We start from the raw sequence: 144,179 nt of genomic DNA, 5'->3' as shown, positions 1-144,179 counted from the left end.
TTTATTTTTTTACAAATCCAAATCACTTGAAATTTAGGGTGTCTATTCTTAAAAAATCATATAATATAATATAAATATAAAAATAATAATTCGTAAAATATAAATTGAGCAAAATACCCCCAAAACGTTTTCGGGGTATTTTGGTCAATTTATATTTCATGAATTAATTTTTTTTATATTTTTATTAGGTGCGCCTTGATGAGAAGAATGAACGATCCATCAGATCGGCTCAGATTTAGATTTGTAGAAAAAAATTAAAATTAAAATACGAAATGATGTCGTGACCGTCAGATTGGCTCAGATTCATTCTGGGCCATTTGCGTTTACTGGAGCAGTTAGTCCGTGGGCTGACAAAATCCACTTTCTATGGAGTCGATTCTTTCAGCCCACAGGCTAACTGCTACAATGTCAGCCAATGACCCAGATTCAATCTGGGTTGATCTGATGGTTACAATCTCATTTTGTATTTGAATTTGAATTTTTATTTCTACAAATCAAAATCACTTTAAATTTTAGTCGTTCATTCTTCTCATCAAGACGCACCTAATAAAAATATAAAAAAATAATTCGAAAAACGTTAATTGACCAAAATACATTTAAAATATTTTGGGGTATTTTGGTCAATTTATGTTTTGAGAATTATTGTTTTTATATTTTTATTAAATTATTCTATTCTTGAAGAATAGATACTCCAAATTTTATTTAATTTGGATTTGTAGAAAAAAAATGAAAATTCAAACACGAAATGAAGTTCTGACTGTCAGATCAGCCCCAATTCAAGTTAGACCATTGGCTGACACTATAGCTATCAGCCCGTACGCTGACATGAACTTTTCCCATATATATATATATATATATATATATATATATATATATATATATATATATATATATATATATATATATATATATATATATATATATATATATATATATATATATATATATATATATATAAAAGGTACAAATTGAGGGTAATAATCAAGCTAATTTTTTTTTTAGATAATTCAGTGGGAAAGATAGATCCCTACACGATTCTTTGAAATAATTATATATACATATATTATAAGTTACAAATTGAGGGTAATAATCAGGCTATTCATTTTTTTTAGATAATTTAATGGAAAAGACAGACCCCTACATGGTTTCTTGAAATAAGTTAAGAATTAGGTTTTTGAAGATATCAGTGAATATTGGCAGTAGGAATGAATACTGTTAGAATGGGGGTGCTACTAATACGACCCCAGCCCCTTTCCCAATACTGAGGGTATTTGAAAGAAGGAAAGCTTCAATAATTCACCACTAGTGAGAGTTGGGCCTTTGACACTCCTAAAATCCATAATTCAATTTACCACAAAGAGAAAAATGACAAAAAGAAGGGAAGGACAAAGACAAGGTAATTTAGCTTAAGACTGAAGTTTGTCTAGAGAGACAGAGATGGGAGGTTAGAGGCTGATAGAGAAATTTAGAGAGAGAGAGAGGGGGGTAGGTTAGAGTGTGACAGAAAATTTAGCTGAATGGTTTAAGGAATAAATTCGTGATTGATTTTTTCGACACGTAGCATATTATCAATGTAAAAATGTGTAGAGAGAGAAAGAGAGTCTATTTATGAAATGATTAGAAGAGAGAGAGAGTCTATGTCTCCACCCCTCCTAATCAAAGGCCAAACATAACAATGGTTCATGATTGATTGATTTTTTCGACGCGTAGCATATTATCAATGGAAAATTGTGTAGAGAGAGAAAGAGAGTCTATTTATGAAATGATTAGAAGAGAGAGAGAGAGAGAGTCTATGTCTCCACCATTCCTAATCAAAGGCCAAACATAACAGTGATTCATGTCCAAACGTAAAGTACAAGCAGAATGACCGACAATAATATAAAGGCCGAGGCCTAAAACAATCAAAGTAAGACACATTTTTAAATAGTTTCAAAAGATGTTTCGGTACTCAAAATTTTGTGATGGATTAAAATTTTATTTTTTATTTTTAACTATAAAATTTAAAGCTTTAAAAATCATGTGGATCGTGCAGATCAACCCGGTAGATCGGGTTCGGGTCCAATACCTAAACCCAAACATTAAACCCGGTAGGTCAGGATCGGGTCCAAAACCTAAACCCGAACATTATTCGGGTCTGGGTCTGGACCCGGTTGGACCGACCAGTACCCGTGAATTATTGGAGCTATAATACTTCAAGCCTTATTCGTTTGGGTGTATTAAGGATCGTATACAACAAGAACTCGTAGTCAGCTTTAACTATTAAACAACAAATTAAAGAGCTTGAAATTTAATGACGGGTGATTGTGACATTGCGGCCAATAATATAGGTACGTGATGGTAAAAAAAGAGAAAAAAAAAAAAAGCTCATAGTGAGCGTAGCAATGGACCCGACCACACCCAAGACCCGATGGGTCGGACCCAAGTCCAAATACTATTCGGGTTTGAGTCCAGGTCCAACTGGACCCGACCCGTTGGCACCCCTACAAGAGAGGCTATTAAACCATGAAACTTCCAATATTTTGTATAAAGCATTAGCCACAAAAGTTGGCAATGGAGTTTAAAGAAGCTCAATGGCCTCTTTCAAATTTGAGGGACGGTATTGAATTTACTTTGCTTAATGTTCTTTCATGTAAAAAACATATAATTTATTTTTCTTATTATTATGTTGTGTAAAATATATCTTATATGTTGCATCGAGGTGCTATCCTAACAGCAGAAACTCATTTTTCACAAATTATACATTTTTTTATAAATATTTTTTGCAAAAAATAATATGTTTCATAGGAAATAAATTTTATGTATTTTAGCGACACGCTCTCTCTCGCTCTTTCCAACCGCTCCCAACTCCGCCAGCACACATACTTTTCAGAATATTACTAAAATACCCTTTACCCATAAATTTCCATGAATCCCTACCAAATATAGAAGTTCATGCAAAATATTCCTTCCGTCGGGAGAAATTGCTTTCCCACCAGTTTTAGAAACGGTGAGGTTTGTATAAAGTGCTTATCGTATACTAAGTAGTAGTTCTGATGTCGAAAGCCTTATGATGATTTGAAAATTCATGTTTAACTTTAATTATGAAATTTTAAAATAAAAAAATACAAATCGAGTAAATTTATAAACACTTGAAAATATTAGAAACAAACAGTAATTGGAAGCCATCGGGATTGGCCAGCTTTTAGAGGTATCATAAGGGATTCGAATGAGGACATTGTGTTGTTGTGAATATTGGCAATTACACCGAGTTGGAAGCGATGCTCCATGGTCTTTGTATTATTATGTAAAAGTTCAAGGGGGTACCTTATATTATAGAGGGTGATTCATTGAATATCATAAACTGATATAACAAGATTTCCATATTACCATGGATGCTGTGAGAGAAATGGATGGAGGTTATAGTTATCACTTATCAGTTGAAGTTTCTTTTCAACATGTTTACATGGAGGCAAATGAAGTGGTAGATGGTTTGGTAAAAAAGAGGAGTGCGTTTGGGAGATTTAGTTATTTTTGAGACTTTAATTGTTTGAGTTTTTTTTGTACTTTGTAATATTGTCTTTTGACTTATTAATGAAATGAAAGTACTTTTGTAAAAAATACGAATAAACAATCTAGATAACTTGTTACAAAATGTACTATTTTTGAGACTCAATCCTTTTTTTTTTTCTTTATGTCTATACATCTTGAAATCGAGACATCAATTGGAAGATTTTCCAACTTAAGAACTTTTTTTTCTGTTGGATTTTTTATGTGCACCTTCTAAAGTATGTGCACCCTTATATAAACTTTTCCTTCTAGAAATCTCATGGAATGATTGCCAACATAGAAATGATTCTTATTGGAAGTAGAAGAAATCCTTGTAACATGATATCTATCTCCAATACATTCAATTTAATATTCTAAAGCCGATATTAACTTTGATAATATCTTGGAAAAATCATTTTAGCGCGATATTGTAAGGTTACATTTGTTATGGCTATAAATAGATTTTCTGAGAATAATTGTTTTAGTCTGAAAACAAAACTATAGCCATCTGAATTTCAAAGAAACATGTCACTTACCTAAAACTAGCCTTAAAATCTTCATAATGCAAATGGGGAGAAATTTGAGATGGATATTTATTTTTAGATATTTAAATTTAAAATGCATAATAAGTTATTAATAAATTTATCAGCTATAATTCTTTAAATTTTATTTTGTATCAGCTGATATCAAGCAATCTGAATAAAAAATTATTTAATAAATAATATATGAAAGTAATGTGATAAAATTACTACCGACAACATCGTAATAAGAAAGAAAACACACGATTTATCCTGATAAAACTCCTTACCATAAAACTTGCTATGCATAATATTCCAATAATTAATAATAATAATAATAGTTATAGCCTGTGAAGTTGGCATTTTTTATAAGGACACCATATAGGTAAAATAAGGAAAATTATCAGAAATTATGGTTTGTATAAGGTTGAGGTCCTAAACAATCAAAGTAAGGCGTACTCGAAAGATGTCATCTTAGTACCAAAAATCTTTAAGATGGCTTGAAGATTTACTTTCATCTTTAATTAAAAATTTAAAGCCTTAAAAATAGTATTAGATCAATTAGATCTACAAACATTTGAAAATTTGGAAAATTGATGGTCTAGATAATGCATTACAAGATGTACTATTTTTAATTTCATTTTTTTTATATTCATGTATCTCAAGGTTGAGTTGATATGCTTTGAGGATTTTGGGAATTGAAAAAACTTTTTCTAGTAAATTTTTGAGGTGTGTCTTAGTTTGATTGTTTAGAACCTCAATCATCTATATATATTTTTCTTTATCAAATTACCTATAAGAAGTTACCAAAAAAAAAAAAACCATAAGAGATTAACAATTTAATATTTTTTTCCATATTTTTTTATTTTATTTCAAAATACCAAAAGAACATATAATCTTGAATTTGAAATAGTAAATTGTTCAATAATAAATATTTTGATAAATCTTTCTATTAAATTTAAATATAATACATTCCACAAATGATGGTGTGGTTTGTTGTTGGCTTTCTCAATTGGAAGGCATAAGGCATTAATTAACTCTCTCTCTCCCAAAAGACGTTTTAGTACTAAGATGGCCCATTTTTCTTGACAGCTACAAACCAATTTGATTAAGGAAAGGAAAATTGTTTCATATTGGACCACATTTCTACATATGCAGTCCAGTGTAAAGCATCCATTCTTATTAGGCGTTCTATTTAAAAACAATAGAAACTTACAGTCCAATTGTTTTATTACTAGAATTGTTATATTTAGTTTTCAAAATTTATTTATTTATTCATATTCATGATCTCCATGTTAGTTAGAGATTACATGTCCTTAAAAATTAAATCCTAAAATTAATCTAAAAAATAGATTTATTAAGTGGCCCGTATTTCTACATATGCGGGCTTGGCCATAGAAACCAGGTCCTTGTCATATTCCTTTGTCTTCTTCTAGGGAGTTCCGTCTCAGCCTCTCTTTCTCTTAATGTGTAATCCTTTGAATCTTCTCACATATTTCCTCTCTCTCTCTATACGCCTCAATCCCTAATCCAGGGCTTCCCTTCAAAATCCAATGTCTCTCTCCAACTTATATTAATCCCTTTCTTTGTGCATAGTACCTAGTCATTGTGTTTAATCCATTATCAAATCCATTTCCCCCCCCTCTCTCTCTCTCTCTCTCTCATTGTGGAAATAGCCTCTGAAACCACTACTCGGGCCGAGTACCAGTCCATGCTCGATTTGAGTACTCGGGCTGAGTCCGAGTAACTTGGCATGTGTAGTGCCGAGTATAGTAGCATAAACAAAAAGATTAAAAACTTCTAAAAATACAAAAAAAGAAAGAAAGAAAATGTATGTTTAAGAAAAAAACATTAAAATGATGTTAAAAAATAGTACAAAATTAATTTTAAAAAATTAACTTGTGATTGGGGGTATTTTTTAAATAATTATAAACAATAAAAAATATAAAAAATAAGTATTTATGGCCAAATAATTTCGAATCTTTGCTAAAATGATAGAAAACATTAAAAAAAAAAAAAAAAAAGGATAAATAAATTCCTTATTTTTTGGGTTTTTTATGATTTTCTTTTAATTTCCCTATATGGGACACCTAACTCCGGGAAACTTAAGCGTGCCCAGGTGGTGAGCCACAGTAATTGGCCCAAGTAGTCAAACGCTGCTCTAGCAAACCCATCTTGACCCGAGTAGTCAAAGGCTGAGATTAGCCCACTAACTCATAGCTATATATAATCCCAACGGTCTAGATTGAATCTAGGCCAATCTGACTGTCACGGCTTCATTTTTTTTTTTTAATGAATTCAAAACTCTTTAACTTTTAGGCATTCATTCTTCTCATAAAGGTGTACCTAATAAAAATATTTAAAAAATAATTTACAGAAAATAGCTTGATCAAAATGCCCCTGAAAAATTTCGATAGAATTTTGATCTATTTATTTTTTGCAAATGATTTTTTTTTTGATATCTTTTTTAGATTCTTCTATTATCTTATTTTTAAAGAATGCTAACTTATTTGGATCTATAGAAAAAAAATTCAAATTCAAATACAAAATAAAGTCGTGATAATCGTATCGAATTTAAACTGTTAGGCTCATATGTAGCTCTTTCCCTATACATATACATACCAAATCCAGTACTTCCATCTTTTTGTTTTTTGAAAAACTAGTACTTCCCTCTCCCTCTTTGTTCCCAATCCAGCCTCTCGCAACTCGGGTCTTATTCATCCATTTCTTTATACATAATACTCTCTCTCTCTCTCTCTCTCTCTCTCGTCAATTAAAAACTAGTATGCTTGAGGTCTTGGACTACCAGAGTTATTCACTAAGTATTTGTTTGTCTTTAGAGCTTTCATTTACTATTGACCTTACCAAGAAGATTAAATATTCAAAAAATAACATTTTCTCTTTTTTGGGGTTGCTATGGAAATTAAAAATAACGTCAAAAGACAATGATATTGTGTCCCTTCATTTCAAAAGGACAAATAACTATCTTTTTATTCTCGTCCAAGTCTTATCCCAGCAATTTGAAGACAAATGGTTAACTATTCATTGATAAACGAAAAGTAGTTTATATCCCAACAATTTGAAGACAAATGGTGAACTATTCATTGATAAACGAAAAGTAGTTTTATAGGAAATTGCTTTAATGATTGGAATCAAAGCTTAAATAAGAAGTTTCGCTCCAGTGATGTAAAATTATAAAGAGGAATTTACTGACATGTACCTATGTTCTAAAAATTGCCAATTCGACTAGTTCCTAGGGCTGCAATGGGTTGGGCAGCTCAGCCCAGGCTATCAGCCTGGCCCCAAAAAAATAGGGCATAGGCCACGAACTTTGGCCTGAGGGTAGGGCTAGGCCAGCGGCAGCTCGGTTCGGCCCTCTTTTTTTCTTGTTTCTTCTTTTATTTACTTTTTTTCTTTTGTTTTGGCCCGGTCCAAGGCTGGCCTAAGCTTTGCCTGTTGCCACCTTTTAGTTCCACTGCTCTAAAAATCACGTATTTGACTCGAAAGACTGGATCCAGAGGCCTAAAGGTTGCCTATATGACTCGGGAGACCGCATATAGAGGCCGGCAATTGCAGGCGCAACAACCTTGGTGTTGCCTGAGTCTCTCAATTTTCTTGAACATTATGTTGAGTCACCTTTTTTTCAGTAGTTTGAAAATCTATAATTAAATAGAGCTTGGTTCGACTCGGAATCGTTTGGGAGAAACTCAAACTCGAACCCCTTCTGAGTTGAACCCCAATTCCAATATTTGGAGAAGGGCCTGCAGACCGCAGCCACATAAAACTCCACCTTCTTAGGCAATTATGTTTCTTAAGGAATCTCTTTCCCAAAAGGAGATGTTCGATAAACAAGCCGCTTTCACATGTCTGGGGAATGGCAGAGTACTTTTTAAAAAATCACACGGGAAGATGTAACTACAAAATTTTGGATTGCATCTTAAAGCGTGATTTTTTGGAAAGTACTTTGCCATTTCCCTGAAAGTGGCTTCTTTATCGATAAAGGTTGTTTATAAAATTTGGGTGTGGTTTCTATAAGGTTGCAACCTTACAAGTCCAATTAAGGCGCACCTCAAAAGTTTATTATAATATATAATTTTGGTGTAAATTTTTTTTAGGATTATTTGAAAATCTATTTTCATATCTAATAAAATTTTAAACTCCAAAACATCTAATTATAAAATTTTAAACAGCAAAAATAATTAACAGTAACTAGATTATATATTGGATATGGCGATATCCAAAATCATCTACATTAATAAATCTCACATTATGTGGGATTTTGATTGATATTGATAAGTTTACTAAAGGAAATAAAAATCCAAAAAGATTAGGACTCTTCGATGTACCTTTTGGTTCTTGAGATATATGTAACACATATATAAAGTTTCATATTTCACCTTAAATATATGGGATGAAAGTGTAAAGGATTTGTGTGCTCTATTAGGATCATATGGGAAAGGTAAGCGCTTCTATGCATGAGAGGCAAGGCCTTTCCCTTCAGAGAAAATAAGCTTCTTCTAGAGAGAAACTCCACACTGTGCCTCTTGTAGATTGAGAGACTGGTTTCTTGTAGAGAAGCGGTTCCTGTGAAGATTTTGGGTGATTTTCTTTTTTAGAGAAAGAAAGTATCGGTTGCTCTCAAGGTTTTCCTCCTAGAGAATGGTTTAGCTGTGGAATAGAGATGGTCTCTTCCTAGACAATGGTTTAACTGTGGAATAGAGATGAGAGATCGACGAGTTGTGCCAATCGAGAGAGCATGTATAAAAGAGTTTGCTCGACTGGGTTTTATCGAGGGTTAGAGAGGTAATTCTATGTTATGTGATGCAATTTTCATTGGTATAGTGGATTTCAGTTTGTGGTGCTTGTGTATGCAGCCTTCTTGGAGCGAACCACATAAATCTTTGTGTTCTTGTGGTGTGTGTTTCATGCTTTATTTTTTGTATTATGACTTGTGCACTCTCCTATTTTATTTCTAGCTAGATAAGTATATGATCTTGGTGGAATCCAACTTTTGAGATTAATGTTTTCACATCTAAGAGGGTTCGTAAATCCTCACACTATAAACATATGAAAATCTTTAAAATGGAAAGTCTGGATACTATATTGCAAGATGCACTATTTCATAGACTCAAAATCTTTTTTTTTTTCATATTCATACATGTCGATGTCGAGATGATCAATTAGAGGGTTTTTCAACATTAAAATAACGTTTTTTGATGGATTTTTGAGGTGCCTATTTAATTATGTATTTTAAGGCTGAAATCTTATACAATAAACTTTCTACATTTTAAGGTTGTAACTTTATCTAATAAACTTTTTCCTTTATCTTTTGTTATAAGGAGGTTAAAATTACTCTTAGCTTGGGTTTAAAAAATCGCCGAGTCGAGCCGGACTCGGCCGGTTCCACTCGGGAACTGCCTGATACCGAGCCGGTTCCACGAATAAACCGGGAATTACTCGTGTCTAGAGAGAACCGGGTGATTCCCAATAGTGAATCGTGAGTCAGACCGAGTCACCCGCAAGAACACGGGTTCTACAGTGTTTTTCACGTGATTTCAATTTTTTTTGTCATTTTGTTATCGATTTTCAACTTTTTCAACCTTATGAACGAATCTTGCAGGATTTAATTCAAATTTCTCATCCATTTCAGTCAATAAAACAAATTAAAAAGCATCGTGTTTTATCAACAAATTTGGATCGAAGAGTGAGTCTTAGGGTTTCCGCCATTTCACTGATTTCAAGCAAAAGAATGCATCATTTTTTGTAAAATTTCAGGGTGAGTGATCGTAAGAGTGTTAGTCAGAATTTTTTGTTCATAATTTGTGATTATCTTGATTTTTGAGATTGAATGACTGATATTTGTGAATAACTGCATTTTTTTTTCCTCAATTGAATCGATTTTATTTAATATTTTTGATAATAATGTGTTAATATTATAGGGCTTTGATTCTTTATAGTGTTGTTTATCAAAACATGTATTCAATTTGATGTAATTTATTCGATTTGAGGTGGATTTTTGAGCTGGAATGACTGATGTTAGGTTGGTCTGTGAAGAACTGGTGTTTTTTTATTAGTATTTTATTTATGATCAATTTTTTTAGAAATCATGATTTGAAAAATTGTTTTTGATTATCATGAGGAATTAAACAATATTTTTAATTTTTATTGCTAAATTTCTAGTTCAAAAAATTGCATGTTGATAGATTATTTATGCAAAAAAATACATGTTATTATATTTTTAATGCAAAACTGTATTTTTTAATTTGTTGTTAATGCAAAAAAATACATTAACAAATACATGATGTTAAGCTATATTATATTTTTAATGCAGTTTTGCATTAAAAAAGTATTTTTAGTTTTTAAATTTTTAATGCAAAAAATATATGTTGTTAAACTGTATTATCACGAGGAATTAAAGTGAATAGCATTGTAAAAAAATCGTGGCATGCTATTATATTTTTAATGCATAAATGTATTTTTTATTTTGTTGTTAATGCAAAAAAATACATTATCAAATACATGTTGTTAAACTGTATTATATTTTTAATGCAGTTTTGCATTAAAAATGTATTTTTAATTTTTTTAGTTTTTAATGCAAAAAATACATGTTGTTAAACTGTATTATCATGAGGAATTAAAGTGATTATCATTGTAAAAAAAATCGTGGCATGTTATTATATTTTTAATGCAAAACTGTATTTTTAATTTGTTGTTAATGCAAAAAAATACATTAACAAATACATGTTGTTAAACCGTATTATATTTTTAATGCAGTTTTGCATTAAAAATGTATTTTTAATTTTTTAAAATTTTAATGTAAAACTTACATGTTGTTAAACTATATTATCATGAGGAATTAAAGTGAATATCATTGTAAAAAAATCGTGGCATGTTACTATATTTTTAATGCAAAGCTGTATTTTCTAATTTGTTTTTAATGCAAACAAATACATTAACAAATACATGTTGTTAAACTGTATTATATTTTTAATGCAGTTTTGCATTAAAAAAGTATTTTTAATTTTTAAAATTATAATGCAAAAAATACATGTTGTTAAACTGTCTTATCATGAAGAATTAAAGTGAATATCATTGTAAAAAAATCGTGGCATGTATGATAATTATATTATCTTGTAATTTTCAATTTTATTATTAAATTTTTAATGCAAAAAATGTATGTTCTTGATAATTGAGTTGTAGCCATATTTGGAGCTTGCATTTTTTATTATATTATCTTGCATATTTGTAATTGAGAGGTACGACTATTTGTGATCATTTCAATCAAGTTGGGATTGTGCCGACTATATCATTGTATATTTTATTTGTGGCATTGTGAATGACTATATCATTGTAAATGTGTTTTGTGTCAAATATACGTGTAGTAGCATTATGGATGACTATATTAATGTAATTTTTTTCTTGATTCTAAGTGTGACTTATACAGACTTTTTTTTATCTATAATGTTGCATAAATATTATTTTTTTCTCAGTAGGAACTAATTTATTTTTGTCGAAATGAAGATTTGTGACAAGTCCATATGTATTGGCATTGCGAATTACTATACCATTGTAAATATATTTTTTATTGATACTATATCAATGTAAATTTTTTGTTCTATATGTAGTGGCTGATATAGGCTATTTTTATCTATAATGTTGCATAAATCAATTATTTTTCCCAGTAGGAATTAAAATATTTTTGTCAATAGAAGTATTTTGCATTAACAACAAATATAACTTCATGAACTATCCCTACATATTATCACTACACATGGTGATTATTTTTCATGTTGAACTGTCAAGTTAATTTTTAATATTTTACATTTTAAAGTTGAACCGTGGCAAGATTAGCGGAAGACCCTGCATGGCAATATGGGGTCAGACTTGATCCCAACAAAAAAGACAAAATTACTTATAATTACTGCTAAAGAGTGATAAGTAGTAGGGTACATAGGTTCAATCACCACTTGGCAAGGGTTAAGGGAGATGTTTCTGCTTGCAATAGTGTCCTTAATAATGTATGAAAGCAGATGACGACATTTCTTAATGCTACCAAAAGTAAAAAAAATTGCAAAGCAGATGATGGATGAGGAGATAGCTAGTTTATATACGCCTTCAAGCGGGAATGATCCAGAAAAGCAATATAATAATGACTTGGAGATGGCCACAAGAATGAGTTTACATGAAAGATACCAAGGGGTACGCGGGTTTAGAATGCCAGGTGGTTATGACATGGGTATGCATGGTGGGCCTAACTCAGACATACATGGAGGGCCCAGCTCGAGCATATATGGCGGGCCTAGTTCAAATATGTATGGAGGGATTTGTGGCAATATGTATCAAGAGAAATCGGACGTTGAAGAAATTGTTTCTAGCTTATCTTGGAGTGTCTGTATTGAAGGTCATGGTCGTATAGACCCATTTCTCTTAAAGCCTAAGTCAGAACAGATGATCCTTAAAGGCATGGTGAAAGGTACGAGAAACTTGTTGGGCAGATATATAGGAAAATGGTTCTACGATAAAGGGATCCCTTTTTATGCTGCAAATAACCCGTATTTTCCACCTATGGTTAACGCAATCCAAAGAGCCAGTCCTGGGGTAAAACCCCCGATGGCATATGAGCTTAGTGGGCCAATATTGAATGAAGAGGTGGAGGAAGTTAGAAAGTGGATTGAAGAATATAAATAGAGTTGGCCAAGAATAGGCATTACTCTCTTGAGTGATGGTTGGTTGAATAAAGTTAGCAAAAAGGAGTTTGTAAACTTCTTGGCTTATTCCCCAAAAGTTACAGCTTTTTTGTCTAACAAAGACGTATCAGGGACGAAAAAGGATGCAAACTTCTATGTACGACTATATGATCAGATAGTGGAGGAGGTGAGAGATAAGCATGTAGTCCAGTTTATTACGGACAATACACGTGCATGTGTTTCTGCGGGCAGCAAGTTGATAAATAAGATGAAGCATCTAGTATGGACCCCGTGTGCTGCATACAACATCGATCTTATGTTAGAGGAGATCAGTGATATCAAAATTGTGAAGGAGACTCTATAGGAAGTGAGGTTGGTGTCAAGATTTATATATAACCATTCTAAAATTTTATTTCTGTTCAAAGAACAGTCTAAGAAAAAAGAGATAATTAGGCTTGCCTTAACCCGTTTTGCGACAGATTACTTAGCTATGGACTCCATTCGAGAATCTGAAGGTGTAATAAAGAGATTATTTACCAGTGAAGAGTGGTTAAATGACTGCCTCTCGAAGTCAAGTAGCGAGCTAAAAGTGAACGACATAGTTTCAAATAAGAGGTTCTGGTCTTGATGTTTCAGTAGCGTAGAGGCCACTACCCCTTTCGTCACGGTGTTAAGAATGGTGGATGCTGACAAGAAAGCTATCATGGGCATCATTTATGAAGGTATTGAGAGGGCCAAATCAACTATTGGGGAGATGTGTAATTTTGCTAGTAAAGTGATCGAGATTATAGAAAGAAGGTGGAACACCAAATTTGGACGTCCAATTCATTATGCAGGTAAATATATATTTATATCATTAGAATATTTCATTATAAATTATTTTTTTATGAATTTTAAATGACATTTCTCTAGCTATATATTTTCCAAGTTACTACTTCAACCCAAAATTTGTCTATTTGACACCTGAACATCCCCACAAGATTATGGAAGGGGTCAGATACATTATTGTCAGGTTGGAGAGAAGCCATCGAAACCAGGTAGCAGCAATACAAGATGTATTATTTAATATTTAGGTAACAACTTGATTGAGTTGTTACATTTGTGAGGAATAATGCATTAAAACGAAATATTTTGTTTTAGCTCCCTATGTATAGGGATGCTATAGGATCCTTCGGAACTAGACTTGCCAGGAATTCTCGAACTAAGATGGATCCAGGTTATCCCCTAACTAATATTTTGTTCATTCATATATTTAATCTTATGAATTATTCTTGCTCTTATAATGCTTTTTACATTTTAATCCAGCTGAATGGTGAGAGATATAGGGTAGTGATGCACCTCACCTAAAGAGGATAGCAATCAAAGAGCTCTCTCAGACATGTTCTGTTACTGGCTGTGAGCGAAACTGGAGTACGTTTCAATGGTTGCACACTACTAGAAGGAATCGAGTCGCTTCGGAGAAGCTTCATAAACTAGTCTACGTTCATTACAACTTAAACCTCCGAGAACGACAAATAAGACGGAATCTTGAAGACTATGGGCCGATAGACTTGGACACAATATTTGTTACAAATACAAAGGGTAGTAGAAGATGAGGAGCCAGTATTGCACAAGAGAGCATTCCTTGAGGCTATCGGTGAGGAAGATCTTAAAGAAGGTGATGAGCAGCATGAAAGAGGAAGCCGCCCGCCAACATATCCACAATTCGTCGGAGATGTCGGTGATATTGCACCTAATGAGGGAGAGTGGGAAGGGGGTCTAAGGGAAAATGAGAGAGATGATGATTCTGAAGCCATCCAATCCCAGCCAAATTATTCACATATCGAGTCCCAACAATAAGATGGTAGGGATGAACACGATAGTGTAGGTGAGCATGAAGGATGGACAAGCTTCGGGGATTTTGGATTAGGACAACAACAAAATACTAACACTCAGGGATTTGGGTATAGTCAGGTGCCCACTAATTTGGATGATTCGTTTTTAGATTGAGTCAATGAATTGTCACGTGAATTCAATCAATGACACCAGCGTGACCAAGATGAAGAACGACGTCATCTGCCATTTTATTTTTAGATCGTATATTACGAATTGTATGCTTTATTGTAGTTCATGTATGATGATATACTTAATCCATGATAATTCTATGTTTATCCTTTTGTGTGATGTAAATTAAATGGTAAATAGTAGTTCATGTAGAGAAAAAACATATCAATATTCGCATATTCATACAAAGAAATAAAAATTCTTAATGGAGTACCCTCATTTCTTATTGAATTCCTAAAAAACAACATTTATAATGAATTTTAATAATTCTTCGGATTTTTTTTTAAGGTTTAATCGAACCGATTCAGCCGATTCCCGATCCGAATCGTCGATTCACCGATCCGGATGGGTTTTTGATATGCTCGATTCGGATCACCGATCCGCTTTTTAAACCACTACTCTTAGCTATTAGATATTTAATTAGATGGCTTGGAGTGTATCACGAGATTCAAAAAAACATTTTAATAGTTGAGTCTAGTAATCAACCCTCTTTTAGCTGTTGGATTAGAATATGTAGACAAATGTATTTGTGACCCCCTTGTACAAAAAATAAATATTCTTTTTATATACTATGACAATTTGTGGGAAACCTTTCTCATATCTATTGAGGAAACAATGACCGTCGATTAGGCACTTGCTGGAATCCAAAGCAGTGCCTTGACAAAATCTAATTCTCCCTGTGAAAAAAACTTTTCGAGGACGTCTCTCTCAAGGAAAAGTAATACTTGCGTCATGGAACACACTTCTAGACTATCCCCTGAAGTACTTAACATCCATCTTCTAGATGGATGTCCATGATGGGTAAATTCACAATTAATTTGATAAAATAAGATTAAAAAATATCCTGTTTTATTTTTAAAATATATTTCTTCCTCGGATTCATACTAATCATAGTCGGGAAAAGTTAAGATGTTCAATCTTTTAAAATTTATATCCAAAATCTATCTTTTAGAAAGATGATTGATTTAAGCGTTGTGGTTTATGTAAGGTTGCAACCTTAAACAATCCAATTAAGGCACCTAACATGTAATTTTGGTGAAAAAAAGTTATTATGATTATCTCAAAATCTATTTTTATATTTAATTATAAAATTTTAAACTCAAAAAATGGTTAAAATCAAGTAGATCAATTTTTATTTTTATTTTTTTTATTTTTTATTTTCATATTGATACATCTTGACATTGAGATGACCAATTAGAGGCTTTTCTAACATTAAAACAATCTTTTTTTGATGGATTTTTGAGATGCATATGTAATTCTACATTTTATGGTTGCAACCTTATATAAACTTTTTACTTAATTTAAATAGGTGGGGGGTTCATAAAAGCCTTATCCTTCTCTCTATACTATGATAAGTACAAAATGGGAGAAAAAAATAAATTTAAAAAATAAAAATTAGATTATTTAGACATACTTTCTAACATTGTCAATTTGAGAGTTCGAGGGGACAACCATTTTTCAACATCCATCTTGTGGATGAATGCTTAGTGCATAAGGGGACGCTATTATCGGAGTGTTACTCCTGATGTACGAACTACTTTCTCATCTTAATCCAGGTATTCAAACCTTAATAGGAACTATCAATCTAGATCCCAATGTTGTCATATTTGTCTAAGAGTCTTTTTCGATTTTGTAAAAAAAATGAAGTAATTTAGTGTTTCAGCCTGGGGAAAGATTTCAGATTTTTTTTTTAATTTAATATGAATAAATTAGATATTTATATATAAAAATAATGAAAATTTAAAAGTAAAAATTTCAAAAAAAATTAAAAATAATTCTATATAGACATTTCTTTGTTTTGGCCGAAGAGGCATCGGCCGAAGCTGATTAAAGCAATAGCACTAGGCTTCGTTTCGCTTCAATCTGTACCTAAAATCCGAAAACTTGGACCAAAACAAAGGCAATTTGACAACACGGCTAAATCCTTTCTGTTTGGATGGGAGACTCAGGTTCCCACCCTTGAATCTTGCCATTTCATATTTTTACTATTTTTTTCATGGATCCAGCCGATCTGAATTCCTGATCTACTCCATACATATAAGTATGACGAGTGAGCAATCCAAAACCCGATTCAAGTAAACGTTGCTTCACACGTCTCTCGTGCACAAACACAAACATAGCCCTTGCTTATATCTTGAAGTACGACATGCTCCATTGCCAAACACTCGTACTCTTCATTCCAATCCATGCGTGTAAGACTGGGGATATGACAGGGCGGCACTGGGTCGATTGTAATTCGGATGCTACCCAGACAAGGGTTGGGTCAGGTTTAGTTTGGATCTATAAATAAGAAATATGATTAATATTATCTATTTACTTGTTTTTTATATTGTAAAAATCAATATTTGTTATATTCTATATAAATAATATTATTTAAATAATTTTATACTAATATATATCGGATAAGGTCTAGTTGGGTCGGGTTGACCCCAAACCAAACCCAACCCAGCCCAATAAGATTTAAGGCGGACCTCGACAATTCATGTCAGATCAAGGTTAGGTGGACCCGGACCAGACCCGTCAAGTCTAGTGTTTGGGTTCAAACCATGATCGAATTTGATCAATCCATCAAGTCCACATGTTGACCCAACCCATTTCCCACCCCACTATGGCGATCATCCTCATTGCAATTAAATCATCCATCTCTAGTTTCTCCGTTTTAAATCATCTATCTGTCCACCAGGCCATGTAACATATGACCATATCTAGGGATGGCAATGGATCCGTGACTCGAGACTTGGACCAGACCTGTAAAGTCTAGTGTTTGGGTTCAAACCATGATCGAATTTGGTATGGGTCCAAAAATTGGATTTGGTGAGCCGGGTCTGGGTCCAAATCTTGAACCGAACACTATTTGGATCCCAATCTAGGTTTGGTCGGGTCCAGGTCTGATGTTACTTTTCGGGTCGCAATATATGAAATCTATTTAAATATAGTTAAATATATAGATATAATAATTTTTGGGTCTGGTTCAGAACCAAATCCGATGAATTCAGATCCGGATCCAGGTCTGATATTAAAATAGAATTTGAGCCCGGTTGGGTCCGGATCTGGTCCCATATCATTTTTTCGGGTCCAACCCTAACCACATCTCTTTCTATCAGTTTAATTTGGATTAGGTCTAGCACCAGTGCGCCCCTTTTGACGGTCTGTGCAAACTCTTTCCATAAAAAATTTAAACACTGACTTGTCTCTGCCGTCCATTTCTTCCTCTCTCTCAGTCCATTTCTTAGACGTCGTCTACTTGTACTTTTCTTTTACTAACCCTAAATTATAGGCATCTTTTCTATTTGTGTTCGTGTTCACGTTTCCTGCTCAATCTTTCACGTCCATTTCTTCCCCGTTTAGTTATACTTTTTTTCTACTAATCCTAAATTTCAGGCATCTCTTCCTCATTTGGTTATATTTTTTTATGCTAATCCTAAACTATAGGCATCTTATTTATTTGTGTTCATATTAGGGTTGAGAATTTGCCCGTTTAGATCCGAAACCCGAATTTCGGACCCTTCCTGGATTCGGGTATAGATCCAAGATATGGATATGATGAATCGGATATGAATCCAAAATTTGGATTCAAATAATAATTCGAATCAGATTCGAGTACTTGTGGATCCGATTAGGACCCAACCTAGTTAGTAAAATATTATATATTATTTCAAATATATACATATATTTTATATAGCATTTTCCGTTATACATTATTTTATAGGCATAAAATAATATATAAAATAAATTCTTTGGATTCGATCTGGTCCAAATCTAGATCCTCTGTATAATTTTTGAATTTGAATCCAGATCTAGGTGGCTCCGGACCCAATCCGACTTGTTCTAATCCCTAGTTTATATGCAGTGTAGTACGGGATCTAAGCCACACAAAATGAGTTCCTCAAATCAATTCCCCTAAGTGGAACAATAAAATGGCAGCCAATAAGGAGTGAGGTTTGTATAATGTACCCACCTTATACTACACTAAAATGCTGCAGTAAATTTTTGCTAGAATAATGTAGTTTTGGTATCAGAAACCTGACTTGAAAATCCATGTTTAGGCCTAGTTACGAATTTTAAAATTTCAAAATAATGTAAATAAAGTAAATTTATAAACATTTAAAAATATTCAAAACGGACAATCCAAATAGCTTCTCACAAAATGCACTGTTTTTAATATTTGAATTTTTTTTTCTTTATATCAATACATCTTGAGATCAAAATGATCAATTGAGAAGTTTTCTAGCTTCGAACACTAAAATATTTTTGAGACACAAAGTTGCAACTTTGTGCATGCTTTGTCCTTAAAAAAATTGGTTTCTTTTCCTTGGCACACGTTTCAGGCGGCTTGACACTACACCAACATGAAACACATACAAATGAAACTGCGTTTTATTTACAAATGAAAGTGCGTTTAACTGTGCATGCCAATTTTTTTTCCCAACATGAAACATATTAACAAATAAAAGTGGATTCCACCATACATGCCAATATTAAAAGTGGGTTTTACCATACATGATAATTTCTTTTATATTCTTATCCAAAGAAAGCCGGATATGAAGGATTCTCTAGGGGGGGCTGGAATGGCCAGGGTTCAGGCTGGGGCAATCTGAACCAGAGCACGAATCAATTTCTTGATGGGCTTGGGGTTGAAAAAGTGGCCCGGGCTTCACCAATACCATTGGGGCCATGGCTTGGTCTTGACCAATACCATTGGGGCCAGCTCGAACGATGCCCAAATGGTATGCCCAAATAATGCCACTGCGGCTCAAGCCCAGCTCAAAAATTGGTTTGGGTTAGGCTTATATATATATATATATATATATATATATATATATATAGCTAGCTCGAACGATAGATCACTACAGGCCATGCTCAAATAATGCCACTGCGGCTCAAGCCCAGCTCAAAAATTGGTTTGGGTTAGGCTTATATATATATATATATATATATATATATATATATATATATATATATATATATGAAAAATGTTGAGATTAGCCCACTAGCTCATATGAATATATGAGCCCAACAGTTCAGATTGAATCTAGGCTGATCTGATGGTCACGACCTCATTTTGTATTTGAATTTTAATGTTTTTCTACAAATCCAAATAACTTAAAATTTTAGGCGTGTATTCTTTCTAATTAAAAAATTTAAAAGTAATTTGTAAAAAATAAATATCCCCAAAACATTTCAGAGATATTTTGGTTAATTTATTTCTTGCAAAATATTGTTTTTATAGTTTTATTAGATTCTCATATTTTTGAAGAATACTCACATAAAATGTTAAATTATTTGGATTTGTAGAAAAAAAATAAAATATGAAATGAGGTCGTGACCATTAGATCGGCCTAGATTCAATCTGGGCCATTGAGCTCATATGAACACATATGTTCATATGAGCTAGTAGACTAATCTGAGCATATATATATATATATATATATATATATATAAGGATGGGATTAGCCTACTAGCTCATATGAAGATATGAGCCCAACAGCTCAAATTGAATTTAGGCCGATCTGACGATCACGGATGTCCGGTAGTGTTTGAATTTTATTTTTTTTCTACAAATCTAAATCACTTGAAATTTTAAGCGTGTGTTCATAAAAAATAGGTGAATATTGAAAAATATCAAAAACATATTTTACATGAAATAAATTGACCAAGATACCCTCGAAAAGTTTTGGGAGGTATTTTGGTTATTGTTTTTCTTCGAATAATTTTTTTTTTATATTTTTAGTAGGTGCACCTTGATGAGAAGAACACACAAATAAAATTTTCAAGTGATTTGGATCTATAAGGAAAAAAAATAATAATTCAAACACTATCGGACATCCGTGATAGTCAGATCGGACCAGATTCAATCTGGAACGTTGGGCTCATATGTTCATATGAGCTAGTGGGCTAATCTCATCTTTTCCCATATATATATATATATGGGAAGGACAAGGTCAACCCATGCTTGAGCCAAAAATTATACGGGCTTTTTTTCTTGGTCAAGGTCTGGCATGCCTTAGAGTATGGGCTTAACCCACCTTGAACCATAGGCCCACAAGTTGGCCCATCCAATTTGGCAGCTGTAATGACTACCCGTACTTTTTTTTTTTAATGTTAATTTGTGTATGCATACAGTTTTTTTTTCAATTTCTGTATTTTTTTTTCTTTTTTGATATATTAACTGTAGAAATGGAGGGTGGGATGTTATGTTGAGGCATCTGCCCCTTAATTCTTTTTTAATTTCTACTGACCCATATAATAACATGGCGGGGCCACCAAAACTTGGTGGAGAAAAGCAGTCTTACAAAAGAAAAGTCTCAATGACCATATGACTTGTACAAGAAAAATCTTAACCCTATTCTTAATTTATCAACTTGAAATGCACATCGTGCTCCTAGGAAACCCCTCCTATCCTCTTTAGCAATTGCGTTATTAATGTTACTAAATCAAATTGAGAAATAGACTTTGTAAAATATAGAAAAGTTCATTGTTTTAGCCATTTAGGGTATGGTTTATTTGACGTGATGCCATCTTTGCCCGAATTGGTGAATGAAATCCATGGTCCATGGAAAAATAATTGATGTATACATGTTTTTTGTACGGCCACATGTACATAATTGCATAAAAATTTGGGAACCATACTTTGTCATGCTCTGTAGCTTACCCTAATTAATTAGAAAAAAACTATGATGATGATGACTTTGTCATGCTCCCTAGGGAGTACATTTATTAAGTTTAAATTTGCTTCGTATAGACTGAAGAGGCCAAAATCTTTATATTTTACACTAAGTGAATCTAGAAACTTATTTGTATTTTACACCCACATGTTTCAATGTGATATACATGTTTTGTGATAAATTTGATAGAATTTGGTAAAGCAATGAGAGAGAGGGAAGATTTTCAATTTTAGCTTCAAAAAACTCACAGATTTTAGATTCTTGATTTCTTCTGGATGTCAAGATGATCAATTGGAAGGTTTTTCAATTTCAGAACATTTTTTTCTTTTGGCTTTTTGAGATGCACCTTACTTCTATAGTGTAAAGGTTGCAGCGTTATATGGACTTTTTATCCCAAGGAAAAAAAAAAACAAACAAAAAAACAAAAAGAATAATTTGCAATATATGAACTACTGTCCCGGTGGATTATTGGCTGATATAAAAATTGACCAAGTTTTGAATAAAAATTTGTGATAATCACTCTAAAATCATCTTGCAACAATATTATACATAGCATTTAAAAATGATAAAAATAAAATTATGGTCAATTTTCAAAAGAGCGCGGTCAGTATACGGCCAGCCTACATATTGTAGAAATGCGGGCTCAGCAATAAATATATTTTTAAATATAATTTGATTCTAATTTTTAAAAAATATATAAGTTTTAATATGGAGATTATGAATATAAAAAAATAAATAAATTTTAAAATCTATATATAATAATTATATTAAGAAACCATTTGGACCGTCCCCGCATGAAAAAATTGTTCATTTTGAAATGGCCTTTTATGCGAGAGAGAGAGAGAGAGAGAGAGAGAGAGAGAGAGGCCCTTGTTTTGACAATAGAGAGAGAGAAAGAGGTCTTTTGTTTGGCAATTAAGAGAGATGTCGGAGTTAGATGGATGCATTTATTCCATTGACAAAGCTCAAATTTTAAAAGAAATTTTTTCGAACATTGTAATACATCAAAACTATCCGATTTCACATCAAAGGGTTGTAAAATAATTGTGACTTTTTGTATCAAAAGTAAATGGTCTCATTGTATAAAATCTTAATATATAATAAGGGCATGGTTTCTATGAGTCCAGGTAGCAAGGAGTCACCTCTTAAAAATCTGTTTTTTGAGATGGATTTTTTGACACATAATCTCTAACATGGAGATCATGATTATAAATAAATGAATAAATTTTAAAAATTAAAAATAATAATTCTATTAAAAAAATATTTAGACCGTTAGTTTCAATATTTTTAGATGGACTACCTATTTGTATCCATCTTTACTATTGATGCTTTATACCTTGAGGCATATTGTAGAAATAAGGTCCAGCCTGTGTGAAACAATTTTCAAATAAAATAATATTGAAAAAAATTGTCTAACTATATTTAGCAGGTTGAACTGGTCACCAGCTGATCCGAAGGTCTAAAATCGGCCACATATTAGCTTAGTTCAGTTTTCAGTTTTTATCTTTAATCAGACTAATTAAGACACTTGTCTGCAATCCAACTGATTGAACCACCAGTTTGGTATAATCTTGATAACTATGATGTGTACCCTAACTTTAGAGAGAGATGATTCATGCACTAGGTTTAGAGAGAGAGAGAGAGAGAGAGAGAGAGAGAGTAACTTTCATCACTTGATTTCCTTTGTTTAATATTCTCATGCCTGAAAATATGGTGGCGACAAGTAGCTCTTTGAAAATCCACAGTAGATTTTTTAACAACTCAACCCGGGATTTCTAATCTTAATCAGAAAGACACATATCATATTCTAGAAACCAAACAAACCTCTCTCCATCTGCATTTTCTGATGAGTCCTCATCCTTGGGCCTTTGGCGGGTGGTAGTAGGCGCTGGTCCACTAATTTATACCAACTCCTTTAGATGGCTTTCAAGTTTACACAAAGTCAAAAAGCTACGTGACAAGTTTCCTAATTTAGTGTTGAAACCCTAATTCTTTAGTAGTGCCACCCACCCATTACCTTTTTTTTCTCCTCTCACTAATGAGAAAATGTCGTACTTCTCAAAAAAAAACAAAAAAAAAAAAAAAAGAAGAAGAGAAGAAGAAGAAGAAGAAAGAAAGAAAACTTAAACAAAACACATTTAAATAAAATGTATGGAAATAAAATTAAATTGCCTTTGAATTATTTTGGTTTTTTTTTCTTCTAGAAGGCATGTGACTTATTTTTTTTGTTTAGAGCCAAGCCAAAGTTTTTTTTCTCCCGTGGGAGTATACTATCCATAGACGTGCTCGGAAAAACTTCTTGTGGAGATATTTTTTTGATCTCAAAATTTGGGGATGCGATCTCTAGAATCCGGAAAACGACCTCAAATTGAACTTTCTCTATCTATCTGCCTTAAAAATAATATCATCCCAAGATTGCACTTGAACCATTGAACTTTTGGAGGGAATAACTTTATTGTTTATAAACTCAAACTCTAAAATTTCTTCTGTGACAATAATCATCTAGTTACAATTAGACGTATCCCTAAACTTAAATACTAAATAAATAAACCTCACAAGTTAGTGTTTTGCCCGAAATAGTAGATCTATTGTATTGCTTGAGAGGAAACATGGCACACGTGCTCACAAGCAAATATGACCGCACATAGTTCCTTCTTTCTTTTTTAGGTAATTTAAAATTAGAAGTTAGCTTTTTTGAATTTTATTAGTGGGTAGCGTTAGTAATGGACTAGGGTGTGGGGTGTTACTACCACGACCCACCCCTTTCCCATGGTTGTTTTTTTTTAAAGTATGCATGTAATACTTTGAAGGGAGTGAACTCCGAAAATGTGTGCATATGCGGGCTCAAATTTTCCATATGCTCTCTCAAGCTAAAACCAAACTAGAGATATTTTTAGGGACTCTAAATTTTGAGGATGTATCCTTTGCGACCTAGAGACCAACTCCAAAAAGAAAAAGGGAAAAGAAAAATCAAACACACATTCTATGAGCTTGAATAAAATAATGGTTTGCCTAATTTTCCTTGTACAAGGAGACCGTGATCAATTTAAATCGTTAGATGCTAACTCTTTAAGTTTAGACTTTGTTGCAAAGATTGAGAAATTTTTGTTTGAACCATGGGCTTGATCAATAGCTACATCCCCAAAGTTTGATCTTAAATCTAATGGCAACCGATAATTGTAACCTCTTTGTACCAAAAATAAATTATTTTATTTTATATTTTTCTATTTTTTTACAATAAAATTTAAGTGTTAAATAGGTAATAATAATATTTTTTAAAAATAATCATCTGATGGTTTTTAAATGAATCCCAACTTTTCATAAACAAACAACTTTGCATTTTCAATTTTTATCCGAAGGAACAAATCCACTGTCTGCTCTCATGGGGGCATATAGAGAGTTTCTTTCTTTCTTTTTTTTTTTTTTTTTTTTTTGCTTTTATGGGTTGGTGGTCGGGGATATGCTGAGGTTTAACACTCTCATGCTTGAGAGATTGGAGACTTCTTCTTTTTTTTTAGGTAATTTAGTGGGGAAAATAGGCCCCAATTTGTTTTTTTCAAGTAGATTAGGAGTTAGCATTTCAAAAGTATTAGTGGGGTGGGGTTAGTGGTGGGAATGAAAACTACAACGTGGTAACTAGAGTATTGGGTGCTACCACCACGACTCAAGCCCCTTTCCAAAAGATTGGAGATTATTGTAAGCACAATATTACAAGAGAGCCTAATTTTAAGGACATTGCAAAAGAATAAGGATATATAAAGGGAAACTTATCGAAATATACATGTAAGATCAACTATTTAACATTTTACCTATTTGCTTATTAAATAATTTTAAAATACCTACCAAAATACATATGATTTTGACTTAGAAGAGTAGTAAAATAATGTTAAATAGTTGAAATGTGAGGTGTATTTTGATAAATTTCACATAAATAAATACAACTTGAAGCACAATAAAACATCAACAATGAGATATAATACATAATCGAATGAGCACTTGTAGGAAAAAAGGCTAATGAAAAGCAATGGAGAGGAATGAGAAATAACCTAAGTAGGCAAGAACACAGATTTGTGGATAATCAAATGTTGATCCTGTTAGGCCATTTGAGGTTTTATATATGAGATTGTATACAATGAGACCGTTCACCTTAGATATAAGGAAGTCGCATATATTTACAGTCATCCGATGTGAAATTTGAAAGGTTAGGTGTGATCATTGAGTACGAGAAATTTTCTTTTGATAATTTGAGTTCGGAAAATAGTTGCAGCCATTAAATTTCACATCTAATGGTCATGATTAATTATGACCACCTTTTACTAAAGGTAAACGATGTCATTATATACTTTTCTTTTATATATTTAAAAGGAATTGATTACGGCAAGAAAGGAATATACTCATGCCAAATAATATTTGTTATATAATCTAAAAGGCTACATGCTCCTCGAGATGCATGCTCCCTCACGTGAAAACCTCATCTAGTTGTAATTTTAGTATACCCTAAATTTTGGAGATGAAACCTCCCCAACTGGTGATCAACATAAAAAACAAAACAAACAAAAAAAATGTATCAGCATTCTATATGTGCCTCAAAAAAATGTCACAAGTTCAATTTTAATTGGACAATCAAATGTAGGTATTTAGACATTCAATTTTTTTTTCTTTTTTGAAAGTATTTGTCTTACAAGTTCAAAGTGGATCTCAAACTTTTAGATCGAAAAAAATACCCCAATATAAGTTTATATCCGAAGTTATACATATAAATGGGAAATTTATCAAAATACCTATGAGTGATGAGCTATTTAATATCCTACGCGTGTAGATTGATTCAATTTCAAAATATAGACATCAAAGTACACATAATGATGAATTGGAATTGTGGCAAAAGTGTAAAATGTTAAATAATATATCTCATATGGGTATTTTGATAAACTTCCCTATATAAATTCCTGAGGAAAGAATATCGGAAGTGTGTCTGTTTTGTGCTAATTATTCAAGGTAAATTATTTCTTAAAATTATCAATAAAGGAGCATGTCTTAAAGTGCCCCGTTTATTTTTAATTTTATTTTTTCCTTTTTGATATGTTAACATTAGGAATGAAAAGGTGTGACATTGTGTTGAGACATTACTTATGATGAAGTGAGTTGCTTGTATATTATGGGTAAAGTTGACATACCGGTACCTTGTATTGTTGGATATGGTGATATCCAAAATCATCTACATAAGAAAATCCCATATTATGTGGGATTGATATTAACATTGATAAGTTTCCTAAAAAAAATAGAAATCCAAAAAAGGTTAGGACTCTAGGATATATCTTTTAGTTCTTGAGATATATATAACATTTATAGGAAGTTTCATATTTGATGTGGATTCCTAACCTTATATATGAGATGAAAGTATAGATAATTTGTGTGCCCTATTCGGGTCACCATATAGGGAAGGTGGCTTCCTCTAAAGAGAGAAGCAAGGTCTCCTCAGCATTAGCAAGACCTCCCTTGGAGAGAAGAAAACTTCATATGGATAAAAATACCACATAGTGCCTCCTATAGATTGAGATGTTGGTTTATTGTAGAAAAACGGTTCCTATGAAGATTTTAGGTGGTTTCTTTTTTTAGAGAGAGAAAGTCTCGATTGCTTTCAAGGTTCTTTTTTTGGATAATGGTTTAGCTGTGGAACATAGATGAGTTTATTCTTGGACAGTGGTTTAGCTATGGAATAGAGATGAGAGATCAACAGGTGGTGCCGATCAAGAGACTGGGTCCAAAAATGTTTGCTCGACTAGGTTTTTGTTAAGGATTAGAGAGATAACTGTCTGTCCCAAAATCTGTAATGTAACTTTCATTGGATATAATGGATTTCAGTTTGTCGTACATATGAATGTAGCCCACTTGAGATGAACCAAATAAATCTTTATGTTATTGTGGCGTATGTGTTTTATGCTTTATTTCTCCTATTATGACTCATGCTCTCTCGTATTTTGTTTCTAGCTGGATAAATACACGATATTGGTAAGATCCAATTTTTAGGATTCTTGTTTCCGCATCTAGGAGGGTTTTTAAATCCTAAAATGTACATGGTACCATGGTACACCACATAGAGATCCATTGTCCATTATCAATGAAAGGGATTACTAAACTTAGTATAGTGAATTTTATTTATTTATTTATTAATTTTGAATAATAAATTAGGACTTGAAGGGAATGGAACTATAAGTATCATGTGACATCCACTACCTCGACCAACTCTGCTTAGAGCTTGTTCTGAATACTGATGTTTTATCATTGGGGTGAATCCGGATTCTCTATATATCAGAGTGGATATTACCAAAAACTATTGGTAATGCTGTTGTAAATGGCTTTTCCATAGTAGGTTTGTGCCACTTACACAAGGGAAGATCCTCGTGTAGGGAAGTTTCCAACATTATTTTAAAATGACTCCAACCATCTGATATTAAAAGGGACGGCTGAGATGTGTCTTTCCTCCCTTAAAATCCCATTGAAATTGGAGGGACTTTAAGCAGGTTGTCCATGGTTGACATTAAATAGTTGGAGTGAGCTGAAGCACTGTAGGAAACTTTAGTTTGCCTATTGTGTACATATCATATAAATTGTGGATATACAAAGGAAAAGCAATTGGTGAGGCGCCTATCTCAGAAACAAAGGTGTGGGTTCCCCTAGTTTTCATATATTTTGGATGATTGAGAACTTAAAGGTCAGCAAATTCTTGAATCTCAATATCATCGTCTTCAGAATTATTTAAGGTCGGTTACATAAATCCTAGTCTGTTATTCTATTCTATCGTCTGAATACATTTTCTAAGGCCAAAATAGATAAGTGAGGATCTAAAATGGTTTTTGATCCTCAATCTATCAAAAATATGAATTTTGAAGGGGGCCTCATGCTAACACTATTCATACATCAAAGTAGGTGAATCAAAAGCAAGAAGCCACAATAAAACTCCGCAATCTTTATGGATAGCATGGTATATTTATCTTCAAATAAGTGGCTTTTCCATCTTGTACTATTTTTGTATAAGGAGCATTTTTTTATATATTAAATTTTACACTTTTTTTTATACTCAAAATGAGTATCAAACAATAAAATGGATTTTGAGCCTCGAAATATATAAGAAAAGTATATAATGAGACCATTTACCTTTGGTACAAGGTAGTCACAATTAATATTGACCATTGGATGTGAAATTGGGTGGCTGCATTTATTCCACTGACCAAGTCCAAACTCCAAAATTTTTTTTTCGAACTAGTGATACCCCCAAACTATCAAATTTCATATTGGATGCTTGTAAGTAATTGACACCACCTTGTATCAAAGGTAAAGGGTCTCATGATATACAATCCCAAATATATAGATCTAATTGTCCATAAGATTGGATGGTCTATATCCAAAAGATTGGGTGTGGTTTCTATAAGGTTGCAACGTTAAACAATCCAATTAAAGCGCACCTCCAAATTTTATCATAAAATATAATTTTGGCTAAAAACTTTCTTAGGATTATCTCAAAATATATTTTCATATCTAATTATAAAATTTTAAACTCCAAAAATGGTTAAAATGAAGTAGATCTATAAACATATGAAAATCTTGAAAATGGACGGTTTAGATAATGTGTTGCAATATGCACTATTTCTAGCACTCAAAATCTTTTTTTTTTTTTTTTTTCATAGTCATACATCTCGTTGTCAAGATGATCAATTAGAGGGTTTTTCAACATTAAAACAACCTTTTTCGATCGATTTTTGAGGTGCATCTGTATTTCTACATTTTAAGGTTGTAACCTTATATAAACTTATATATATATATATATATATATATATATATATATATATATATATATATATATATATATATATATTAATATATATTAGTTGGTCGCTAGGTTGAGTAGATTGCATACTTGAAATGTCCTAAAAATCCCCTAGATAGGTTTCTAAATGGAGGATCATGTAGCCTAAGGAGCATATAATCTTTCATATACCGAGTTAGGTTAACCTAGTTAACCTCTCTCAGTCTTATAGGGGTGCAAGACAGCCGGGATGGCTCGACGGGCCTTGCACACCCAGCTTGAGATGGGTCACATTTGGGCCATGGGGCTCGTCAGGCTGGGTTGGGCCTAAATTTAAGGCCTGTGAGATTAATGGGTAGGGTCGGGGCACAAGTATTAAGGCCCTACTCACCCTTATTATGTGTAAGTTGCGTAAATATATACATAATATAATAAATTAAATAATATAAATTGCATAATTTACATATGGAAATTATGTAATTTAAACAAAATATTGCATCTAATTTCATTTTTATATGAAAATACAACCTCCTATTTTTTATGCGTGCGGTTTGTATAGAGCCTACGCTCTAAACAATCAAATTAGAGCCTACCTTCAAATAGAATAGAGAAATGTTGAAAATCTTTGTGATAAGCATTAAAATATCTTTTTATAGTTATTTAAAAGTTTAAAGATTCAAAAATAGTGTAGATCGACATGTATATGAAAACTTTAAAATCTTGAAAATTGATGATCTAAAAATGCATTACAAAATACACTATTTCCAAAACTTGAAGTCCATTTTTTTCTCATGTCCATGCTTTTTGATGTCAAGATGATCTATTTCAAGATATTTGAGCATCAAAACAACATCTTTTAGTGAAATTGAGTTAAGCTTAATTTTTTATTGTTTAGAGCTTCAGCTCTATATAAACTTTTCCTCTTTTTTATTATTACCCCCAAATTTTGTATCATCACCCCCATATTTCGGATAGAATTTTGAAATAGTAGGATGGGGCCAAGTCGAGCCTGAGTTCTGACTTTTTTAAAAGGGCCAAGCCCGGGCCTTAACGTCTCATGCTTGTCGCAGATATAGTCTGGGTTCGGGTAAGGCCGTTTGATCTCGGGCCAAGCATGGGTCAGCCTTGCTCCAATTCAAGCATAGCCTGCTTACAACCCTACAGTTTTCCTAGGCTCTATGACGAATGTACAACAGATACAACATGATATAATGCAAGGATTTTAAACATGGTTTAGAAATTTTTATATATATAGGGTTGATTGATACTAGCTGATATTAAATAGTTGAGAAAAAATGATCCAGATTGATTGATATTAAACTACACAAATAAAACAAAAGGAAGAGTTGACAGTATTTGTTAATAATTGGATTCTATATGAAGCGTGAGGTGAGGTGAATATAAGCGTTCGAAAGCTTAGGATTTTTTCCTCAAACCAAAACAAGCCATGAACGGCACTTCTTATTTACAAAATTTCGGCATTCGGTTCGGTGCATAAGTATCAAAGCACCATGCATGATTTAGAAAGTTTGATTTAGGGTCAGCTACATGAATAGTATCAGCCCAGCTACTTAGATTAAATCTAATCTAATTTAATGTATAGTATGACTGCTCAGTGTTTAAATTTTCAATCTTTTATAAATCTGATGGGTACAAAGATTTAAAAATCAAACAATGCAGTAAACGTTGTTGGAAATCAATTGTAAAGTAATTTTAGAGGTTTTTCGCATTGGAACTGCAGTTCTTAGTAGGTTTTTGAGTTCTAGCTTCACTTTTTTAATGTAAACCATAGGCTCTCGCATTTGGATCTTTTCCTTATCTAGGACTTGTCGACCACCCCCTCTATTTGGATTTCTCAAACTGAACTTTGATGGCAGCTCCTTAGGCAACCCAAAGCCTGAGCCTGCTGGTGTTGGTGGTTTGCTTAGGAATCATGAAGGAGAAACCATTTTCTCATATGTAATCTGATGCTTTCCAAGTAACTACTCAATAAAAGTTTTTGACATTATCCAAAAAACAAAAAAAAAACTAAGCCCTATGCTCACTCCCCAACCAACCACAAAAAAAAAAGCACGCACGCACTCACACTACTAAGTTTAGAATTTCTAAATCATTTCTCTTCGCATCCCATTCTGAATCTCTATTTGTAAACACATGTAATAAATCTCTCTGTCCAGCTCCAACAAAATTCCTAGATTATCTATTTCAAAATTCAAAGATAATAGGACTCCAATCTCATTTATTTCTTAAAATTTTAAAATCTCTTTATTGAATTTTCATTCATTATTTTAAAGCAATGAATGTTCATAATTAAATTATTTTAAATATCTCATAAATAGATTTTATAAATAAGAAATTTTCAACTATTCTAAATGACATAAATTAGCTAAAAGTAAATGAAAAATCATAATTAAAATATTAAAAATGTAAGATTCCAACTAATTTATTTCCTAAAACCTCAAATATAATTACCCAAATAAAAACTTCAAATCTATTACTTTCCAAAAAAAAAATTATATTGACAATGTATACTTTTTTTAAAAAAATAACATGGTAGATAAATTAAAGAGTAATGATCCTATGAGACCCTCCCACACCCATATGTGTAGGATCCCAAATGATCATCATTAAATTTGGTACAAATCTCTAGAAAAGTCAAGTCTCGCACCCATGTGATAACGTTTCTAGAGATCTGTGCCAAATTTAATGGTGATCCTTTGGGGTCTTACACACATGGGTATGGGAGGGTCTCATAGCATCATTACTCTAAATTAAATTGCTTTATCATGACATGAATTTGTTAAAATAAAATAAATCATAATTAAAAAGTCGTGATAAAATTCGTATTTAGACCTTTGTACACCATACATGTATAGAGTAAACTAATAATTACTTTCATACAGACATGGATATAACAAACATTCTATGACACATTTGAAATTTAAATAATAAGTAATTATGAAAATCTTTTAAAGAAAGGGTGCAGTTGGCATACGGACGCATCCGTAAGTGTAGAGGTAAGGTGCATCTTCAAATTTTATCATGGTATATAATTTTCATGTAAAATGTTATTAGGATTATCTCAAAATCTATTTTTATATCTAATTATAAAATTTTAAATTTAAAAAATGGTTAAAATTAAGTAGATTTATAAACATATGAAAATCTTGAAAATGGACGGTATAGATAATATGTTGTAAAATACACTATTTCTGTGACTTAAAATATTTTTATTTTTCATAGTTATACATCTCGATGTCGAGATGATCAATCAAAAGGTTTTTCAATGTTAAAACTACCTTTTTCAATGGATTTTTGAAGGGCATCCGTAGTTCTACATTATAAGGTAGCATCCTTATATAAACTTTTTCTCTAAAGAAGACTCTCCTCATGCTCTCTTCATATGTTTTTTTTACTTTTTAATTTTTAGTTTTTCTTTTTCTTTTCCTTTTTTGATATGTTAAAAGGGTGAATAGATAGTTGGAGGTTATGTTGAGCCATTCGCCCCCTAAACCTTCTCTCCATGACTCATCCTTAAACAAACAAGGTTACACACTGCAACTCTTCATGAATGCATCTCCAAAGGTATATAAATGAAAGTACACAAGGGAGAGCCCTCAACTTAATAAAGGATGATTTACCACAAAAAACAAAAAAAAAAAAAAAAAAAAAAGAAGAAGAAGAAGAAGAAAAAAGAGGTAATAAAGGATGATAAAGTTGAATATTTCGAGTTGAGCCTCGAAGAAAATTTATATTCTTTGACTATGTATGCAAGTTTTTACAAAAATTTGGTTCTTGTGACCAAATTAGAACCACCCTACTTCCCCAACTCTATGTCCTATGTTCTGGAACTCAATAGGGATGCGCAAGACCAATTTTGGTGCACTATGTTTAGGACTTGAAATTCTTTCTTTCTTTAGATTCACACATCTCAAGGTCAAGTTGATTAAATAGAGGGTTTTCTTAATTCAAAATACTCTCTTCTGGTCACTCTCTTTTTTCTTTCTTTCTACTGGTCACGCTATGTACTTGAATATCTAACTACTCATTTTCGCATTTAATGTTCAAACTCCAACTGCTCTCTCTCATAGCATCTTGAGTTTGAGGGGGAGTGTGAAAGGAAAATATATATTGTCTATCAGATTTCTTTGAAGAGACTATGTATCCATTAAACATATGAATATACATACTTGGCTTTTATAGACAAACTACATATGACAATAATATAAATAAATCATATACTATACCCAGACTTACCATAAATACAAGGTATTGTATCTATTTTTCTCAAACATATATATTACAATATACACCTTCCATAATAACCCGATAGACAATATATACTTTCCTTTCACACTCCCCCTCAATCTCAAGAAGCTATGAGAGAATGCAGTTGGAGTTTGAACATTAAATGCGGAAATGAGCAATTGGATCTTGAGGTGCACAGCGTGACCAATAGAAAGAGTGGTTGTCATGCTCAGATTGCTTGATCAACAAGTACAAAAAGCAGCAGCGGATCAACAAGCATTGGGAACAGATAAATTTCATATCTTTATCGAAGACAGAAAAACAATAGAGACAACCAAAAAAATAGAATGGTACACCGAAAGTGACACGATAGAGTAACGAAACAAGAAAACCTGATCATACAATAAATTTTCAGATGGTTTTTTTTTTTAGGTCAAGTTTTAGATGGTCAAAGAACAATATCTAGTAATAGAGTAACATACTCAACCTTACAAACAAGAAGAGACAAAGCAAACATAAAATCAAAATAATGTACTCTGTTTTTTTGGGGTCTGGTTTTTCATAAGTGTTTCAGAGGGTTTGATGGCAATATCGTATCAAAGTGGCTAGGGACATATGGATCTGAACCCAGAGATTAAGACCCAGAGACAAAAACAGGCATAGGGACTGGTTTTCATATGGGGCAGATCGTTCATTTTCAAATGCTATTTTTCAAAGATAGGTTTCAGATCAGGCTCAACAAGAGTTCGGCATCAAAGGGGAGCCTGGCAGCATTTTTTAGAGGTAGGTTTTAACTATCCGTTCAACCAATTTAAGAAGAACTTTCCTCTCGAGACACAAGCCCGAATCTTCACAACGATTTTCACGAGCGATAGATCCAATGGGAGTAGCTGCACTTAAAGCCGTGGAAGAGCAGCTTGTTTGACACAACATTAAGTAATGCAAATAGCAAAACAATTTTCACGAGTAGCTTTTATGATGCAAAATTGAGTAAGTTAACTCTTTGATGAAAACTTATTGATGCAAATACCAAACGTGCAAAAGCAAGTAATGCAAAGAGGAAAAATAGAAATGGCAGCCGACTAGGATCGTTGATCAAGCAGATGATGTCGATAAATTTTTACCATTGTTTGCACGCTCATGGATGATCGACCCATGGAAGAAGATGCACCAAGAAGGTGAGCCACAGAATTGGATGAAGAATAGATATGGCGATTATAAACCTTGCTCTGATATCATATGAAGATTCTCAGGTTTCTCTGAAGAGACTTAGTGTCCATTAAACATATGAATATACAGATTTGTCTTATAGACAAATTATAAATAACAATAACAGAAATAAATCTTATGTATACTCAGGCTTACCATAAATACAAGATATTGTATCGACCTTTTCCAAATATACATACGACAATATACATCTTCCATATTAACTTGATAGATAATATATATTTTCCTTTCTAAACTTTTTTCCTTCAGTTTTTTCCCACAAAACTTTTTCTGAAAACCCCCATTTGCCTCCAACCAATTATGATCAAAATGATGCACTTAACAAGCTAATAACGAGCACATTTTCATGTTATAAGGGAAAAGATAAAAGAAAATACAAGCTAATTTCATGTCATTTGTGTTCCTTTTCCAAGTTGGGGTAAGGGATCAACACCAATTGGCACCATGTTTTATGGATTCGAAAGAATAAAGGGAATATTAGGCTGCAAAGCATGTTCCAGTTTATTTTTCCTAAAGATCAATTATTCAAAAGAAACCATAATCAGTAGGACCCCACACGTTTCGCATTATACAAAGATATGCAAATGGTTAGGTAGGATCTTTTAATAATGAGCGTGTGTACTATGTTTACGCAGGAGCATAGTATACATCTATTCCCTCGGTCAGAAGACTCTTTTCAATGTGAAAATTTGGGAACCACCTAAGGATCACTAAATTATTATTTTTGAAATAAAAAAGTTTCATTTTTTAATTTTTTAACATTCAAAACTCACCCTCCCAAAATTGGATAATATCTAGTCAATCTTGAGAAGTTATAATTTTTAAGTATGAAAGGGCACAAATAAGAAACCATTTTTATTAAGATTAATCTTATGGGTTGAATGGGTTACATCCCAAAACTTTGATTCAAAAAAATTATTCCTAGATGGCAGTCTACCCAAGGGAGTAAATAGATAAAACACTCCCTTGGGAGTATAACAACTTATGGCTTTACTAATATAACAATCACTCGTATAGAAGCGTCAAATCCGTACTTAAAGGAAGCATAATAACTGTTTGCGTGTTTGGTCATCTTAACAAATCTGCATGATTTGGAAAGGGACTGTTGGGGGGTCGTGGTGGGGATTTGGCCCTACTTTTGTTTAGTGAGTAAAGAATTGGAGGTTTCATCATCGAGCTCAGCAATACTATCGTCAAAGTTTCAAATTATTTTCGATGTCTAATTTTACCGATACTACAGACTAATTTTTATAAAAAAAAAAAAAAAGATCCGCATAATAAGAGAGTTATTTTAGGAAGAGTGCATACCCTATTCTACCGCAGGAGTATGATGCACACACTTACTACCCGGGCAAAAGACTTACTTGAAAATGTTTTGCTACGAAGCGTTGTGAACCACCTGAACAATACTAGATGATTATATTTGGAAAAAAAAATTAAAATTTGATTTTTTTAAAAACTCGCAAAGCATTATTTTTTTTAAGCCCACAGAAAATGCAATTTGAAAAATATCCTCTTATTAAGCTTGTCATATAGGTTGAAGATCGTATATCTCTAAATTTTGGGGTCCTAAAAATACTTCTAGATTGTATTTTACCCAAGAAAGTAAATAGACATCATTACTCACCGGGGAGCATAATATCTTTCAGCATTTAGATATGGGTAAAGCAAATAAGCTTTTTTGCAGATCAAGGATCCACAAGGGAGACCCAGCGGACCGAACAGTCTCTGCCATTTTTTACTCCTAAACAATTGAAGGGGGAAAAAACATGCTCCTTAAATTTGCTCCACTCAAAGGAAATTTTTTTCTTTAATGTTGAATGACATTATGTGAAATGACTAAGTCCGTAGGTATGTAAAAAACAAAGAAAAAACAACTAGGAATGACAACAGTGCAGAGCCAAATGAAAAGAATTAGTATGGAGAAACACCAATTTACATGGTTCAACAGCGCAGACCGAGAAACACCGAGATTTACATTGTTCACTGATGATGTTATTACAGTGAAAATGATAAATGGCTTCACTATAGTCGCACAAAAAGGTATTGTTCTCTCCATGAGATCTCGAATACAACCATAAAGACCATATGTATTGGCTCAAACCCATGTTGGAAAAACTGAGAAATCTAACAGGTAACCACCCGGTTAGATTGGAACCGGTCTCTTTCGAGCAGTTTTTGTGATCAGCCAGTATTAAAAATAAAAATAAAAAAATAAAACATAATATATATATATATATATATATATATATATATATATATATAATCTTAAAAATAAGGAATTTGGTTTGTAATACATTTTTTAATATTCTTTACATTATAGTAACGATTAAAAATTGTTTTGGTCATTAATACTTATTTTTATATTTTTCCCATCTTTTCAAAAAAATTTAAAAATACCCTAGGCACAAATCGACTCTTTAAAATCCATTTTTTTAATTAATTTTCAACTTCATTTGAATGTGTTTTGTTTTAATCATTCTTTATATGTTTCTCATATGAGTAGATTTTTTTGTACTTTTTTTATTGTTTTCAACAATTTTTGACCGCCGGATACTTGCCCGGTTAGAACAGTTGAATCGGCCAATTTACCGATTAGGCCGGTTAAACCACTACCAGACCCATGTCCGATTCACTATTCTGGTTCGATTTTGCGGACACTTGCTCAAACTGTAACTTACTGATATTTCCATAAATCGAAATAGCTCGCCAGTTTTGCATATATCCGAACCGTAGATGGAGACTGAGATATTGGGTTGCACCATAGACTTCAGGACGTAGCTACACACAATAAAATGATGGGCATAATGTTGAAAAGGTCGACCGCCCAGCCATGCCCAGGCGGTTGGGAGGCCTCACCTCCATTGGGACTATTCAGTCCAATGTAGGATGGTGGCCCTGAACGGTTGGATTTGATGCTATCCAAAGTCACTCACCTTAAGAAATCCCATATTATATGGGATTGAGATATTTTCATATTATGAGCATTGAGTTGATATTGATAAATTTTTTAAAAGAAATAGAAATCTAAAAAGATTAGGACTTTTGGATTTTGATATATATATAAGATATATAAGAACTTTCCTATTTAGTATGGACTCCTAATTTTATATATACGTGATAAAAGTGCAGAGAATTGGTATGCCCTATTTGGGTCACTATATGGGAATGGTGGTTCCTCTACAGAGAGAGAGGGAGATATAGCTTCCTATGTAGAGAAACATTGTGATGGTGCCTCCTGAAGATTCATGAAGATTGAGATGTTTGTTTTTTATAGAGAAGTGGTTGTTTCCCTTTTTTTAGTTAAAGAGAAAGTCAATTTTTCTTTGCTCTCGTATCTCTATTTGGTGTTGTCGATAATAGTTGTCAAAAGTAAAGAGAATAAAGGGATAGTGATTTAAAAAGGTTTCTCGACTTCGGTTTTTGTCGAGGTTTAGAGAGATAACTCTATATTCCAAAATATTTGAAAGTTTATATTTGATAAAACTTTCATAAGTATAGTGAATTTCAGTTTGTCATGCTCGAAGATATAGCCTTCTTGGGTGAACCCATCAGGTTTAGAGCTTCTGCGCACAACAAGTGGTATCAGAGACCCGGTTTGGGGTTTTCGGTATGGCAGTAAAAGTTTTGAATGCAAAGTTCGAGATAGAAAAATGTAATGACAAACACTATTTTTCATCAAGAATGATGAAAAAAATTTATTTGGAAAAAGATGAAGAATTTGTGAATGGATGTTTGCATGGAGAACATGTAATTTTGACAGAGATAGTTGGATTTGGTGTTATCCAAAATCATTCATATAAATAAATCTCATATTATGTGTGATTGAGATATTCTTATATTATGTGGGATTTAGATATTTTTTTACTATGTGCGATTAGATTGATATTGATAAATTTCCTAAAGGAAATAAAAATCCAAAAAAATTAGGACTCTTAAATGGATATATCTCTTAGTTCTTGATATATATGTAAGATTTATAGGAAGTTTCTTATTAGTATAGATTTCTACTCTTATATATATGTGATGAAAGTGCAGAGAATTGGAGTGTCCTATTTAAGTCACTATATGGGAATGGTAGTTCTTCTAAAGAGATAGGGAGACAGAGCTTCATATGCATAAGATACAAGATTTCCTCTTAGAAAGAAAACTTCTTATGTAGAGAAACATTGTGATAGTGCCTCCTGAAGATTCCTAAAGATTAAGAGGCTTGTTTCTTGTAGAGAAGCAATTTCGATAGAAATATTTGGTTGTTTCTTTCTATAAGTTAGAGAGAATGTCAGTTTCTCGTTGCTCTAATGGTTGTCAAAAATAAAGAGAAGGAATGGAGAGGGGTTTATAAGGGTTTACTCGATTTGGGTTTTTGTTGAGATTTAGAGAGATAACTCTATGTTCCAAAATCTTTGATCTAACTTTCATTGGTATAATGGATTTCAGTTTATCATTCTCGTGGATGTAACCCTCTTGGGTGAACCACGTAAATATTTGTGTACTTGTATATATGTTTCATATTTTATTTCTCGTATTTATTAACCAACAATCAATCTATTGGGTTTAGTGCTTCTATGCACAGCGGTCGCCCCCATTCTTTTTAACATTTAAAACATGCGGGGTTCTTTTTCTTCACCAAAATCTCTCTCCCTCTCTCTGCCAACTGAAAAAGAAATTCATTTTTTTTTTTTTTGTCTAAAAGAATGCGCCACAAATTGGGTATGAGTCGCTTATACCAAATTTGTATCATATATGATACCCAACCATTTGCCACCCATCTCAATGATGGACAACGGAGATTAACCATATCCTCTAATATTCACAAAAAAAAAAAAAAAACCGTAGTCTCTAAGGCGGCCGAGAAGTGTATCATAAGAAAAAGGGTGCGCTTTGTATAGAGCCTTGGCTCTAAACAATCAAATTAGAGCCTACCTCCAAATAGCTTCAAGAAATGTAGTTTCAATATTAGAAATCTTTATAATAACTTTAAAATATATTTTTATATCTATTTATGAAGTTCAAAGCTTTAAAATATATTTTCATATCTATTTATGAAGTTCAAAGCTTCAAAAATTGTGTAGATCGACATATCTATGATATTTTGAAAATTGACGGTCCAAAAATGCGTTATAAAATATACCATTTTCAAATCTTGCAATCCATTTTTTTCTCAAGTCCATGCACATTGATGTCGAGATAATCAATTTGAAGATATTTGGGCATCAAAACAACTTCTTCTAATGAAATTTTTAAGGTAGGCTCTGATCGTTTAGAGCATTTGGTCTATATAAAATTTTTCCCTGAGAAAAAATCGATTGTGAAAATCCTTTGGGGACGTTTGATGACTAGAAGTTCCAACTTTAGGAGCTGGAAGTTTCATTTAGCTGTGGCACTTATATGTCTGATAATAAGAAGAATTATAAGAAATTGGTTTACAAAAGATCCGGGTTTTTATAAAATGAGAACATGCAGCTTCTATCCTAATAGAATTCAAAATATTTCATAGAGCTCTATCCTAATAAAATTCATAATATTGCATAGCGCTCTCTGTATATTGATTGGTAAAGAATATACAAAGCCCCATAGATACCAACAGTTATTGATAATTACTAACTAATCTTATCATAATTACTAACTAATCTATCATAATCAAGAGATTCCTAGACACCTAATCTTATCAAGAGATATATACCCATACAGATACATATCCATACTGATCTGTATCAATAATGATGTATACCTATCCATCCGTTAATCGTCTCCCTTAAACTCAAGATACTTAGACACAAAGCAGTTGGAATTTGAACAATACTAAGTTACAAAAATGAATAGTGGTCTTCAGGTGCATAGCGGGACCAAGAGAAACAGTTGTTGTCATTCTCATATTGGTTAATCAAGCCGCACAAAAGTTGCAAGCCTCAAGAACAGACTTGAGCAAATAGACAAAAAATTTAAATCTTCACCAGAGATAGAAAAGCAATCGAGACAGCTAAGAAAACAGAACTTGGAAAGTCAACAAAACTCGGTATGGATCCGAAACAGATTCAACAACTCGCAAGTTAGAACAGAGACAAAGGTTGTTTTGCAGAGTCGAAACACGTCTCGGTGGAGAGTCGAAACACGACACCAAGGCTGTTTGGTGGAGGCCATTTTCAGAAGTAGATTTAGGTTATCAAACAAGGACCAAAACTTAAGATATCAAAAGTTCTCTAGTGACCTAGAACATCAAAGTCCCAAAAAATCCCAAACTTCTACTTACCAAACACGGCCTTTATGTTCCCAGATACCATGAAATCTTGTATGAAGGAATATCTTTAGTTTTTCCCCAAATAGGGGAATGCAATACAAAATAACAAATAACAAGAGCCTACATAGCATAATCTCACTTGATCTTAGACCCTCGGGTAAAATACCCACTTGGTTTATTTGCATAATCTAAAACTTTGGGATCCAAATTAAAAACACCATATTAGTTTCTTTAATGAGAAAAAGTGGATTTTGAGTTAAACAATTGGATCTAACTATCCAAAAATATTACAAGTTCCAAATATTCTTACAATGTTATGTTTCGAGGCACATATAAAATAAGGATTTTTTTTTATTTATTTATTTTAACACGTAAAATTTGGAATCCACTTTAAAATCACCAGATAAGTATCTTTAATAAGAAAAAAGTGGATTTGAGTTTATAGACACTTGGATCGGACTACACAAAAAATTTTATGACCTCCAAATACCTTGGGATTATTTTTTTAGGCACATATAAAATAAGAATGATTTTTTTCTTCTATTTTTCCGGTTAAATATTAGATGCAGGAGGTTTTCATCTCAAAATTTTGAAGTCCTTAGTTCTAAGTTCAATTCTTACCCTATCCCATGATCTTTTGACAACAATAGCAAAGAATGGGGGAGTGAAAGTGGTGCTATGGCCCTCAAAATGGGTCGAGAGAAGAGAGCCTATCTCTCCCCCCTCTCGTGCGCGCACTGGGAGAGAGACTCTTATGCTTGGAAGGTAGGAGTGGCAATTGACCCGGATTTGACCCAGGACCTGATGGGTAGACCCGATCCGGGTTTGGGTATGTTTTTAAAAATTAGATCTGACGGGTCAGGTTGGGGTTCAAATCTTGGACCCGAAACTATTTGCGTCCGGTCCAAGTTCAAGTACATCCGATCCAGACTCAACCCGAATATGTTGATATTTGAATAAGGAAAAAGTTTATATAGAGCCGATTCTCTAAACAATCAAATTAGAGCCCATATCAAAAATTTCACTAAAAGAGGTTGTTTTGATGCTCAAATATCACCAAATTGATCATCTCGACCTCAAGATGCATGAATATGAGAAAAATAATGGATTTTAAGTTTTAGAAATAATGCATCTTGTAGCACATTTTTGGACCGTCAATTTTCAGGATTTTCAAGTTTTCATAGATATGTTCAATCTACTCTACTTTTGAAGATTTAAATTTTATAGTTAAAAATGAAAATATATTCTAAGGCTATCACAAAGATTTACAATATTGAAACCACATTTCTCGACATTATTTGAAGGTGCGCTTTACTTTGTTTGCTTAGAGCCTCAGCTCTATACAAACCGTACCTTTTAATAATATTTAATATAGGAAAAAGATCATATAAAGCCGAGGCTCTAAACAATCAAATTCAAGCCCACCTTAAAAATTTTACTAGAAGAGGTTGTTTTGATGCCTAAGTATCCTCGAATTGATCATATCGACATCATGATGCATAGACATGAAAAACAAACAGATTTCAAGTATTAGAAATAGTGCATCTTGTAACGCATTTTTTTACTTTTAATTTTCAAGATTTTCAAGTTTTCTAGATCAGCTCGATCTACACTATTTTTGAAGCTTTAAGTTTTATAATAAAACATGAAAATACATTTTAAAGCTATCACAAAGATTTTCAATATTGAGACCACATTTCTCGACACTATTTGAATGCGCATTTTACTTTGATTGTTTAGAGCCTCGGCTCTATACAAACTGCACCCTTCAAATAATACATGTATATATTTATTAACTTTATGAAATATATTTAAATTGAGTCCGATCGGTGCCAGGTTTGGATCCCCGCATGTTTTCAGGTCCAAATCTAGGTTCAATGACTTCAGATCTAGTCGGATTGGGGTCCGAGTCTTAAGTCCAATCGGACCCGAACCTGACCCGACCCGTTGCCAAAGGAGAGGGGGAGAGAGAGAGAGAGAGGCTGAGTGTCTTGAACGTGGTGTGTTTCTCTCTCTTATAATACGTTTTATGATGGCAGTTTGCATGTGCAATGGGCAACCTAGATCACACTATCGTAAGCATTCATCCCAAACTCCAAAACAACACACGCCTAACCCACCAATAATTTACTGCTTTACACTTTACACAATTATAATCCCCACTTTCTTTCTTACTTTCCCTAAATTCACCCCCCAAATAATACTATTTATTCTCACCATCAAGGACAAGTTTTGGGCCATAAAAGAAAGCAAGCGATTTAAATTTCGTTATATGATCAAGAATGTCGGCCTTGTTCCCTACATTTATCATTGCATAGTTACTTTCTCGTCCAATTTACGATTTTACCCTTATCCATCTCAACAACGCTAAAAAGGGCAGATCCTATTATTATAAAGTACCAAATAATCCTCTATTTTATTAAGGTTTATGCTTAATGCAAATTATATGTATGCTAGAAAGGAAGAACATATTTTGAAAATTCCAGTGTTTGAAAATCCGGATTGGTGTTTGGAATCCTCGGGGTATCCATTCCAGTTCACAGAGAGTATCGGCTGATCGAATTGTATTATTAAAATGTGAAAGGGTAATGAACATGGGAAACGGGCTGATTCTAGGGCTTCAACTCGCCCCGACTGAGTACCAATTCGGTTATGATCATCATTTTTTCAAACACTGAAATTTATTATTACATAAAAGTTTTAAAAATAAAGGAAAAGTAGTTTAGAAAGATAGAAAAAAAGAACTAGTTCAATAAAATTCAAACTTCAAAATTGGCAATTCGATATGTTGTTATTCAACATTTTTTGGGTGAATAGATGTGGCCAGACTCAACCCAAAATTTATAATATCTATATAATTAATTATATTCCATATATTAGGACCCGAAAATATTACGGGTGACCCAGACCTGGACCCGAATAGTGTTTGGATCCATGATTTAGACTCGGACCCAAGTCGGGTCTACCCCTCGGGTCCCAGGTAGGGTCCGGGTCCATTGCCACCCCTATCTCTTTCCCTGTTTGTTATTCGTTTGTAATTGAAAATGTAGAACTACTCCACTAAAGTCCGTATTCATTTTACTTCTACATCCATAAAATTCATTTCTAGTAAAAATCAGTAAACAATTTTTCTCAGGCTTGTACGCAGCATTCACATTGGAAGTAAAAAAGTTGGGGTATCCAGCCTTTTTTAAAATAAGTTAAGGTCATTTCTCGTCATTTTTACTACCTTTTTTTTTCCATAATATACTATAATTTTTCCGTCTTTTCCATTGTTACGCTAAAGTAATCAAAAGATCAAATTCTCTCTCTTTATCTTCCTTTATATCCCCATTTCTCTCTCGATCTCTGTTTCAAGCCCACATGGCGACCTCGCCGGTAGACCCACCGGAAAATAGAGCTCCACCTCCTTCTCCGGTGGCCATTGGCCGGAAAAACTCATTTGTCAATGAAGAGAAGCTCACCCACTATCTCGAGCGCTCACTTCACTTACCCGAACTCGTCTTACCAGACCGCTTCTTCCCCAAAGAAAATTCAGGCAAAACCCCTCCAGAAATAGATTTACGGCAACTTTCCTTATGCGAAAAAGACTCTCTATCAAAGCTCATAGGATCAGTAACCACCATTGGGTGTTTTCAGCTCTTGAATCATGGGTTGTCCAAAGAGTTGATAAGCGCTGTGAAGGCAGAGTGCGAAGGAGTTTTCGGGTTATCGCACAAAAAGAAAATGATGGTATCGAGATCAAATGGTGTTTGTTACGGCTTCGAAGAGCATTCCGGCGAGATAGAGGAATATTCCGGTGAAAATGAGGAATGCTCCGGCGAGTTCTTTTGGTCGAGGAGGGAGAGGACGAGCATGGAGTTCGCATTGAAGCGAGTGTGGCCTGAAGGATTTCGAAGTTTCAGGTGAGTGCGATACAAATTACCTAACTAACCCTGTTAGTTGGTTTTGGAAAGCTTGGGGTCAAGGGTATGGTCGGGAAATATAGCATTTATCGTTTTCCTTGATTTTCTTGCAATTAATTGTACTCTATGATCCATAGAGAACCTATGGTCATGGGTTTCATCACCGTTCAATGTATGGCCATCACCATAAAACGAATGGTGGATGGTTTGGGAGAAATAACTGGACCTGCCTATAGGGTCATTTCAATTGCTAATACGGTACTATCCATCTCAATCACCGTTGATCCATTCATTGGACTAAGGTGATATTGGATGACACATTTTTTTACCGTACTTTTATGTGGTCATGTGAATCACAAAAAGAGTGCGGTCTATCAGTTGGGTCATTTCATGTGCTCGTAACTTTTGATCCATTTATTGGACATATGACATTAGATAACATCGTTTAATTTTCTATAGTCATGAGGACCATAGTACCTTTGCATTGTTTGCTAATGTGGATCCGGACTATCATTCTTATCGGTGGCCGTTGGAGAGTGCAGACATGCATATACCAAGATCATTTACATATGATACAAGAAGTTCACGATCACTTTAAATTATCAGTGGCGAAATTGGGCGGCTAAAGAGCACATCACAAAATTTGATGTTAAGTAGCACACTTCTAGTTATATGATTTCACATCTTGCATCTAAGAGTGATTGTGACCTTGTACAAAATGGATATACTTTTATTTTTATACTCTCTATTGAAAAATGACTAACCATGCGTAGGATTGTATAAAACAAGACCGTTAGCTTTATTATACAAAGCTCACAAGTACCTGAAGCTATTGGACATGACGTAGATTATTGAATGCGTCATTTATCAAAAGAAATTTTGATAAAAAGTTTTGTGGACTTTAATTATGGTCAATGGTACACCCCTGATTTCACATCCAACAACCAGGGATGTGTTTATTTTGCATCAAACATAGCCGATCATATAGTCTTTGGCAAGCATAATTATCAATGTTAAAATTGAAAGCACAATAAAGACATAGATCACATGGTCAATACCATTTGGAAGGAAAATTTATCAAAATACACATAATAGATCAACTATTCAACATTGCATCCATAACTTTTGATTTAATTTCAAAATAATCATCAAAATACACATGGCATTGAGTTGGATTAGTTGAAGAAAGGTAAACTGTTAAATTTTGTTGAAAAGTTACCTACATTTTGATAATTTGTACTAAATAGAAGGAGATTGGGGCCCACAAAGAAGATCCCTCGTGGCTCCCTCTCTCCCTTCATCCCCATTGATCATTTCAATGGACAAAGATAATTGGAAATACAATGATCTTTTTATTCTCTGGTACAATCAAAATAATTGATATTGTGTGAGGTGTTTCCCATTGATTGAACCAAGCTTGATTAGTCAAAAAAAGAAGAGATAAGCTACATGTATTTAAACATTTCAAATAATAATAATAATAATAATTAACAACAACAATAACAATTATTATTATTGTAAAATTTCAGTCTTGTTTATTTAAAAATTTTAACCAATTCTCAAATCAAATTAGAAGTAATTTTTATAACAATATTTCTCATTGAAACACTATTTTTAGGGAATTGGTATGAGTCCCCAAATCATAGCGGGACTCAGATCGGTCCTCCATTAGTTCCAAACCCGGTTAATGATTTTCAAACACAAAAGAATTGTATCTCTTAATGTTTGCATCATCTGTTATGGCTCAGGCTTGCTGTAGCTTTCTCAATCCTCTCAAAAGGGTAATTTATCTAAAGAGTAAAACTAACAAACACTTGGCAGCTATAATGAATAGTAATATAAGTAGAATCTTAGCGATCAGATATTCATCAGATGGTTTTTTTTTTTGGATAAATCAGTGGGGTAGAAGGCCCCCTACCTATTTTTTATTAATAATAAAAAAAGAAAATACAACTGATAATTTAGGACACTAGAATAGAACAATTGTGCCACATCATGAAGTAACACAAGAGAAGAAAATTCGGCAATCTAGATCGCGAAACAGTGGCATCTTCATCGGGTAGTTCAAAATACATATTACTCTCTGAATTATATTTTATTTTTTATAAAAATCAGATTGAGATAAAATTTTGCGTGTGTATAGGTGATACTATTTCGCATCATATAAGAATATAAAAACAGTATTTTCAAGAATTTAAAATGACCAAATTACCCTTGTCATTTTATAGTGATATTTTGGTCATTTTATATTTTAAAAAATATTTGTTTTATAATTTTTTCTTGTATATCCTATTTTTTAGTATATATGACCAAAATTTCATTACGATTTTCTAGAAAAAAATAGTAAAATTCAAATAATGATATGTATTTTGAACCACATGATGAAAATCTAACGGCTGAAATTTTATCTATATTACTATTCATTATAGCTGCCAAATATTTGTTAGCTTTTTAAAATTCTACCATATTATATGGTTCAATTTCAAATCCACATGATCATGAATTAGAATAGTCGTAAATAAATAAAATCATTAAATAATTCATCCTTGAAAGGTATTTGATAAATTTCCCCAGTGGAATATTTTCCCTTCTTTTGTAGTTTGCATAGCGATCCACTATATTTTCTATAAGTGGTAAATTCTATTCAAAATCCCTTGAAGAAACGAAACATACAAAAGCAAAAGAAAAAGGCAAAAGGATCCCCGCCCCACATCAATTTCTTTGCTTTGTTAAATTTGCCTTGGTTGTCCCCGGCTTATAACCATATGTTGGGTTACAATTGGGATTCATGGATTCATATTCTCTCCAATGCTTCAGGTACGAATACCTTCCACTAATCTTTTCTTCTCTCTTCCATCATTATTATTATGGTCATTGTAGCTTTTTTTTTACTATTTGAGGTCAGCTACACGAATCTTGATATACTATTTTACTTTATTAAAAGTCATATCCTAAATTCCTATATGTTTTATCAATACTTCAAACCATATCTTTTTGAGGTTACCTTTTACTTTTTTTTACCTTTAACCAACTCACTCCTAAAAGAAGTTGTACCGGGTCTGTATTGGTTACGCCCCTCCTCTTCCCATCTTGTCTTACCTTCAAAATTATAACATGCTCCGGTAAGAGCACATTGTCCATTTACTCTTTTTGGCAAAGGGCTTATTAAGAGGATTTTTCCATCTCAAATTTTAAGATCTTATCCTTAATTCCAAAAGGGAGTTTGGATATTAATTTCTCAAAATACTTAGATCTGACCATCATTGGATTGTCTTTGTGCAATCTTGCGATTTTGTTTTTTTCTAGCATGCAAAAGGTGCATTTGATTTTGTTATCTATTTCTCTCTAAGGGTGGCAATGGACCCGGACCCAATCCGGGACTTAAGGGGTAGACCCGATCTGGGTCTGGGTATGGGTTCAAAAATTAAACCAGATGGGTGATGTCCGGGTCTAAATCTTGAACCAAAACACTATTCAGGCAATAATATTTTTTAGATCCTAATATATGAACTATATTTAAATATAATTAAATACATAGATATTTTAAAAGTTATTGGATAAAAGTTCTTCTAATGGACAATCTTTCGCCATGCAGCCAAAATATTGAAGCTTTGTCTGCCCAAATTGAGAAAATCGCTGAATTTATCCTTCAAATTCTACTAGAAAACACCAGTAAAAAAGCAAGTATAGAGCAAGGAGATTCATTATTGGGACTTTACAAACATGGCCGGAATGCTTTTTCCGGCAAGACTGAGGCATGCCTTAAATCCGACCTTGTTCGGATACTCATTAGAAGATCAGACCTTTCCCATGCATTGAGCATTCATTTATGCGATGGGTCCCCGGAATTTCACGTTTATTCAAGGAAAGGTTGGATTTCTTTCAGGCCGGCGCACGAATCTGTGGTTTTCACCGTTGGAGATCAAATTCAGGTGCGTTGTCTCCTCCATATCGATAATGGGCATTTGTGAAAAAATGGTACGGTGTCAACATGATATCGATGCTTGACTCAGATTGAACATGGCGTATCCAAGGACCACAAATTGATTTTATTTATTATTTTTGGAACAAATTTTTATCCATATGAAAATTGGTGTGTCCATATATCTGAAAATGGTACATCCATCGAAAACAAAAATAAAAATATTTTGAATAAAATATTGATCAAAATACCTCTGAAACAATTGAAAAGTAGTTTGGTCTTGTTCAAATATTTTTATTGGATGCACCTTATAAAAACGAACTTACTCCCCAATTTTTTAGGTAAAGAGAATTCATAAATAAACAATAAAACTTATATTGTGTTAAGTCTATATAGTTTAAAAAAATAAATGGGTTAGATTAAACCTTATATAAAGTCATTCCTCACTCACTCCAGACACCGGTAGGATATTAACAATACAACATTTTATTCATATTTCTATTTAATTTTAAAATATTCATCAATAGACACATGAGCAGCTGAAGTACTGGAAAAAATCTTGAAAAGGTACAACTTATGAGTATTTTAATATGTTTCCACGTTTTTACTGTAATGGAAAGTATACCATATCACTATTTACTTTTGATAACAGTAATTGTTTGTCATTGGATGTGAAATCCAAAATACGGAAATGCGTTATAACTTTTGAGAAATTCTATTTTGTAATTTGTACGTAATCAATGATACAACAATACTACTCGATTTCACATCTAATGGTCAATAATAACTGTGATCTGCTTGTATAAATAAATAAATAAATATATCTAATCATATACATTTCCGTATTATAATGGGGTTTTGCTAGACGTCTCTTATCCTCTTTCTCCGTATTCCCGTATTATAATGGGGTTTTACTGGACGTCTCTTATCCTCTTTCTCTGCCTCATGTCTATGAAAAATATTGCAGAAATGGAGTGAGGGATTATACAAGCATGTGGTTGGAAGGCCTATGTTTAAAAGAGATGATGGTTGTATGAGCATGGCTCTCCTTTATTCTCCCACCATCACCTTGAAAGGAGGGGGCCAAAAAACAATTTCATTTGCTCAACAAGTCTTGCTAGCAATATGTCTCATTTTCCTCTACCATCTTTTGGTCTTGCTCTCTAAGCCAAAAGAGATTCATTAATATGTGAAATAAGTCACATTTTCATGGTTTTTAACGATGTTCAAAGTGGGTTAGAAGAGAAGCATTACTGGCAAAGTAGTGAATGAAGTTTATGGTCTTGCACATTGTCTGCACGGAAACATTGGCTCATTTTTGCAGATTCTCTCTCTCTCTCTCTCTCTCTCTCTCTCTCTCTCTCTCTCTCTCTCTCTTTTTAGGGTTCCGTTTGGACTTACAGTTAATAATGAATTGATCCATTCTATTCTCAATCCATTCTATTCTCAACCCATTGTACCTACTAGGGGTGACAATGGGTCGTGTCCTACTGGACTTAGATCCGGACTCGATTAGTATTCGGGTCTAAGTTTTGAACCCGGACTTGACCTTCAAGGTCCAAATTCGGACCCATAACCGGACCCAAGGTCAAATCTACCTGTCGAGTCCCAAGTTTGGTCGGGTCCATTGCCACCCTGTGATTATGGGCTTTTCTTTTTTTGTTTTTGCCCTTTTTTTTACCATATTGTATCGGCAACATTTCATGTATTGCACAACCTTTATGAATACCTACATATACCCACATTCCTTACTACTTTACGTAATAACTGAAAATTTCTAAGAAACAAACATAGTGGCAACATTTATGAATACCCATGGCGGGACATGGAATCAAATGTGCATAGTATTTGGGTCCAGGTTTTGAACCTGGATTCAGGTCTGAAATTTGAACCCATACCAGACCTGAGGTCAATCCACCCATTGGGTCCGGAGTCTGATCGGGTGCATTGCAAACCTAATGGCCCCACAATTATTTATGGGCAAGTCCTTTATGTACCCCAGTCTATTTACCAAAGGCCGCCAAAAATGTCCATAACCTCTTTGAAAAATCATCACTGCGAATCGTTAGGGCCAGAACTTTACAACCTGGAACCTGGTTTTTTATTGCCCACCCTATACGGATCCAAATTGGCCAAATCGGGAATTTGGATGGGTTGAACAGGTCAAAAATCGGTAAAATAGTTAAATAAAATATTACTATCACGTGATTCCGGGGTGAGGGAGGAAGACCCGGACCGTCCACCTATCGAATCCAATCTGGATTGGCACTTCCCTAGCAGATCGTTGGGTTTCAACACCCTAGTTGGAACATTCAAACAAGCCCTTAACCGACAATAACTAATCTAACCAATGTATTATTCCATCCTAGTTCTGATCATACAGCAATAAGCATCCCTTCAGTGATTTGGACAGTGATGGAGTCAATAGCCCCAAACAAATTCAATTGATTTTTTTTTATTGTTTAATGCACATTGAACTGAAAGTATTCCATAGGCGTTTGCCTTTAAAACTTTGTAAAAAAGGAAAATGCAATCATAAGAAAGAGAAATACATTGCAGGCAATTCGCCTTCTATGCCTACAAACGGATGATAGCAAATTTGAAAGGAGAGAAGTATATAAAGAAACTATTTATTTTTGATACAAGAAAGTCATGGTCATTCTTGCTCTTCACATTTCAAATTGAATGATTGTGAGTATTTATTTATCCGATTCAAAGTTAAAAAATAAAAATTTTCGAAATTTGTATACACCCCAAACAGTCTAATTTGACATCCAATGGCTGAGAGTAATTGCGACCTTCTTGTAACAAAGATAAATAGTTTCATTGTATAAAAACCCAAATTGCAATTAACAAAAATGAATCAAAGAACTATAGGGGTGCAAGATCTCTCATTTCAGACATGGTAATGTGTGCGTATGCATGTGCATGCAAGTGAGAGCTCCTTTAGCCATACTCACCACGGTGTAAGGAAGAGAAAGAAATGAAGAGAGTGCATGAGGGTGGAGCATCAGGTAAATGAAGAGAGCAGCAAAATCAGTCAGTCACATGTATTAGCGCCCCTGGTGTTGGTGCCCTACATTAAAAGATGCAACATCAGCTGGTTAGAACGGATTTTTGGGGTGGGCTGAACTTGAACTTTGGTACAGTATTCTCAGCGATACCAACCATTTGATTTTACATTCCATGGTTGAGGGTGCTTGTAATTGTCATATGGGACACTTCCAGTGTAGTTGAATAGTGACTTCGTTGCATTCGCAATTACTTTGAGATTCACCTGCTCCCGAACTCTTTAAAAAAATGAAAAAGTTTATATGAGGACACTACCATAGAATGTAGAACTACGGATGCCCTTCAAAAATCGATCAGAAAAGGTAGTTTTAATGTTGAAAAACCCTTTGATTGATCATCTCAACATCGAGATGTATGACTATAAAAAAATAAAAAGATTTTAAGTCTAAAAAATAGTACATTTTATAACATATTTTCTAAACCGTCTATTTTCAAGATTTTCATATGTTTATAGATCTACTTGAGTTTAACCATTTTTTAAATTTAAAATTTTATAATTAAATATAAAATAGATTTTGAGATAATCCTAAAAACATTTTACATCAAAATTAAATACCATGATAAAATTTGAAGGTGCACCTTACTTCTACAACTACGGATGCATCCGTATGCAAACTGCACCCTTAAAACAAGGGTACTTTTCTTATATGACATAACGGACGGTCCAAAAAAACTAGGGCCTAGACTAGAAAATGTGGCCCAACAGCCCAAACAATGCTAAGGTCGGGCCTTGGTTAGGGTATCTTTGGCCAAGTTAGGGGCCAGCCTGGTTTGGGCAAGCCCACAAGCTATTAGGGCGGGCTAGCCCAGCTGGCCCAGCCCAAACTCAGCTTGTTGCCAACCCTACCCAGGGCTCCTAACAATCCAGTTATACTTAATAACTAGGGCGGGTCCAGGACAAATGTCCAAAAAGCTAACACTACTCGGCAACAAAGTCGTTCTCGCAACTATCGGATCTTTCACTTGGATGTTTCAACTTTTTCTATTATTCTATATCTCAAATTGAGGTTAAATTTTTCACCTACTCTTCCATAATGTACCATTAAAAAATAAAAAGAAAATATCTCTATACCCATTATTTTAAGTTTTACTTCACAATAGACCCAAGGTTTTAAACGATATCTTGAAGTATAAAAATTATACATTTAATTTCTTCTAACCCCTGAGCTACTTTAAACCTATTTTTTTAGGCCAAACAAATCTAAAAAGATATATATTTTCTAAAAGCCATCCTCCCAAACTTCTAAAGAGAGAGAAGAGCTTAATGGAGGCGAGGTTATCGAGAAGAGAAAGAGATGTTTGAAAAAACACACGAGAGAGAATGAGAGATGCAAGAATAGAGAGAAGGAGAAAAGTTTAGAGTATATAAGTGACGAGTGAGAAAAGATTGAGTTTAAAACGAGCATATCTTTCTCATATTTGTTTAAGTTAAAAAATGGATTTAAAATATCTAGGAAGTTAAAAGATATCTTTTGAAATTTTAAGTTTAACTATAAATGAAACCTAAAAATAAAAGACAGAAATATTTTCTCAAAAATGAATAACTAATTTGACAAAATTAAATGACCAAAACATCTATGAAACTTTTAGAGGCACAGTTTTCATTTCATATTTATCAAATTATATTTTGCAAATGCGACAATACTCACAAATTCCATCCAGTACGATTTCTTAAAAAAATAAACTTCAAACAGAGTTACACACTCTCGACTATCATCTCACATAGGACAGCTGAAAACACTTATCACTCACCTTTTCTAAATAAGTGGGTAGAGAAACAAATTTAACCCGGTGTGAAAATCGCAACTGAAAAAACAAGCATTTTAAAAAGTTGTTTTGTTACTGTTGTATAACATTAAACCGTTAAGTGAATTAGTACCAAAGTGAGTGGCAAAACAAGCCCCATCACAATGCTCATTGTGATGGCCCCATAATCAAACTCAGGCAAAAAATCACCTACCCACAAGAGACGGAGGAAATCCAATTGAAAGTAACTTTAAAGGATGCAAAAAAATTGTACTCCCACAAGATTATACCATCCACCTACTTAGGCAAAATTTACGATCTAATTATCTTTTAGACACCAAATTTTAGGGATGTGATCTCTCGCTACCCAACCACATAAAAAAAAGACTTTAATATGTCTAAAAAAAATCCCTAGACTGCACTGAACCATCTAAGATTTAGAGGGAATGCATTAGATATTCAAGGATTCAAAATTTATTTTTTTCCTTCGAAAACATCCATCTAGTTATAATTACATGGACCCTGAATTTTTATTTTTTTTTAAAAAAAAGTTCCTAAATAAGTTTTTGCATGGAGTAAATATACAATATGCTCCCATGGAAGTACAGTATACGGGCTCTTGAAGTACAATGGAAATAAAAATGTTAACCTTCCAAAAGGGATCTAATGAGAGAGAGAGAGAGAGAGAGAGAGAGAGAGAGAGGTCTCCATTAGGCTTTACACATGATACCCTTCAAACCCATATTTCCTAAGTAAAATGGAGAAAGAAATAACAAGAAATATAAATATATTATATACATATACTTAATAAATACATGATTACAGACAAGATATATTAAATACAGAGAAAGAGAGAGAGAGAGAGAGAGAGAAAGAGAGAGAGAATATCAGTTCACTTGAGTAGCTCCTGCAGGACTGATGACAAGCAAGTGATGCTATTCTTCTTTTGCTTGAGAGCATGTAACTCACAGAGTGCACAGCCTGCAACTTTCCAAGCAAAACCACACTTGGCAATATCACTCTTCTCCTTCGCATAAAAATATGATATTGCATATATTTCACAGGCCTCTCTGAATATCTCCTCCCTTGGCCTCGTCCTCTCTTCATACTCTTGCGCTCCATATAGAATCTTAAACATAGAAACAGTAGAGAAAAATTCATTAATTTTTCTTGCAAAAATGTACTATGAACCATACGATCATGGGCGTCATCACGGTCCAATTGATGGATAGGAGATCCAGGAGGGTAGGACGTTCCGCTAGTCCCACTTTCCCTCCCTCACATCCCACAAATTGATTGGATGGCGATGATCGTCCAGAGAACATACTTTACATGTTCATGAGGAACATAAAGACACTCCCTTCTATCATAATTTAGTGCATCATAATTCTGCAGGGTTTTACCAAAAATAGAAAAATAAAGGAAAAGAAAAGAGTTAAAAAGAGCCAACTGGCCCCCCACTGGGGCCGGAACACATAGACACTCCCTTCTATCAAAATTTAGTGCATCATAATTCTGCAGAGTTTTACTTAAAATAGAAAAATAAAGGAAAAGAAAAGAGATAAAAAGAGTCCACTGCCCCCCACTCTCTCTCTCTCTCTCCACCAAAACAAGATATTGGAAAAAGAATTATGCGTAAATACCTTCTTATAGTTTTGGATGACTTCATCCGCATTAGATTTCTTTTGATCAGTGCTCGACAAAGCTTTGTTCATCTCGTCTCTGTATTGAGCGTAAAGCCCCTTCCATTTTTCCATGCCGCTCGGCTCTACTTCTTCAAGGAAGCATGGCAGCAGCTCAATGTCTGCGCATAAAAGAAAGAGGTTTAAACAGGATCAAAAGAAGAGGGAAAGGAACAAAAAGAAATGCTTTATGAACAGGAAATTGCCATATCCATGTGCTTCACAGTTGCTGCTAATATTTTCATCCAAATGCAACAGAAAGCAAATGCTAAGTTCTTATGCATGGAATGTAAGGATTAAGATAGGGAAAAGAAGGAAAGAATTATAAATAATATTCTCAAAGTTGGTAATGTTGGTATAAGCAGTTGGATGCGCCTCACACCTTCACATGGTACATCCATCTGTGCTGAAGCCACTAAGTCATAAATCTGACCAAGAATCGAAGTAGAGGTGTATTGGTAAGTTCTCTCCATGAAATGGGGGTATCTTTCAGGCTTCAAGTCCTTTGGAACTTCAACCTAAATTCCCAGAATAAAATTTAACATTACGAACACCGAGGAAGAAAAAAAATGAAACCAGCTTGTTTAACATGCTAAAGAAAGAGGAGACGACTTGATTGTGGGCATGTCTGACCCACCTATGGTTTTTCTGTTTTGGAACTTTAGTAATTTCAGCACAGAGAAAAAACAAATTCACTTATTCACATTAGATTTTTGTTTCTTATTTCTTAGTGACTAGAATCCCAGGACTTTTGTGTCTATGTTCCTTGTGAAGGTCTTGGAACTCTTTTGAAATGGTGTGCAGTTAATTATATTGTACTTGTAGTAGCAATAGAGGTTTCCGAAAGAAAATCACTTTAAATGTTTTTCAGAAAATAAGTAGTCCTTAAATAGCGTGAACATGTTTCTCTAACAGAATGATACATGCTGAAACTATCCATAATGGTTTTGAAGAAATTAGACAAAAGGAATTCTATCGATGCCCATGTTTACCACTTCACTATTACCAACCAAAACATAGGTGACGATCCTAAACAAGGAATTATGTTTAGCACTGAAAGCCAAACTATTGGGGGCGCCACTTGGTGTGAAGGTAAAAGGCTTGGGTAGCTAGTGCAAGAGCACGGGTTCGAGTCCCAAAAGCAGCCACTTTGTGAATAAAAAAGCCAAAGGCTATGACCGTTTCCAGCTCAACCCTACCGGGACCCTGTGTAGGCAGGACCAGCACTGGGTTACAGCCTATTGACAGCCAAACTATTGGTGCCAATAAGAAAAGAGAAGATTATGGGTGTGGATAGCAAAAACTCATGCCAATCAGGAATTCCCAACATAAATTCATAAACTGGAACTTACAACAGTTTGTATATGTTAAGGAAAACCTGCATTTTTGTACTGCTCAGACCTGGAACATCAATAATGTTGCATGTGTTGAAGAAAACTTGCATTCGCCGACAACATAAAACTGAAACTTGGACATTTGAGAAGATTTGAGTTGGCGTTATAATATCACGCAAATACCATGTAATTATTGTCCCCCGAGGTTCATGCAAGGCCATTGCATCGAATTCTTATATGGTTCATTTAAGTCAATTCAATGATTCATACCAATAAAGATTTCAAAGGGACCTTTCAAAATTTAATTTTTCAGATACAACAAAAAAGAGGACAAATCATCAGGAGATCCCTATAAAGTTTTAGCTAAGGCTTCATCAAGACCTTTTTTCCACTTTTTGGTGCATCCACTGCTTCGTAGTACAAGTCAGCTAACTTGAGCATTTTCTGGTGCAAGCAACCTTTCTCTTCTGCACACTCGTCCCCCAAAGTTAACAATCGATCCATATAGACCAACCAGCTATCAGCAGCTGCACACTTTGCAATGCTGGAATGATAAAAGAAACTTCTTACCACAAAGCAATTTATCTTAATTGCTATAAACATACACAAAAATGAACAATAATCAAGAAGTGATCATTAACAGGTTAAAAAATAAAAAGAATAACCACATCTTATATGGTGCAAAAAGGTGTCCATTAACTTCACATACAACTGCAATAACTTGGAAATTAATGATATCATTCTTTCGGAACAGAGTGTGGGATAAGACTGAGGTACAATATTTCCCATTGCAAATTGAATGTGTCGCTTGTTCACCTAATTTTAGGAATTACCCAAGTTATAATCATGAAACTGAACTGGAAGTCATAGTTACACTGTGCACTCCATTTGCTCTCACTTGGAAAACCATGGTCATTGAATTCTAGGAAGCTAGCGTCAGCTTGTTCATCTACTTTTCCCTGAAGATGCATGGTTTTATTGTCATCAAAGAAGCTACCATGAAACAGATTCTTACTCTATCACTCGAGGAGGCCTACACCTCATTTGCTCCCAAGAAGTCAAGCAGGTCCAGTCTCTCCTAGCAAGCAGTGGTCCAATATGTATCAAGAAAGCAAATTGTAGAAAGATCAAATGCAGCATTTCTGGGTTGCCAGGGTTTCATGGCCTCAAGAAAACCGTCAATCAAAATCACGTGCCAACGCACTTGGTTGACCTGAGGATCTGTTTGATTTGAGGTAAGGTAGAGGGAAGATAGGGAATAAACAGATACACAAAGGCTTGGCACCCATTTTTGGCAGTTGGCACTTCCACATTTCAGGTTAAAGGAACTCCGATTCGAGTGTAACCAGAACCCTTTAAGCAGAACAAAACCTAGAATCAGCTGACTGATTTCTCTGTTCAAAATTGATAGGTATGAACCAATATCTACTCAAATTATATCAAGCACACATTTTGCATCATCTTTATCACAAGATCTCAGTCAAAAGCCATTATACATCCAAATATTCCAATCTCCATGAGGGATAGTCCAAGCAAGGAGTTCAAATGAGTGTCTATAGCCACAAGATCTCTTTATGTCACCCCGTATTACCCCAAAATTCTGATAGACAAAAATGATTCAATCACTTGCTTGTTTATTGTTTGTGATTATTATTTTGCTTTCTGCTTGTGAGTTTGTGTGTGTCTGCATTCAGTACTCTAAAACTTGGCCCACTTTGGTGCCAATGCGGCAACTAAACTGGGCCCATGTTGGCATCATGTGACTTCTTGAGTCACCGAGGGAGCCTTTGCACCTAGCCAAAGAAAGGCGGGCTGACTTGGGTGGTCCTTAGTGTGCAGCTTCTCAGCAGGATAAGCGCTGCATATGCATGCTTCTAGTTCTTTGGCCAAGGTGCCAGCCCTGGACACTTTTTGTATGAGTATTGTGCTGTGTTGTGTGTGTGTGCATATTTGTGTGTGTGTGTGTGTGTGTGAGAGAGAGAGAGAGAGAGAGAGAGAGAGAGAGGTTGTTGCACAACCAAGATCAAAGCTAGGGATTGATCTCCGTGAACACATCGATTTGAGTAGGTTCGGGTTCGCTTCCTTGAAGCTTGTGGTCAAATAGAAAGTGAAAACAAAATAATCAGCGTAAACCAAAAATTGCTCAATGACTTGATTCACAACAATTGATAGATGAAATAGTGGCCCTGAAATCAATAAAAAACAGTCCTGATTGATACCAAGTAATAATGAATTCCATAAAACAATTGTGTGAACCTAATTTTCTAAAAGGATTTTCATTGAACACAAGTTATGCACCTTCCTCTATGGAAGCCCCAGCAAAACCAAACTGTCAAAACCTTTTCCTTTTAGATGGTTAATCCCTTAATACATTATTCCAATATTCTTCCAAACTTAATTTTGTTGATAGATTTGCACAGTGGTAATGGTTGCCTAACATGCTCAGAATAAAAAGAAAAAACAATATGGTAGAGAATCTCTCTAATAAATTCAATATGGTGTAGAGAATCCCTCCTTCCCTCTGTTTGTGGGTGCATGCATGTGTGTGTGTGTGTTAGTGAAGTGCGATGAAGGGTTTCAAGCAAGTACTTAATGCATGTGGAGTGAGACCATCAGCCTTGTTTGTCTAGCCTACAATTCAAGGTATAGTTTTCTCATATATCCCTACTTTTTTATCTGATCTGCTGCTTTCACAATGAATGCAAGTGTTTTGAGATTTACACAAGACAAATTCTGATACATATTTCTATAAATAAATATCTCCAAAAAAGTAACTCAACAGCACGGGCCACCTTATGCCCTTTGCTAAGCACACTTACTAGGACACCTCTAAGATACTAATATAATCCAATCATATTAGTAATCACATTGTAGATCAACCCAAAGGAAAACCTAATGAAAAGTGAGATGCGACTCAAATCATACCTTGGATGAAATCGACTCTCTAAGAATAGGTCAAAAAGCTCAGTTTCCAATTCATCTGGTGAATATTCAATAGGTTTCCGCTGAGGAGGGGGCTTCTCGGAAGAAGACCGTTCCCATGGCGGGCCAGCTTTGAAATAATGTAGCAGCTAAAAGCCACATACTAGGAATGATCATCAAATTGAAAACAACATAAATTGCACAGACATCTACAATTTTCATAAAAAGAAGCAAAAGGACATAAATAACTACATGCACAACAACAGCTTCAGGTCACCCCAATGTCAAACATAGAAGTACATATTATGATATCCACAAAAAAAAGAAAAAAAAGGAATAGAGTTTTTGTTAAAAAAGGAAGTAACAAAATGTATCCCACATAAATATCTAAAAAGCATTTACATGATCAACTGACTAAAGAATTTCAAAGAAAAGGATGATAATCATGCCAAAATTCAGGATCCAAACAAAATTTTTGAGTAAGAAGTGGGATTCAAACCCTAACAACAAATTTTCCTTTCTTCCCACTAAACTTAAGAAAAAACAAGGTTTCTGGAAATCCTGAAAACCTTAAATTTATGAACTACTAAATTCAAGAGAGCACTCTGATGATTTATAATCTAATACTTTATATCTTTAATAGTTTATGAAAAGTACCAGGAACAATCATCCTCCCATAGAGGATAATTTATAGCATCTAATTTCTAATATTTTAAAAGAAATGTAAAAATACAATGATGTTATAATTTATTAATTTATCCATTTGTCAAACCAATGTGAACACACAATGGATGGTTATAACAGTTTATACTTTACACATGCTCTTAGTGTATACATCGCTAGCCATAGGGAGCCTAAAAATAAAATTCAAATGAAGAATGTTAAAGGAAAAGTGTTATCCTGTATGGGTGCGTTTTTGGACCCTCATTTAAGGGCAAAACACATTTTAAGGGAAATAAGCATGAAAGGCATGTATAATCTCGAAGGTTGAGATAAGCAAATGTTGAACGACTAATAAGCGCAAACAAGCTTGACTTCCAGACTCCTTGCTGATGTTATTGATGGGGTCAAATTTCATACAATATCCCAAGGATATGCCTCAATGTAACCAATGAACTCAGGACTTGTCATCTAAGGTCTGATATGCTCTGAAAGTTCTGGCAACCAGTCACCATGCATATTTCAATGGCCGGTCAATAGCAAAGATGACCAAACAATCTCAAATTGAGACCAAACTTTGGGGATTATATTCCCAAGGCCTTATAAGCCTCTCCACAATATTCAGGGAAGTTTGGACATCAAATGCTATCAGAATGGGATGGAACTTCGTACATATATGAAGGCATTATACGCCTCTCACACAAATTCCATACGATTTGGACTTCATTTGATACTCCTCCATACTCACCGGCCATCAAGATAAAGCATGGTCGGTTCCTTCATGATATTTAGAAATTGGCCTGAAACTTCGTAGAAATCATATATGAGACATGATAAGTCTCTTCCGAGGGTTTTAACTCATTTGGAGATGATTTAATCTCATCCATGCCCTCGTCCATGCATAGAGGTAGACAAGGATTATATCCACCGGCCACTAAATATATGTTCATCAAGCAAGATGACCCTGAATCACTAAAAAAGAGATTTCTCCCATTCTACAAGGAGTACTTCACGGGACTTAATATGGTAGATTCTTGACTCAGTTTCCTACCAACCCCGGAAAGCCAGTACCCCATGAATGTACCATATGAAAGAGGTTCGATCCACAACAACCATAAAACTATGTAATGGTCAGAATGCCGGTCTGAAACATCTCCCAATATACAAGGGGTTTTCTCACCAAATTTTGTGGAGGTGTTCTTGATAACCCCTCCACATCAATATCAAACTTTCAGGGACTATATTCCGTTGAGATGAGAGCTGTTGGGCCCATTGTGGCCTGATTTTCCATCGAAATAAGCGGCAGAAATGGGTCAACTTCGATGGGGCATATCTCACGCATTACTGATCCATTTGCGGTGAAATGTGGACCATTGGATTCATCTTAGAGTACTTTATTAGCATGCAAAATTTCAGGTCATAAGGACTCGACATCGAGAAGCAGCATCACTTGGAATTAGACATTTTCATTTGCATTCCAGTTTGACTGCTGGTGGCTACAGACCAACATCAAATCCAAGATTTCTTCAAAAAGAATCACAAGAGCATGGGTTGGTTTTGGTTCGAAAATTTGAACTATCGTTGTTTCTATGACAACTTGAGCTAGTTCCAGTTGAAATTAGAATTGAAGCCCATCCTTATGACAACTCAAAGTTGGTTTCCAGTTTATCTTTTGTGATCTTCCGAGAGATAAATGCTTGCAACTCATTGATATTCAATAAGCACAAAACATATCCATGTTTGTCATCTGAGAAGTCCCTTAGGTACTCAATTATATAAGTAGGGAAAGGTATTCATCCAGGACTAATGCTACGGGAATCATAGAGAGCGAGTGCTGCCCCAGACTTAAGACATTTTTTCTGCACTCTAAGTGAGGTCAAGAGCACACAATATTTTCCTAAACCTTGTCGGGGATGAGGGTCCATCTGAAGAGAGAGAAGATAAACTTGACATAAAGACTCACTCCCAGGTTCAAGAAAGCAAAGGGTGGACAACATCACTGCATTATATCGAGGTATAGGGGTTTCCTATGCCCTTTGGTGCTGATATTTTCCATTTCTTTGTATACATTTCTTCAGGCCGTGTGTTGCTTTTCTCTTGTTTCTTAATATAGCTGGAGTCATAATCTTTAAAAAAAAAAACAATTAAAGATGCATCTCACCATTCTTGAAGGCCACACCTATGTTTTAAATTATTCATATATTTAACCCTCAAACTCATTTTGGCACCTTCACCAACAAAATAAACAAACTTAAAGATGCATCTCACCATTCTTGAAGGCCACACCTATGTTTTAAACTATTCATATATTTAACCCTCAAACTCATTTTGGCACCTTCACCAACAAAATAAACAAACTTAAAATGGGACATTGAGGGTGTGTGTTAGGGGTGCGAGCCAACTTGAATCTGGAAATTCCTCTGGGAACTTCCAGTTCTGGATTCTGGAGGCTGGAGCTTTTGAGTCCTGGAATTGCATAGCATGGATTTGCGTTGCTGTTATCATACGTCTCCATAGGAATATTGCCGTGAATTGGGTAATAGGGATATAATAGCTTTCCATACCGCCCTTGTTTAATATCTAGTATGCTAATTTCCCTTTCGTAGCATATTGATTTCCCTCAATTGCATCAATGATGAGGAGATTAAAAATATGTAACAGGTCTCAATTAATAATTAAGGACTTGAGGATAATAGTAATCTCTAAGACAGATGTTGAGACATTCCCAGACAAACACTACAAGCATCAGCAACTCCATGAGACACCAACCACAGTAAGATTATTTGGACTTAAAACATCAAAAGCTCCAGAAGCAGTAAAACATGAGTCAAAAAAAGCAAAAAGAGATTTTTGCTGTTCTCCCAAATCAAGGCAACGAGAAAAGGCACCAAGCTTGTCAAACTAGCCATTGGGTTTTCATGTTGAAGATACTTAGGCCAATCTACAAGATGTTAATTCTTAATAGTAATAAGTTCCTAAACGTAAAATTGAAAGCATGCAATTGTTCTTTCAGAATTGTAAATGCTTCATAACAACCAAGAAGTAACAACCTGGTCACTTCAGAAGGAGTTTAAGCATCATAAATTACTGGAACATGGGATACATGTTCACAACAAGTTTGTGTTGTTTAGGCTCCCTAACATAATCGACTCACATCGATTACTTGTATCAAAATATCTTCCAACAAGATTGTCAGTGAATAAGAATTATATTTCACATTTGAAATCCATTCCAAAAATTTTAAACTTTTCTAGGTTTACAAACGAAGGCAGCCCTTATCGCAGAGACAAGCTGTGTACATGCAGAAAAGAGGCATCTTGAATAATGCTTATCATTGATTTATCCACGCACAAAGGAAACTACCTTGACTCCATTTATTAGCATTAAGTAATTTACAAATTTCAATCAAAAGAACTCAGTGCCATGTACATAATGGAATTGAAAATCTCGAAATTGAAAAGGACAACAAACTACCAAAAGATATCATAAGTTGAAAATGAAAACTATTGTACACTCAATATGGTTAATTGCCATCTTCAAAAGGATTAATAATTGCTTGCAACACAAAATACTCCATGAAGCCTCAACAGAGAATGTTTGACACTATTCCATAAAAAAAAAAGATATAAAATCTAAACTATTAATCGTTAACAGTTTCCTGAAAAAAAACTAAATCATTGAAAGCAATCCTTAAGAAATACAAAAATGGAGTGACAAAGAATAGTGTTGTCATTGGCATAGCAAATACTAACAGTTTAACTTCAGAATGATATGACATCGACTAATAATAATTCATAAAGCTTTTAAGACGAGATGCCGACCTCTGGATTAGTTGATATCCAGTACATGTCACCATCAAAATCACCATTTGCAATTTCGTCTGCTGCAGATCGTGGACCTTGAGTAGAAAAAAATATTGCAAACTTGGCATTACCAACAATCTCCACCAAATCCTCAATGTAAGTTGCTGTAAAGACATGGATATCACCAAAATGCAGTCCAGGATGTCTGTACACTAAAACTTTCCCTGAAATTTGTCCATGATCCCTACAAAGTACTCAAATAAAAAATAGAATAAAAATGGCAATCCATTATCTCTGAATGAAATTAAGGCATAAACTCATCAACATCAATTATGCAATTCAGTGTGTCAAGACGACAGGTTTACGATTCAAAAACAAATGTCATGAATAGGTACCGTTGTAGAAGAATTTGTATTATTCAAAAGCATTAAATTGAATTTTGAAAATGACAATCAAATTAAACTAATTCTAAGCCATAGACTCCCTAATCAAGATTCCCCAAGAAAAGAGCACAGTATCACAAAGAATTCCTGACTGCTAGATAGAAAAGAATGAGCAAAATATACAGTTCTGACATGCCTCGGGACTTTAAACATCAACTTCCACCAGTTCTCCCCTTCAATACTGATAATTAATCAACATAACAGCAAAACCATTTAAAAGGTCAAACAAGATAATATTTAATTTTAACCATAAAGAATCTACAAATTCCAGAAGGCTACCATAATGGACCTAGTTTTGAAAAATATTATACACAGCAAATTAAGGATGAGAACAAAATTGTACAATAGAGAGAAGTTTAAGTAGAAAATTGTAACAAAAACTCATTCATATGTTACATATACATGCATGAATGAGTTTAATGATTAAGCACCTCTTATGTGTATTATCTGCCCAAAAAAATAGAAAATAAAAACAATACAAGAAATAATGAACAGAAAACATCTATATTTAATACTTCTAAAGAATTCCTCTCAAGCCAAATGAGCAGATCAATGCATCATGAGCTTGAAAGATAACAATTCCTCGACAGGCATTCGGCGAAGAAATTACATGATGTGAATTGTAAGTAACGAACATGTTATGATTTTCTTAGCAACACCAATGAAATGGATAAGCATCTCCAATGTATAGCATGAAAAAAAGGGTAGGCCACCCCACATGCAACACATCTTTTTTTTATTTTTTGCCTTTTCTTCCCTTTTATTTTTGTTGTTATTTGATTTGTTGTGGTGGAAGGGGAGGGGGAGGTTAGCAGGGATTTGAAATTGTCAACACACTAAACATTCAAACCCAGTACCCAAACAGACATTTACAATTCCAGTACACTGTAAGTAGTGTAATAACAAAGAATAAAGGCTATCAACATCGACATAGCTGCCAAGTAAGCTGCTACATTCAAAGCCAATGGTGGAAAAAAAAAGCTACGGATTTCTATTTCTTACTGCTCATCATAATCATCAAAGCATTTTCCCAACTAATTGGGATCGGCAACACGAATTTAGGTCTGACATTCTACTCTATTAAGGGTACCCTCAGTTAGGCCATATCCCCATATCATTTCTTACTACTTCCAACCATGTTCTTTTGGGGCCACACCTTGTCTTTTTTTAGCCTTCCACTTGAACTAACTCGTACCTCCTAACAGATGTTGTACTGGATATGCGCCACACATAGCCAACCCACTTAAGTCTACTCTATCTCATCCTATTGCCTATTGGTGCCACATCAAAATCTTTCTGGATGTATTCGTTTCGAATTCTATTCCTACTTGTCTTACCACTCATCCAACTCAAAATCCTCATCTCCACTACACTCATTCTATGGCTATATTGTTTTTTGACCACCCAACAATCCACCCCATAGAGCAAAACTAGTCTCACAGTTGTCCTATAGAACTTGCTCTTTAGCTTCCTTGGTATGCGGCGATCACATAAAATTTTGGCTGCACATCTCCACTTCGCCCACCCGGCTCTAAATTTATGTGTGACATCTTTCTCTATCCCTCCATTTTCCTAGTTTATAGACCCAAAATATTAAATTGCACTCTTTTTGGTATTTCCTAATCGTGAATGTTAACTGCTTACTCGTCTCTACTCCTATTATTACTAAACTTGCATTTCATATACTGTATCTTAGACTACTAATTTTAAAACCTTTAGATTCGAGAGCATCCCTCCAAAGTTCTAACTTTATGTTGACCTCATTTCAGGTCTCATTGATCAAAACTATGTCATCATCGAACAACATGCGCCATGGTACCTCATCTTGTATTAAGTTGTCCATAATTAAGACAAAAAGGTATAGGCTCAACGTCGACCCCTGATGTAGACCTATTGTCACTGAAAACTCACTCGTCTCTCCACCAGTTGTTTGTACACTAATTAGCCCTCCATCAAACATATTTCTCACCAAGTCACACCCACCAAATCAAATCTCGAGGTACTCTATCATAAGTTTTCTTTAGATTAATAAAGACCATGTGGAGGTCTTTTTCCCTTTGTCCTAAACTTCTCAATAAGTTGCGTAAGTAGGAAAATAGCCTCGGTTGTTGACCTCTCTAGCATGAAACCGAATTGGTTTTCTGATACACTCGTTTCATGCTTAGTCATTGCTCAATCACTTTATCCCAGAGCTTCATAGTGTAGCTCATAAGTTTGATCCCTCGATAGTTTATACAATTTTATGTTTCTTTTGATTTTGTAAATAGGTACCACAATATTTTTCCTCTATCCGTCTGGTATTTTCTTTGTTCTCAATACTTTGTTGAATAGCTTGACCAACCAGTCAATGTCAATTTTCCCCGTGCACTTTCAAACCTCTATCGAGATACCATCTGGTCCTAAAGTCATTCTTATCTTCATCCTTTCCAAAGCTTCTTTCACTTCCGATATCCTAATCCTACAAATGTATCTATGACCTCCTCCCTCATTTATGTCAATGGTTCCTTCTACCGCCATGTTCTCATTGTGTTTGTCATTCAATAATTTTTGAAAAATAAACTCTCTACCTTTCATTGCCCTCTTCATCCTTCACCAAGACCCTTTGATCATCAGTCTTAATGCATTTAATATAGTCCAGATCCCTACACTTTTTTTCTCTCTTTTTTGCTAATTTGAAAACATTTTTCACCTAGTGTTCGCAATATCAACTACTTCAACTCATAATCGGCTGGTTAGATCGGAATAGGGAGCCTTTCGATCCAATTAACCCCAGTTTTGGAGATCTACTTGGGGGGAATGGAACCCCATCCCCCCACATGAATAGTACATAACCGACCGGTTCTTTTAATCCAAACTAGCCGAATAACAACAAACCGAACAGTTATCCAAAAAATTGGTCGATTTTCAAAAGAAAAGGCCATTTTTTAATTGTGCAACTCAAGGGTTCAACTTGGAACATTGCCTCATGGGTTCGATTTTGGGTGGTTTTTTCAACTTTTGAAGGCTTTTTCATAGCTTTTAGACCATTATTGAAGGAAATTATTGTGCCAAGGCTACAAAACTAAGATCTCACAATGAAAAAATCATCTCAAAAAATTCCATGTTCATTTGTTTTGGTGTTTTTCATCGGGTTCTAAAAAGTCCGTCATACAATTGATTTCTCACTTGATTTTGATCAGTTTTGTGTCAAATTTTGTGCATTTTGAAGATAATTGAGTTCATCACACAATTGTTGTGTTAATTTGGTCAACTACACAAAGTTTCGTGCTCGATTTTGGCAGTTTTGGTAAGACACTCAGAGTCTAAGTTCTGAAATATGAGAAATCTGTCCAACTAATGATTTCTCCCCCGATTTTGATTGGTTTTATGTCAACATTTGTGCATTTTGAAGATAACAGAGTTCATCACACGATCGTTATGGAAATTTGGTCGATTACACAAAGTTTTGTGCTCGATTTTGGTTGTATCAGTCGATTACTGGGGCCAAGTCCAAGTAACTCGGCCAATTAGTGCCAAGTACAGTAGCAGAAATTTTTTTACCAATTTATTGAAAAATAATTTACCTGACCGACTCATACTGGTTAACCGGCACGGTTTTGAGTTAACCAAAACCGGCCCATGACCAATTGACCTGCCCAGTTTGATCTTTCATACATTGTTTTCATCTTTTCTTGCATTGCTATATAGATTACCATATGCCTTAAGTTTAGCTTTACTTTTTATTTCTTTAGCCTTTTTCTTATCATTATTATTTTCTTTTAAGTTTTGACTTTGATCATTTTTATTACACTGCAAGGTTTTATAACATGATTGATTTTCGCTAATGGTCTTCTAAACCACATCACTCCATCACCAAGTTTCCTTATCGGATTTCTTTTCCCTCTAGATTCTTCTAAAATTTCTTTAGCCACTTTCTTAATACAGTCAGCCATCTGATTCCACATAATATTGACCTCATGTTCAGAGGTTCATTTTCTTTCTTTAACCAATTTATCCTTAAATAAGTATATTTCTCATTTTTTAAATTCCACCATCTAGTTCTTGGACACCGATTAATTTCACCTCCTCTTTCATGTTTTTATGCAGACGTCCATAACCACGAGTCTATATTGGGTGGTCAAACTCTCTCTTGGGATAATATTGCAGTCTTTACATGATGGTCGATCTACCTTCTTAACTAGGAAGAAGGTCAAACTCTCTCTTGGGATAATATTGCAGTCTTTACATGATGGTCGATCTACCTTCTTAACTAGGAAGAAATCTATTTAGCTTTTATCTGATCCACTTTTACTTCTATTTCTTACAACTAAATAAAATAAAATTAGGTCCAAAATAAACACTTAATCTAGTGTTGGAGCAGTGATAATCAAGAATCCACCCGACCAGTAGTGTATGGGTATTGTTAAGCCGACCAGAGCTACAATAAAAGTCCTGGTGATATAATACCTTGTAAGTATCAAAATATGTTCCATGTCTTGAAGTGAGAAAGCTGTTGTACAAATTTCATACCCTGATTGGCTGAAAAAGCCTGATTCAAACATCAGAAATTTCAAAAGAAGGAAACTCCTGGTTAATTCCATCAGCAAGAATAATTTGCATGGATAATTCACAATTCCCACCTATAGAAGGTACTTCAAATCAAATCTTGGCGGAGGTAGCAATGGAAAATTGGAAACCTAGGGTTGACTGGGCACCAAGGAGTCATCCTTAACTGTGAAGCCCAAGTACTAGTTTAAACAGACTTGTTGGGAGTCTGTGATGCATCTTACGAGGAAGAGATAATTATTAACCAATTATCTGTTCTTGGTTGTTGTGAGACCCCAAAATAAAATATAAGTTGCAACAAAAACAAACAAAGACCGCAATATCATTAGGCACCGCCATTCCCATTGATACAGAAGAGAGATCCAAGCTTGTAGGTCAACAATGGCAATAAAGCAGACAATGTAAATGTCGTGCGGCATGTTTCCTTCTTTATACAACTTTTTGAATCAGTTCTCCTGTATTTAGGGATCATCCAGCCTCCAAGTTCTTTTCATAATCGAATTTTATTCAGTTTGAAAAAGAAAATAAAGAAAAGAATACAAAGTAAAACCATAATTGAGACAAATAATTGAACTTGCACAAAAACAACAGTCAACTTCTCAATATCTTCCTTCCATAGCATTTTTACGTCAAAGTTTTTAAGCTCGCCAGTGACTTTTTCAGATATTTTTCAACCAGACAAAAAGAAAAAAAATATGAAATAATACAGAGAATTGAATGAGACACTTACAAAATGATACAGACTTCATTTCCCTTCAACTTTCCTGTGGGGTCTGCAGTACCCATCAGATAATAAGAGTTTGGTAAAAGAACCTTTCCTTCTTTAAGGCCTTTCCTTTCCTCCTTCATAAGAATTGACAAACGATGCTGTAGGTAAGGTTCCTCAAGCGGTAATCCACAAAAAATCATTCTCGCCACCAACAAATTGTCACTTATCTCTTGATATTTCACAGCAGCTGCAAAACACAAAATTAAGGAAGACGACACAATGAATCCACTACAAAAAAAACATTCAACAACAGGCTCTTTTCCAGGAGACAAATCCACACACTGGAAAACTAAAAAGATTAGTGAATTAGTAACAAAGTAATAGAGATTTTATACTAAAAGACCAAGTACATTTAGTACAAGAAAATTACAATCACGCCCATCCATCAAATGTGAAATCAAGAAGCTGGGAGAGCATCATTTCACCCACAAAAGTCCGAGTTAAATTTTCTAGACTTTGAACCCAGCTAATGCCGCACAAATCCCCAATCTCAACCCCCCCCCCGCCCCACAGGGGGGCCCACCAGCACCCAATTTCGCATCGGTCACCTAGAGTGATTTGACTCCTTTTTTGTATATATGTTCTCAAATACATCCACCCCAACGCCTAGGTGGGTGAGAGCCCTGGGTGCATCCACTTGGGGGTAGGCAGGCACCCAGGGAGAGCAGGCCATATGTTCCTGCATTTTGCTAGGTAGGCACCATGGCCAGCCTAGTACCAAACCCCCCAAAAGTGAGAGAAGACGGAAAATAAATAAGAGAGACAGGGTAGAGAGAGAATTAAGAGAGAAATAAGGTTTACACAGGGATCCTAATCATCAAGTTCCTCATTTCAAATGCAAGTTAGAGAAATGATAGGCTCTTGTGAAATGTGGATGACTTGGTAAAGTACAGCATGACACAATTTCTTTATAATCATAAGCAACTTTTTTAGGGGCTACCAAGTACTAACACCTAGCAACTCTATACAATATTTTCCTTTTCTTTTTCTTTTCTTTTTTTTTGGCGGGGGTGGGAGGGGGGGGGAGATGTGGGTGAGTCGTTTGGGTGGGATGGAGGGAGGGTCATGCAACTGTTATCTCTTCACAAGGTTCGGCGAGAGAGAGAGAGAGAGAGAGAGGGAGGGAGAGAGAGAGAGAGAGGGAGGGAGAGAGAGACCCATGCAATATTATCTCCTTAAAAACTGGATAAGCATGCCCTCCCTCCCTCTCTCCCCCCAGCACTTCAGGCTGCCTAGGTAACTAGGCACTTACCTAGGCAACTACGTCCGCTCTTTAAAACAATGTTTTGTACCAAAGGCAAATCGGCTTATTGTATACTGTCCCTAAGGAATCTTGTTTGTGCTTCCCTGAAGCAAGAAAAGTGCGACTACATTGCTATTATACTTAAATATAGATCACAAAGAAACAAAGATCCTTCGAGTATTCTTATCAATTTCAAAATTGTAATCTGATCCATATCCATTGAGTATTCTTACCAATTTCAAAATTATGATCCATAAAAATCTATTCTTTTTTCAGTTGGCCTGATCCATGAAAATATATCTCTGAAAGAAAAATACACAACGAGAACATGTGACTTGGTACATAAAGATTTAAACGGAATCCTCACCTGTTAAAGCCAATTTTTTTGAATACCGCACATTCTGAACATCGTCTAAAGCAGCCTGTATCAGAAACATGAAGCACGATTTTGGCACACCTCCATGGCTGAGCAATGTAATCAAATACCTCGATAGGGCTGCTCCTCTTGGACGATTGCTACAATAAAAAGAAACATTTCAAAACAAAATTCAGTTCAGACAAGTCTTCGACATGCCAAATACTGATGGGACAGATTCAGCAGTGATGCAAATATTCTGTATAACAGTTGACGAAGAACTACGAAAAACCTAGAGCAAAAAGCTGAAGAAATTTGAAAACAGCAGATAGCCAGATAATACATTGTTGAAAACACAAAAGGTAAAGAAGAAGCCGAACATAGGCCATGTTCATAAATGCAAATCCATCCGAACCTTGTTCCAACCATTTCAAACGAATTGAAAGATGGAAGACGTGAAAAATCAGTATCTCTCTCAACTTTAACCATGGATGGCCTCACTTGAATGGTGTTAGGTGGAAGCTGTAAGGTTTCCGGAAAAGAAGACAGAAAAATACAGGTCAAGCAAATAGAGTTAATAATACAAATCAACAAAATAAGTTTCTGAACTAAATATACTGATGTCAAATGGAAGTGACGAAATAAAAAATACTACCTGCATATCTCTTTTTTACATGTCACAACCCATAATGATTATCTATTAGATTAAAGCATCTTATCTCAGGGATATTGTGCTGCTCCTTATCAAGGAAAGAATTGAATTATAGGTGAAACCCCAAAGCAAAGCAAAGATAAGAAGAAAAATCATATTTGAAAACCAATAAATATGTGCTGCAAAATATCACCTTAACATGGATTCTAAAGGAAATAATTGAAGTTCAGCAATATTGGGTCATGCCATAACACAATTGACCAATCACAATAAATGGGTGAACTAGATGGTCAACTAAAACACCATCTTGAATGTTAGCAATGCTTCTCTACAACCAGTGCCTCTTTCACATTTCTAGATTTCACAGCAAGGAAAAATAAACACAGATCATATATCAAAACATGAAAAGGATCAAAATTTTAGCACAATTCTTGGGTTAACCAGAGACATTAGAAAATATATCATATAGATTATATAGAAACTCTATCCTAATGATGTATCTTATCATGGTTTGATCTAATCTAATCTTTGATAGCCTGCAACGACAACAATTAATACCAGGAGAAGCAATAATAGAGAATCTGCCACTCAACCTAACTGTTTCAAGTTCGAGTTGATTATTCTTTTCATAGAGATGCCATCTGACACTAGAAATGCAAGCAGCAGACATGCATGTAAAAAGCATGCATCTATATGTAATGTGTGTCATAAACACTACAAGTTCTCTTCATTCCTTCAACTTCATTTGTTTTTTCTGAGATGATGTCTTTCCATGCGCATAGTTTTTACCAAGAAGATAATGTGGTCATATATGGCACATCAACGGCAGTACTAGGTGCATCCCATGCTTGAGTGCGTCAGTAGGATATCAAGTCCTAGTAGATAGTCAACTGTGTTATTGGAAAATGTTCCCAATAAGTTGCCAGCACCAATCAGCAAGATGGATATTAGCAAAATTGGCAGATGTCAATTAAGCATATATTGCAATTGTTAAACAACCAAGGCCAGTAAATGCAAAAAAGAAGCATGGCCAATAGCTGCCTAACCTAATTACACCCCACTATCATGAAAAGGAAGCACCAAACACATATATCAGATACCCAATACTCCAATATTTGATCTTAGATGTTCACAATTCATCAGAGAAGCAAGGTTCCCAAAGACGTGATAAAGCACATAAGCAAAGATACTAAGCACATGGAAGATTCCAGGATGTCAAATTTAGAGTTAAAATACAATCAAATATTCCATAAACACGCTTAACCCAGTTATTGCAATTTGTTTGATGGGTTCAACACAGTAACCAAATCCAAATAAATCATGCCAAGAGGACAAAAATATAGCTTTTATGTTTTCAAGAATCCGATTAATGCATGTCCATGACATTTATGTCTACGATCAACAAAATAACAAAGGAGAAGCTATCAAAAATAAATTACTGTCCAACAGAACCAACAACATGCATCATGTTATCGAAGACACCAATAAGAAACAACAAAGATAAGGGTCCAAAGTTCGCAAACCACCATAAATAAAGAATAACAACAAATAAATAATGAACAAGCTATAAAAAGGAACAAAATATTCTACATTTGGTGAGAATGACACACCAATTTGTTAACAAGCACAGTTCCTTTGACAGCACACCCATCATAAAAAAGCCGAAATTGGATTAGCAAATGCTGAAACAAATATAAAGCAATATCAGAAGATCTTCATCTTGTAGAACATAGGAATGCAAAACAAATTTGTTTTTAAATTAATGAGCTCAACGCTGTGAACCAGAAGTCAAGGCAAAGAGCACCTCACTACTAGGCTACAGGTTAAACCCAGAAAGTCAATAAATCAAATAAATAGTTAATAAACCATACAAGATCCCCAGAAACATATTTAATCTCCTCATCCAAAACAGACTTCGCATTGAGTTCCATTCCATTTAAGCACGTCTGCAATCAGAAATTTAGATTAGAGAGACAACGTCAAACAGGACAGAAATTCAAATATGCAATTAGAGAAAAAAAAAAAAGCACAAACAAATAGGAAACTCTATGTCAAATGCACTCCTCCACATGATAAATTTGTATAATTCAAGCACCTCCACAGAAGAGGGCAGGGGGAGAGAGATCCATAGAATTATCCATTACCAGATGGAAGAGTAGAAGTTGATATTGCATTACAAATGTTCAAGTACTTCAATGCTATCATACAATTAAATATCCACTCCAAAACATGTGCCCATTGTTGGATCATTAAAATAAAACAAGAAGGGAAAATTGAAAAAAACCCCCCAAAATGGACTTTTTACGCACTTTACCCCACGCAACTTTTCCTAGCAACTTCTCACAAAAAATCATGTTTCCTAGCAAAAACCCCTTATACAAAAATTTAATTTTTGTTTGACGAAAATACCATTCCCTCATGTAACAAATCATTTTTGGATCCCAATAAAAGGAAACGCCGGACTGCACTTGTACAACGCCGGACAGCTCACTTCAAAACGCCGGACCACTACTTCAAAACGCCGAACTATCCTTTCAAAATGCTGGACTGCCATATCAAAACGGCGGACTGCCCCTTCAAAATACCGGACCGCAACTTCAAAACGTCGAACCGCCCATTCAAGCAAAAAATAATCGATAGACCGCAACCATGAAACGCCGGACTGCCACTATGAAACGCCTAACAGCCACCATGAAATGCCGAACCGGCCAATCCAGCAAAAATATTCACTGGACCGCCAGTTCAAAATGCCGTACCGCCCTCTCCAACCAAAATAATTTATGTGAGGGAAGGGTATTTTTGTCCAAAAAAAATGAACTTTTGTATGGAGGGTATTTGGTAGGGACAGTTGGGTAGGGGGTAAAGTGGGTAAGAAGTCCATTTTGGTGGGGTTTTTGCAATTTTCCCAAACAAGAATACAAACAAATTAAAATGCATAACATACATAACTACAATGCATCAAGAACCGTAACCCGGTGGTGGTCCTACCTAAGCAAGGTCCCGAGAGGGGTGGGCTGTAAACGGTCCAACCTTTGGCTTACGCACAAAGTGACCACTCACAGGAGAATGCATAATATACACAATTCATTGCTTCTGCCCTTGACTGCTTCTTTACTTAGTTCTATGTCAAGGCAAACATAAAGGCAAGCTTTACAAGTGACTGCAACCAGTGTACATTTTAATAATGTATGTACTGCATTTAAGCAATCAATAGGAAATGGCCACTGATCATTTGTGCATAAAACTTTCTAAGCAAAGGGCGTACCCTCCATACAAGTGACGCAACGAATAAGTTAGCACCACATAGACAGAGAAAAACCTCAAAACATGCATCATACAAGACACAAATAACATTGTGGTCCTCTCCAAGCCCAAGAACAAAGAAAATCATCATCATCATTATCCAAGCCTTATCCCAATTATTTGGTCGACTACATGAATCTTGTTCCTCCATTCTTTATATAACAAAGGTTTAAGACTCATGATAAGACGTGGTAGAGTTTTACGTTGGTTGCGTACCTAACGCAACCCACCACCTTTTACCTAGGTTAAGGGAAACTTTAAAGTCCTCTCCCTCATTAGATCAAAGAACAAAGCAAATAATAAAGTTAAAAAATATGAAAGGGCACATTAAAGCAAGAAATCAAAAAAGTTGAATTCAAACAACTAAAATCATGCTTAAAAGAAAAAAACTTCTAATAACTCAATAAGCATGCAATGCGGCGCTACAAAAAGCTTGAACTGCAGCGATACAACAATTTCGATGTCGCACAATGTTTCCAGTGTTACACCCACTGAAAGATCCATAAAGAGATCAAATTTCCATAAACTACCAAATCAAGCCCAATAAATTTCTATATATCAATCCTTACAAGGTGCCATCAATTCCGCACAATAGAATTCAATTGTCTACTAAGCTAAAATTTAGTACTGCTTAGTGTTTCAAAAAGCAGCCCGTAAGGGGGGCCTGGGCGCATCGCCCAAGCCTAGGCAACGTCCTCGATGGGGAGTCCATTAGCAACCACCTAGGCGCCAAGGAACCTACCTAGGCAAGCGCCCAGCGTGAAAATGAACTTGGTTGAGGGGCATCTTTCGTTTTTTTTACCCCTATATAAGGGGGAAAAGGGGGGTTCAAGTTATCGTGTGACCTAAATCTTTTTGTTTACTTTTAAAGTGAAAAACAATTTAAAATAACTAGCTTTTTACATTTTTTAAAACCCTTATCAGTTAATTTTTTATGCTCAGGTAACATAGGTTTTCCCCAACCGAGTGGCCTAGACCGTCAAGCACAGTTCGGTATCAGTAAACATCATTTGTTTAATATGGTCCACGAGGGACCACACCCCCACTGAGTTCATGTTCCACTATATCATTTCATTTTACAAGCACGCATAAGGCCTTTAATTGCCACATTCACCCAACAGTGATCCGGGTTGGAAGTATGATTATAACCCAAATCCAATTGACAAAAATCGTATAAGATGTAATTATTATAAAAAGATACTAATGGGGTATAAACCAGCTCAAAAAATACTTGTCGGTATTATTAGGGGGAATATTGCCCTCGTAAAAATGCTCCTGAAGCTATTAGAGAAGAGATTAAGCAATAAATGAATTCGGTAAAATACAAACATGAACAAAAGCCTTATCATTTGAATAAATCTATTTTTGGTTCTTCAAGAAGTGGTGATTAGGGATGAGATTAAACAATATTTGAATTCAATAAAACTAGAAAAGGAAAAAAAGGAGCCTTGTTATATGGGACTATCTTCTCCAGGTTCTTATAAAAGTGGTGATTTAGGTTAGAAGTATGGTCATAACCTGAATTTGAAAAACAAAACGTGTAGAAGGTGCAATTATTGTGGAAAGCATACCAATGGGATATTTACCAGTTCAAGAAACACCTTGTTGGCATTAAGGGGGATGCTGCTCCATGTAAAAATATTTTCGAGGTTACCAGGGAAGAGATTAAGTAATATTGGAATTCTGTGAAATACAAAAGGGTCGAAAATTTTGAAGTGTCACCAAGTACAGCAACGAAGACTCCTAGGGCCTGATTTGCACATAGTAAGAGGGCGTAGAAGACGAAGAAGAAGAGGCTGATTCAGAAGAAACGGAGGAAGATGAGCATTATGTTGAAGAGGGAAATGACTCTGATGATGATGGCCTCGACTCCGATGCATATGATGCGGCTCACCGTACTTTTTCTGATGATGTCTAAAGACACCCGACTCTTGGTGTTGTTTTAGACTGTATATTTTCTTTTTCTTATTCTCTTGTTTCTACTTATCTACTCTTGCGTGTATGCATGTATTGCAGTATCATTGTGCAAGCATTACTAGCAGTGTATCTATGACAAATTCTAGGGGCCGCCTAAGCGCTAAGCAGATAGGACCCCCCAGGCCGCCTAGGCACTGCCCGGCATTTTTTGGAACATTGTATAGCTTCATGATAAAACAATCCTATTGAACAAACCTCAACCTTCTTTTGTTTCAAATAGCGTTCCTTGAATATATTCTTCGAAAATTTGCTCATCAAGTCTTCAGAAATGAAACCAGTTCCGTCTGTGTGTATCAAGCATTGACCATTCTGATCATAGACAATCTCATTATGATTATCCTGACAAAGAAACGATTATATCCATGAATTAATTTTAAGGAAGACAAAGCCATACCATGAAGCTAGAAAAAGAGCAAAAGGCTTCAGAATAATAGTCCTTCACAAGCTCATTTAATGCAAAAGGCCAACAACAGTACCAAACAAGGCTTATCATTGATGCGCTCAATATTCACACTACCAAGATCAACTTCTAGTTTGATTGTCTTTGACAAAATAAGAGAAAACCTGCACATCCAATGCTCAGGATAAAGGATAGTTTTAGATTCTTAACATATAAGAGAAATTATATGATCTTTACCTAGCCATGTATTTAGCCAAGTTGGGTACAGTATGAACATCCATGAACATGCTCCTTGCTTCTTGGATGGTCTTATTTGACAAAATATATGGGGTGTGCATGTCCGACTCAGCATCAGACTTCATACAGACAAAATAACACTTCACACCTGTGGTATTTGCATTTTTCCTTTTCTCTTCTTTACCCCCATCTTTGAAAACTGATCCACAAAAGTAAAGGACAAGTAAAAAGCATACCTCAAATTTCTAGAGCCAACCACTGCCAAAGAAAACTAACAAACTCATTTTCCTATAAAATCAGACAACCAACAAAATATGAAATTGTGAATACCCAATAGTGAAGGTTTACTCATGAATAAGGTTTAAAAAGTGCTCAGAAATCGATAATTGCTGTCAGAAACGGATAACAGGGACAACAATTATACATAATGAAGGCTCAATTGTCCCTTTAACACTAGCTAAATGTTGTGAAAGGGTAAATGATAAGTTCTTGAAAAAAAAAGCAGTGTCACAAAGAAAAAGGCCCACTTATACCCTAAAAGCGACGACCGCTCAATGGAACATAGCAACTGGCAAATGAAAGATTTCCCTCTTCACAAACAATGTAGAAGATATTGCAGCATACATGAAGAGTGAGGAGATCAGAGACTTCAAAAATTCAAATAAAGGGGAAAGAAACTCAACCAAACACAAATGCAACTAGAAAGGCTTCTTAAAGAAGCAACCATATAATGGTGGCAAGGAAGCAATATTTGATGAGAGGTCATTGCAGAAAGAAATTAAGCAGAGGTAAAAGCACTTTTCCATTTGATTGCATCACAGATGTTGCCACTCAGTCACATTCCCTCTCCACAATCCACATAACATTTTTACCAAAGAAAACTATAAACAACAAAAAAAGACAAATATACTATAAATTCCAAGACATTGAGAAAAACTTACCAAAAAAATGATATCTGCGCAAGCCAACAAGGATTCCATCTTTGGCAATCCTTCTAAATATGTTCTTAGATCTCGACAAATTGAACTCCCCTCTGCGTTCATCAACCATTTCCTCTGCAAATTTTACTGTAAGAACTTTGTCATCCCCCAGTACTCTACGTAAGTGGGTTTGGGTGCTTTCCAAGAACGGGCCCTGCTTACAGCAAGAACCTATGGTCATTTGAAATTTCCATCATTCCATCTCGAAGAAACTGTATAAAATCTTTTAGTTACAATGGCCACTAGAACTCAACATGACACAAAACAGCATGTGATTACACAATACTTTCATGAAAAGATACACAGATGTTTCACAGTTGTATCTTGAGCAAGAGTTAGAAATTTCATGATGCCCAATCGAATAAAAGAGGTTCTTAGCATGTATCATGTATTCTATATTTCAAGCTCCTTCCCAAACAAGAAATAAATGCATACTGAATATGTTGAATGAAAAAAATAAAACAAACTAAGCACATAGAGAGGAAAGAACAAAGAAGATAAATCATGAATTGAGATTGTGATAAATACTGTAAACTATATGATATGTCCAATGAATGAGAAGTGTAAACATTCACAAAAGAAATTTTAGCCTTCCTAGAAGAATGCTAGAAAGGTCACAAAAAATACGGACACATTGCAAAAGGAAAAAAAGCATACTACCTTGCAATAAATAAATAAATAATGAATACAAACCTTAAAGGAGAAATTCCCTACTGGATCCACATGACATTGGTAGTTTTCTGCTTTCCCGGAATCCCAATCAAGATTCTGCGAGGCATGAGACGAAAGAAAACATATTTATGACCAACATCATTTAGCCTCCCCAAAAATGAAACTAGACTTCATATTCCTGAAAGTTCCCTCCAACTGATCACTGCTTACTGAGATATTCATACTCCGAAGAGTCCAGTTGATTAAAGGGAAAAGGAATCAAAACCATACCATAATACCCATTGCAGATGAGGAAAATGTTGTCAACTAAAACCATAATAACTTATGACAAAGTACCAAAATAACCACCTAACCTCGTATACAAATCCAGACAACAAAATAAACATGATAAAACAGAATTAAGCATGGGTCTAAATGCCCAATCACAACTAAAGAGGAACTGACGGAGAAATTTTAGGTGTTCAAAAGAGCAAATTTGTCTCAACCAATCGTTCATAAATAGCAGTAACTAAAGAAAGGACAGACATATATAGCAGAAGCATGAGCATCAACTTCAAAACTAACTGGCATAGAGATTGGCAATTTTGTGAGTCTGACTTTACAACTGTAACTAATTTTACAAAAACCTGTTAGTACAAATCAAGGAAAATGAAGAAAGAAAACTTGAGCATTTCATCATCCACAAAAAGTTATGCACCACCCCTTATGGATTGTTGATACTGCAAAAACAAACTAATTTGTCAAAACTCAAAACTACATATGCATTTAATACTAAGCATGCTTAGGCTCCCACCTGATATAGGAGAACTTTGAGGGAACAATAAAATCAGCAAGAAACAAACCAGACAAGCATAAATCGAACAAACCACAGGTTTCTTCTCCAAACCCCAAGCTAGGGTTCCAAAAGACTAAGCTTTTCTATCGTTTACTTTCTTAAAAACATGTGGAATTGTCCTCTCAACGCCCCACACATCTCTTATATATTATAATTCAATGTTCAAAGACATTACATGCCCATACAATGATTAAAATGACCTATATATTCTAACTTAAACTTAAATGAGAAATGAGAAATTTACCTCTGTGAATAGTACTTGTGAATAGTTCCCATTGAATAGACAAAAATTATAAAAACCCTAGAATCCCTAAAAAACAAAAAACCCTAGAAATAAGCCCTAAAAGAAAACTATAATGTATATTCTTTAAAGTTGAATAAAAATAAAGAATAAAAACAATTTTTCCCTCCATCACCAACTGCCTAACCCCCCCCCTTCCCATAAGCTTCTGAGTACCCACCACAACTAGCAAAAGCACCATAGGGAGGACAGGAAGTTAATCACTGAATGCCTAGAATTTGTTGCTAATAAAAATGTAGTTTCAAGGATGAGCATGAGTTTACCAAGTCCTACAAAACACATCACTCTAAAAGCCAAATCCAGGGTGTCAACTCATTAAAAGATGATAAAAAAAATAAAACAACTACAACACACATATCAAGCCATTCACAGATTTACCCTACCACAAGCCATGCACAGCTTTAGCCTACCTAAAACCACCATGCAATTTTATTATAACCCAACAATCAACATCTTGTAGATGTAGCAGGCATCGGTGATTCAAAAAGCGGACCGTCCAATGCCTAGGCGATCCGAAAGGCCTGGGCGCATCGCCCAGGCTTAGGCGGCTAATCTAGGGGGTCGATCCCTAAGGGGCCGCCTAGGCGATACGGAACCAGCCTAGGCAAGTGCCCAGCCTTGGGAGGCTGCCCAAGGCCTACGCCCAGCCCAGGGAACAGAAATAACTTTCGGTAGGGGCAATTTTGGTCTTTTTTTTTGTTTTTAAGGGCCAAAATTTAGGGTTTTAGGTTCATTTGAAACCTAAAACCTGTTGGAACCAAATTTAGAGAGAGAAAGCTCCGAAAAAACTAGTTTTTAGTGAATTTTTTAGGATCGAAGAGTTTCTCAAAGTTAAAAAAAATTGATCAGAACATCACCCATTGATATTAGATTTATTTTTTGATGTTTTGCAAAGTCATTAGGGGGTTTTTCAGAAGATTTTAAGTATTTAGAAGCATCTTTGAGGTGGAAGTTTGAAGATTGAGCAATCAAACAAAGTAAGTGATTTTTTTTATTGCTATAGTAATTTGCATTATTTTTTAGATGTCTTCTTTGGGATCTAATAGGAGTAGTGATCCCGGTTGAGAATATGGCTATAACCCAGGTCCTAATGATAAAAATTGCATAAGATGCAAGTTGTGAAAATGATACAAAAAGGGCATAAACCGGTTCAAGAAACATCTTGTCGGTATCAAGGGGGATGTTACCCCAGGTAAAAAGACTCGTGATGTTGTTAAAGAGAAAATAAACAATTTTTTGAACATGGTGAAAATGAAAAAAGATGAGAGATTTCCACTATAGCAGAGATTAGGTCTGGGGTTCGGGTCAATTTTGATGATGATGATGATATTGATGAGGAAAGGATTGAGGAGGGATGTCAAGAGATTGAACAATCCATTATTAGGGGAAAGGGGATGGGAATTGTAATTGCTTCTGGTTCTGAGACAAATAAGCATCGGGTTAGAGGCCCTATGGATAGTTTTTTACCTCGGACTGACCCTGAGGTTGCAGAAGAGAAATAAAAAAAGCAAACCACCATTGAAAATAGAATCAAGAAGAAAGAGAGAGATAGAGCTACGTATTATTTTGTTACATGGTTTTATGAGGTGGGCATTCATTTCAATACCGCTCGTTTGAGCAACTTCTATGTTTCGATAGAGGCGATTGACCAATTTGGCCCTGAGATGAAACCCCCAACCCCATATGAGCTTTCAAAGCCTTTTTTAAAAAAGGCACTGAGTGCCACAAAGGAAGTTGTAGAACTTAAGAAGGATGCATGGGCTCAATATGGGGTTACTATTATGACTGATGTTTAGAGTGATAGGAAGAGAAAAAGTCAGATGAATTTGCAGAGACTGTTTTTTTAAGGTCTATTGATGCCTCTGATCATATCCATGATGCCCATTACATATTTCAAGTGATATAGAAGGGAATCAAGGAGGTTGGGAGCATCTTGTTGTACAGTTTGTCACAGATAATGCTGCTCCTAATATTGCTGCATCTAATTTGTTGCGCATAGCTTATCCTATAATCTTTTGGAAACCATGTGCAGCACATTGTATAGACCTCACACTTGAGGCTATTGGCGGCTTAACCGAGACATCAAGTGCAATGAAGAAGGCCAAGTTAGTTATAAATTTCATTTATAGCCACCATTTCACCCTCAGCATGATGCGTACTTTTACAAAGAAGAAAGAGATTGTGAGGCCTGGATCACGAGATTTGCAATCAGGTACTTATGCCTATATAGCATACATTTGAGGAGAGTGCAATTGAGGCAAATGTTTACGTCAGATGAGTGGAGAGCACGCAAGTGGTTTAAGGATCAAATTGAGAAGAAGGTGAGAGATATTATCCTTTCTAAGGCTTTTTTACGAGGGGTGCAAGGCGCTCTTAAGTTATTTTTTCCTCTTATCAAAGTCTTTCGCATGGTTGATAGTGACAAGCCTTTTATGGGCTACATATATGATACTATAGAAAAATACAAAAGAGAGATAGCCCAAAATTTCAATGATGAAAAAACCCGCTACAAGCCTGTTTGGGAGATTAATGATGAGAAGTGGGAAAGGCAGCTACATCGGCCATTCCATGCAGCTTGTTATTATTTGAACCCAGCTTTTTTTATATTGACAAGGATATATAAACAAATGACACAATTATGAACGAATTTAATGAGTGTGTAGAGGTGTTAATCCCTGATCCTGATATGCAGGATATTATATGCACTGATGACCTGATAAATTACAAGTACTCATTAAAGTCTTTTGGGAGTCCAATGGCGATGAGGCAAAGGACCAAAATTAATCCAGGTATTAACAATATTTTCAAGTTCATCTTCATCAAGTTCAAGTAATCAAGTAATTCTATTATTTATTTATGATTTTTTTCTATATCTTTGCAGCCCATTGGTGGAGCCAACATGAGTGTAGTTCTCCAAATTTATAAAAGTTGGCCATTCAGATCTTAAACCTAACCACTTCTTCATCCGGTTGTGAGCGCAATTGGAGTACTTTTGAAGAGGTAAGGCCGTAAGGATAATTTATATAATTTTATAAACAATACATGAACCATAGATATTAGATTTTAATTAGTTTCATTTTATTTTATTAGATTCATACAAAGAAAAAGAACAAGCTTGAATCAAAGAGGCTCAATGACCTAGTCTATGGCAAGTACAATCGATTCTTGAATGACAAGTTTGCTAAAAGAGATAAAAGAGACCCCATCAGATCAAAAAAATATAGACCATGCTATGGAGTGGTTAATTGATGATGATGAGGTCGAGAAGCATGAAGGATTGACATGAAACATGATCATGGATGCTTCAGAGACATCAGCTGACCCTCCTAGGACCACTAGATGTTCTGCACAGAGAACAAGGATGGAGGAAGAGGAGGAAGACGAGGCTGATTCAGAAGAGACGGAGGAGGATGGGGACGACCAATATGTCGAGGAGGGTGACGACTCCGATGAATATGATGCCAAAGCAGCTAACCCAAGATTTTCTGATGATGAATAAATGATGAATGTTGATTGTTGAATAATTATTAAACTTTGAAGTTTGAACTTTGATTGAAGTATTGTGTATTGAACTATTGAAGATTCTTGAGTCTTCAAGTATTACTTTCATAGTTTCATAATTCAAATTTGTTTTCTTCCTCATGGTGGTATACTACAATACCGGTGTGATACTATTTGATAACTTGATTTGATAATTTAGTTGGTTGGAAAACTTTAAGTTTTAATTGGATATGGAGTATGAACCGACTTATGGATTATGCTTATGCTTATAGAGTGTGTGCTAAATGCTAATATTTAGTATAATTTGAATTATGTACTGCAATACATATAACTGATACTGACAAAACTGCAGAATCCTTATTTGGATTCAACTGGGCTGCCCAAGTTCAGGGTGCCCGCCTAGGCGCTGGGCGGCCTGGACCCCCCAAGCCACCTAGGCCTAGCGCTTTTTGAAACACTAGCAGGCATTGAAAGAACTAATTTCGGTACTCAAAAAGGTTAGTAGCTGACTGATCTAATTTTTTCAATTATTAGGCATAATGGTTTACTCAAATAAGATTGTCTCATACTGCACTTAAAATGGGAGCAGGAACAACTGAAGCCAGTGGAGCAACACCCATGGAAAGTGAGTATAGACACTGTCTAACATCAAGAGTATCACAATCCACCAAAAAATCGATAAATAATACCACCCACTAATTGTAATCAGCCAGTGTTTACAAGTGCTACAATGTGATTGAACATGTAGTCTTGTCCTCCAGTAGCCAACGAAAAACCTTACCAAATTGCATGAATGCACTTGCACAATTTCATTATAAAAAAAATGACAACAAAATAACTAAAGAAATTTCAGATGGTAATCAAAATCAAAGGAAGAACAAGTATGAGAAAACACATACAGAAAACAAAAAAGATGGATTCATAGAACTATGCCAAAACAAAATAAAATTATTATTTCAAAAAAACAATAGGAATGCACCCTTAAAAGCAATGTATAAAGAATGTAATACAGCAGGGGATTGATTCCATTTTAATAATTAAAAAAAAAAAACCTTCCCAGTAGGATCAGACCAGTATGCTAATTGGTTCAACAAATGGTACAGTCTTTAGCATTGCTCAAGAGATACTGAAGAAAGATATTGCATAGGCTATGATGAGGCTTACCCTTCTATCAGTTTGAGAGGCATAGCGCTCGCCAACTGTCCTCCAAACCTCATATTCAAAGCATTGCATGGACAAGTCCTTCCATGTTCGGATTTTCTCTATGGACAAGACATCATCTATCCTTTGCCTGCAAGATAAAAATAAAAAGCCCCAGATTGAAGCAATCTGTAGTATAAACTCCAAAACCCACGCCAGACCAAACCAGCCGATCCAATCGTACAACAATAATTCTAGGCGAGTACCTTATTTTTAATTTTTTCTGACATTCGAAGTCATTTTCAGGTGGTTTTCTCTATCCTCTTGAATATTGTTAAGGTTTCTTACTAAATACTATCATATTGGCAGTGTTATGCGGAAACCGACATAGGTGTCGGTGTTCATGAGTGTTGTGTCTACTACTCCAGGATAAAAAGTCAGTATGGATAGAGACATCCACACATCTATTTTCCATAAATAAAATATTGTATATTAATTACTTAATAATATTATTTTCCAATTTATGACAACAATTGCGTTAATGGAGAGGTGGTAGTGCTTATGGCATGGAGCTCACTCCAAGGTGGCAGGGGTTCAAATCTTGATGTGAGCATGTAATTACTAACTAAATAATACATCCATTTATAATTTTACCTTTGCTTTTACTACATACAAACAATGACAGCATAATGGTAGAAGTGACACATGCAAGGGAATTGGGTAGGGTTCCATTCGACCACAAGCACTTAGTTATTATGCTTTTATATAAAATTTTGTGCCATAAAGGAATAAAGTTGCAAGCCATGGTAAATGAACCACAGAATCAGTGAAGGATTTCTAAGCCAAAATGAATAAAGCTGGTGAAGGACACATAGCTCTCCTACAATGTAGATCTCTACCCATTTTACGCCATAAAAAACAAATACTTCTATTTAAAGTGTTGACACCATACTAATAGTTGATGATCATCCAACACATACAGTCATGTGTCAGGGCCGTTTCGCCAAGTTTCGACATGCACACCAGTTTCTATTCCAAGTGTCAGGGTAACAGTGCATATAGGTGAGCTGGGATTCAAAAAGCAGGTTTTCAGAGTGTGTGTGTGTGTGTGTGTGAGAGAGAGAGAGAGAGAAAGAGCAAGTTCGGCAATTTTGGCCTCTCTCTCAGACACCAAAAACCCAAGTCTACGTCTATATTTCCAACGATTTTCCAAGCGGATTGCAGCCGCCTATTCTGCCATTCAACCTCCACATAAGCTTCTTTGATTTATTTTCTGATTTTGGTGTTATATTTTATGAAAAGTGAGAATAAATTTAGGCTTTTCAAGGGTTTTACAAATAATGAACTTTTTCTATGATCATTGCAATGGGTCATTTATCGCATTCAATATTATGGTTTTTTCGCTTTAATGTTGTAGGCATTTACCCAATTGGTTCAATTGGTGGATTTTGTACATTATTTTGATTCTTTTGGCTTTCTATTCATTTTTGCAATCAAATTGGGTGAGGCATTTTGTAAGTTGCTAAACCTCATTCTGCCATGGACCGTTGCTAAGCATCCATTCAGGTTGTAAACTCATTATTCAAACTCCCTATTTTAGATTGTTTCCCTTCCAAAGCAGGTGAAGTTGATGCCTGATCATGGTAGGCAATAGGGCTACACCTTATGAAAAAACTAGGATCTACCTTGCAAATATATTTCTTGGTTCTTTTTAGAAAAGAAAAAATGTTTCATTACCTGATTTCTGAGATCTTTGTGAAATATCCCCATTCTTCCATTTTAGATAGTTCAACAAAGTCATATTTCAATTAATACTTTCTCTCTCTCTAACTGCACGTGGGCCGCCACAAGCCGATCATGCCAGTCCCAACCCGGGTAAAAGAGGAGGGTTGTGTTAGGCAAGGAAGCCGGCATAAAACTTTTCCAAATCTTGTCATGAACCCTGAACCTATGTTCTATGTTCATGCTAATGTGGGGTATGGTCCTTGATAGAGTAGAATAGCGAAACGGGATTCATGTAGCCGAACCCAAATAATTGGGATAATAATTTATACTCTCTCATCGTTCCTAACAATTTTTAATTTTCATATATTTTTAGATTTCTAAATTTTTTTTTCTTTTTCTCTATTTTTCAATTATTTCTACAGTTCATTCCTTTTTTTTTTTTTTACCAGTCTAACTGGTGAACTGGTCCAGTTCCACCGGTGTAGCCAAACTAATGTCTCCACCAGTTAAATTTCTAGTCCGGTCTTAATAATGTTGATTCTAAGAAATAAGCATGTCATGTAACAATCAATTGAACATAAATAAATCCAAACCATTAGAACTTACTTGCCAATGTAGTTCAGAATAAGAAAAGCTTTTCTAAATTCAAGCTCTCCCAAAGCCTTCCTGAATTGAAACTCGTTGCTCCCATAAGTATTACATCGAAAATCATTCATCAAGCTAGATGGCTCCAAATTTGGAGCACATTCACAGACATCATCTATACAAAAAAGTAGAACTTAACCTCGTCAAAATAGGAGTATCCAAGAAAACCAAAACCAAGGGTTTGAATAGTGAAAAACTTTCATTCACTTGCACCCGCATGGTGAATTCAAAATCTAAAACATATAGTGAGACTCAATACACCTGTGACTTATTCAAAACCACGATGTCATGCAATTGAAATATTAAAGTGAAAGAAAATGAAAGTAAAATTATGATATGTACATATGCATATTCAACACAAGCAACCACCCTCCAAGGCTTAGCTTCAAATATCAAGGATGATAAAATTTATGTACTCCCCTTTCCATACAGAAATGGCCAATACAGTACAAGGCCACCTACAAAACTTAACATGACGAGCCAGAAGTAATAACGCTACGTTAAAAACGCAACCCAGATGCTCAAAAATTAAAAAGCAATAGAATTGTTCAAAAATTCAGCCGCCCGGCCACCTAAGCAGCTGGGCCAAAAGGCCTAGGGGGGGTTGAGAGTATAGAAACCAAAATACAACTTACACTTGACAATGTATGACAATGCAACTCAAAATTCTTACGAGTTACAATACAAATGGCAATACAAGCCTCAATCCACATCAATGAAATTACATTCATCAAACACTTCTTATAGACTCAATATTAAGAGGATACAACTCAATTGATCCCTTGTCCAAGACAACTCAAGACTACACAAAGGAGATCCACATACAACACTTATATGAGGTGATGAATTTAAGCACCATGCAAATTTACATAGCAAAATTATACATCACATGACATCATAAAACTCATGAAATCATGATCTTCAAATCACAAAAACGGAATTGCTCACATAATCAATGCAAATGATCATGGGAAGCCAATCGAAGCTCTCGAGCGCCCAATTCATGGCCTTAGGTCTTAGCTATATGTCATAGAGTGACATGTGATGGCACATCTCAATTCGGGCCAAATTCAAACTGTCAAAGGTGGGAAGCAATGAACGAAAATTCGGCCACTAAGCCGCCTAGGCAGCATTTTTTGAAAAATGCCTAGTTGTGGACTAGGTGGCCTGTATAATGCCTAGTTGTGGAATAGGCGCCACCTTGACCTGAACAAAAAATTAGTATTACTCGTAATTATTAATTTATTGGTAAACTAAAAAATAGTACTAGTTCAGTTTTAACTAATATACGGAAGGATTAGACTTTTATGCCACTAGTTGTTTGTATGTAACAGTAATTATTAATTTATTGGTAAACCAAAATATAATATTTATTTTTAATTATTAATTTATCTAAAATACTTTTTGCATATGATAGTAATTGCTAACTAATTTGGTAGACCTAAAAAAATAGTATTAATTTGTAATTATTAATTTATTGAAAATTCTTTTTGTATGTAACAATAATTATTAATTTATCGGTAAATCAAAAAATAGTATTAATTCAGTGTTAATCAATACACCACCTCTCGAAAATGCTTTTTGCATGTAATAGTAATTATTATTTTATTGATAAACTATAAAACAATATTAATTCATAATTATTAATTTATCGAAAATAATTTTTGCAGGTGATAGTAATTATTAATTTATTGGTAAACCAAAAAATAGTATTAATTTGTAATTATTAATTTATTGGCAAACCAAATAGTATTAATTTGTAATTATTAATTTATTGGTAAACCAAAAAATAGAATTAATTTAGTTTTAATTAATATATGGAAAGATTAGAGTTTTTATGCCACTTGTCGTTTTACATGTAACAGTAATTATTAATTTATTGGTAAATCAAAAAATTAATAAGTATATGAAATAAAATAAGGAGAGTTGAGAGTTGTTGGGGATCCAACGTTTAAAAAAAAGACAACACATGCCGCTTTTGGGTCTGGGCGGCCACCTTAGCGCGTAAGCGGCCCAGAGCCCAAACCACCTTGCCGGCCTACTATGCTGTTTTGAACATTTGTGGGAAGCAAAGCATCTATTGATATACACTTGAAAAATATGGAAGGATTTCAAAGATCAATTTGATCAAACAAGTAGTGGGCAAATCGGAGAGAAGGACATACTAGATCATAAAACCAGTTTCAAATTTCAAAAGTATGGCAAGAGGAAATTTCACCATAGTCTCTCCTGTTAAAATCACTTTTTAGATCCATAAATATGAAATATAATTGACTGATCTTGATGTCAAAATCTCAAAGAAATGTCAGCCAAATAATCTCCTAATTTCACAAAGAAAATCTCATGGAAACTAGAACAATCAACCAAGGATGAAACCATCAATAACATGGATGTGAAAACACCATTTTCCATTTAGATCCATCAATTAGGAGTTTTAATTGACTGATCTTAACGTCAAAATCTCAGAAAAAATTCAGTCAATTAAATACCATAAATCACAAAGGAAATATCATAGAAATCTCATTGAAACCATCAATAGCATGGAAGGAGCCATCAACTATATCGATCAATCTTAGATCAAGGAACTATGAATCAAGAACTTTAGAGATCAAGAAACAGTGTGGTAATTTGGATTTCACAGCAAGAAAGCACTTCAAAAACAATGGAAGAAGGATTAGATCTTACTCGATGGATCTCTTGGTTCTTAGATCATCCATGGCTTTGATGGAGCTTGAATTAATCATCAATGGAACTTTCTCACTAGAATTTGATCACTCCACTCATGTTTTAATCTCATGGAGGAAGAGAGAGAAAAAGAGATTAAAATGGTTTGGGAGTGCCACATTAGGAGAAATAGAGGGAAAGGACGTGCCACTTAGAGAGAGAAAGTGTGAGCTTCAAGCATATAGAAAATGAATGAGTGAGGGGATATTTATAGGCTTCTAGCCACCAAGTGTATATATACTCCTAGATATATGAATCTAGGCATTTCATGTTATCATCCTATGGCTACAAAGTGAGGCTTAATCCTAGCCTACCATCCACCATCATGCGATCATGATGTATGGTATGAATTTAAACACCTTTACCCTCCTTTTTAAAAATCATAATTCATACAAAATTCCCTTTATATGAAAATACGCTTGCTCTTTCCAAATAATTAAACTTAAAACCAAGATGGAGGGCATTACCCTTGAGGTAATTATACAAAATTCTAGCAAAAATCAATTTTGAAACTTTCCATCTATTTTGAAAGAGCATATGTGGCCAAACACAAAATATCACATGCGCAAGTTAATTAACTGCACAATTACCACAGGCTCTTAGGGTTTAAATTGAAACATCAAACCCTATGCCCCTTCTAAAAGGGCTCACACATGTGCACATACCACCTACTTTTCACATTTAACATGTGCTTAAATTAATTTTCCAATTTTCCAAAATAATATAAAACCCAATATTTAAAGGATTTAAATGCCCCCCACTTAAAACAACAACTCACCAAAGGACGATGGATTCCCCATGGGGTTTGATGTCACCCCCATGTCATCCCCCATGTCATCCCCACATGGAGCTGACATGGGAACCTCCCATGCCTACATGGACACCCATTGGCCATTTGGGTGTCCCATACAAGTCCCGAGGAGCCTATCCTAAATCATCATTTTAAGAAAACAATTCCATAAAACACATTTTCTTGCTCAAAAAATCTGAAAAAATCTCCAAACATTTCCAAAAATCCTTTTAATCATTTTCTATCAAAAGAAATCACGTTAACACTGTTTACAAACATTTTCAAGGGGAATTAGTATCCTATGGAACTGAATTAAGAATCAAAGCACTCCACTTGACTAGAGTCGAAATCTAAAGCCACTTTCTCGAAATGACACAACAAACTTATGAACCACAGTGTATAATCAGGGGCTCATAATATATCTTATCAAAGTCGAACCAATGAGTTGACCATGAATCCCCAAGTACTAGTGGATTTTAGGTGCATTCCCTAGAGGACATGCACATACAAGGTGAGGGGTTCCCCTCTTACCACATGTGCATACCTCTTAGCAGTGGATCCCTGGAACAGTGGCTTCCCATGCATTGCGACTGTTTATGCATATGCTATGATAAGGTTCTATAAGTCAAGGACTTATGCCGATTGTTGGCCCTAACCTTCCTTCCCATACAGGGCTAATTTGGTCATCGAGCTTATATCATCAATCACATAAAACACATCGCCCTGGCCCATCACACGATCATGAGGCCCAATAACAATAAACGACCTTGACTAGAGGTAACCCTCAACCCTTTCGATGCCTTCCATGCATACAAATCCTCCTCATGACTCTCTCATGTAGGACAGGAATACAGAACTCAGATGCAAAACTGAGCAAACCGATTCTTTCAAGGGAATGGTGAGCAAACCGATTCTTTCAAGGGAATGGATTGCGCTTCCGTGCAAACTCGCTCAAACATTCCATGACTCTTGGTCCTAGTGCGCTAAGATCCTAGAGTCACGTTGCTCTTGTACTCCCACTGAAGTCAAGAGTCATTTACCATGGTGGAATTTTAATGCCTTGAAGGACATAATTCCAAGAGGGCCTAGGTGGGCACCATAGACGTCATTACTCCAAAGAGCCCGCCTACGCGGCCAAGGCGCCGCCTAGCAACTTGGCTGAGGGCAGTAAAATGCCCTCAGTCTGGGGTATTTTTGGGATTTGTTTTGATATTTTTCCCCTAATAAGAGGGAAAGGTTTGGGGGGACATTTTAATCCCCCAAGACACATCTTGCATCCTAGAGAGAGAATGACGGCAATGCATCGAACGATGCCCCACTACGGTTGATCATGTTTGAGATAGAGGATGATGCTCCACTATGTGATTGATCGTGTTTGAGAGCAAGAGTAAGATGTGCCACTGTGTGTGTGTATGTGTTTGAGAGAGAGTGACGTGAGGCCCCATTTATCGATAATGAACAGACATACCATGAGAGAATCCATCTTTTTTCTTTAAAATCAAAGAAAGAACCCATTTATCTGCCTAGACTCGATCCCTTAAAAACACACTCACAAACACATAAGAGATAGACAGAGGACGATTTGTGCTAATCCTACATAGTTCATATGAGAGAAAGAGGGGAGTTTTGTTTTTTTTTTTTCTTTTGGGAAGGGGGGGTATCCTTGTTGAAATTCACATTGTGGGCAGAAAACAAATGAAATTTTTCTAACATAAAACTTTAGCTAAATTTTCATACTTCAAAAATTTATGAGAATTTTGGCCTAGCATAATTTTGCGTTATTGTGGGCAATCTTTGAATGTGAATTAGCTGAAAAGCCCTTTTTGAGTTAGGCTTTTGAAAGAGAAAAAGACAGCAGGGGGGGATGCGTCCTTGTTCCTAAGCGCCCATCTAGGCCGCCAGACCCCCAATCTGCCTAGGCAGGCGGCTCCGCCTTCATGGACATTGAGCAATAGCAACTTTCTATATCTAAACAAACAAGGAAAAAAGAATCAAATGACACAAAAAACTATCAAAAACCTAAATAAAGTAAAAACACGATGACACTTTTACCAAACTCAGCAATTTAAAGTCATCATAAATTCATGATTGAAGTACACAGCACTAAATCCACAATAATCTTTATCAAAAAATAAATGAAAGAAACAAATAAAAATTTTAACATGCATATTGCGCATCCTACAGTACGAACTGATTCCACATCAACATTAAGATATTTACAATCCAAGTCACCTCTAACTGACAAAACCACCCCAACAGAATACCACATAAAGAAATTTTCACCTCTGCCAAGACATTCTAACTGCACTAAAAGTCCAAGAAACCATTCCATAACAAGAGAAAATTTAAAATCACAAAAAATCAAACAGAAGCAAACCTAAGCTATCCAACAAAAAGTTTAGAACTATATCTACAAAAATTTACCAGCCAAAATAACATAGCAGACTGAAATCAAACACAAGCCTTTTAACCCAATACCAAACTATCACACATCAAAATGACGCAAGAAACCACATCAAAAGAAACATTTTTTATGCAAATAGGGGTCTTGATTCTTCTCAAATCACATTCAGCCCCATAAAGCAAAGCTAGTCCCACAGTTGTCCTGTAAAACTTGCCCTTTAACTTCATTGGTATGCAGTGATCACATAAAATTCCAGTTGTACATCTCCACTTTGCCCATCCAGCTCTAATTATGTGTGCGACGTCTTCCTTAATCTCTCTATTTTACTGGATTATCGATCCAAGATATCAAAAGTGCGGTCTTTTTTGTATTTCCTGACTGTCAAAGAAGACCTTATTTGTTATAACCTAGACCCCAACAATCTATAATAAGAAAACAACTTAAAAAAGCTTTAAAATCCCCAAACTATATTGCTTAACCCCATAAGTAAAATCCAAAGAAAAACATATATTTGCCCCTACCTTATGTGCATCATTATCCTCTAGTTGGCGAACACTCGTCCTTGAGTTTTGAAGACAACTGAGATGCGTTCTACGTCAATTCCACTTACTTCTTCAATCTTCTTCTCTATTGGCTCTAAAAGTGTAAATGTTTGCAAAAAAATACCTCAAGAAATATATCAAGATATGAACCTTCGTCTCTAACGGCTCTAAAAGTACGAATGGTAGTGAAAACACCTCAAGAAACAAATCAACACATGTATATAGAGGAATTAGCGCAAAACTTATAAAATTCAACCACCTTTCATTACTTAAGGGTTTACTATTGACCTTTTCCACCTTAAAATCCAACCACTCGCCTGAAGTTGGATTTTTTGCAAAGCCCAAATTTAAAATTTCCTCTGCTTTGAGAGCCAATGTGTAGGCTTTGAAAATTTAAGACATCCTCGAAGGCCAACTCATTCTAGATGTTCGACTTAACTCATTTAAGTAAGAACTTATCTTTTGATCCTTAAGCCCTTGTAACCCTGCCCAAAACAAAGTATAAAGCTCACAATATATACTAAATCACCAATTTCTCTTCTTGCTTGAGATTTTGACACCTTTGATGCAAGTTTCAAGCACAATTCACGGGTAAAAACTTTTAGCCCAATTTGGTCTTCATCTTCTTCCATGAATTAATTTTCTCCTTGCCTTTTAGAAGGTGATCAGATTGCAAATCATCCCACCACCCCAGAACAAGACCTAAAAACTTTGTTGCTACTAATTTCAAACTTTTTTACTTGGCAACATCTTTATATTTAAATATATTTTCCAATTTTACTCAGCCAATCAAGAAAGTCGTTCAGATGGAGTAGAACACGAAACTCGAGAATATCAATTTTGATTCCATGTACCCTCTCCTTTTCAAACAAACCAGGGACCTAATTCTTGGAATATTAATTAATCAAAGGCGCCCAAGGCTGGTTAGGAACAAGCTGAATGTCCCCTCCATCACAAATGTTGCATTGACTTCTAACATTGGCCGTTGGATTCCTTCCATGTTGAGGCTCACCAACTTCCTGTGTGGGTTTGTCCACTCTCTTCCAATAGTGTTGAGAGTTAACCAAAATGGCAGGTTTGAATCAAAAACCATTGAACTTGTGACCTTTCTTGTCTAGTCTACTCCCCTAGGCCAGATGCTCCAACAAACCCAACCTAGACTGGCAAATCAATTGATCCAATGTCTGGACTGCCTAGATCATCGGTCTAGCTCCAAACAAGCCAATCCCAATGGAGACTAAAATTGACCTAAAAGGTTTTACGAAAAATGGTAATCTCTAGGGAAAATTTTTCATTCTCTGTCCTTATGAAAAAGTTCAAGGAAAGAATCTTAGACTTTTTTGGGGCCAAAAGGTGATTTTTAGATAGAGAGACTGCCGTTACTCAAGAAAAACTCTTATGATTTTAAGGCAGAACTCGACCATCAATCCCCTCTATTTCAAGCCCCAATGAGTTTATTACACCCCTTATTTATCGTTTGTTTTATATTTCAAAAAATAAGAAAATTTGAATTCTCAAGTTTTTTGCAAGAAATTTATTATTCTTACTCCTTTTTCTTCTTTTTGGTCAACACAAGCAGTTGGTTTTTCTTGTATTCAAATTAATGGTTGTCTTCATTTTAATAAATTCAAGGTTCTTCGTTTTGCTCATTTGGCAGCTTATACACAGTCTTTTGTATATAAATCTCAGGGTCTCCATATTATCTAGTCTTCCATTTTTTTTTTACTACTATTTGGCTTCTATGGGAAGAGCGCAACAGGGGGGTCTTTGAGTGAAGGTCCACCAGGAGAGAGCACCTTGTGAAACGGATTACCTTACATGTTCATGTACTAGCAAACATTAAAAAGTGATGTTTTCATTTATCAAAAAAAGCCATTATAAGTAATCTTTAGATAAACTAGTGTCGGAAGAAGCCAGAATCTCGTATTCCGATGGCGTGGTCATTTCCTAAGGTTCAAAATTACAAGATCAATATTGATGGTGCTTCCTTGAGAAACCCAGGTCTAGTTGGTGGAGGTGGAGTCTTCAAAAACAGTAAGGGTGGTTTTGTTGCGGCTTTTGCAAAGTATTTTGGATTTGCTTCAAATAACCATGAAGAATTCTTGGCTCTTGAAGAAGGTGTTCAATTGATTCATCAGAGGAATTTCTTTCCAATTCAGATTGAAAGTGATTCAGCCTACTTGTAAATGCCATTTAGAATCAATGTTGTGCTCCATGGCGGGTTTAGACAATTGTAGATAACTGTCGTTCCAGATTTTCTATGCAACAATGGTCCATTGCATTTATCTTTCGAGAGGCAAATATGGTTGCTGATGCGCTCACTAAGAGAGCATCTGTTGGCCCTGGTGCCACCGTGTGGCACCGTAGACCACCAGATTTTCTTTCACCTCTTTTACTACATGATCTGGTGCAAATGCCCCATTACAGGGTTGTACATTAGTTGTTCTTCTTTTTACATCTTTTAATGAAAAATCGGGTAGGGGGCCTTCTCCCCCATTGACTTACCCAAAAAAAATATCAAGTGGGTGCAATTTTATTTTTGCTTTAAAAAATCCCTAGAATTGTTGTTCTTAGATATTTTTTCATAATTTCTATTTTCCAAGTTTTCCTTATTTATCCATATTTCTTACACTGTCTAGTTTTTTGACTGGAGAACCAATCTAACAAGACCGATGGCCTCTCTAGTTTGGCTACCAGTCTAGTCTCAACAACACTGCTCTCTTAGCTAGGGCTTGAATTAATAAAATCAACTAGATCACTTCTTCACAGTTGCTGCTTTTGGAAGGGCACTGTAATTACTAGGATACCACTTCATACAAATTGGGCATTGCTTCTTCTCAAATCAACACCACAATTCACTAAAACTCAAGAAAATAACAAGACTTAAGGGTAGCAAAAAGTATATCAAGAGGATAACTATCAAATAATACGTAGAAAAAGGATCTCCTTCAAGAAAAAGTTCCAAAGAAAAAGTAGCAGACAAACACCAAAACTTCAAAAACAACTATTTAAGCAATCCATAATATGTATTTCAGCACACCCAAAATCCAGAAAATCTCTTCTGAATCCTTGCCACAAAATCAATTTCAATCCCAAACACTCATTGTTAACAAATTTTAAAAAGCAAGATGAACATCAAATATCCTATTAAAGTGGATCAATAAAATTCACATACACTTCCTCCAAGTTGAGAAGATAGAACAACCATCATGTAAAGACTGTAACATTATTCCGAGAGAGAGTTAGACTATGCAACATAAGCTCGTGGTTATGGATGTCTACATAAAAAGATGGAAAAGAATGGGCAAAATTGATAGGTTCCCAAGAACAAGGTAGTAGAATTTAAAATATGAGAAAATAAACTTATGAAGGGAAAAATTAATTAAAGCAGAAAAATGAAAATTTGAACATGAAGTATGGTTGACTGCATTAAGAAAGGGGCAAAAGAAGTTTTAGAAGAAACTAGAGGGAAAAGAAATTCCGATAAAGAAACTTGGTGGTGGTGTGACGAGATTCAGAGAGCCACTAGCGAAAAACGATCATGTTATAGAACTTGGCATGTAATACAAATGATCAAAACTTTGAAGCACTGTTTCAAAAAGCGGTTGCCCAGCACCTGAGTGGATACCTCTAGGCACCCACCTGAACCCACCTAGGCGCCCGCCCAGGAGCGAAAATACAGCTACTTGAGGGTATTTTTGGATTATTTTTTAATACTAAAGTGGCAAAATGAATCTAAAACCCATTAGAGGCTATTTTAGAGAGAGAAAATCAAGAAAAAAAAATTTCTACTGGGCTGCCCAAGTTCTAGGCGCTGGCGTAGGCTCTAGGCAGCCTGGACCCCCCCGACCGCCTAACGCTTTTTGAAACACTGCTTAGAAGAATATTCAATGCTAAAAAAAATGTTTAACAATCGTAGTTAAGGCTAAACTTAAGCCATATGATATTCTATATTATTGGAAATATGGCCTGTCAAGGCCAAAATTCCAGTAATCTCTCATTCAGTGGGAGCGATTAAGAAATTGAAATCTTGGCGTCTCGCGAAAAGGAGCCCAAATTTTTTACACCGAGTACGCATGAGGCATCAAGAGTTCACGTGTTGAGAAAGTAATATCTCAAGGAGGTGTAAAGGTCACCTCCTATTCAAGATTTTATAGGTTAGCCTCATATTTAGCGGCAATCAGCCAGAACTTCAAGAATCCAAACGAGAAAAATAGAACCCGAGCACTTATTGAGTATTTGCCCTATATGGAATGGTCAAGACTTATGGGACATAAGCCCGTATCCTGACACGAGGCCATTATATGGCATGTGTATTTTCATTTCGTACGGGAAGCCACTCTTCCAAATGCATTATCCGAGTTTGGAATAGCCAGTGCATATGTGCTTTGAGAGGACCCCTGTAATTGAGTTAGATCATGTCTCACAGGGATACACCTGTAATCCATTGAGAGCCAAATGATTGGAAGTTCTGGCTCGACGACTTTGATAGATATAACAAATTATGTGTCCCTGCTTTAAATTGTGGAACATAGGTCTAATGGGTTGATCTGAGACTCGACAGAACATCATTCGAGACTAGCCCAATGGAGTACTCTGATACCTATAGTTATTAGATTGAGATCTCACTATACCTTTTATCCGATTTTATAATGATGAGAAAACCCTAATAATTGCTCAAAAATACTTTCAATATTTATTTTGAATTATAGAGATTTTTTTAGAATTTTACTTGCTAAATAAAAAAATGATTTTTCAAATTGTTTGACTCAAATTCAACTTTAGTCCTGACCTGATAGTGCTATGTGGCGTCCGAGTGACCATAGGGCTGCCATGTGGCACCCCACGACTCACTCTAAGATCACCGCCCAGCTGGGTGCTAATCCCTAGGTGGGGGACTAGATTGGTATTTGGTTGCTTGTTTTATAAAGGGTTGTGTTATGATGTCTAGTTATATATTGTTATATTTTGTTATATAACGTTATAACTTAAGGCCCCCTTTTTATCACATCTAATTAACTCACATATGCGTCATGCATGGCATGTGTGAAGTTTAATTAATTTATTTATTAGTTATTAAAAAGAAAATGCATTTTCAAATTTGAGTTGAAAATATCTTCACACACATGTGTGAAGGGGACATTATCTTAAAATTGATTGGTTTGAAATTTTAGATCTATAAAGTGATTGGCTTTGATAAAGTAGAATATTTTCATATGTGTGAGCTTTGCCAATTACTTCTTTGCCCTTTAGCCTTTGAGGTTATCTACTCTAATACATTATTAAAAAAAACTAAGGGTATTTTTGTAAGGCCATATTGGATACAATTGGAACAAAAACATAACCAAGGAAAAAATGGTAAAGTGGCATAACTTGGAGTTAGGGTGACTGATAATGGTGTGAAATCCCATCCCTTCATCTTAATAGTTGGATGGGGATGGATGGCTAGGTACATTAACCTCTTATGTGCCTTTGGATTAGTACAACAAAGGCGTTGATTGAGTCCAAGGTTACACCCATATTATAAAAGCACATAATGAGATCTCAAACCCTTTCTATCTCAACTCTTGAACCATTTTGAAAAATTGTTGCCCCTCTTTCATCTAAGGTTTTGTAAGAAAAAATTGAAGAACAAGAGCTTTGTAAAGTTCCATTAATGGTGGTCCTTCTTTCTTATGCTTCAGTCCATAGTGTGCATTTATCAAGGTAAACTCCATTGAATTTTTTTTTCTCATAAGATCATATTCTTAGCATCTATAATTGTTGGAATTTTGAATTTACAAAAGTTTCAGTGATCTTAGAATCCCCATTTGATCATCTTTTTCATCATGCTTATTCATACTGTAGTCCTTCATGAGTTATAGCTTGTATGCATGAGAATCCATGATCATGCATAGTATCCATTGATTACTTTGCTTCAAATATATCAAATAATTTAGTCTCGGTGTCACTCAATTTTCAGAACCTTTTCATCATGTTTTTACCTATGAGGGTTCATAATCTTTTCATATAAGACTGTTTTGGTGGTCCGAGGGACCACCGTGCGTAGTTTGGCCATAACTATCTTGTTCTTTATCCGATTGGATTCAAACGTTTTGCATTTCTGTTTTGGATGATAATGCCAGTGTGTTGAGATTTTAAGAAGTGATTTTAAGGTATGTAATTGCTTTCCATTTGGATTAGATACTCTTGGGAGATTAAACCACTTTTGTACAATCTGAAAGGACAAAATTAAGTCCTTATAGGGCCCGATTGCGTGGCCCCGGCACAAGGGGTTCGACACATGGCTTCTCTATTTTAATTTGTCTAATTCCCTGTTTAGCTGATTTTACTTCTTAGATTTTTGTTTAGATTAGTTGCATATTGTATTTAAGCTTTGGGACATATTTTATATAATTTGTGTTATGAAAGTGTAATTCACAAGCTAGTCTTGTTTTATATGTAATTGCCCCATAAGGGGTTGGTATTTGAGTTTATTTGCAGCGGTTTTACAAGGCTAGAAATAGTTGTAATTGTTATTTAAAGGATTGTAACTTATTCACTTAGCTTGATTTTAAGCTAATGGCTTGTTCAAGGTGTCTATTTTGCCTATTTTTCAGCTTGAAAATTTGCTCTAGTCTTTGTATCCCCTATCATATACAATAAAAGAGTAATGATCATATAGGACCCTCCCCCACCCATGTGTGTAGGACCCCAAAAGATCACCATTAAAATTGGCACAGATCTATAGAAAAGTTATCACATGGGTATGGGACTTGACTTTTCTAGAGATCCATCCCAACTTTAATGGTGATCTTTTAGGGATCCTACACACATGGGTGGGAGAGGGTCCTATAGGATCATTTCTCATAATAAAATAGGAACAAAAAAATTGTGAAAAAGATGTCTTCAAACTAGGAAAAATGAGAGAAAATAATTGTCGGGATCTAATCCGTATTAAATGCATTAAGAATGAGGATAAAAGGGTCTTGGTGAAGGATGAAGAGGTCAATGAAAGGTACAGAGTTTATTTTCAAAAATTATTAAATGACAAACACAATAGGAACACAACAATAGACAGAAATGAGGGCAAAGGTCATGAATACCTTTGTAGGATTTAGATATTAAAAGTGAAAGAAGCTTTGAATATGATGAAGATAGGAAAGGTTTTAAAACCAGATGGCATCCCTATAGAGAATTGGAAGTGCGTGAGGGAGACTGGCATTGACTGGCTAACCAAGTTATTCAACAATGTGTTGAGAACAAATAAAATGCCAGATGAATGGAGGAAAAGTATTATGGTATCTACTTACAAGAACAAATGAGACATATAGAATTGTGTGAACTATCGAGGATCAAACTTATGATCGATACTATAAAAATGTGAGAAACAGTGATTAACCAAAGACTAGACATGAAACAAGTGTATCAGAAAATCAATTCGGTTTTGTGCCAAGGAGATCAATAATTAAGGCTATTTTCCTACTTAAGCAACTAATTAAGAAATTTAGGGCGAAGGAAAAATACCTCCACATGATCTTTATTGATCTAAAAAACGCTTATGATAGAGTACCTAAATATTTAATTTAGCAGGTGTTGGAAAAGAAAAGAAGCCATTAGATATGACAACGTTTTGGTGAGAGATATGTACGAGGGAGCATTATCTAGTGTGCGAACAACTAGTGGAGAGACAAGTGACTTTTTAGTGACAATAGGTCTATATTGGGGGTCATCGTTAAGCCCATACCTCTTTGCCTCAGTTATAGACAACTTAACTAGACACATACAAAATGAGGTATTGTGGTATATTGTTCGTGGCCAACATAGTTTTGATCAATGAGACCGGAAGCGGCATTAGCACAAACTTAGAAGTTTGGAGGATGCTCTAGAATTCAGTTTTCTAAAAAACGGTCGGCCCAGTGACTAGGCACTCAAGAGACCTAAGCCACCCACCTAGCTGAGGGTCGTGGGCCTTTTTTTAACTTTTAAAAATGCCAAAAAGGGCAAAAGGGATAATTTTGAACCCCAAACAAGGTTAAATAGATTATGGAGTTTACCCCCCAAAGTTAACACAAAACTTCCATAAGCCTTAAATCTCTTAGTAATACCTATTTCTCACAATCAATAATATTTTTGGTGGTTTGAAGAAGCATCCTAAACTTTTCTTTTCTCATTGAAATTATTTTTAGGGGGCTATTTGAGGTTGGAGAGTTTGAGTCCATGTTATTATGGAACATGGAGTTGGAAACTATTACTAATACATAAACAATTAGACTTTTAACTTTTTCTAAATTTTTTGTGATTTAAATTTTGAACAAGTTTATTCTTAACATTCAATATATTTGTATTGAAAAAGGTATGTTACAATGCATATGAATGCAATAAATTACAAATTTGACACAAATTTGACACAAATTTGACACAAGTATATACATCTAAAGAATTGTTACCACAGGGTGCCTGAGGTTTGACACAAATTTGACACAAATTTGACACAAGTATATACATCTAAAGAATTGTTACGACAGGGTGCCTGAGGTTTTGGGTGCCCGCCTAAGCATTAGGCGCCAGGTCGGCTGCTTAGCTTTTTTTGAAACCTTGCTAGAATCAAAATGTTTTAAAATTAGTTGAACTAAGACAGAGTATATGAAATGAAAGTTTAGTAACAATAAGAGTAGTGACGAGGAAGTAGTTAAAACTGATGGCCAAAAAATACCAAAAAGAGTGCACTTTCGATACCACGGGTCGATAATATAGGTAACTGAGATTGAGGAATATGTTGCATATAAAGTTTGAGCTACGTGGGCGAAATGAAGATGAGAAATTGGAGTTTTATGTGATCACCACATTCCAATGAAGCTGAAGAGAAAGTTCTATAGGACAGTTATGAGATCAACTTTACTTTATGAGGCAGAATGTTGAACGGTCAAGAAACAACATACCCATAGACTGAGTATAGCTGAGATGAGGATGCTGAGATAGATAGGTGGCAAGTCAATAAGGGATAGAATTCGAAATGAATACATTTGGGAGAACTTAGGTGTGACTCCAATAGGCAATACGATGAGACAAAATAGACTTAAGTGGGCTACCCATGTGCAGCGCAGACCTAATACAACACCTGTTAAGAGATACGAGTTAGTTCAAGTAAAAAGCTCAAAAAAATAAAAAGATAAGCCCAAATAAACATGGTAGGAAGCAATGAAAAAATTTATCGGGATGCCTGGCCCTTTATAAAGTAGAAAGGCATACCAAAATTCGTGTAGACAACCCCAAATAGTTGAAAAAGGCTTTGATGATAATGATGTTGACCACCATTGTTAACTTAAAATAAAAGACTAACCAACCTCTTAGAGTACCAGAATTAACAACTAAAAGAAAGACCAACCAAAACCTAATTTCCAACTTCTTAAACCCTAGTAACTTAGGGTAGAAAAACCACTAAAAACAAGCTCTAAACATCCCTAAAATATATCCCTTAATCGCACAAGTAAGATACTAAGAAAAACCCAAACTTGTCTATGTTGTGCATCATTTTCCACTATAAATAACTGATGGAAATCACATACCTGTGCTGCTAAGAACATCAGGAGGTCGATTCATATTCTTAACCATATAAATGATAAAGGCTGAAAAATCACGAATCTTCTGAGTACTAATCCAATTCAAAAGATTCATGGCGCTGCTTTCCCCTATGGAGGCCAGCATCTCCCGAGCTCTCATGGAAGCAGGTTGCACTGACTGATACCTGCATATTTGTCCAAGCTTTGCCTCAACAGCATGAGGGAGAAGAACTGGAGGATACCCGTAGTCCATGATCGCAACACGTGAAAGGCTTATCTGCAAATTTTAGGGTTTCAAGGCAAAGATAAATAGTGCATGGGTAAAACGTTCAAAGCAATTCTTTTTGTTTTTTACTTCAAAGCAAATAATCAGAGGAGATTTACCAAGTAATTATCTCTGACCCTGAAACCAAGCTCAATTCTCCTCACCGGACACTAAAGAGCTTGTGAACTGCTGATTGTACTCAAAAAGTAAAAGCTAGGATTAGGATTAGGGTTAGGGTTTGAAGCCATTTCCGAGCGCTTTTCCAACTGTGGCATCGATGTGATGTTTCCGTACGACCTCCAGGTCAGAGAGAGATGCTGAGAAAAAGCTTGGAGAGTTCGAAAAATAGCGGGGAAAAAAAAGCGGCAAAAGGGTTCAAAATTACTGAAACACTCCTTGCCTTTAAAACTATTCCAAAGTAGTAATATAAGGGGTGAACCATATATTATGTAAGCAAAATGCACCTCAAAAAAATTGTATGAAACACCTTGATTATCTTAACCACAAAATGCATCAATACAAAACAAAAATAAAGGACATGGTTATGGTGAGTCAGCCGACGTCTAAGATCGATATCCAAAAATGTTTTTACATCCACTAAAAGTTAAATTGGACGGTGAAGAAAATAATTTAAAACGTAATATTACTATTTTTTGAAAAAAAATAAAATTTAGATTATTGCCACGGTTAAGATTATCGAAGTCTAAAATTTTGAATCGAAGATACATCTTTGAGATATATTTTGTAGGAAGACTACACAAGAATAGTGTGAGTTGGCTGACTCACCTAACACTTTTCTGAAGAAAAAAAAGAAGCTTTCAAGTTCTAAATATAAATATTGTAAAACATTACCTCAACCGTCAAATTTTGAAATTTTAAATATTTTCATATCCACTTGCTCTACACCATTTTTGGATTTTTGGATTTTTAAGGAGCAAATCGTTTTGCTAAGTATTACTATTTTATTCTTCACTCAAGTAACTAGAAAAATTTGAAGTGCACTAAATTTTGGGTACAGTTTGTGTGAGTTATCGACCTTAAATTATCATGGTAAGATATACATCTAAATATTGCTTAAACATGCAGTTTTGGTGTTCAAAACCCATAGTGAAAATAAAATTTAAGTTATTGTATAGGTTTTGAACACCAAAACTGCATCTTTAAGCAATATTTAGATGTATATCTTACCTTGATAATTTAAGGTCGACAACTTACACAAAACTGTACCCAAAATTTAGTGCACTTCAAATTTTTCTAGTTACTTGAGTGAATAATAAAATAGTAATGTTTAGCAAAACGATTTGCTCCTCCCTCCTCCCATGGGAGCATATTGTCCATTTGGCTTCTCGAATAAAATTGTAGGGATCCAAATTTTGGGGGTGTAACACTTTCGATTTAACTGCCAACTTCAAAAAAAAAAAAAAACAAACATGTGTTTGGAAAACTTAACATCCCAACATCAAACAATGGCCATCTAATTTTTTGAGGGAATATCAAATTGTTGAAGACCTTAATATCCAATTTTTTATTGAAAATAATTATTTGGTGATTCTTGGGTATATCCCAAAATTTCAGATAAAAAAAAATATACTCAAGTGACTCTTTTGCCTGAGGGAGTTAATGTATAGTATGCACCCGTGGAGTTCATGCCTTACAGGCTCAAGAAGAATGCCAGTATTTGAAAAGGATGGACCATCCATCCACTAATCTTACGAGGGATTGCGAGATCACCAAGCCGCATTACTCTTACTTATTCAAGTTTAAGATGCAGTATTGCAGTCCAATAGCCGATAACCAATCAAGTTATGTTAAAATAAGGACAACTTATTTATGTAGGAGCTTTTGGGCTGGCAACAATCGAGCCTAAGTTGGGCCAACCTTGACCCTAGCTTGGCCCTCATACCCATTAGCCCAATAGGCCAAATTGGGGCAAAGATGCCTTGCCTTAGGCCCAGCCCTGGCCTTGTCAAGGTTGGGCCAAATAGAGTCGAAGAAAAAATAAAAAATAAGGAGAAAATGGAGGTGCCGGGTTAGCCTTATCATGGCCTTACCTGGCCGTCAGGCCACATTTTGTCGCCCATACCAGTTCATTTTAGGGTCGGGCCTCCCAGCCCATTACCAATCCATGTGGCTTGTATGGCAATAAAAAGCTTGCCTTAATGGTACATATATAACAACGATTGGAAATTTGGTATCATAACCAAAAGTTTTGTTTTTTTTTTGGATAATTCCGAGGGGAAACAAGTCCCAACCCATTTTTTTTTTAATAGATAGGGAGTTAGCTTTTTGAAGGTGTCAGCCAGTAGTGTATCATGTAAAACAATACTTAATTATTTTATTTTCAGTTATTTTTAGGTATTTATTGCTAAAAAATATGCAATTTCAGCCAAATACTTTAAATTAAGTAAAAACATATTCCAAAAAAGATTAACTTATATGTGAAACTCCTTGCAAGTCTTTCGGTATTGGTTTTATTGAAGTTGTAAATTATCAATGATAATGAATCCATCCAAAGGGCCACCAGGGAAATATATCTTCAAACAGAAGAAAACTTTAAACCCCAGATACTAGCGAACTCCTAAAGGTGAGCATTATACTCGGTAGTGAGGGGTACCTACATAGAAGTGTAAAAGAGGCTTTTAAAAAAGGCGGTGGTCCCAGGGACTTTCTCGTGAAAAGGAAAAGGTTATCGTACGTCCTAAACGCATGAGCCCACCCTAAGGATTTAAAAAGTGGATCGGTGATCCCGATCGACACGTAAAAAATCTATTTGGATCGGTGAATCAGTGATTCGGATCGAAAATTGGTTGAATCGGTCTGATTAAAACTTCAAAAAAATTTGAAAAATTTATTAAAATTCATTTTAAATGTTGTTTTTAAGAATCCAATAAGAAATGATGATACTACATTATTAACTTTCAATTTTTTCATCAATTCGTGAATATTAAGATGCTCTTTCCCTGTATAAACTTAAGTATTAAATTTGCATCACATAAAAAAAAAATCATAGCATTATCATGGATAAAATATATAATTATACATGGATTATAATAAAAAATAGACTAAATCAATCAAAGAATGGCCATTAAAATCTCGTTTTGACGAAAAACCCTAATCCGTTAAAAAAACCCAAATTATTACAACCTAATTAACTATAATCCAAAATTATTACAACCTAACTAATTATAATATTATATAGTGAAATTCTAATTATTAGTTTATATTTTATAATTATTTTATTAGATAAATAATAACAAATTAAAACTATTTTATAATATTATCTAATTTAAAATGTATTATTGACAACTGTAAGACAAATAGTACATTACATGATTTATATTGTAAATATTAATAAATAAAATAAAAGATTTGGTTATCAATGTAAAAATTAATAAAATATGTATAAATTTTGGGAAAAACACTTTAATTTATTATATACCCAAAAGGGAACAAAAATTAGCTCAATAAGAGATAACTATTATATGGCCCAGTAGGGGATTCGAACTTGAGATGTCAAAACAAATAACATTAGTGATAACCAGTGTTTAAAAAAACGCCGAGTCGAACCGGACTCGCCCGGTTCAACTCGAGAATCTCTATAGACAGCTCGAACCGTTAAAAAAATCGGGAATCGTCCAGTTCTTTCTATAACCAGATGATTCTGCATAGTGACTCACCGATTCACTGCACGGAATCGGCGAGTCCCGTGAAGAACACAGGCTGCACAGTGTTCTTCACAAGATTCTTCGAAATTTATCATTTTTTTATCATTTTTCTTGTTTTTTTTGGCATGTGATCTAATTTGCAGGCTTTAAACAGCTTTATTCAACTTTTACACGAATTAAATGGTTGAGAAATTTTGTGTTTTTGGATCACGAAACTTGTATTTTTAGGGTTTCCGCCTTTCCTTATGTTTCATGCCAAATAGGGCATGAATCTTTCAAAATTTGTAGGCATTTTGATCTTAAAGTTGTTAATAAAAACCTTCTGTTACTAATTTGTTATAATCGTTGAGAAAAATAGAGTTTTTTGGAGATTAAAGACTCCGGTTCACAAAACCAGGTAAGAAGTTTGGGTTTTTTTTTTTTTCCACCATATGATTAATTTCACTGCATATTTTGAAGATAATGAGTTCAATTTGTAGGGTTTTTAATTTTTATTGTGTCTATTATGATTTAACATATTCAATTTTATATAATTTGGTCAATTACAGCATGAATTTTTAGATGAACACAGAGATGTCTGTGGAACCAAATTTCTGTTGTTTTTTTTTCTTTTTCCGCCTTTTGATTTTTTGTTCATGATATATTAGAAATAATGTGTTCAAAATTTAGGGTTTTGATTCCTTATATTGTTGTTTATCAGAAAATGTACTCAATTAGATGTAATTTATTCGCTTAGAGGTGGATTTTTTAGTTAAAATGGCTTATGTAAGATGGCTCTGTGAAGAACAGATTTTTTTTTTTTTTGTAATCCATGATCGAATTTTTTGTAATATTTCGATCGATTTTTTTGTAATCCATGATCGAATTTTTTTTATTTTTTTTTGTAATCCATGATCGAATTTTTTGTTTTTTTTTTTTTTTTGTAACCCATGATAGAATTTTTTATAATCCATGATTGAATTTTTTGTAATCCATGATCGAAATGTTTGTTTTTTTTTCTTGTAATCCATGATCGAATTTTTTGTTTTTTTTTTGTTTTTGTAACCCATGATAGAATTTTTTGTAATCCATGATCGAATGTTTTGTAATCCATGATCGAAATGTTTGTTTTTTTTTTTGAAATCCATGATTGAAATGTTTGTTTTTTTTTTTTGTAATCCATGATCGAATTTTTTGTTTTTTGTTTTTTTTGTAACCCATGATAGAGTTTTTTGTAATCCATTATTGAATTTTTTGTAATCCATGATCGAATTGTTTTTTCTTTTTTTGTAATCCACGATCAAATTTTTTGTTTGTTTTTGTTTTTTTTTGTTTTTGTAATCCATGATCAAATTTTATGTAATCTATGATCAAATTTTTTGTAATCCATGATCGATTTTTTGTAATCCATGATCGAATTTTTGTAATCAATGATTGAATTTTTTGAAAATTTGTGATTTTTTTTTATAATCCATGATCGAATTTTTTGAAAATTTGTGATTTTTTTTTTTAATCCATGATCGAATTTTTTGAAAATTTGTTAATTTTTTTTTTAATCCATGATCGAATTTTTTGAAAATTTGCTGTACTTTTTTTTTTTATTTCTTTTTATCCATGATCGAAATTTTTGAAAAATGATAATTTTCCGAAAAGATGAAGATGTGAAAATCGTGATAAGGTTTTGATTATCATGATGTATTAAACCCAATTTTTAATTTTTAATTTTTATTGTTTGAGTTTGCTGTACTTTTTTTTTTTTTTCCATGATCGAATTTTTTGAAAAATGATGATTTTCCGAAAAGATGTGAAAATCGTGACAAGGTTTTAATTATCATGAGGTATTAAACCATATTTTAAATTTTTATTGTTAAAGTTTTTGTTGAAAAAAATGTATGTTGGTAGATTATTTATGCAAAAAAATGCATGTTATTATATTTTTAATGCAAAACTGTATTTTTTTTATCTGTTGTTAATGCATTTTTTAGTTGGAATGACTGATGTTAGTTGGCTCTGTGAAGAATTGTTTTTATTATTAATTTTTTAATGCAAAAAATGTATGTTCTTGATAATTGAGTTGTAGCCATGTTTGGAGATTGCATTTTGTATTATATTATCCTGAATGTTTGTAATTGATATGTACGAATATATTATTGTCAATAGAGGTATTTTGCAATAACAAATAACAACAAATATGACTACATGAACTACCCCAACATATTATCACTACACATGGTGATTATTTTTCTTGTTGAACTGTCAGGTTAATTTTATACTTTTTACATCTTAAAACAATTGAATCATGTCAAGATCTGCAAAAGACCCTGCATGGCAACATGAGGTCAGACTTGATCCCAACAAAAAAGACAAAATAATTTGTAATTACTGTCAAAGAGTGATAAGTAGTGGGGTACATAGGTTCAAGCAACACTTAGCAGGGGTTAAGGGAGAAGTTTCTGCATGCACTAGTGTCCCTAGCAATGTAAAAAAACAGACGGCGACAATTCTTAATGCTAACAAAGGTAAAAAAATTGCCAACATAGGATGAATGAGGAGATAGCTAGTTTATATACGCCATCAAGCAGGAATGATATAGAAGAGCAATATAATAATGACCTAGAAGAGCAATATAATAATGAGCTGGACATGGCCACAAGATTGAGTTTACATGAACAATATCAGAAGGAACGTGGGTTTAGAATGCCCGGTGGGTCTAGCTTAGACATGCATGGTGGGCTAGCTCAGATATGCATGGCGGGCCCAGGTCGAGCATGTATGGCGGGCCCAGCTCAAATATGTATGGAAGGGTTGGTGGCAATATATATCAAGGAGAATCAGATGTTGAAGAAATTGTTTCTAGGTTACCTAAGAGTGCCAGTATTGCAGGTCATGGTCGTAAAGACCCATTTCTCTCAAAGCCTAAGTCACAACAGATGACCCTAAAAGGCATGGTTAAAGGTACAAAAAACATGTTGGGGAGATATGTTGGTAAATGGTTCTAAGATAAAAGAATTCCCTTTGATGCAGCCAATAACCCATATTTTCCACCTATGGTCAGTGCAATCCAGAGAGTCGAGCCCGGGGTAAAACTCCCGACGGCATATGAGCTCAGTGGGACAATATTAGATGAAGAGGTGGAGGAAGTTAAAAAATGGATTGAAGAATACAAACATAGTTGGCCAAAGACAAGCATTACTCTCATGAGTGATAGTTGGTTGAATAAAGTTGGCAAAAAGGAGTTTTTAAACTTCTTAGCCTATTCCCCAAAAGGTACAGCTTTTTTGTCTAGCAAAGACGTATCAGGGATGCAGAAGGATGCAAACTTCTACGTACGACTATATGATCAGATAGTGGAGGAGGTGGGAGATAAGCATATAGTCCAGTTTATTAAAGACAATGCACATGCATGGGTTTTTGTGGGCAGCAAGTTGATGGATAAGAGGGAAGCATCTAGTATGGACCCCGTGTGCTGCACACAGTATGGAAACACAACAAAACACTAACACTTAGGGATTTAGGAATAGTCAGACGCCTGCTAATATCGATGATTCGTTTTTAGATCGAATCAATGAATTGTCAAACGAATTCAATCAATGGCACCAGCGTGACCAAGAAGAACAACAACGTCTTCTATCATTTTATTTTTAGATCGTATGTTACTAATTTTATGTTTTATTGTAGTCCATGTATGTTGATATACTTATTCCATGATAATTTTATGTTTATCCTTTTGTGTGATATAAATTAAATGCTGAATAGTAGTTCATGCAGGGAAAGAACATATCAATATTCGCATATTCATGCAAAAACATGAAAGTTCTTAATGGAGTACCCTCATTTCTTATTGAATTCCTCAAAAACAATATTTATAATGAATTTTAATAATTTTTTCGGATTTTTTTGAAGCTTTATTCTGACCGATTCACCCGATTCCCGATCCGGATCGCCGATTCGCCGATCCGGATCGGTTTTTTGGGTGCCCGATCCGGGTCACCGATTCGCTTTTTAAACCATTGGTGATAACCATCATCCCTCCTTAACATATAAGTTTAAAATTGCCTATTAATAGCATATATTTATATTATGTTTTCATTTAATGACGTTTAGGAATTATCCCACATCGAATGATGAGTATTCAAATATGCTATATAAATAACTATGTAATTAGAAGATTAATGCACGTGTGAAAACACTAGGGCATCAATGCACATGCACACGTGCATGCGCGTGTCGCACGCGTGGCACATGTGGGAGTGGTGTGCGTGGCGCATGTGTGTCCGGTTTGACTCGACGATTTTAAATCATTGGCCCACCCTATTATTTTTTTGTGGAAAAGTTTATATAAGGGTAAGGTCTTAAACAAACAAATTAAGGGGCACATAAAAAATTCACTAGAAGAATTTTTTTCAATGTTGAAAAACGTCCAATTTAACCATGTCAACCTCGAGATGCATGGACATGAGAAAAAATTTAATTTTAAGTCTTGGAAATAGTACATCTTGTAATATATAATATGGATAGTCAATTTTCAAGACTTTTAATTGTTAATAGATTTATTAGATCTATACTATTTTTTAAGCTTTAAATTTTACAATTAGAGATAAAAATAAATTTTCAGGTCATCATAAAGGTTTTAAGTATTGAAACAATATTTTTCAATACTATTTGGGTGTGCCTTACGTTGATTGTTTAGAGCCTCAGCCTTATACAAACCACAACCTTCTCCTTTTTATATTTTATGTGGATGTCTCCTAATGGAAACCTTTCTACTTTATACTCATGATTTTGAAGAACAAGAAATGAGACTCCTATAACATGGAAGTTCTATACTCTATTCCTTCTCAAAGTATTTTATCTTTAGTTTTTTTTAATACAATTTTTCTGAATGTGAAATTTGGTACATGTCATCTTCTCATTGGGGCGCACCTATAAAAAATATTAACAATAATTTTTTGATAAAAATAATGACCAAAATACCCCTTGAAACTTTCAAGGGCATTTTGGTCATTTTATTTTTTTGAAAATATTTTTTTTATATTTTTGTTAGTGTGAGTTTAATAGAGGAATGGACATCCAAAATTTAGTGTCAAAACAATTAACAGAAAAAATTAAAAATAAAACAATGTTTAGACGTGACATTGTGATTGGGGCAATCTTAGCCCTCCATTAAAAAATGGATGGTTGGATAAGGGGGAGGATAGAACTTCCATGTTGTAGGGGGAACATATAAAGTTTTCCTAAAATAAATAACGAAACTAGGTGATATGCAAAGAATGAAAATGAACAATCTAAAATAAAAGTCTAGAATAGTGTATTTTAAAGTTAAAGATCGTATTTTCTTTTCAATTTTATGATCATCATACTATCGATTAACCTATAAAATTTCGGATCCAAAATCTATCTCTTAAGATGATTTTAGTGAGAATACTAATATGCCAGCCCTTAGCATGCAAACCCAACCCTTTATAGGAATGGACTCAATGCATTGATGGTCAGGATGGTGGGTGTCATTACATAACGTTTTGAATTCCATTTATACTGCAAATAAATGACAATTTTCTTGCTGATTTAACATATTTTTTTTTATAATGAAAAGTCATATTGAACATAAACCAAACCAAAATCAAAATGCATATATACAAGAACTGGTACTATAGCTAAGAAATGCATTTAAGGCAAACCATGTTACCCGAAGATATGCTCTAACATATTTGACTACGGTTACTGCATGGTGATGTGATGATCATTACGGTCCCATTGATGGGTTCAATGGTGATGGAGGGTGACTGTAAGGACCCAAACTTAAGAGCACGCAGCGATAATGAGCGCGCTATGGCAGAAGAGAGCACAACAGTGTGCGCGCAGCAGCGAGAACGCAACGCCACGAGTGAACAAGGGGCATCACTGTGTGCGTAACGCTGGCGGCGACACTGCTATGCATGATTAAGTATTTGCCACTTGTCCAACTGCATGGGAATTGACAGCCACCCGTCAGCTTGGGCTGCCACCTGCCACTTGAGGGGATAGTCAAGCCCTTCCCTCTCCCTCACATCCTTCACTTTTCACTCCTCCACATCTCTCTCTCTCTCTAAGACAAGTTTTGGGGAAGTTCATTCCCTCTCCTTAGAGTAGCCATTGTTGGAGTTGAATGATTGTAGAAGAAAGATTAGAGGGCACCATTGTTGGTTGTGTAAGTGGATTATTACCCCTTTGTATCAAGTTGTAAGAGCATGAAATTGAAAGTATGATATTTAAGCGTGAATTTCCATTAACAAAGTATGATGTTAAGCATGTATGTAGTGTTTTTTTTCCAGTAATGAGGTCTTATTTGCATGATAAGTTGGGTACTGTTATCACTCTTGCGAATCCTGAAATTTTGTGGAATGATGCTTGTATGAGTCTAGCCTAAGATAAAAAAAGTTTCATGTTGTTATCTTGTATGGGTTTGAAGCTATTGAGTGGTATTTGGAATGTGACATGAGTGTACTGTGATTTTCCAAGGAACTTACATGCTTTTGAAAAAAGATTTTGACTGATAAAATGATATCTAATTGACCTCAAATCACGACAATTTGAAAGGTTTATGAGTCTATTTGGAGTTTAATGTTTATGTCCATTTGAGATTATTGATAGTTTGGAATATGTGTTTTATTTTGTGCTCATATGCCACTGTTAGCAGACTGTGATAATTTACAGGAGTATTGCTTCTATTGTATTAAAATTTTGCCTAACTTATTGAGGTCCAAATGACCAAAAAATATAGCCATTTGATAGATGCATGAGCCTTCTATGATTTTCATGTTTTAATCTTGCCCAAATTCCGTGTAAATGAGGAGCTATGCTAAAAAATGCTTCAGTATGACACTATTAACAGATCTCACAGAAACTTAGAATTTTGATCTCTATTGCCATGAATTTTGGCTGACCAAATGGAGTCCAAATTCCCCGAAACCACAACCATTTGAAAGCTTTGAATGTCTATTAAAAGTTGCATGTCAAAATTGTTTTGAAATTCCTGCTATGTTGCAAGCTATGGTTTGAATTGTGAACATATGTTACTATGGGCAAAATCAGCAAGATTTAGAACGATATGCTGAACCATTAATTAATTAAGTAATGCTCAGTTGGCAAATTGGAATCAGAATTTAGTTAAATTCCCCTCATAATTTGGGTGCTATGCCTCATTCTGCATATGCCCATGATTGATAAGAATAACAATGAATTTAAGTTGAATAAAAGTTATGCTCATGTCATGCATCACTGTTTCTTTTGAACATATCTTAAATCCTTTACAAGGTGATAAGACACTGAAATGGCATGCTTATGATCCTACGAATGTTGGATGTTCGTGATCTCTTGAAAATAGTAAAGTATGAATGAATAAATGTTATGCATGCTTATACATAGTGCAATTGATATATGTAATATCCGACTGTTATGCAATAAGTCATCCATTGGTAGTAGACTATTTGTTTATGTATATGAATACTGATATCTGACTGTTACACAATGGGTCCTCCACTGGTAGTAGACTCTCTGTTTCGGTTATATGAATACTGATATTTGACTGCTATGCAATTGGCTATCCATTTGTAGTAGACTATATGTTTATGTTATATGAATACTGATATCTGACTGCTACGCAATGGGTCCATTATTGGTAGTAGAGCATATTGTACCTCGACCCATATGATAAGAGTGGAGTCGAGAGGTGATTGTAAATAATAAGGAGGGTCACGCCCCCTAAATTGTCATGGGCACTACGCATTGGATCCTCCAATGATAGTGTAACACCCTCCTGCTTGAGGGCATAAGAAAGGATTGTGTCTTGCAAGGCCTCGGCCTATCAAAAACTCCAAAGCGTGTTGAGGATGTGTGTGTGAGTAAGGATATTGCGAAGTAGGACCTCCACTTGTCATTATCCTCTCTCTTGAATGAGGGTAGAAGTCACAAGTTTCAGGATTAGCTTAACTTGATCGATGTGGCTTCTACTTCTGGTGTAAGTTAATATGTTATGCTTATCTGAATTCTATATTATGTATGAACACCTGACTGTAGCTGTGATATGCATAACGGTTGATGCCATATTGAGAATAAGTAATATTTTGTTAACCGAGTCTTACCTTTTTTATACAACATTTATATGTACTCTGATGTATGACTATACTCTGTGTGACAAATGCGATTTCTGATGGACTATGGGCATGTTATTAAGTATATATTGTTAGTCGGGAATGCAAGGGCAGTGATCTACTTACTGAGCTCATTACTCACTTCGCTTATTGCATCTGTGTAAAGTGTTGGTACTCGATTGTGTGTGGCGAACAGTTGACCGGTGATAGTAGGCGTTTGGAGTTCGAACCGGTTCAAGATTCTTTTTGGCTTTGTAGGTGTATGGTGGCATTGCCACGTGTTGTTCTGTTTGATGTAATATTTTGAGATGAATGTTAGGCTTGTAAGCCTCAAACTATATTGTAAAGACTTTTGAAGATGAATGAAGTTAATGGTTTTAATTTATCCTATTTTCAGTGCTTGTTGGATGAGTTTTTATTTATTTCTCGTGGTTTGCTTTGATTTCGCCCTCTTAACATGTGTTGATGCCACTCCCACTTGAGTAACGTACGCTATCGGACCTCCGGCTGTGATCCCGCACCCTGTTGCCCTCCAGTTTAGAACGGTAGGGGTCAAGGGGCGAGGTCGTGACAGTATGAGAGCAATCAGGTTTGGGTTATTAGCTTAGAGAGTTTATAAGTGTCTTTATAATAGTTTTGGTAGATTAGTAACTGAATGCTTGTGTCTTAGGTTGGAGATGCCGAGGACGCAGGCCAACAACACCAATTATAGTAATGAGAACACTGAGGCCCTCGGTGAGTTTGTCAGGACCTTAGGGGCCATGACACAGATGATGACGGAGACAATGCCGACCCCGTCTACCCGCACCCCTGATCTAAATGACAACAACTTGATAGAGAAATTTAGAAGGCCGGCTCCTTCGACTTCTTGAGGTTTGGGGGAGTAGAGAAAGCTGATCGATGGCGAAGGCAAATAAAGAAGATCTTTGAGGTATTACAATGTACAAAGAACATAAGGTCAGACTGGGGGCCCTTATGCTAGAGGGAGACGCTGAGCACTAGTGGAGCTTAGTGAAGCGATCCTAGGAGGAATCAAGGACAGAAGCAAATTGCGGAAACTTTCTTGGAGCCTTCAATGAGAAGTACTTTCCTGATTCTATATGGGAAAGAAAAGAAGTAGAATTCATCGAGTTGCAATAGGGAAATCTAACTGTGAAACAATATGCAATCGAGTTTACTGAGCTATCGAGGTATGCGCCACATGTCATCAATACTGCGGCGCGGAAAGCAAATAAATTTGAGAGGGGTCTTAGGTCAAACATAAGGGGGATGGTGATATTGGGAAATCTTAAAACCTTCTACCCATTGGTGAACTTAGTCATGAAGATTGAAAGAGACTGTGAAGAGTCCCGGATTAGAGGAAACTGTAGGATGGGCCCAGCCTAGTTTGGAAATAAATGCTCGATCGCCTCGGAGGAGGAAGTTCAAGGGAAGAGATAATCCAAGGGGTAAGAAAATTCAGAGGACCTTGCGAGGCGACATAAGGGAGAACCGGTGCTCAACGTGCCCACATTGCAGGAAAGATAATCACTCGGTGGCTGATTGTCGAAGGAAGACTAGGGCGTGCTTTAGGTGTGGCAAGCCAGGCCACCAGATTAGAGATTGCCCAGCCAGGGACCTGAGAACCGACCAAAGACTCAAGGTCGAATGTTTGCTCTTACCAAGCAAGAAGCTAAGGCATCAACTTCAGTTATTCGAGGTACGCTCTCCTTTTGTGGCATTGAAGCAAAAATCCTAGTTGATCCTTCTCTTTTGTTGCACATCACTTTACATGCCACATAAATGCTAGACCTTCCTTGTTTGATTTGATATTGGTAGTGTGCACACCTATGGGAGAATCTTTAGAAACTGATACTATTTTTAAACACTGTGGGATTTTGTTTGAAGGGTGTGTGCTGCCTATAGATGTAATATTATTAGATATCCAAGACTTTGATATTATTTTGGGCATGGACTGGCTATCCACACACCATGCTACTGTAGATTGTCGTGATAAGATTGTAACCCTTAGACGCCCTAACCAACCTGAGTTGAACTTTTTTGGCTTCAAGGATGTTTCCCCTCTGCATTTTATTTCGGCTATTTGGGCTTCCCATTTATTGACTAAAAGATGTGTTGGGTATCTAGCTTACGTAGTGAAAAATCGGGATGGCTGGTCTAACTTAAAAGAAATACTGGTGGTGAGAGCATATTCAGAGGTGTTTCCTGAAGAGTTAACATCTCTGCCCCTAGTCAGAGAAATAGAATTTCAGATAAATGTGGTCTCTAACACTGCCCCCATCTTTAAAGCCCCTTATAGGATGGCCCCAGCTGAACTAAAGGAGTTAAAAGAATAGTTGCAAGAATTACTGGCGAATGGTTTCATTCGGCCTAGTGTGTCGCCCTGGGGTGCACCCGTCCTGTTTGTTGAAATGAAAGATGGATCTTTGAGGTTATGTATAGACTATCGACAGCTGAACCAGGTCAATGTGAAGAATAAGTACCCCTTGCCAATAATTGATGATCTCTTTGACCAACTCCAAGGGGCTTAAGTATTTTCCAAGATTGACCTTCGGTTAGGTTATCATCAGCTGCAAGTCAAGGAAGAAGATGTTCCTAAGACCGCATTCAGGACTCGTTATGGCCATTACAAGTTTTTAGTGATGTCGTTTGGACTAACTAATGCCCCGGCTATTTTCATGGATTTGATGAACAAGATTTTTAGACCCTTCCTGGATGACTTTGTAGTAGTCTTTATAGATGACATCCTGGTGTACTCAAGGAATCGAGAAGAGCATGAACGGCATTTGAGGATGGTTCTCCAAACCTAGAAGACAGAAAAGTTATATGCCAAGTTAGGGAAAAGCGAGTTTTGGCTTCCAAGCGTGGCCTTCCTTGGGCACATTGTTTCGAAGGACGGGTTCGCGGTTGACCCTTGTAAGATTGAAGCCGTACTAAAATGGGGAAGCCAATGAATGTGACGAAAGTCTATAATTTTCTAGGTCTGACGAGATACCATAGGCATTTTGTAGAAGGCTTCTCAAAGATAGCTCTCCCCCTGACTCGCCTAACCCAGAAAGAAGCAAAATTTATATGGTAAGATGATTGTGAGAAGAGTTTTCAAGAATTAATGAAGAGTTTTCAAGAATTAAAGAAGAGCTTTACCTACTGAATGATTATGACTGCACGATCAATTACCAACAAGGCAAGACAAATGTAGTAGCCGACGCTTTAAGCCGGAAACCCTTGATATCAGTAGCACATCTGATGGCCCGACAGATAAAACTAATAGAAGATGCAGTGGAGTGGTGCTTGACACTACCCTCTAATTCTGAATTAGGAATAACTGCGGGTATAAGAATGGAGCCTCATCTCTTTCAACAGATCAGGGTATCCCAAAAGACAGACCCCCAGCTTATAAAAATTTTGGAAGACTTGAAGCATGAAAGAAAGGATAATTTCGCTATCAGCAGTGATGATCAATTAAGATTTAAATAACGAGTGTGCGTTCCAAATGATGAAAATATAAAGAGAGTCATCTTATAAGAGGCACACCACTCCCGTTACACTGTACACCCAAGAAGCACAAAAATGTATCAGGATTTAAGAAAAATTTTCTGGTGGAATAACATGATGAGGGATGTGGCACACTTTGTTTCTAAATGTTTGACCTATCAGCAAGTAAAGACTGAGCACCAGAGACCTACCAGGCTGTTGCAACCCTTGCCTGTGCCTGAATGGAAGTGGGAACACATCATTATGGACTTTGTGTTCGGTTTGTCAAGATCAGGTACTAGACATGGCAGTGTTTGGGTTATTGTGGACCGATTAACTAAGGCTGCACATTTCCTACCGGTTCGTAATACCTATACCCTAGATAAATTGGCTCAGTTGTATGTCAATGAAGTAGTAAGGCTGCATAGAGTACCTGTTAGTATTGTGTCCGACAATGACTCTAGATTTACTTCAAGGTTTTGGAGCAGTCTGCTATCAGCTTTAGGGACAAGACTTACTTTTAATACTGCTTTTCACCCCCAGACTGATAGACAGTCAGAAAGGACCATTCAGACCTTAAAAGATATGTTGAGGGCCTGTGTTACAGACTTTAAAGGAAACTGGGATGATCACTTACCTTTAAAAGAATTTGTATATAACAACAGTTTCTAGGACAATGTTGAAATGACACCTTTTGAGGCCCTGTATGGGAGAAAATACAGATCACCAATGTGTTGGGAAGAAGTCAACGAAAGGAGACTGTTAGGGCCGAAAATTGTTCAAGTAACATTAGAAAAGATCGCCCTAACTCTAGAAAGGCTTAAAACAGCTCAAAGTCGGTAGAATAGTTATGTCGATAATCACAGAAGGGACCTTGAATTTGAAGTAGGTGATCAGGTCTTTTTGAAAGTGTCACCAATAAAGGGAATTATGAGGTTCGGCAAGAAAGGGAAGCTAAGTTCGCGATTCAACGGACCCTTTGAAATATTAGAGAGAATTGGAGTCGCGGTAGATCGACTAACCTTACCGCCAGAGTTGGCTAATATTCATGATGTCTTCCATATTTCACTATTGAGAAAGTATGAGCCCGATCTGTCCCACCTGTCAACTTGGGCTGCCACCTGCCACTTGCGGGGATACTTAAGCCCTTCCCTCTCCCTCACGTCCTTCACTTTCACTCCTCCACATCTCTCTCTCTAAGACAAGTTTTGGGGAAGTTCACTCCCTCACCTTGGAGCAGCCATTGTTGGAGTTGAAGGACTATAACAGAAAGATTGGAGGGCACCATTGTTGGCTGTGTAAGTGGGATACTACCCCCTTGCATCAAGTTGTAAGAGCATGAAATTGAAAGTATGAGATTTAAGTTGGACACTGTTATCACTCTTGTGAATCTTGAAATTTTGTGGAATGATATTTGTGTGAGTCTAGCCTAAGATATAAAAGGTTTCAAGTTGTTATCTTGTATGGGTTTGAAGTTATGGAGTGGTCTTTGAAATGTGCCATGAGTGTACTGTGATTTTCCAAGGAACTTATATGCTTTTGAAATAAGATTTTGAATAAGCAAATGATGTCTAATTGGCCTCAAATTACCACTATTTGAAAGGTCTATGTGTCTATTTGGAGATGTTTATGTCCAGTTGAGATTCTTGATAGTTTGGAATATATGTTTCATTTTGTGCTCATATGCCACTGTTAATAGAGTGTGATAATTTTAAGGAATATTGCTTCTACTGTGTTAAAACTTTGCCTGACCTATTGAGGTCCAAATGACCCAAAAATATAGCCATTTGATAGATACATAAGTGTTTTATGATTTTCATATTTTAATCTTGCCCAAATTCTATGTAAATGAGGAACTATGCTAAAAAATGCTCCAGTATGTCACTATTAACAGATCTCATAGAAACTCAGAATTTTGGTCTCTATTGCCATGACTTTTGGCTGACCACATGGAGTCCAATTACCTCGAAACCACAGTCATTTGAAAGCTTTGAATGTCTACTAAAAGTTGCATGTTAAAATTATTTCGAAATTCGTGCTAAGTTGCAAGCTATGGTTTGAATTGTGAACACATATCACTATGGGAAAAATTCAGCAAAATTCAGAACGATATGCTGAACCCTTAATTAATTAAGTAATGCTCAGTTAGCAAATTGGAATCGGAATTTAGTTAAAGTCCCCTCATAATTTGGGTGCTATGCCTCATTCTGTATATATCCATGATTGATAAGAACAACAATGAATTTAAGTTGTATATGAGTTATGCATATGTCATGCATCAATGTTTCTTTTGAACATAACTTAAATCCTTTGCAAGGTGATAAGATATCGAAATGGCATGCTTATAATCCTACGAATGTTGGATGTTCCTGACCTCTTGAAAAGAGTAAAGTATGAATGAATAAATGTTATGCATGCTTATACATGGTGCAACTGATATATGTGATATTTGACTACTACGCGATGAGTCATCTATTGGTAGTAGACACTCTAATACTGATATCTGACTGCTGCGCAATGGGTCCTCCATTGGTAGTAGACTCTCTGTTTCTATTATATGAATACTGATATCTGACTGCTACGCAATGGGTCCTCCATTGTAATAGACTCTCTGTTTCTGTTATATGAATACTGAAATCTAACTACTACGCAATGGGTCCTCCATTGGTAGTAGACTCTCTGTTTCTATTATATGAATACTGATATCTGACTGCTACGTAATGGGTCCTCCATTGGTAGTAGACTCTTTGTTTCTGTTATATGAATACTGATATTTGACTGTTATGCAATGGGTCATCTATTGATAGTAGACTCTCTATTTCTGTTATATAAATAATGATATCTGACTGCTACGCAATGGGTCCTCCATTGGTAGTGGGGTATATTGTACCTCGACCCATATGATTAGAGTGGAGTCGAGAGGTGACTGTAAATAATAGGGAGGGTCGCGCCCCCTAAATTATCATGGGCACTACACATTGGGTCCTCCAATGGAAGTGTAATACCCTATCGCCTGAGCGCATAAGAGAGGGTCGTGTCTTGTAAGGCTTCAGCTTATCGAAGGTCCCAAAGCTCGCTGAGGATGTGTGCGTGAGTAAGGATATTATGAAGTGAGACCTCCACTTGTCATTATCCTCTCTCTTAAATGAGGGTAGAAGTCCCAAGTTTCAGAACTGGCTTAACCTAATCGATGTGGCTTCTACTTCGGGTGTAAGTTAATTATGCTTATCTGAATTCTGTATTCTGTATAAACACCTGATTGGAACTGTGATATGCATAACGGTTGATGCCATATTGAGAACAAGTAATGCTCTGTTGAATGAGTCTTACCCTTTTATACAACAATTATATGTACTCTGATGTATGACCATACTTTGTGTGACAAATGCAATTTCTGATGGACTATGGGCATGTTATTAAGCATATATTATTAGTTGTGAATGCGATAGCAGTGATTTACTTCCTGGGCATATTTGCTCACTCGGCTTATTGCATCTGTGTAGAGTGTTGGTACTCGACTGCGTGTGGCGAGCAGCTGACCGGTGATAACAGGCGTTTGGAATTCAAACCGGTTCAAGATTTCCTTTTGGCTTTGTAGGTGTCTGGTGGCGTTGCCACGTGTTGTTCTGTTTGATGTAATATTTTGAGATGAGTGTTAGGCTTGTATGCCTCAAACTTTATTTAAATGACTTTTGAATATGAATGAAGTTAATAGTTTTAATTTATCCAGATTTCAGTGCTTGTTGGACAAGTTTTTATTTATTTATTGTGGTTTGCTTTGATTCCGCCCTCTTAACATGTGTCGATGCCACTCCCACCTGAGTGACGTACGTGACTGGAGGTCGCAATCCCAGACCCTGTTGCCCTTTGGTTTAGAAGGGTAGGAGTCAGGGGGCGGAGTCGTGACAGTGACTCACACCAAACATGTCACTAGGGCGCACATCCTACATCCACATTCTCACTGTCCAACTCATTATGATGACTCTCATGACTATACTATTTCCACGGTCACATGGGTTTTAGCATACCTCCCCCTAAATCCTTAGTTGAGAGACAAAATTTATCAAATGCCTCATCCATATCATTATTATTTATTATTATTATTTTTAAATGCTAGCGATGGGAATAGAGCCCGGGATAATATGTTGAGGCACCTGCTACCTAACCTTTGATAAGCCTTTGATAATGCTAACAGGAGAACTAGACATTATGTTGAGACATCGACCTCCCTAACCACCTGAGCCCTAACCCTAGGCACCTGCCACATAACCACCAATGCCCTAACTGTATCCCTTAAATAACTCATCCTTGTCCCATACATTTTTCATCTAAAGTGTCCCTATTGTAGTGAATACAAAATGTTGAAGTCAAAATTATGACAACCATGGGTAGAAATGATAATAATTGAATTTGAGTAAAAGACCCACTTTAGAAGATTATTCAGAGACGTTGAGGTCCTATTTTTTTGTCTTATTTTTTCTTATTCTCACTTTGCCCTTGATTCAAAGTCTAACTTCAAACTGTCCAAACATATAAATAATTTTGAGTGGTTAAAATATGTAACTTCCTAATTGCTCAGAACTAAGTGTTTAGGCACCTTGAAAGTCCAATTCTTGATCAGCTCAAAACATCGTTTTTTTTTTAGGTTGTTCAAAGTCGGAATTTCGAACCCTGAGTCAAAAGTTTTTAACTACTCAAATACGTCAATTTTATGGTGTTTTCGGCATTTTGAGAGTTAGGACTTTACAGGGGTAAAATTGAAATTAAATAATAATAATAAAAAAAGAGAACCTCTAGATAATATAACTCAAAATATGCATCAAGTGGTAGAACTACATCCATGAATGTAATTTTCAATGTAAAATTTTACGATCCAAATTAGAATGACCACATGAGAATTTCCTAGAAAATGGGTTGTCAACTCCTAGATGCTTAGACCTGACCATCTAAACTTTAAACTGTCCCTATTCAAGTAAAGATATCATGTTCTTCATGCACTTGTAGATTACATATGTTTTCTTTTATTTATTTATTTTATTTTTATTTAATTAATTTGGTCCCAAGTTGAGGGAATTACATGGCAGAACATATTTCTCAACTCTATTTGAAAGTGCGCTTTACTTTAATTGTTTAGAGCCTCAGCTTTGTACAAACTGCACCCATTTACTTTTGGATAGTTTAATCGTATGATTCAAACGTACGATATAGCATATGCTAATATCAAATGCTAATTTCTTAGGCCCAAGCCCAATTCTTGTATAGATTTTAAATAGGGTTATATTAGGATGCTCACAATATGGAGTAATTTATCATGGTACTCGACAAAATTTGAAAACTTATGTACTCTTGTTTTGTAAATAGAGTATTTTTTTAATAAGGGTATTTTTTGTCATTAGGCACACACCCTTCTTAATGACCAAAAATACCATTATTAAAAAAATGCTCTATATACAAAAAAAAAGGTATAAAAGTGTCTAAAATTTGTTGGATTATTGCGTAAGATAAATTACTCCATTGTGGGAGCACCCTAACATAAATTGCAAACAACAACTACTAACCACTCAAGTCTAAACTCAATCCCTAAATGCATTTTAATTTTCATCATTGAAGAAGTTAGTAATGCTAACGTAACTACTAACTACTCAAACACAAGGTTAATTCCACTTAACAATTATAATATTTTTATCTTTAATAATTTGATTATTACTTTTTTATAGATGGATTTCATCAATATAAAATGCTTTATAGTTAATAATTCGATTAATCAATATTATGGGGTTATCTATTATTATCAATTTATCATTCCCAGTTTTTTTTCCTCGTTAAAGTATATTAGATTTTAGTTTAGTATGGGAAAAAGCATGAACTCATCAAACATTTACAAGTTCTAACTGTCAAAAATAAATAAATAAATAAAATAAAACAAGCTGCTTTTCAACTATAGCATTTGATTTAATAATTTAGGTAGGGGAACACTAAAAAAAAAAATGATGGTAGGGGCTGTGTTGAGACCCTCCCTCAAAATTTACCAACTATGTGCTATAATGGAATCCAATCCTTAAACCTAAAGCTAAAACCTCATATGCTCCATTTACAATAATGGAATTCAATCCTTAAACCTAAAGCTAAAACCTCATATGCTCCATTTACAACAATGGAATCCAATCCTTAAACCTAAAGCTAAAACCTCATATGCTCCATTTACAACAATGGAATCCAATCCTTAACCTAAAGTCAAAATCAAAGATAGATAGCTTGAACTGTGGCACAAAAAATTTGAGGTGGGACTGAGGAGCACATATTAGGTGGTACTGAAAATTAGAGGACTGGCTTGAAGTGTGGCTCTGGCTGTGGTGTTGGAAAACATGGTGAAACTAGACTTTGCCTTCAATGGGATCGGACAAAAAACAGGTATCGAGCAGTCTGGAACATGAGCCCAGCAGAAACGCAATGGATAATGGGGGCCCTCCGCCCCATTGAGTCGGACACGGTAAGTACCTGCCGTGGTGATGACTCCACTACTGTAGTCTCCATATGGACTACGACACTCTAGCCTCACTTTCACTCCTGAAACCATAGCATGTGGAATATGAGATGGACATGGTCATGAGGGTCATCACCAGTAAAGAAAATAAGTAAAGACAGAAATCATAACATATAGGATATGAGATGTTCATCACAGTAGACAGAGAATGTCTCATGAAGGTCGCTATCATTAAAGCAAATAAGCAAGGGTAAAAAGCATAACATGTGGCATATAAGATGTTCATCATAGAGAGAGGGTATGTTTATTATACGACACACGGTCATGAGGATCATCATCATTAAAACAAAGAATCACCGGTGAAAACCATAGCAAACCAAATATAAAGTGTTCATCAAATGGAGAGGACATGTTAATTATAGAACATTTATGGTCATGAGGATCATCACCAATGTAGCAAATAAGCAATGGTAGAGAAAGAATGTTGATTGTAGAACACCCATGGTCATGAGGGTTATCACCATTAAGGCCAACAAGCAATGGTAGTGAGAACATTATAGAGCATCCATGGCCATAAGGGTCACCACCATTGAAGAAAATAAGCAATGAAAGAGACAATGTGGATATAGATAGCCATGACCATGAGGGTCACTACCATCAAAGCAAATAAGCAATGGTTGGCAGAGTGATCGATGACATTCAACTCATCCCAGGTCCTTGAGGACCACATTCCTATCACAATATTATGCAATCATAGACATCACTGGATTTTCTATAATCAATACTGATTGTATCATATTTAATTTTTACAATAAAAGTTTTAATATACTAAATTATGAATATTTTTTAAACAATTAATGCCAATTTAAAATAAGAAATAAGAAGTTTTTGGTAAGAAATATGAATTTTTGGTAAATAGATGAGATGCGAGTCCTACTTTCTTAAAGATAGAATAGAATATAAGAGATGGTTTGAGTTAGAGATAATGATCGATATATGAATTATTATCATATTTGGGTGTTGTTTATACAATGCGGTAACTTTACTTGTAGAAGTAAGATTGCGATGTTCTTCACATACATTTTAGTTGAATAATACAGGAGATAATAGGAGTTAGAGATAGTGATTGAGTAATCGATGTATGGATTGTTACTGTATTAGGTGTGGTTTATACAAGGTGGTGAGGGGTCCATTTTAGTTCTTGAAATACAAAAAATGAATAAGAGAACAAAAATCACAAAAATCAAATTTTAGAGATTAGAGAAAGAGAAACTAAATATTGAAAACTATTTTAGTGTCACTTTCTATATCATGGTCCTTTTTCCAACTTAAAAAAGTCTCTCTTAAACAAAGGGAATCATTCTAGCAATGGGCCGGGCTAGCCTTGGCCCTAAATAGGTCGAAGAGGCCTTGGCCCATGCCTAGCCAGGGCCACGCTGAGGCCAAATACAATCCCAAAAAAAAAAGAAAAATAAAATAAATATGGTTTATTCAGGCCTGGCAAAACTGATGGCCTTGGCGCATGCTTGGACAGACCAGGCGGGGGCCAAATACAATCCAAAAAAAATTGGGTTGTTCGAGTCAGGCCAAACAGAACCGGCCCTGTGGCCTTGGCTCTTGCCCTACCCTTGGGCCATGGTGGTCTGGTCTGGACTAGACTGGACTAGCCCAAGGGTTGTCCCTAGTTATTAAGTATCGAAGGGTGGATGGAAAAGGAAAAAGAGAAAATTCATGATTAATTTTATTGAGATAGTAAATTATAACAAATACATGATAGTTATGGATGCAAAAGGAAAAAGATAAAACTTATGATTAATTTTATTGAGATAGTAAATTATTATTGATAACAAGTACATGATAGTAATTATTAGTGATAACAAATATGTGAAAACTGAGATAATAAATTATTAGCGGTAACAAACACATGCAAACATCTTGTCAAAAATACATCCAAATATGAAATATACCTGTTAGGGGGCGGAAATCAGATCCATTCATGCAATTAACAAGCCCTTGCACAATCACTTGTTGTTTAGGTTCATCAGCCAAGCATCCCCATAAAGATGATATGACTATCAACAAAACTATAACTGATTTCACCATTGTTGCTGAAGAAAAACAAAAAAGAAACAATGAACTAAATGTGAGAGAAGTGAAATGAGAGAAAGTACATGTTAAATAGAAGTGAAAGAAGAGAGAGTGTATGTTAAAGAGAAGGGGAAGAAATATATATATATATATATATATATATATATATATATATATATATATATATTTGAGAAAAGAGAAAAATAAATATACAATAAGATATACACAAAGTTCGTAAATATAAAAGAAGATATACATAGAGGATATATCTAAAAGGTATTCACACATACATGGATATTATACAAATTTAGTATACATATGACCATAATTTTTTTGACAAGTTATACCCTCTATATCTTAAATTTTAAATTTAGTAAAGGAGAAAGTTTATATAAGGTTGAAACCTTAAAAATGTAAAATTAAAGATACACTTCAAAAATCCATAAGAAAAGGTTGTTTTAATATTGAAAGACCCTTTAATTGATCGAGATGTATGAATATGAAAAGAAAAAAATATTTTTAGTCATAAAAATAGTGTATCTTGCAATAAATTATCTAGACCGTCTATTTTCAAGACTTTCATTTGTATATAGATCTACTTGATTTTAACTATTTTTGGAGCTTAAAATTTTATAATTAGAGATAAAAATAGATTTTCAAATAATCTTAAGAATGTTTACACCAAAATTACATGTTATGATAAAATTTGGAGGTATGCCTTAATTGGATTGTTTAAGGTTTCAACCTTTGGAGGTACACCTTAATTGGATTGTTTAAAATTGCAACGTTATAGAAGCCGCATCTTTTAATAAATTGCCTTTTATATCTTAATGGTAAGGTATTATCTTATAGTAAAAAAAAAAAAAAACTTAAAATGAGATGAGAGTAAAACCAAATTGGAACGATTAACCGGACATAGGCTAGATAGCACATACCTTAATGAGAGAGGTGGGCTGGTGTGAAGAGTATTTAATGTGATGGTTTATGGGAAAAAGAGCCTTGAGACTGCGAGGCGTCCATCTTGTAGAGAGAGAAAGAGAGCTCGTAGAAAGAGCATGAGTATCAATCTTGTAGAGAGAGAAAGAGAGCGCATGTAGAAAGAGCAGCTAGAGAGAGAGGGGGTTGTGTTTGCCTCGATCCTTTTCAAGTGAAAAACTGAAAATTTTTCGTGGTTCTTACAGTTTCTCATATCAAAAGATTCAAAACATACCAGAATAAGTCATACTTCTTGTATCAAAAACATCAAGTCCATGAATGAAAAGGAAGCATAATATACTTACTGAACTATTCTTGATCTACACCCGAATAGCCTCTCTAACCTTGCACTTTAAACTCAAAAGCCGCTCTCACTCTTAACTCTAACCTGCATGAATTTCAAACTTCTCCCTCTAAAACCACCCGTGCCCTTTGAGGACTCTAATCTTGCATTGGAAGTTCAGACTCCTCTCTCTAAAAAAAATTCTCTCTAAAACCAGTTCTGGCTCCTCTCTCTAAATAATTTCTCTCTCTAAGACCAACCGTGGCCTTTAAAGTGACGAAGTTCAGCGCAAGTTCAAAGTACACCATGGCCTTTAAGTAGAAGGATAATTTTGTTTCCCGTTTTTAATTTGTTTCCATTTGATAGAGAGAGATTTTACGGGAGATATGAGGTTTAAGGAGAACGATAATTTTGTTTCCCGTTTTTAATTTTGTTTCCATTTGATAGAAAGAGATTTTACGGGAGATATGAGGTTTTTGATTTGTTAGACAGAGAGATTTTACGGGAGATATGACGTTTTTGATCTGTTTCCCGTTTAGGTAGTTTATAGAGAGAGTAGATAGAGAGAGATTTTAGTCTTTCCTATTATTTGCTCTGATGGTGATGATCCTCATGGCCATGGCTGTTCTATAATCCACGTTGTTCCTCATGACAATGGGTATTCTATAAAATTTTTTTTTTTTTAGATCATTTACAAATAGTCTATTATAATAAATTGATTTAAAAAAAAATAAAACTTTGATTTAAAACTTTATGCCACTAAAATCACTATTTCATTAATCAATCAAAACCACAATACTAAGTTTGAGAATAATAAAACTTGACGCCACTAAAATCACTTTTTCAATCAAAATCACAGCACTAACCATGGGAATATCATTAATCAATTAAAACCACAAGAGGCATGGGGATAATAAAGATAAAAGCAACAAGTACGGCAAGAAAGGTGATCATACACCCCTCACACCATCTCCAGTGGTACACGATACAACCTAAATGTCTAAGATAGGAAAACATATCGGACACACCATCTCTAATGCACCTAAATATCTAAGATGGGAAAGCATATGGGACAATCTCTTAAATTTCCAAGATGTGACAGCATATCGGCCAAACCTCCAATGTATCTGATATACCCAAATCTCCAAATGAGAAAGCATATGGGACAAATCTCCTAAATCTCCAAGATGGGAAAGCGTATCGGCCAAACCTCCAATAAAACAAGAATTTATATCCGGGCCTATACACCCTACACACCATCTCCAATGGCACCTTTAATGGCGCATGACCCATGGAATAAAAATTCGTATCATAAGGCTTGGATCACAAACTAAGCTCTTAACCCCTTCCGCACTTAATACAATGACAATTCCAATGACGCGGGATCAATCATCAACCTCAATCTCCAATATGAAAAAGTATATGGGTCAAACCTCCAATTGAACAAAAATTCATATCAAATGCTTAGATATCAAACTAAGCTCTTAACTCCTTAAGCACTTTGTTCTTAACCCCTTAAGCACTTAAAGCACCTAAATGAGAGTTCTCAACACTAAACCCTCCTTTACCCATAGGCACACATAAAACCTATAAGCCATGAGAGAGATAGAAGATGAGAGAGAGAACATCCACTATAGGTGGGGTGTGCTCCTTATGAAATGAGAGAGACAAATCCAACTATGTGGGGTGTGCTCCTTGTGAAATTAGAGAGACAAATCCAACTATGTGTAGTGGGCCCTCTAAGGGACGGGAGAGAGAGATGTGAGAGAGAAAAGAGAGATATTCAGGTGTATGTAGAGAGCACCCTTTTATATAGTGCTTCAATGAGAAGGGTTTTCATATAGTTGGAGATTGAATTCGTACCATTTTCTAAATCAATTTTCGATCAATAAATTAATTATGAAAATAATCAATTATAATATTGTACATTTCAATTTCATGCATAAATCTCTTATTTCCTTCCATGTTTAATTTTAAAACATCCATAAAAATCAAACCTTTTTAAATAACAATTTCTTAAGCCTCAAGCAAGTCCATGTTTGATTTCAAAATCTCTATAAAATTAAACCTTTCTATGATTTCAAAAGCTCCATAAAATTAAATCTTTCTAAAACACAATTTCTTAAGCCTCAAACCAACTTGTTTGAGGACATAAATTAGAAAGTAGAAGAGGGTAGGTCCAACTTGCTTGAGGACATAAATTATAAAGTTAGAAAGTAGAAGGGGGTGCGGCGTTCCACCCTAGGTGGGCTCTCATGAACCCCACCAACTTGCAATGTTGGCCCATGTATACTAATGGACCCCCATACAATAATAAAATATTAAAAATAAAATATTAATTTTTAAAAATAAAAAATAAATATTAATTCCATTTGAATATTTAAAACAATGAAAATTCAATATTTCTGATTTTATTAATTCAAATCACAAAAATAAAATACTCAGAGATTCAGAAAAATTCAAACAACAATTCTAAAAATCAAATAACATCAAAACATTTAATGGGAATTGGATCCATATGATGTAGCAATAATAAAACACTGGGGTATTTCACCTTCTACTGTGGACCACCATCCACACTTGGTTTCTTAAACTGATCCAACGGTTCTAATAACCCACAGTCTATTATAAGGGCTCATGATTGGGCCGTTAAAGTCAGCCAATAGACAAGAGGACGTAATCCTAGTATGTGGATTTCAAGTTATCCCTTAAATACGAACCAAGGTCACCTAGACGTGATGCAACCACATGTTTATGATGCATAGGGTAATCTCTCACCATGAAAGGTGGTTCGCTTTTTCGATAGAACTATTATGTACACCATGTGATGGTACAGGGATGAGGCTTTGGCCCTCGTCTCTGAGAGCACTATCACACACAAGGGTTACATAGTCCTTCGGCTTACTCATCATAGCATACTTCGATTTTATGGTTCGCTTTTTCGATACAACTATTATGTACACCATATGATGGTGCAAGGATGAGGCTTTGACCCTGTCTCTGAGGGCACCATCACACATAAAGGTCATATAGTCCTTCGGCTCACTCATCCGAACATACTCCGACCTCATCAAGGGATGAGTCATCATAACCCTTATCGGTTTAATCTCTATGCCGAAGTAATATGTGTTTTTTCTAACCGATTAGTGGGCTCACTCATCCAAGTATACTCCGATCTCATCAATGGATGAGTCATCATAACCTTATCGGTTTAATCTTTATGCCTAGATAACATATGTTTTTCCCAACCGACTAGTCTAGCACGTTAAGCTCAGTCTAGTATTAGCAAACATTATTTGCTTAGATGGTCCATATAGGACCACACTCCTACTGAATTTATGTTTCACTATATAAAGTAATTATACAAGCTCTCATACAGTATTTAATAGCCACATAAACCCAACAAAGAAAAGAGTACCTTAATGAATGCAAAAGGAGAGAGACTTATTTTGAAAACCTTGTTGCAAAGAGTTGAAAGGAGACTTGGTTTGAAAACTTTGCTGCAAAGAGTTGGAAGCACCGTATAGAACCAGAGAGGAGGAGATTTTAGAGAGAGAGATTGTGTTTTATAGGTTTGGGGATAGAGAGAGAAGATCCTAAATTTTTAATGATATCCCTCAATTTGGAGATTTTAGAGAGAGAGAGATTGTGTTTTATAGGTTTGGGGATAGAGAGAGAAGATCCTAAATTTTTAATGATATCTCCCTCAATTTCCTCTCTCTACTTCTCTCCCGCCCTCCATCTTTCTCTCCTTGAAGATGGGGAAGATGAGGACGAACCTATATGGCTAAATAATATAGCATAGATATTTTGTTTTAAAAATGCTTAATAGCAAGTTGAATTGGGTTGGTAGTGGGTTCCTTGAGAAATTGAGATCTTTATTATCACATTAGGAACCAGTACATCTGAGTAATCTGACCAATGTTCTAAAAGTCAACTCGGGCCGATCACTAGCCGAGTACTCACCGAGTCTGGGTAACTCGGCCCAAATAGGGCCGAGTATTGTAGCAGCTGAAAATTATAAGAGAAAATAAAAAAAAATTTAAATAATAAAAATGTATTCAAAGTAAAATTTGACAAAAAAACAAGTGATTGTGGTTTAAAAAGTAACCAAAAAAATATTGATTTTATGAGTTTGTGACCAGAGGTATTTTTGAATTTTATTAAAATAAAAATATAAAAATAAATATTTATAGCCAAAACACTTTCCAATTTTTGTCAGAATGATAGAAAACATAAATAACCACATTTGAAATAAGATATGGACCCAAAAACTATGCATGGGATTTGGATCCGTTCAGATCCAAAAAATTACTCTATATATTGTTTTATATCTATGAAATACTATGTAGCAATAAAATACCACTATATAATACATATGTATATATAAAATAATACATAATATTTAAAATAATTGGGTCGGATCTGGATCGGATCCACATGAAACCAAATACGATCCAAATTATTATTTGGATCCGTATCCGATGTGTCGGATCCAAATATTGAATCAATACTTGGATCCAAATAGGATCCGAATTTGGATTTCAAATCCAAATCAGGTAAATTCTAGGTGTACCCTAAAAAAGCTCTCTCCATGTGGAAACTCATACAAAGTTTATTTTCCATTGGATAACATTTATACACGCAAAAGAGGCTCATGAAAGCGCTATGACCGCCCCAAAAATAAAAACCATGTTAAAGAAACTTTAGGTCTAATTGTGTCCAATGTGCCCCCCACTCAATTATATTTGGAAAAAAGAAAGAAAGAAAGACTTTTGTTTTCCATATTTTTCTATATAAATTGAACCACATAAAATCGTTATCTTTATCCTATGTCAAACCCATCCAAATTAATCTTTCTACTCATCTAAACCCAACTCCCAAAAGAAAAGTACTCTCCCTTTTTCCAGCAAATACTGTATATGGTAACCATGAGAAAGTATAATAATAATATCTTCATTTCAATTGTTTCGAGTCTTCAAACCACATTAGTTTCTAATTAAATACCAAATTTGTTTCTAATTACAAAAAATTCTTTATTTTCCAAAGGACAAATTGTTTCATGCGGCAGGGACCTCATTTCTACATTTGCAGTCCCCGAGGTATAAAGCATGCATCTTAAGATAAATGCAAATAGGTGGCCTATCTAAAAACAATTGAAACTAACAGTCCAAATGTTTTTTTAATAGAACTATTATTTTTAATTTTCAAAATTTGTTTATTTTTTCATATTCATGATCACCATATTAGAGTTTACATGTCTTTAAAAATTAGGTCAAAAAATCCATCGCAAAAATAATTTTTATGAGGTGACTCATTTCTACATGGACTCGTAGAAACTGTGTCCTTCAGTTTATATAAGGTGTCTACCTTAAATATTCAAAGTAAGGCACAACTTTAAACACTACTAAAAGATGTAGTTTTGGTGTTGAAAATTCCCAATAATGATCTAAAAGTCTATCTTCATCTGTGATTATGAAATTTAAAAGCTCAAAAAATGATATAGATTGAGCATATCTCTTTTGTAAATATTTTAAAAATATTGAAAATAAACGGTCAAGATAATCCCCAATTATTTAGATATTTTGTGTTGTTTTCTATTTTGTTTCTTTTTTTAACATTTTTTATACTACTCTGCCAAGTTACTTAGCTCGGGCCAAAGCCTAGTGCGAGGCCCATGAAAAACATTTCCCCCTCCTGATAAATTCTACCGATGCTCCACCGCATTTATCTTTGGTTTCAGTATCAAAAGCTGAAAAATAAAATAACTCATGATAAACAAATGAACAAAATGAGAAATTGGGCTTAGGTAAAAAAGGTAGCAGCTGGGTTTTCATAGCACTACGTCCCAAGTTCCATTCTTATATAACCTTGTCAAAATAATATATGAAATGAATGGTCTATGAATATCCAATAAAACATGCTAGCTATTGCTACACTCCAATGGTGGCAGCATTCACATTCATCGTTCAACATAAGGGGCAATAAGTTTCATGGCTTTTCAATGTTGCACTAAAAGAGAGAGGAAGCATATTATAACCTAACGAATTATGGAAAACTTTATCACCGTTTCACTGAAATAATCATCGGTGATGAAGAAAGTATGACCCACCACAACAATACATGACCCTTTTGACTATACTATTACCATGCACCTGGGCTATTGTATACTTCCCCATAAGTAATCCCTCATACTTAGGAGACACAACACATATTAAATAACTCATCCCCGTCACATGCATTTCTCATCATTCGAGTGATAAAAACATAGCAAATAACGTGTCCCTATCCCATACATTTCTCATCAAAAGTGACTCCAACATAGTTAAAACAAGGTTTTAAAAAATGGATTGCCTCAAAAACCATGTTTGATCCATGGATCAGTGCTTCGGATTGGAGAATTGGCCGGATCGATAAGATCTGGCATTAAAAAATTTCAAAAACTCAATGGATATTTTTATTTTAAATATAGTTTTTTAGATTTCCCAAAAAAAAGATTGTATTGCATTATAATTTTCATTACTTTACTAAAAGGAAAATAGTTTGATAGGGCTGCAGTCCTATCAAAATATGTAAAGCCTCACCTCTTAACTCATCAAAAATTACAATTCAAGTGTTAAATTTTTTTTAAATCGATGATCTCAGCTTGAACATGATCGTTGTAAGAAAAAATTAGCATTTCAAATTCTAAAAATAGTGTACATTGCAACAAATCATCTAGACCATCCATTTGACCTTAGAAATAAGTATTCACATATCTATGGATTTGTACTATTTTTTGAGTTTCAAATTTTGTTGTTGGAATCTCGTGCCTTTGTTCCGTCGATGTAGGTATACCTGCCTCGAAGTCCCGTCAGTCAATGTTATCAAATCCTAGATCCCCATAGTCTCCGGCAAATGAAGGACAAAGGACGTTTCAGCCTCAAAAGAGCTCGTGTAGTTCTCAACCTACTTGCTGGCATTTTAGCTAAGTAATTCTTTCTACGCTTGCTGACTGATACAGAGGGACTGGACACCAAGACCATGGCATCAAAGGCGTGCGGCTTGTGGCTTATTAAAAATTGATTTTAGAGCCATCATGAAGGTTTCCAATGCCCAAAGTGCTTTCTAGATGAGCATTTGAGGTAAGGCTTTATTTTGTGTTTACAAAGCCTAGGCCCTATAGAAACTTCATCCTTACTAAAAATACATAAATAATGAGAACAGGTGCCATGTTTGATTTGATTGTTTGTTATTCATTACATTAAAATAAGATGTAAAAAGCAACTCATTGCAACAAATGGATATCTTTAACTAAAATTTTTATAACAAAAAAGAAAAGGAACCGCATAATAATTTTGGACCTTTGTTTTAATAGAGAGAAAAAAAATTTATAACCCTCACAATGAGCAATTGTGTTTTTTATTAAACCAAAATGGCCTTCGAGGAAAATGCTATGACCTTTCATCTCTACTTTCTCACCACACATGCATTCACTATTCTAAAGTTTCTTCTTTTTTCTTTGGATGAAGTTTTTTTTTTTTTTTTTGGATAATTTAGTGGGGATGACGAGTCTGTAACTGTTTTTTATTTTTAAATCGTTAGTGGTTTTAAATACGTTAGGTGAGAATAGAAGCCTAGACTTTAACTGGGGCACAAGTGGTGATACCACACGACCCCAATCCTAATCTCGAAGCTTTGTTTTTTAGTAAGCAAAAAATTTGCCAAATAAATATAGAATTGGGAACATGAATTTGCAAGTGCGTTTTAATGACATTAGAAAAATAAATAAATAAATTTATGCTAATAATGAGGAAAAGGGATAGTGCTAACTTAGAAAAAAAAATTGAAAGTGGCAGCCTTATAAACTAGTATTATTTGTTTTTTTTTCTTAAAACATCCCCTGCACTAATTCTATTCAACCCATAATTATTTACCCCAAAGTTTTGTCATGTCACTATTTATTTGCCCCAATGGTTTGTAATACGGTTTACGATGAAAGGAAGAACCGGGACCTATTTATCAGCAAGAGCTTGCATGAAACTTTCACGCGCAGTTATTTGAAACGTCCCTAGTTTGGGGTTTGCGAAAAGTGAGAATTCAATAAAAACAATGGAAAAATACACTTGAAGAAAGATTTTAGCCATTTTAGTTTTAAGACTTGGCCGGTTCAAGGGGGACTCTTGCTTCTCTTTTGAATCATTTGAGTTTTGATACTTGGCCGGTTCAAGAGGGACCCTTGCTTCTCTTTTATTAAAACTGGTTCAAGACAGATCCGGCAATTTTTGTTAGAGACATGACCGGTTTCTGGCCCGAAAGAGCAAATCTACTTCCTTTCATATATCGGAAAGGGGCATGGGTACCCCTCTTTCGGGCAAAAGTCAACTCCGAAGGAATTTCCTTTATTCAAACCGGTTCAAGACAGATCCGGCTGATTTTCTTAGAGACTTGACCGTTTTAATGGCGTACCCATGCCCCTTTCCAATATATGAAAGGAAGTAGATTTGTTCCCTCGGGCAAAAGGTGGACTTCGAAAGAATTTTTAGAGAAACTCATACGATGATTGTATTATGTTGAGGTTCTATTTTTTTAAATTTTTTTAATCTTATTTAACTTTCAATTTGAAGTCTAACTTTTAAACAACCTAACGTACAAAAAAGCTGATGCATCTAGGTAGGTCGAAATTCTAATTTCCAAACCACCCAAAACATAGAAAAACTATGTGTTTGAGCTGTTTGAAATATGGACTTTAGAGCAACAAAAAGAAATAACCATTGGGTAGTTTGATAGTCCAACTTTCAAATTGTTTAAATACGTTTATGTTCTTCAAGCACTTGTAGAGTGCATGTGGATTCTTTTTTACTTTTGTCTTTCGTCGAGAAGTTCACATTTCAAATTTTGGAGTTCTAAAAATGCTCTTAGATAGGATTTTAGCGGATGTCCAAAATGCTCCTACAGGGGCATATAATTTTTTTTTTATTAGGATCAATGCAAAGTATGTATGAGTTTTTCACACGTGTGATGCATGATATTTAACATGCTTTGAGTGTGAATAGGCATTTGTTTGCATTCTCTATATGCAGTTGCCTTGCCGAGCCAACTTTTTATTTGAAGTTGGATGTTTTGTAGTTCAAGTCTCATTGTTGAAGAAGTTGCTTTTAGCTTAGAACATTGGACGAGACTGAAGGTAACTTGATAATAAATTATTTCTATTTTTAATTATTGAATTTTTTTTATAAATATATTTTATCAACATAAAGTGCTTTTTTTATAATTCAATATTCAAATGGATTTCTATATTAAATTATTTAATTTAATTTCAACATAAAAGTTAATATTTATTTGTTACATAATATGATTAATTAATATTGGATTTCTATATTACGATGAATTTATCTTTCTTGTTTCCTTAAAAACTGTCATTTATGGGATTTTGGAGATCATAGTACTTGTAAGAGTATTTTGAATTTAAGGAGAACACTCGTTATATTTTTTATGCAATGTTTTAAACTTGGATCAGGCTGTAGCCGAGTAACTCAGCTGAGTCTGGGTGGGACTCGAACGAGTCTGGTACAAGACCAGAAAATATTAAAAATTCAAAATATTTAATTTTTATTAAAGTCAGCAAGAAGTAAATTAAGTAATAGAAATGATTAATCTATAAAAGTCTAAAAAAGTATATAAACCATGAAATATTTTAGAAAAATAAAAACAATTCTATAACATTGGACCAGAGATATGTTCCCAAGTCATCATTAGAACAATATATATCATATAAATACAGTGAAGAAGATTCTTTAATATTTTATGAGTTTTTAGTCGATTAGATCAAGGTCGAGTTGCCTTGGAATTTGCCTCGGCCAAGACCTTGAACACTGCTTTTTTCGATGTAGTTGAGGCTTTCGGTCTCCTGCCTGATATATATACATGCACAGGTACATATACAATTTGCAATTACAATGGACTTATATCCTGTGTAAATTTCCAAACTAGTAATGTATGATAAAGAAAAATTCCATTTGGCGTCAGTGTTTTGGTAGCTTCAAATCGATTATATGAAAAGAACCTCATTTAACATATGAACTGGTTCTCTTAAAATTTGGATAGTTTAATACTCACTTTTAATTTTTTCTATCTTTTTCAAAAAAATTTTAAAATCCCCAAGGCATAAATCGATTCATAAAAATCCATTTTTCATAAATTTTCAATTTCTGTTGAATGTGTTTTGCTTCAATCATTCTTTATATGCTTTTCATATTTTAGTTGATTTTTTTTTGTATATTTTTTTATCTGTTTAACACTTTTTTGATGGCTCAGGATTTGTCCGATTAAAGCAGTTGAATCGGCCAGTTTACTGATTAGGCCAGTTAAACCATTTTTAAGCCATGTCCGATTAACCGTTTCGGTTTGATTTTGCAAATATTGATTTACATACAATATCTTAGGTGTTGTTTGAATGTTGGTCTGATTTTACGAACAGTATCGTTTGAATGTTTCTTAATGCTTACATATACACATAGATAGCTATAAGAAAATTGCATGAGTAATTCTTGATAATGTTACCAATATGTTTACTTCATTGGTAATTACATGTTTAGTTGTTAAAAGTCGTTACCAATATGTTTGTACATGTTTGGTAAGTATATGTTTTTTTTTTTTTTTTTTTTGTATTGTTGCGATATCTTGGAAATCAAATTTTGCTGTTTATTTAATCGATGAAACTGGTGAAGGAATAATTGACTAACCTATGTTAGTGTTTTTAGTTGGCTAATGGAGTGGTTGTTATTATTTTTATTTGGCTAAATAAATATTTTTTTTATAGGTTGAAGAATCCTAAAATACAGTGAGAAATGTAGACTGATTCCTGTTTGTTCATCTATTATTTTGTGGGTGAGTTCTTATTTTATCTCACCTATAGCAACAAATTAGACTTGTCAATTAATATTATGGTTTTTTTATATTAAGATCAATTCATCTTACTTTTTTTTTCTAAAAAAACTATTATTTATGGGATTTTGGAAATGATATATATCTGGAAGAATGTTTTGAATTTAAGGAGAAGACTCTCGTGTTTTTTTTTTATGCAATGTTTTAAAACTTGGATATGACAAAAAAAACTATTATTTATGGGATTTGGGAGATGATATATATCTGGAAGAATGTTTTCGATTTAAGGAGAACACTCTCATTGTTTTTTTCTTTATACAATGTTTCAAAACTTGGATCTGGCCTTGGTAACTCGACTGGATGGTCCTATACAAAACTAGAAAATATTAAAAATTTCAAATATTTATTTTATTTTTGTTAAAAATAATTAAAAATCAGCAAGAATTGATTAAATAATATAAATGATTAAACATATCTATAAAAGTCTAATAAAGTATATAAAAGGATTATTGAAAATTTTCAAATAATAGAAATGATTAAAAACATCTATAAAAGTCTTATAAGTATATAAAAGGATTATTGAAAATTTTCATTTATACCATGAAATATTTTAGAAAAATAAAAACAATTCTAAAAAATTGGAGCATGTAATGAGATATGTTCCAAAATCATCATAAAAACTATATACATCATGTAAGGGTGTGGTTTCTATAAGGTTGCAACCTTAAACAACATTTAAGAGGCACTTCCAATATATAAGTTTGGAGTAAAAAATTCATAAGATTGTCTAAAAATTTATTTTTATATTTAATTATAAAATTTTAAACTCTAAAAATGGTTAAAATCAAGTGCTTCTATAAACATATGAAAATATTGAAAATAGACGGTCAAGATAATATGTTGCAAGATGTACTATTTTTGAGACTCAAAATCTTTTACTTTTCATATTCATATATCTCAATGTCGAGATGAACAATTAAAGGGTTTTTCAACATTAAAGCAACTTTTTCCGATAAGATTTTTTAGGTGCATCTGTAATTCTATATTTTTAGGTTGCAACCTTTATGTATTTATAAATCATACAATGAAGAAGATTATTTAATAAATTTTATGAGTTTTTAGTCAATTATAACAAGGTGAAGTTGCTTTAGAAATTGCTTTGACCAAGACCTTAAATACTACTTTTTTTGATGTAGTTGAAGTTGTCGGTCTCTGATACATTCAAATGTCCATATACAATTTTTCGATTACAATGGACTTTTAACTTATGTAAATTTTCAATCTAATAATGTATGATAATGGAAAATTCGACAGAGTTTTCTAACTTCAAATCAATTATCTGAAAAGAACCATATCTCACATTTGAACTTGTTCTCTTAAAATTTAGATAGTTTATCTCAAATTGTTGAACAATTTTCATCAGTTCCTAGTGGACTACACAGAATAGTTAAATCACATCTCACACGTGAACCCGTTCTCTTAAAATTTAGATAGTTTATCTCAAATTGTTGCACAATTTTCATCTGTTCCTAGTGGATTACACATAACAGTTGACTCACAAGAGGAAGCAAAGCTTGCTATAATTTTCAGTTCCTATTGGATTACACATGAGATGCTGCATAAAAAGCTTACTAAACCACCGCCATCAGATATTATTGAGTACTTATATCAAGTTTGAAAAGAATTTTAATTGTTCTATAATATATAGAATACACTATGCTATTCGAAAAAAAAGATAGATAAGATCAAAATAGGTAATCATTTTATGGAACACTATTTGGATCACTCTCCGAGGCGATCTAATTTATGGCCGAACTCACTAGATTATCATTTACATACAATATGTTAGGTATTGTTTGAATGCTTCTTAATGCTTACACGATGATTTGGTCATACTTGTAGCTATAAGAAAATTCCATGAGAATTATTTGTAGTTGTTAAAATTGTTACCAATATGTATGTTGTTTAGTTAACTGGTCAACGAAGAATTGGCCAACTTATGGAGTGGTTATTGTTTTAATTTGGCTTTATAGTTGTTAAAATTGTTACCAATATGTATGTTGTTTAGTTAACTGGTGAAAGAAGAATTAAAATTGTTACCAATATGTATGTTGTTTAGTTAACTGGTGAAAGAAGAATTGGCCAACTTATGGAGTCGTTATTGTTTTAATTTGGCTAAGCTTTAAAAAAAAATTGTTTTTATTTGTCTAAATAAATAATTTTTTATAAGTTGAAGGAAGATTTAGGTAATTTCAATGCAAAATGGTGCAATGTATAGTGATTCTCTGTTCTTTTATCCAAAAATTCTTATCTTACCATAATAGGTGTCACAAAAAATAGTATATTCTGAATTTCAAATTTCTATGGAATAAAGGGTATATCAAATACGATTTTCTTTTATTATACATAAATAATTTATATCATTTCCCTTTCGTATAAATATAAATAATCTATATCTATTTATTGACCTAAACAACATATTTATACAAATAAATAATTTATATCATTTCCCTTTTTGATAAATATAAGTAATCTATATCTAGTTATTGATATAAACAATATATTTATACAAATAAAAATATACTATATTTATTGTAGTATGGAGCGGAAAGATGAGTCTTTATCAATGAATGAAAATTTGTTATTCGATGTATTTTAATTAATCAATAATAACTATTAAATATATATTAATAATATTAATATTATGGCAGATATGGCATTGGAATTGGATTCATCTTCTATTATAATATCGAAATTCATCAAACTAAACAAATATATCCAGATTTAAAAGAAAGATCGCCTTCAGTACTAAAAAACAAATAGAAGTGAGTATTTGTTCTATCGGTGGATAGTTGATCTACTTTAATGCCAATGTTTAAAAACTTCGTCGAATTATATTTTTGGTGAAACATGATTTTTTTTCCTGCACTTTTATAATATGATTTTTTTAGTATAATTCAATTTTTAATGAAGTCAAGATTTTATATCCCATTAATATAGTATAATTCAATTTTTAATAGAGTCAAGTTTTCACATTCTATTAATATAAAATAGTTTATTTCTTCACTTTTGTAATATGATTTATAGTATCATTCAATTTTTAATGAAGTCAAATTTTCATGGGAAAAGTTTATATAGTGCCAAGGCTCTAAACAATCAAATTCGAGCTTACCTCAAAAATTTTACTAGAAGATATTGTTTTGATGCCCAAATATCCTCAAATTCATCTCGATATCAAGATACATGGACATGAATAAAAAAATAAATTTCAAGTTTTGGAAATAGTATATTTTGTAACACACTTTTAGATCGTCAAATTTTAAGATTTTCAAGTTTTCATAGATCTCTCAATCTATATTATTTTTAAAGCTTTAAACTTTATAAATAAAAATGAAAATATATTTTAAGGCTATCGAAAAGATTTATGATATTGAAACCATATTTCTTGACACTATTTGAAAATAGGCTCTAATTTGATTGTTTAAAGCCTAGGTTCTCTATAAACTGCACCCAATTTTCATATCCCATTAATATAAAATAGTTTGTGATATCCCTATGTAGCAAGCCTATACTATCCTTTATAGTATCATTCAAATAAAAAATCGATAGTGTCATTCAATTAAAAAATGGACATGGTTTTTACGAGTCCTGGCTCAGATATATATATATATATATATATATATATATATATATATATATATATATATATATATATATATATATATATATATATATATATATATATATATATATATATATATATATATATATATATATATATATATATATATATATATATATTGAATTTTAATTTTTTTTACCAATCTAAATCACTTGAAATTTTAGACGTATGTTCTTTTTATCAAAGCCGACTTAATAAAATAATAATAATCTGTAAAAATAAACTTGATCAAAATACCCCCGAAACTTTACGGGGCTATTTGGTTAATTTTTTAATATAAAATTTTTTTTGTGATATTTTTTGAAGATTCAGCTATTTTTTTAATGAACACACACCTAAAATTTCAAGTGATTTGGATTTTGTAAAAAAAAAATTAAAATTCAAATACTATCGTGCATCCATGATCGTCAGATCGGCCCAAATTCAATATGAGTTGTTGAGCTTATTTTTACGTGTGAGCCCACTGGCTCACATGATCATTTTCCTTTATATATAGACGTACGTCCATCTTCATGATCTACATTTGTGATGGATTTTGGATTTATATATATTCTATGGAG

The 144,179-nt window shown here is 34.5% G+C and overlaps 2 protein-coding genes and 3 long non-coding RNA genes across 26 annotated transcripts; 2 read left to right on the top strand and 3 right to left on the bottom strand.

Moving 5' to 3' along the window:
• Positions 1 to 44,236: 44,236 nt before the first annotated feature.
• LOC18443414 (1-aminocyclopropane-1-carboxylate oxidase 1) lies at positions 44,237 to 50,090 on the top strand. Its single transcript, XM_006853604.4, has 3 exons — positions 44,237 to 44,863; positions 48,459 to 48,795; positions 49,753 to 50,090. The coding sequence occupies exons 1-3, from the start codon at positions 44,322 to 44,324 to the stop codon at positions 49,969 to 49,971; spliced, it is 1,098 nt and encodes a 365-aa protein (XP_006853666.2). The 5' UTR covers positions 44,237 to 44,321; the 3' UTR covers positions 49,972 to 50,090.
• A 4,237-nt stretch (positions 50,091 to 54,327) lies between these two features.
• On the bottom strand, positions 54,328 to 104,325 carry LOC18443413 (putative RNA-dependent RNA polymerase 5). Of its 22 annotated transcripts, none has more exons than XM_011628502.3 (20): positions 104,114 to 104,325; positions 103,736 to 104,006; positions 87,689 to 87,842; positions 85,382 to 85,508; positions 79,602 to 79,676; positions 78,870 to 79,062; positions 77,929 to 78,127; positions 77,768 to 77,855; positions 77,487 to 77,630; positions 73,883 to 73,957; positions 73,622 to 73,693; positions 71,775 to 71,881; positions 71,372 to 71,520; positions 69,723 to 69,948; positions 64,023 to 64,248; positions 59,545 to 59,690; positions 57,001 to 57,163; positions 55,668 to 55,803; positions 55,247 to 55,407; positions 54,374 to 54,732 (listed from the first exon to the last, which is right to left on the bottom strand). In XM_011628502.3, exons 2-20 carry the CDS (start codon positions 103,980 to 103,982, stop codon positions 54,496 to 54,498), a joined length of 2,925 nt encoding a protein of 974 aa, XP_011626804.1. In that variant the 5' UTR covers positions 103,983 to 104,006; positions 104,114 to 104,325; the 3' UTR covers positions 54,374 to 54,495. The 22 variants fall into 22 exon arrangements, 17 of the variants coding, with proteins under 17 accessions (XP_011626804.1, XP_020528669.1, XP_088723098.1 ...); XM_020673010.2 differs by having other exon boundaries at positions 77,493 to 77,630; XM_088866972.1 differs by having other exon boundaries at positions 77,487 to 77,600; positions 77,686 to 77,855; positions 104,114 to 104,202.
• Positions 92,866 to 94,272, bottom strand: LOC148781901 (uncharacterized). Its single transcript, XR_016055669.1, has 2 exons — positions 94,167 to 94,272; positions 92,866 to 94,023 (listed from the first exon to the last, which is right to left on the bottom strand). It is a non-coding gene; the product is annotated as an uncharacterized LOC148781901 (long non-coding RNA).
• Positions 104,326 to 125,187: 20,862 nt separating the features above from the next.
• LOC148781900 (uncharacterized) lies at positions 125,188 to 129,321 on the bottom strand. The gene is made up of 3 exons (XR_016055663.1): positions 129,094 to 129,321; positions 127,693 to 127,833; positions 125,188 to 125,808 (listed from the first exon to the last, which is right to left on the bottom strand). It is a non-coding gene; the product is annotated as an uncharacterized LOC148781900 (long non-coding RNA).
• An 8,835-nt stretch (positions 129,322 to 138,156) lies between these two features.
• On the top strand, positions 138,157 to 141,442 carry LOC148781899 (uncharacterized). The gene is made up of 2 exons (XR_016055662.1): positions 138,157 to 138,237; positions 139,873 to 141,442. It is a non-coding gene; the product is annotated as an uncharacterized LOC148781899 (long non-coding RNA).
• The last annotated feature ends 2,737 nt before the right edge of the window (positions 141,443 to 144,179 follow it).

This window comes from Amborella trichopoda, chromosome 5 (assembly GCF_054954075.1).
Source record: "Amborella trichopoda isolate Santa Cruz 75 chromosome 5, AtrichopodaSantaCruz75HAP2 v2.0, whole genome shotgun sequence".
NCBI classification, from domain to species: Eukaryota; Viridiplantae; Streptophyta; class Magnoliopsida; order Amborellales; family Amborellaceae; genus Amborella; species Amborella trichopoda.
Note: the sequence above shows the minus strand (reverse complement) of the source record. Positions and strands in the feature narration are given on the sequence as shown.

What these genes read in the sequence shown, in the direction of transcription:
- LOC18443414 (XM_006853604.4), top strand. Translation starts at nt 44,322, where the DNA reads ATGGCGACCTCGCCGGTAGACCCACCGGAAAATAGAGCTCCACCTCCT. An exon ending in GAAGGATTTCGAAGTTTCAG is followed by an intron (nt 44,864 to 48,458) that starts GTGAGTGCGATA and finishes TTCGCCATGCAG; the next exon opens with CCAAAATATTGAAGCTTTGT. An exon ending in CCGTTGGAGATCAAATTCAG is followed by an intron (nt 48,796 to 49,752) that starts GTGCGTTGTCTC and finishes AAAATATTGCAG; the next exon opens with AAATGGAGTGAGGGATTATA.
- LOC18443413 (XM_011628502.3), bottom strand. Translation starts at nt 103,982, where the DNA reads ATGGACTACGGGTATCCTCCAGTTCTTCTCCCTCATGCTGTTGAGGCA. An exon ending in ATTCTGAACTACATTGGCAA is followed by an intron (nt 85,509 to 87,688) that starts GTAAGTTCTAAT and finishes TTTATCTTGCAG; the next exon opens with GCAAAGGATAGATGATGTCT. An exon ending in GCGCAGATATCATTTTTTTG is followed by an intron (nt 78,128 to 78,869) that starts GTAAGTTTTTCT and finishes TTTGTGGATCAG; the next exon opens with TTTTCAAAGATGGGGGTAAA.